Raw genomic sequence first — 141,635 nt, 5'->3', positions numbered from 1 at the left:
TTACGTTCTTCTTTCAGCTGTCTTCTGGTGAGTGGCTGAGTCTCTCCCCGAGACGGGAGAGGTGGACAATGCGGGCGGAATTCATCATCAGATTCCCATCCTGGCTTGATTTAGACAGTAACAAAGCTCTGCGCGAGCAGGGCAGTTATTTCTGAAACTCGACAGGTAGCTCTCCAATTAGGGTTCTTTCTCCAAGACTACATACTGTGTTACACCCTTCTCCAACTTCACCCCCCATCAACTTTTTGAAGTAATTGGGTTGAGAAAGAAAGATGGCGCAAAGTCACCCAGTGAATTTCTTGTGGCTGCTAGTGAGATGTGAGGTAACTTTATTTTGTGGTTGACTATCATGCTCCTTCTGGACCAGCAACTCTCTTTCCCATCAGTTTTCAGTGGAATCGTCTTTCTTAGGAATTGAAGCCATCACTTCTCACTAGAGGAGAAGCCGACGTCAGCGCCTTGGAAGAGCAGTCCCAGCTCCTAGCACCTTCCCACTGGTCCAGCGAGACGAGTGGGGCATTTACATGACACAAAGCCAATTGAATTAGAGCGATCTCTAGTAAATGCCTTCCAACCTCCACTTGCGCGCCTCTAATGAAGAGAAGCCCACTGACCCTCTGAAGAGCTGTATTGAATTATTCTTACTTGCTAGTATATTTTTTCTAAGACTCAGTCACCTTTCTTCCACATCCAACAGCCCGTTTTCTAAGTGGCACCTTCTCAGATAGCCGAGGAATGCGCTTCTATCCCCCCCAACACACGCAGCACTAGACGTGTGACACAGTTCACACAAGTCAGGCAAATGTCCTCTTTTCTGCCTAGCTGCTGGGCAACATCCACGCAGAGCTGCAGGTGACCTCTCCTTTGTAAGTGGGTAACTGTGAGTTGGCTCCCTCCTGGCACGATCCCTGCTCTCCATGGAGAACGGGAGAAGCTCCGATGGTCATGTCCCTTCTCATTGCTGTAGCCCCAGGCTGAATTGGGGCCCTTGCCCTTTCTCTTTGCTATTTGAAAAAACGAGGGAAAATGTTTTTCTAAGGAGAACCACAGATGTTACAGAGCCCCATCTCAAACTAAGATAATGGGATGTGCGAGGGAGAACAAGCTGAAATGAAATGTGGACATGGAAGGGCAGCTGGTAAGGAGGAAGCTGGACTCAGGGACTGAAGTGAACCCTGGTGTGGGTGGGAGCCCGTCACAGTCTGGGAGCGCCCCTTGACCTACAGCTATCACGGGATTTGCAGAGGTGGTGACCAGGCGTTTCCACCATCACAGCTAATGCGCCAACTGCAACCTCTTCTGAGCTGTTCGGGCCCACCGATATTTTCCCATAAACTGGTTACAACCTGTCTTGGCTACCACATGGTGCCTTCCATGGAGCTACCCTTGAGGAGCGCCTGGACCCTGCAACTTGTGGAAAATGCGTGGCCGGCCGCTCGCCAGCACAAGGCACGAGGACCACGTGAGGCTTGTATGGAAGGAACAAGGCACAATCTGGGGGGCTAGGCTAAGCTCTACAGCCCTAAATGGCTGGGGGTCCACCCATTTCTCCCACTACAAAGCTGCCCAGTTACTTAGGTCAGCAGAGAGGCCCTTTAGAAGATGCCCCCCCCGAAACTCAGCAGGCTGGAATGCGGGAGGGGCTTTTCCCACATGATACCAGCAGGAGGGTGCCCTCTTGGGGGGGGCGCTTGGCCCCCACACTCCCAGGAGGCAGGAAAAGGGCAGAAACTCATCCCTTCTGCCAAGCTTTTAACTGTTCACTAGGTTAATAGTTGGCTTTCATTTTAATGGCATTAATCTTATTACATATTATCCTCCGTATTTTCACTGTTGGATGCCGCTTAGAGTTTTGGAGTAAATGAACAGGTGTGGTATACATCCAATAAATGCAGTAATAAACACACTTAACCAAATCACAGTTTCTTCCACAGCAGAATCAGAAATTGGACAAATAAATAAGGTCCTGGAGAAACCTCTAAAAACATAAACCGATCTACAGAACGGTGATGGGGTTAGCAGTGGGAAGCAGCTGATCCGCTCCTCAGAAACGGGAAGGCTGTTCTTCCAAGAGGGAAATGCAGAAGGAGTGACCAACGGAGACCGGGGCGGGGTTGCCCACAGCCTCTGGCCTGCGGCTGCCTTTCTGCGGGGGATATCTGGGGAAAGAGCATCAGGCGACACAAAATGTCGCAGGGAGGTGGGCCTTGACTGGCCCGTCTGTACAGAACAAACGTGGGCTCTAACCCGTATTTCCAAGAGCTGGGTGAAAGGGAATTTCCACAGCACCCGTTTCCTCCTTCCAGGGTGGCCGGCTGCCCCTACCTCTGCGACCCCCTCCTGCCGCCGCAGAAGCCCCCTTCTTCCCTCCCCTCCCCTCCCCTCCCGGCTTGTGAAGAGCAGCCGAGCAGGCGCTTCTTGCTTCACGGCTCTTGCAAAGCGCGGCCGCCCTCGGTCTCCGGGCTGAGCTGCCTGCCCCAGTGGGGCAGTGCCCTCTCCCAGTGGGGCTGCTGCTGAGCCGGGGATTCGCCTGCCTGCACAGTGCCAGCCGGCCGTGCCACGACTGCCAGGTGTGGCGACGCGAAGCAGGGGGCAAGGCAGCAAGGCCTCCGGTTGGCCCTCCTGCCTTCCGACCCCCGGACGAGGAGACTCGGTGGGCGGGCTGCCACCCCAGCCAGCAGGAGAGGCTGCAGAGGGTGAAACAAGCCACCCTCTGGGGGGCAGGACTGACCAAACCCGGGGCTGCCCACTTGGATGTAGGCTGGATCCTTGCCTGGGGCAGGGAGGCTCCTCACGTGAGGCAAATGACCGAGCGCGACTCCTTTGCTTCCTTTCCTCCGAGAGGGGGAGGGCATCAGAAGTCCTTTACTCAGCTTTAAATAAATTGCTTACCCTCTGTACCAGCGCGGGAGCTGCCAGGCTTTCACTGACAGGGAATCCTCTCTCCGTCACGGAGCACCGTTGAAGTCTCGCCCGCTTTGGACTGCTGCAGATTCCGGAGGTCGTCACGGGAGCCCCCTGCGTCGATGGATGGAGCCACCCGGCATGTAACAGGAGCCCGCGTGGCTGGCCGTGCCTCCAGCTCTCTCTCCAGCCCAGTGGCTCCTTTGCCAGCTTCACCCCAACTCCAGGCAGCCTTGCCTGTGGGCAGCTCTTGCCCTAAGTGGAGACCCTCCTTGAGAGAAGGTGGGTTGGAACGTCAGGGCACGCTTTTGCAGCGTGAAGGCGTCCCTGGCATTGCCAGGAGCACCCGAGTCCACTAAAGCCTGAAACCCAATCATGGGGTGGCGTATGAGCCTCAACATGCTCAGGGACGGCTCCCCCGTCTCACTTCTCCAAACACTGTATCGAGGAGATGCCATGCACCTTTGTCTTCGCACATGAATCCACGTTTATTCATCAAGGGAAGTTAAAACACAACTGGGCAATCCAAGCATGTTATGCCTCCACGCCCACTCAAACAAGGCACATTCCTTACTTTATATCAGCTCACGCCGGCCCATCCTCGTCAAACAATCTCTGAGTCCAAATTGTCCCTTTCTGGAGCTGCTGAAGAAACAAATGCTAAGGGGAAGAATCATAAACCTCCAAAAAGCAGAGGAATAGTCAATCAAAGGGCAGCTTCCAGGCATCGCCCAGTAAAGAGTTCCCTCCTGCCGGTGAGAGGGAGGATTTATGGCCAGTTCTTAAAGGAAACCTGCTGGATGGAAGGTACCCTTGTTATTCCGTACAGGTGGCATCTGTGAGACCAGAACGAGGACCTGGCAATCAGTAGTTCAGTAAGTTCAAACCCCACTTCGCTTCTGATTCCTCAGTCTTAGACCTGAGTCCTTCCCTGGCAATAGTACAAATCTGAGTCTGGAGCAGTTACGTGCACAGGGTCTGACTTCCCACGAGTCAGGCACCTAACAGGAACCACCAGGTCTTCAGTTTAGCAGGGCATCCTCAGGCAAAGGCACCAGACTCTCCTCAAGACAAACATAGGTCCTTAGGTGGTACTGAGTCTTGCCTTGGGAAGAGGAGCAAGGGCAACGAGCTTCCAGTTTCACGGGCTCCTCCTCTGGGGCCTCCAACATGGGAAGCATGATTGAGAGGGAGGTGAAGCATCATTTTGTGTAATACCCATTGGGCCAACCAGCCACCCCTAAACGGACCTAAATTAACAGCTCTTACACACTAGCTTCTCCTGGATTTCACTAGAATGCCCTTCCTCAACTGATCTATTAACTCTGTCTCTCATTTCAGTCCATAACTTGCACCAGCAACTGGAACTTGATCTTACAGTTCCGAACTGATCACCTGCCCTGGTGGTGGAGGAGGAGGCAGATCTCACAGTTAACTTCGGTCTGCTTTATGGACTGGCTACAATCAGGAAGGGTGGGTGCTTCAGTCATGAAGTTCACCAGAAGCCCCACCCTGATTCTCTCTGGGGGCCCTCGGATCAACGAGAGCCAAGAAGGTAGTAAATTTGCTTAGAGAGCCATTAAACCTATGTGGCAGTTAAACAAGCACTGGGCATCACACAGAAGCCACAGTTGTGGCAACAAGTGAATGTCCTATCCTGGGGGAACGGGGAAGATTCTGTCCCAAATGCTGAGCTGAATGAGCAGTCAAGAAATCCACCTCTGCTACCATTTGTCAATCCCATATCTAATTGGCAGCTCCTGGCAGCCCTTTGACTGAGAAGACAATGTTTTGCCTCCCCCACACCTCCCCATCATGATTAATAGAGAAGAATAGAAAATAATAGAGGAGGAGAAGGAGAAGGAGAAGGAGAAGGAGAAGGAGAAGGAGAAGGAGAAGGAGAAGGAGAAGGAGAAGGAGAAGGAGAAGGAGAAGGAGAAGGAGAAGGAGAAGGAGAAGGAGAAACCCTCCTAGTGATGACAAGGGAAGAATTGGGAGAAACTGTCAAACTGTCTGGCTCCCAAAGAGACAAAGTGAACAGGTTGAGGAATTGTTATGCTTATGTATTCCAAGAAACACATAATAGATGGTAGATGGTTTCTTAGCAAATGGGAATGGTAGTTCAGAATTTACAACTGCTCAGACCTCAGACTTTCTGTGCTATCTTGAAATTCTCGGACATTTCAACGGGACGCTTGGATTTCCTCTTATCTCCAGACCCCACGGTGCCCCTTTGATTACCAATGTGTGTTTAAATTCTCTGCATGGAGCAAAATTACTCCCCATGAGGGATAATGCCTCCTACAACTTGGCTGAAACTTTTACTCGGATGCGAAAATAGGGCAATCAGATGCAGAAGTGTATAAGGCTGTGGTAATTCCCTCTTCTATGAAAATGCAAGAACTCGGTTTTCCTTTACGTTCAGCCACTACAGGCAGATGTGTGCTAAGGTTTTCATCAACATCCGGCAGGATAATACAGCTGACTCAGTTCAACATGCATTCAGCTGGCAGATGGCCATTTTTATTCAACAAATGAATCAAATCACGGCTTGGGAATGAGTTGACACAGACTGAATACCAGAGATAAATTTTTTATTTCACTTCAAATGGCACACATTTGTATGTATGAAATGAAAAATATTGTTTTAAACTTTTAAAAAAATATATTATGTTTAGGCTTAATCCAAGGTCCCACATTGTTCTTTTTCAGATAATAAAGCTTCCCGGGAAATTCCTTAAATTTTAATCTACAATTCTGCACATTTTTCCCTCTTTTGGACCTGTAAGTGAGCGGGTCATGCTAGAAAACCTTAAAATAGTCTTGAGCTGAAGCAGTTGCATGGAGGAATTTATCAACACCCTTGCATAATAATTTGAGAAGCTGATACCGTTACAGAAATAAGACTTACAGAACTTACAGAAATAAGTCCTGGTTGGACTTATTACAGTGAAAAGGGGTACACCCAATTACTTGATCTAAAGGGGCATTTTTTATTCGGGTGGAATAACATTTTGGAGTTACTCATTTACTCAGATTCCACAAGTAGGACTCGCAGGAGGCTCTGATGACGTTCAGTGCCAAAGGTACGGAAAAAGTCGGAAAATCTAAAAGGGACAAGAACTTTTACCCAGAACTCTACAAAGGTGGCATTTATACCGAGAAGAAAGTCTCCTGCTGCTTTACGAGGTTTTTAGCCACTGACAATTAGTGTTGGTAATATTTCTAACTAACTCAAATCTTACTTTTAAAACTTGGACATTTTTCTTAATTTCTAAACTTTTTTTCATTTAAAAGTTCTCCTGCCGTTTAATACATTCCTTTCAGAATGAATATTGAAGAGTTTTCTTTTTCCCCTGCTTTTTATTTTCCTTACAAAGTAACCCAACGTTGGGGGTGGGGGGATGAAATAGCCCTTCTGTTCAGGTTCAGGGAGGGTTGTTCTATAGTCGTGTTGCTCAAATCTGGCAACTTTAAGAAGTGTGGACTTCAATTCCCAGAATTCCAAGCTGGCTGGGGAATTCTGGGAGTTGAAGTCCACCCATCTTACAGTGGTCAAGTTTGAGCAACACTGTTCTATAGTCTCCAGGTGTGTGGGTTTTTTTAAAGAAAAAAAATCAGCATAAGGGCTTGAAGGTGACTGCATCGTATTTAAGGCTGGAGAGCTGGGTGTGTGTGTGTATGGAATTAAGCAAGACTTCCTCGGTTTCCTCCTGCGTGGGCCTATGACCGACTGATGTGAAGCTACTGAGAAATTAGCATTTGAATGCTACAGATGAAGACCGAAGAATCGCTTGGTGCTCCCAAGGGGGGCAGGCTGCCAGTCAGTGCAAGAGGCAAGTCGGAGCTGAGAGTCAGGGAAAGTTTGCACAGAGTGATCAGATCCAGATCCGGTCTTTCCCTCCACAGTGAAGGGAAGGCATGGCAATCCTTGACCTCCCTGTGACCGATCTCAGGTTCAGCCTCACGACACGCAGCACAAGATACCTCGCAAACTGCTTTCAGCTGACAGGCCCCACAGGATGGCCTTGGCCTCACCCGCCGCAGAGGCGGCTGAAACGCACCTGCTCGTTTCACAGAGCCCAGCCCCCCCTTTCCTGACCCAAGTCTTGCCGTGCAAGTGACCTGGGGCACCTCCCTGATAGTGTGGGTGTGATGCAGTCTGGGCTCTGCCCGCTCCCGCTGGGTATGCCAGGCTGCTGCTGCTCCTTTCCAGCTGCTGGACATGTGGCTCTGTGGCCGTTTTGGCGTGGGCTGCAGGAGAGGCGGGACACTCGCCTTCCACGGGAGCATCTGCCCCACTGATGCTTTCCCACGTGCTTGCGAAGTCTTAGGTGCGCCCTTTCTGAACACTGGTTTATCACTTTTGCGAAACACCGCTAGACTTGTTTGTTAAACGCAGATTCAGAAGCCTCTTGGAAGGTTGCTAGACCTGCATTTTAAAAGCACGTCGTGGAGACAGCACCAGCCCAGAGGGTCAGCTCAGACTGGGAAGGAAAGCTGGGCTCTGCTATCTCTGGACCGCTGGTTCCGTCCGACTGAGGGCCCCGCAGGTTCTCCGCCATCCTCGCAAGAACGGCTTTGTGCAGCCGTATTTCTACTGCTTTTAGGGGCAGCCCCGTATTGCCTCCTTCACAGACTCCTTCCAGGGCTGCTGGTCCTGCCCCTTCCTGCCAGTGCTGCCATTTCCTAGAGTGCTTATCAGTTTGGGATATATTAGAGCTGGAGCAAAACTGGCAAGTCTTCTGCTGGTTTCCTATTTTAGCCCAGGTGACAGGTCACTCACGCAGCAGAGAAACATGGGATGAAGCAGGAGGGACTGCCCAATGCTATTTGGATCTGCTCCCCCGCATCACTGACCTCTCCCTGAGGCTATGTCTGAACTCAGGTCTAGGGCTCTTGTGGAAGAGCATTAAACCCATAACCAAAAGTAGCCCATCTGACAGGTCCCTCAGTGGAGGAGAGGCAAGGGTGGGAGGTCACCTGGCACCAGATTAAAGCTAAAAATAACTTTAATTTGGGGCAAGGCTGAAAAAAAGAAATCTATAAGAATCTCCTCAAATGGGATGTCAGCTGAGATTCAACGTTTTTACTGAGGAGTTCGTGAAATGTTCTTATTTTAAGGAAAACAGATTCATACCCATATGCAGAGTTCCTCTCCAACCTTACTGATGCTCCTTGGAGGAACTCCTGTACTATCTTACAGTTCCAGACAGGCCTTGAGCAGATTCTGCAGTCCCAGGGGACCAGTATCTCTGCCCTTGCAGCCAGAAACAACTGGAAGACATAAACATCGCCTTCTAATGCCACTTCTGTGAGACCCTAAGGGAGAAAATGCTGGATCAGATAACTGTTAGATTTACAGGCCCAGAATTTCAAATTGTTTGCTGGCAAAAGAAACTGCCAACTAGCTTGGTCATCACAATGCCAGTGTGTACTTGACAAACGCTTTGATGAAGGCATCTGCAACATTTCTGCAGTTTAACAGTGAAGTTATCCAGTCAAAAATGAAGTAAGAGTAGCACATGTTAACACAATTAGCACACTGTGTTCAAGGTGCTCACAGACCCATCTCCTTCGGATCTGCCTAGAATCTTCTCAGATCTTGAGGCCAGCTGAGACTTTTCTTTCCCCCTTTTTGAAAATAGCAATGAGATTTGTCTCTTTCAGTCATCTGGCCCTCCACACCAGTTCCTCAGGATTTTTCCAAGATAACAAAGGAAGTTCAGCCAGATTGTCAGCTAGTTCTTTCAATAACCCAGGTTGCAAATCATCTGGTCCTGGAGTTCTGAATTCATCCAAAAAAATAAGCATTCCCTAACCTGTGTCTACCCATCTCAAGGGGTGGGAAAACCCAGGTCCAAGTCCATCCTTAGCCATGGACGTTCCCTGGGTGACTTTGGACCAACCTCTCTCTCTCTCTCTCTCTTGTCCAACCTACCACCCAGAACTGCTGTGATGGGAAAAAACAGAAGGAGACAATGTTATATGGACCAACTTAAGTTCCTGATTGAAAGGCAAGATGATGATGATGATGATGATGATGATCTAGTATTTTTAAAAATTGCTGAATGAACCACAGGCAAAACTTCTCCAATTTCTTAAGTTAATTGTCCTAACTGATCTGAGTCTTCTCTTGTCTTTGCCTGGCAGGAATATGCTTTTAAGTGTTGAAAGGAGAAGGAGGAAGATCCTCCTGGGGAAATACAGTCCAAAATGGTACCCTGAATAATTCTAGAATAATCATAAACAGATCCAATTGCAAGCACTTTGAAAATGATGCAGTAATTGCCAGAAATCAGCAGTTTTGTCAAGAGCAAACCTTGCCAGTTTCTTACCTCAGTTTTTTGTTTGGATAATTGCCCTAATATGCAGTATCATGAGGATGCTAACTGACCATGGGAATACCTTGACTTCAGCAAAGCATTTGATAAAATACCCTGTGACATACTGATTGCCAAGATTTATTTATTTATATATCCATTTTGTCACCGCCCATCTCATTAAAAAGCGAGTCTGGGCAGCTGATGGAATGACAATCAAGCAGAAATAGAAATTGACAATCGCAGTGAAAGCATTGCTCCTCCTCCTCAAACGGAAGGGGATATTCAGTGGAGTGACACAAGAATCCGTCCTGAGTTGTCCATTTTTAATCAAGGTTTTTATTCATGGCTTTGATGAAGAGAAGAAGAGAATGCTTATCAAACTGAGTGGGATATCTAATGCTCTGGAAAACAGAAATAAAATTCAAAATGATATTGATAAGTGAGGGGAATGGGTTGAAAATAGCAGCCTGGAATTTAACAAAAACAAATGCAGAATTCTTCATCTAGGAAACAAAAACAAAATCCACCGTGGGGGACAATGGCTTGGTGATGCTACCTGAGAGAGGGATTGGGCCATAAACAGAATATAAGTCAGCAGTGTAAGGGTGGCTGCAAAAAAAGTTAATGTGATTTTAAGATGTGCTAGGATGTCAGCAGAAGTACTGTTTCCAAATCACAAGAAGAAGAAATTCACTTTATTGCATTCACCTCCAACCCCACTTTGAGTCCTGCATTCAGTTCTGGGCACAGCCCTTGGAATTATTCAGAGAAATTGGAACAGGGAAAGGCAAAGAGGACGTTTGGGGAACTAGAAAGCCAAAAAGTGGGAAAGTATCTCAAGTGCCCGGAAAGATTTGATTGCCCTGAACTTCCTGAAATGGGTTGGGCTTCTCCAGAAGGAAACCCTCCCGACAGGCACTTGAGACCCTCTCCCCCTCCTCTCGATGTCAGCGCCTGCCCACTTCTTTCTTTTGCCTAGAAATCCTCTGGAAGGATGTTTAGCCTTGAGAAAAGAGGACCAAGGGTGGGTAGGACAGGAGGCCCCACAGAAGGACAAGTCCCGTTCTTTCAGAGTGCAGCGCGCAGGACGCAGAACGGTGAGAAGCTGGATCCAGACGGAATGCTAGCAAAGTCGTTCAAATGGCTTCATTCCCAGCAACAACCCCAGGAGGGGTGGGTCACCCCTTTCAAGCAGGGGCTAGACGGTCATCTGTCCGAGAGGCTTTAATTTGGATTTCAGACTGGACTCCATGTTCTTAAATGTGCCTTTCCAACCCAAGGGTTCACTAATTCTTGGGCAGCTGAGCAATTCTTGTCAGCTCTGATGAACTAGACTTGGTCCCCTGAGATATGCTAGAATTACCTTCTTGCGGGCAGACAGAAATGTTGCTGAAATGCTCAGCCACAGCCACTTGCACATATATGTTTGGAAGCTAGTAATCTGTGCGGATTTAAAGTACACACCTTCACAAGTGAGGCTTTCACCTGGAGCAAAGAGGGCTCTGCTGAAAATTCTCCCATCATACTTTTTCTCTGCTGAGACTCCATTCTCCACAGCTGATCGTAGGAAAATAATGAAGATAATTCCCTCTGCGTGGGCTTAAAAACCAATATACTTGATCCTCAACACAGATCCTCAGCTGCAGCATTTGTAATTCAAAAACATTTACAAAAAAGAACTGAAAACCCATTTCAAACCTGTAGTTTAATTTTTCAGACTTGGGTTGGTCAATTTATTTCCTCCCTGCCTGAAGCAAGGAATAAAGAAACAAGTGTTTCTCAGCCTTGGCAACTAGAAGGTGGGTGGACTTCAAGTCCCAGAATTCCCCAGCCAGCAAGGCTGGCTGGGGAATTCTGGGAGTTGAAGTCCACACCGCTTCAAGCTGCCAAGGTTGAGAAACACTGCCCTAGAAGTACCTGAAGAGAAACGTAATTAGAAATTCAGCAGAAATGGGTGAGGGCTACCCCCTCTCAACTGCCTTTTGGACAGGCACAGGAAAGTTCATTTCCCGCTACTCAACTTACAGCGGTACATTGCAGGAAAGGTCTTGTCATGGTTGTGGTGGCTGCATTCCCGACTACACTTTATCCCATCCATTCAGCAGAAGACAAAGTAAGGAAATAAGACTGATTGGCAGGGCAAGAGTGATTTAAGCCGCCTTGACTTGACTTACCTTGACTTGCCTTCTTAGCTAAAATGTAAACGAATGGAGTTAGGAATAAATGTGGAGTTAGGCAGAAATTAGCCATCCCCTTCCCAGCTCTGTAGGGCGTCCGAGGACAGAAGAGAGAAGCCAGGCCAGGAATTCCCATGTCCGGCTGCAGCGCCAGAGGCGGCGGAAGCCCCACTGGTGGCCGGGCTCCGCTTCTTTCTCTGCGGGCTTCGTGATCCGAGCTGAACCGCGAGAAGGAACCAGGTTCTGCCAGCCACCCTTCAGATAACCTACCGAGCAGCAATCCATCTTATTTCAAAATGAAATAGGTCTGAGGGTCACCTGATCCCCACTTAGTGCAAAGTGGAAGCCATAAAAGCTTTATTTAATGACCTCTGCCTTTTCCATTAGTTTTTTTCCCCCCTGAGAGTCCATTACTGAACATTGTCATTTAAAAACAGTGACCAGCTTCTCTAAGATGTAAATCACATCTACGGAAAACTTGAGTGTGAACCCAAAAAGCCCCACAGCCACTAAAATGTCTTGATTGGTTGTGCACTTGGATGAAACTTGGATGAACCCAAGAAACATTCTATTTGAAAGAGCAAAATCCTTCCAAATTGCAGTTGCTGACATCTGACTCATTGATTATCAGAAACAGGACCCAACTGTGCATGGCTACTGTTTACAGAAGAAAAATTTCCATTTTAAATCATTTAATCCTCACCAAAAGAACAATGCAATAATTTGCTGCTAGAATGCTGAAAATATGACTTCTCACACATACAAGAAAAGTTTTTACTTTAAAATAAGAAATGTAGCTAAAAGTCTATATAGAGGTCATGTGTTCATACATGACATAAACATTGCTATTTTCACTATACGTACTGAAAATAGAAATACCTGGTTTAATACACAGGTGACACTGCTGAGCCATCAGTTAATTAATAGTAAAACAAGAATCAGCTAACAGGGGTGTTTTTAGAACAGCTACCAGACTTTAAAAAAAAAAAAAAATACTAAGCCACAGCACTATTTATCCTCCCCACCAAATTACAGCAGGAATTTGTTTTCTTACAAATCAGTTTCCCTGCTGAAATCCAGACAAAGTGCTTAGAGGGATTCTCTAAGATCTACACTACTTTTGGCTTTGATCTTGGCCTTCCCCACAGACCTGGTCCCGCTGGGGATCCCATCAACACGTTCCAAGCACACCACTGACTGGCTGGAGTTTTTACTGGGCTGCCTCTTCACGCCTCCAGCCGAGCTGCCCTGAATGCTACCAGAGTCATGCTGGAGAAGGGCTGGTTCTCATGGTCAGTCTCGCTGTGGCAGAGAAGGAGTTGAACTTGGGCACAATGACGGGGACAGTCAGGGCAACGGTGAGCACTCCAGCAATGGCCCACAAGCAGCCCGCAATTGTTCCACCTACTGTGATAGGCCTCATAACACCATGCCCCACTGTCGTCATGGTGACTCCAGCCCACCAGAAGGCATCAGGGGTGCTGGAGAAATAGGATTCAGGATCATCAGCCTCTGCAAAATACACCATGCTAGAGAAGAGAATCACACCAATGAAAAGGAAGAAGTTGAGGAGACCCAGCTCCCTCATGCTAGCTTTCAATGTCTGCCCCAAGATTTGCAGCCCTTGGAGTGCCTGGACAGCTTGAAGGTCCTGAAGACCCTGACCAGGCAGATGACCCACAGGATGGCCAAGGAGATGGCTTGCTGCTGGCCTCCACTGCTTCCAGGTTGCTCGCCCTTCTGCTGCTCCTGACCAGCTGGGTGCCCAGAGGGAGGAAGTCAGGGGTACTGGTGACCACCTTGATGAAGTTCATGAAGTCCTTGGAGAACTTGGGTTGCTGGGGCAGGCGAAGAAGCGCACCAGGAGCTCAGAGGTGAACCAGATGACACAAGTGGTCTCAGTGACAACGAAGGGGTCCGCCAGAGTCCCGAGGGGGCTGTGCCTGAGCGGCGGGGCCCCGGAGCTCGGCCGGCCGGTCCCGGAACTCCGGCACAGTCTCCAGGCAGAAGGTGACATGGAGATGAGGGTGAGCAGCACCGAGACGACGGCGACGCCGCGGGCCGAGCCGGAGCTCTCGGGAACTCGAAGATGAGCCACGCCTGGCGCCGGAACTGGCGGGCGGGCAGCGCTTCTCCTCCTCCCGAAGCCGCGCCGGGGCGCCTCGCCCAGCTGGTAGAAGGGCACCTCGCCGGTGGAGACCGCCGGGAGACGTGGCGGGCCGGCGGAGCTCGCCGCCCGACCTGGAGAAGGAAAGGATGCGTCGAAGCCGGGCCGGGGCCGCTCGAAGAAGGCGCCGTGGCGCAGGGCTCCAAGTAGCGCAGCCCGTGGCCGGGTCGCCCGGCGGCGCCGCCGGGAGCTGGTCCAAGGTGCCCGCCGCGTCTCGAAGCGGAGGCCGGGGCGTTCAGGAGGAACCGAGCGCGTCCGCCCTGGCTCAGCTGCGGGGCCGGTCGCCGCGCCCTTTTGCCGCGGCGGCGGCGGCGACACAGCCCGGCGGCCAGCCCGTGGCGCCCTCTCCGCCGGAGCCCGAGCGCAGCCACCGCCCAGGGACCCCGCGCCGAAAATGCCGCGCGCCGCCGGCGCCTGACGACAAGGAGGCTGCGCTTTCGTGCCCCGGCGGGCCGGCGGGCGGGCCAGGCAGGGAGGAACGCGGGGGCTGCTTCGACCCTTCAGGGCATCTCTCGGAGGGAGGCGGCGGGAGGGAAGTCCCCGTCCCTGAGGAAGCGCGGAGACCGAGCGGCGGAGCCTCGGCTGGGGCTGAACGCGCCGCTCGGGTTGGCAAAGCCCCGCTGACCCGGAGCGCCTCGGCGCCCGCTGCGCGCAAGGATGGCCGCGCAGAGGCGCCTGCTTATTGCCGAGCGCGTCCCAGCGGAGACGTTGGGGCAGGGGCTCCGGAAGCGCCGCCGCCCGGGAGCCTCGTTAGGCCAGCGAGGAAGAGCCCCCGGAGCAGCCCCGGACGGAGCAGCCCCGCGGGCCGCGGCCTCTTCTTCCTTGGAGCACAGGCGCGGCTCTTCTCGGGGGACGGAGCGGGAGCGCCGCGGGCAGCGAGGGCCGAGCCCAGCCGGCGCGCTCTCGAGCCGGGGTGACTGAGGCGCTGGGCTGAGGAGGGGAGCCTGGGCGGCCAGCCGGGGGGAGACTTCCGACCTCCGCGGAGGGTCGCTGGGCGGCCGGGAGGGAGGCTCGGCTCGGCTCGGCTCGGCTCACCTCCCGCGTTCCGAGAAACTGCGCCGGGACGAAGTTCAGCCGTCCATACGTCGCGTTTCTTCCTCTTTCCTTTATTTATATCATTCAAACGGTAGTTGCTCCGTTCTTTGAGGACTTTTTCTATTTTTCACTAGAGCTTGCTTCCTTCAAAACTGTAGCCGTTTCTTACTTTGTCCTTCCCTCCCCCCGCCCCAAAAATAGCACCTGGGAGCCTGCGAAGTCAGATTATGATCTTGCGACCATCCGTTGTTCATAACGGGAAAACTTCTCTCTCCTGGAAGGCAGGTTCCAGGCAAATCAATTTTAAATTCATTAAGATGCCTGATATTAACAATTGAAATACTGTTTTCAATCAAGCAGCTGAACCCATTTTTCTTTACCTTTGATCTCCCCCCCCCCCCCCGCCGCCCCCATCATTTCCTTCTAGTGTCCAGTCAGACACAAAATTGGCTTCATCCAAAAGCCAGTCAGCCTCTGTCCGAGTCATTCATTGATGTTGGCTGCTGTTTTCCCACTTTAGGCCAAATTCCCCATTTACCCAATGTACAGGACTCAGCTTCTTCAAAATCAGTTTCTGAAAAAGGTATGTAAGATCAACATCTTCTATTAAAAAAATCTTTAATTTCTTCCATCAAGGTTTTGGAATTCACCTCTTTGTGGGGTGAAACTGTCCTCTTTTCATTCTTGCACATTTATCTTTAGATGATGATGGTGATATGACTGGCTCACAAACTACATCTGCAGGTGTGGCCTTAGTTTTCTCCAGCTTCAGAATTGTTTTATCAGACAAATGGAGTTATCCACAAATACACCTCATTGTTTTCTTCAGAAAAGACATCCTTGATGGTGTCCTGGCAAGCTAAAGTAGCCCTTTAATGCTTCAAACACATGGAGAGTGTTTTCCCGAGCAGGAAGAAGTGAGAAAAATCTCATACTGCCATGCTGCAAGGGTCTACAGCCACAAATCCCAAAACTCTTGCAGCTGGGTAACCCTAGCAATATTTATGGAAACACGTGTACACTTTCCCAAGAGCTTCATATCATATAGTAAACTCTTAATTGCATTGAAAGGCAACAGTCTAGTTGTCTTCTGCAGCGATCACAACTTTGATCACAGTCCTTCCAATTTTTTGTTCAAATTCTTCAAAAAGCTCCCTCTTTCACTTCACCCTTCCAGAAGGATCCTCACAAAATGCTAAATTTTTCTTTAGAAAAGATCGATCTGCACGGCCAGGTGGCCGCCACAGGACTGTGGGCACTGGTTCTGAAGCTCGGGAACCGATGGCCTCATCCTCTGCCCACCCCTCCTCCCCTCCGATCACTGATCACTGCCCCCCACAGTCTTAACCATGGGGTGCTGGGCTCCCCACCATCTTAGCCGTGCCTCAGCCAGCAAACCGGTGTGCCCGCCTCCTTTGTTTCACCTGCAGATAAGTGAAATGCTGCACTTAAATAAGTTTATTGGAATAGTGAAACATTGGACTTCCTTCTTTTTACAAGTTTAGTGATGGAGTGGTGAAATGGTGGATCTTTCTTTCTTTCTTTCTTTCTTTCTTTCTTTCTTTCTTTCTTTCTTTCTTTCTCTCTCTCTCTCTCTCTCTCTCTCTCTCTCTCTTTCTTTCTTTCTTTCTTTCTTTCTTTCTTTCTTTCTTTCTTTCTTTCTTTTTTAACCAGGTAAAACTGACATGAGCTACCAGTGACAGTAAGAATGGTAAAGGTGAGTTCTTCCTTCTTTAAGAAAAATGAAATTGACAAGAGTGCTGCCAGTTTCCCTGCTAGCCCTGGTGTCAGGAGGAATGGTAAAACTGGTGTTTTTTTTCTTTTTACTGGTCAACTAGTGGATGCCCCAGAGGGAAAGATGCCCAGTGTGAGGGGGAGTCAATGGAGGGGGCCTGTCAATGGATGCGTCATTTCCTCCAAGCCCCCACCGCCCCCCCCCCAGAAAGGGAAGTGACAAGCCCTTGCTCTCCCCGCACTGATTACAGGGTAAGCAAGCGGGGGGGGGGGCACCAACTGGGGACAGTGTTAAGCATGCTTCGGACGGGGCACCAGACCGTCGATGTGGCCAAAGTGCAGGAAGGAGACGGATTCCAGAAAGGGACATCTTCAGCCAATTTGATCTCCAGCGCGTTTACACCCAGGAGTCACGTAGCTTAAGGCTGCCACGCAGAAAAGCCACACCTCTGTCGTGCCTCCGGGGAACAGAGGCTATTCCCATAGTCAGTATTCCGGATGCTTTCCCAAGAAAAGTCTGGAAATCAACATTCCTCCCTGGGACAGAAAATATCACACAATCACAGGAACAATCGAGAAGGATGCGCTGCACATCCCAGATTTCGATCACTGCCACATTTCACGCCAAGATGCAGTGAAATGAAAAATCAAAAGAACATCGCCCACGGAGGCATGTCTTTTTCAGATCTTTGTTTGCCTAAAGAAGCCAGTGGGGATGTAAAAGATCCTAGAAACAGTCTACATAAGGGAGCTTATCTCCCTCTACTGAGACCGGCTCCATGGCAGGTGGTGCTTTGCGATCTGCCGTGGGGAAGGGCGGCCCATGGCAGGGGGGCCGCCTGAAGCCTCTCTGCTTTGCATCTTCCAGCCTCTTCTCTCCCCATTTGCCGTGGGTGGCGTGGATGACCCACTGAGCGCACAGAGCTCATTCCTCCCTCAAAGGAACTTGCAGCAGCTTCAGAAGGTCCGTGTGAGACTCTGAGGGTGCTGCCTCCTCTGCACGAAAGACCAAGTCAGGCTCTGCCTGAGAGTTACCTATAGACGCGTGGGAAGCCCTGATTTCTCCATGCCCCGGCCTCACCCACAGCTCACCTTCTTTTGAAAGGGGCAAGGGCTGCGGCGAGTTCTCCATGCTCGTCAACAGATCCCTCTCAGGATCCGTCAACTGTTCACCACGCAGTTAAGGATGCTGGCTCATTTCCATGGGTATCCGCTATTTTCAGAAATGTTCAAACTCTCCCCCGCAATGTTACAGTGCTTAGAAGGGCAACGCGCGGAAGGGCTGTTGGCGCTCTTTGGTACCACATTTCATGGGCACAAAAGAAGGAGAAAAGGTGCCCGTTCTTTGAGCGGGATCTGAACAGGGCTCTAGCGAGTCTGAAGCAAGAGGGCAGGGGATTAGCTTGCGGGTGTGGGCAGCTCTGAAAAGAGCAACGGGCAAAATGCCAAGCAAGGGAGGAGAGCAGTATGTTTGGATCGCAGAGGGAGTGTCAAGGGGGTAAGAGATGGCTTTGGATGCGGGTGAATCTCTGAGTGGAGTCTGGGAGGAAAAAGGAGAGGAAACCACGTCAGACAGGATTGAGAAGGCGAGGGCTTTTATGGGGCAACAGCTACGTGCTTGGAATTGGCTACAAGCTGTTGAGGGCTCTGCCAACTTAACTTGCCCCGTGTCTCTTTCTCAAGCCCCCCTGATCAACTTTTCCTTGTAATCTGAGCAGGAGAAGCTCAGCAGAGAGTTTGACAAGAGGAGAGAAGGGCAGGCGGAGGACACTCGCAGAGGCAATGGAAAATGCACCGTCTGAGGACAAAGCGGCCGCCGCCTGCTGCAGAAGGGGCTCATCTGCCAGGAAAGGTGTTGAGAGGTGTCCCGGCCAGCCTATTCAGCCAAGAGCCTTTGTCTAAGAGCAGGAGCACTGGCCTCTGGAGGCCAAGCAGGGAGATGTCATCAGTGGTCTTTTGTTTCGTGTCAAAGGCTGCCTGGGCCCGCCAGCCCGTCCCCTGTCCTCCTGCTCCCAACTCATTACAGCCCTGCTCAGGTTCTGCTCCAAGAATGGCTCTCCTGGGCAACTTTCCTACTTCTTTTGTGCCAGTGAAACTCCACTAAATCCTGCTTTGGCTACCTCACACCCGCAACACTAACTGCCTGCTTCAGTGATTGCAGCACACAAAAACATGGTAAATACAAAACGGTGCATAAACACAAAACGGTGCCCGGGGGCTTCTAAGAGAAGGCACCCAGTGAAACCCACCTCTAATCTTGAGAAGTATCTCCTCTGGGCCAAGGTCCTTGAAATCCCCAGGTTTCCAGACAAGCCAAAACAGGGAACCAAACCAGGGGAACTTCATGTTCCTCACCAGTCATGAAGGAAACGTTGGACAACCTCTTCCTCTTCCTTTTTCGTCTTGAAATGAGCTGAGGGAGCTCACCAGGCCAGGTCACAGCACAAACTCTCTTCTCTGCTTTCTTTGGGGATTAAAATACTGTAAGGACCCGCTTGTACATTTTCTGTATGATCAATTTTCTCTTAAACATATAGCAGGGGAAGCTCCTGTGCAGATACGCTGGCATGCATATTCCTTATCTGTGAGTATTTTGAACATGGACATGGACAAGCTGGATGATTTATCTAAGTATTCCATCAGGCCCGAAAGAGTCATACAGGAATCTTTGCATCTGTTAATTTAAGCGGTTAAGGACTGAAACTGGGTCCCTCGTATTTTGCCACAAACTCCTGGCTCCCACTTCCTGCACACTAACACCATGCTATGCTATGACGAAAGAGGCTCCCATGCCTTCTGACAATAGCTGTGCCAGACCTCGTAGCACAGTGCCACTCCTTGATGGCATGGGTGGGCCAGTGGGGAAGACTTCAAGGGCCAGGAAAGACCTGGAAGCTGGAAGCCCCGTTCCTCACGGCTTTGCAGGGTGGAAAAGACTCCTGATTGAAAACTGTCCCGTAGACCAATTCTTTGACTCTACAGAAGCGGTCCTTAGGTCATGCCAGCTTCTGATTAAACCCAATTTCCAGTTCTTTGTATTTGCTGAAATAGATTAGGCATAAAATGTTTCTGGAATAGCAGATGCCTCTTACAGATCTACAAAACATTTCTCTTTCTTATTCCCATATTTCTATCCTTCCATAGATTGTCCTGGCTCATTCGACTTCTCGTCTGTACAGTGGTTCACTTCCAATAAAGAAACAACTAAATCTGTAGGTCATATCATATGTCTATTATTATTACTACAGTACTTGGGTTATTTTTTTAAAACTGAGGGTTCCCAATGGTGTTAATGGAGTGATTTGCTCGAGGGAAAGCTGTCTTCCTCAAAATGAGGCTCCTCTATCTCAGGCAGTGGCCTTTCATAACTCGATCCTCCTGTTCAGTCACCACCAAGTTTTGAATGTATGATGATAGGGAGCCAGGATAGAATGGGGATTTCGAGGGTCTACCACCCACGCTGTTGAACGATCATCTCCCGACAGAGCAAGCAAGGGGGCTCTTACATGCAGTGCTGGAATCCCTGAAACTGGGGGATTCCAACCTCGGGGAAGTTATGGGAGACCAGAACCCTTGTATAGAAATTAAGAGCAGCCCAGATATAGGATATAAGAGGCTGCCCCAGATATAGGATGACTCACTTCTAACTTGGTATTTTTGCTCAGTAGAGGAAGATGCTGAACTGAGTGAGGAAGAGCAGAATGTGGTCCTTTCTTCAAAAAGGGGAAGGAGGAGGATCCAGAGAACTGCAGATCAGTTATGATCTCTAGTTAGAAGACTCTATTTATTTAGATGCAACTGAGTCATCTGGAGGCTACACGGACAAATGGTTGACATCTCAACTTATCCTTCCTAGTGCAAGGTAATGGTTACAAGAGTAGCCCAGTCATTTCTTGGATCCCACCCATCTACCTTATCTGCTTCTTCACGATCTGCCATGTCCACCACAATCATTTTTTCTAGACCACTGTTTGCGTGCATCCCATGCCCCCAATATTTGTGTTTCTATTTGCTGACCATCACCTGCAGGGAGAAGTCAGCCTGTATTTGAATCAGAGCAGGTGGATTCTTTCGTCTGAGCCTATGGTGCTCCAGCCCTACCATAGTGTGCTGTTCCTCGGTGTTCACTTTCAAAGCCATGTACTTCCTTGGACAGACAACTGCTTTAACTATTCTGAGGCTTGTTCTTTGGTTCCTCAAAGCACAGAGTTCATGGCTGGTGTGGGTCTTCCGGGCGGTGTGGCCGTGTTCTGGAAGTTTTGTTTCCTAACGTTTCGCCAGCACCTGTGACCGGCATCTTCAGAGTGCAGGAGCACAGACAGGAGCAGTTCTCTCTGTGCCCAGGGGGATGTGACCCTTCTGTGGGTATTTATAGAGATCTGAGGGGGGGGGATTGGGTGTGTGTGGGGGGTGGGGTTGAGTTACTGAGTGGCTGCTTGTTTTGGTGTCAGCATCTGTGTGTATCTTCCTGGGGATTAGGCAGGGTTTTTTCTTCTATTGAATTGTTAACGAGGGGCTGCTGGGGGTGATTAGCAAGTTCATTGTGTGAACTGTTCACATGTCCTGGTGGTGCTGGCGAACGTTAGGAAACAAAACTTCCAGAACACGGCCACACAGCCTGGAAGACCCACACCAGCCATCGTATGCCGGCCGTGAAAGCCTTCGACAATACACAGAGTTCATCTTTATCTATTATCAAGCCCCTCCCCTTCTGAAAAGCAACACTGGCTGCCACCTTCACCACTTCACGGCATCTTTACCATCCATGCAAGTTGACACCACATTTGTTTTGCTAATATTTAACCTTAACCCTGACATTTCACTTTCCAATTGTATTTCCATAATGAGCTCCTCTAAGTCTTCACTGTTATTAACAAAGTAATGTCAACCGCATATTCTCACATCATTCACGTTTCAGTTTCCATCTTTTCCAGTCTTGTCTTTCTCATAACGTAATAATTTTCCCTTAAGCTTTCAGAGGTACAGATTTTTTATTATTATTATTATTATTATATTATTATTATTATTATTATTATTATTATTATTATTTTACTATTATATACACAATAACGTGAAATCACAGCTGCCAGTTCTTCAGCTGGTGTTGGTCTTCATTCGCATCGAGTTCTTCCCAAGAACTAGGACGCCATAATGGATCGACGTAGCGTGTGTGCAGATCCAACCAGTGTGGCCTTTTGCAACTGACAGATGGAAATGTCAATGCGCAGATTTTCTAAGTGCTATCCAAGGTTTTTTGGTATGGCACCCAGCATGTTGGTAACCATGGCTTATGCCATAATCTTTCGAGGCTGGTTTTCAGATCTTGATATTTCGTGATCCCCTCCAATTCTTTGTCTTCCAGTCTACTATCCCCTGGTATTGCCACATCAATTACCCACACTCTCTTCTTTTCAACCACAGTTAAATCTGGTGTGTTATGCGCCAAGACTATATCAGTTTATCATCAGTGCAATGGTCCATGAGATCAATTCCCAGTAGAGGGTTTGAACCCTACAGAAATAGAGCTGGCTATGTATCTCTGACAAGTCCCAAAAAAATGAAACCGGTCACGTACTGTCTCCTAGTGGCCAATCTAACTTATAATGTAGTCATTGCACAGATTAAACAGATATGGGGACAATGGGCATCCTTGTCTCATTCCCTTTCTCATTCTAAATCACTTTTCTCTCCCAACTCAGTTCCAAAGAGACTTCCTGAGAGCCGCATCACCCAGTGGACTCAAGTTCAGCTTCTTGTTTTTCACTGAAAAGCAGCCATGGCTGGAAAGGGTGGGTGGAACATGAGGCTGTGATGGTGAAAGGGGGCCCAAATTTCCTACTCTCCAGTTCCCCTAATTTAAAAGTTCCCCCCAACTTGACTCAGAGTCGAGATAGGGCTTCCCCGTGATCATCACCCCTCCCTCAGATAACTCCATAGCACTGGAAGTGAGAGAAAGAGCTGCACGCTGGAGATGCCGGGAGATTTGGGAGCGGTCCCTGTTCAGCTCCTTCAGGCTTCAAGATGGCTGGCCCTGAAATGCTTTGTTCTTCCAGCAGAAAGCCTGAATGTTTTCTGAGGTGGAGCCCCGGAAAATAAACATGGCTCTGAGAAGGGATGTTAGATGAGTTTTTACTGGTTCTGTGAGGTCTCTTCAGTTTCTGCACCTGGTAATATCCCATGACATTTCTGCAGCTGCCTCCACATCGCTTCCAGCATTCTGCAACCTTCCTCGCCCCTCCCCGTCTCTAGCAGCCCTTCCATGGCATTCGCTCCATTTTTCCCCTGCAGTAAATCCCTCAGCTTGATAGTGCCACCTCTCTCCCGGAGTCTGCCTCTCCCTGCCATCTCAAGGCAGTCGCACGGGCGTCGTTTGCGGTCCTCGCTGATGCTTCCCCCGGTATCCTTCTGCTTTCCTGGCTCATAAATTCCAAGCATAGCCCACCTGACTCATTCAAAAACAGGCAGAGGGAGAGATGAAAGCCTGCGAGCAGGAAGGGGGAAGGTGAGCCGAGCTCAGGACCTGCTTCAACCTGACGCTCCCGGGTGTATGGAACCAAGTCACGGATCTTCTGCCAGTCTGGGTGGGCGAGTGAACCTCTTGCCATTAACAGCAGAAACAGTGAACTTTCCCAAGGAAGGAAAGCCTTTCTTGCCCCTCAGCTTGCTAGCAGCAAATACCTGTCCATCTCAGATGAGAAAACAACACAAATTAGACCAACAGCCATCACCGTTGCAGATTCCTCTTCCTGTCCACTTCTCAGATGAGTTTAGATGTACCCTGAGTAGTTGTCACCACTGAGCAGGGGGCCAAAGAGAAGCCATAAAAGATCCGTGGCTGAATGAGCTGAGCCTGGACCTCACCCACTCCTTGGGCGCGGGGAACGCCTGCCCGGTGGCCTCCCAGAGACCGAGCACTTTCAGCTGTTGTTCTGAGCAGCTCCAAACCAGACGGGCCAAGGAGCTGCCAGCCTCCACGGAGCTGGGTGCTTTCGGTGGTCCCACCCACCATGCACAGCAAATACTCCATGGTGGTCAGCAGAGCTCCCAGCACGGAGTTTGTCTTCCACCAGGTCAAACTGCAAACCCTTCCGCTGATTTCCTTCCTGCCTTTTCATCGGCTGCCCTGTCATTTGTTTAGTGTGTGTGAGTGTGTATGCTTCTGTATGCACATTGCAAATATTTTTAATGTAAAGTGTTTTTATATGCTGTTGAAGGGAGGGAGGGAGGGAGGGGGCAAAGTTTAAAAAATAAAATAAAATAAAATATGGCAAGCTGGCCAAGCTGGCTCAGGCCAAACTTTGCCATACTGAGCATTTTCTATTTTTGGAAATCTTCTGTGCCTGTGCGTGTGTGCGTGCGCGCATGCGTGCACGTGCATGTGTATCAGCAGAATTCTTTTAATACTACACACACACACACACAACCTTTTACGTCTTTTAAATAAATCATCAGTGCCCAAGGCATTATAGGCGGATTCCAATCTAAGGTGAGCTGGACTCTGAGGAAGGGAGCGGAGGGCCCAGAGGAACGGACGCAGGGGGCTCTTCGGAAGGGCTCTACCCTCATCACCTGGCGGGGGGAGCAGAGGGCTGGACTCTACCCAGAAGGGCCAGACACTCACATGCAAGGCACATTCTCAAAAAGAAGTGCAAACAGCTGTGTGAAACAGTGGCGCCCATGCTGCTCTGGCGTTATGGGGTGGGAGTGCACAGAGAATGAAACCACTAGGGATTCACTCTGGCTGAGAAACAGAAGCACCGGCGGTGCCCCACGTCAGGCCCGTTCAAGGCAGGGGAAGCCGTGGGAAGGGGCTGTGATGGAGACCGCCCACTAAAGAAGCCAGAGCCCGAACGGTTTGTTTTTGCACCAATTGCGCCCCTTCCTGGACCGGGAGGCCTTGCTCACGGTCACTCAGGCCTTGGACACTTCCCTTCCGGATTACTGCCGCGCGCTTTACACGGGGCTGCCCTTGAAGACCACGCGGAAGTTACAACCGGTCCAGAATACGGCAGCACGCGCAGTGACGTGTGCCTTTAGGCTCACTGACGTTGCACTCCTGTTGCGTGAGCTGCGTTGGCTCCCAGGTTCCTTCCAGGTGCAATTCAAGGCGCTGGTTACCACCTTTAGGGCACGGGACCGGGTTATTTGCAGGGCCGCCTCTCTCTGAAAATACCTGCCTGTCCCAAAAAACCTTCAAGAATGGGCAGCATACAAGCAAAAGAAATAAATACATCTGGAATCAAACAGAAAAAATAAATTACTTTCCTGGTTTTAACATAACGATTTCAAAAACTGTTTTCCAATTTCCCCCCCAATTTTTGAGCAGTATTAATCATTTAATCTGCCCTGCAAATATAGTAGGTCATACGTACCAAACTGATTATTGCCCATTCAATGTAATCTAGTAATATTTAAAATAATAATGTAATTTTAAAGAAATGTAGTTTTCTGTATGAATTATTTTAACTCTCTGTTCTTTTTTTAAGGAAGTATCAAGTGTTGTTCGCATAACAGGAAAACAAAAATAAAAGAAATGCAGCCTTCCAGAGATCTCCATTAGACCAGAACACACACAACTGGTCTGTAAACTAATCCCTGCCTTTAGTCCAGCCTAAAAGGGCCGATTGACTAAATTTCAGAGCAAACAAAATTTCATTTTCCTCTTGAAGTTAAGTAGCAAGGGAGGAGCTTGCTGGAGAGTTTGGGATTTTTTGACTCTCCCAGGAGCTGTGGATGTGGGGAAGGAAAGAAAGGGCTCTAACTCATCCCCTGAGATTGTGGGATGAATTTTCCAGGATCCAGGCAGGCCCATAACTCAGCTCAGACTTTTGATGCGCCGAGTAATCAGAAACAGTCATTATTAGGGTTGGTTTTATTTTGTCTGCCTGCCAGAGAAGACAATGAGCATTTGGACTGATGGACCACAACTAGATTTGAAAAGGTATTTTAAATGAAAGGCTTGCCATTTTGTACACTTTGGCACTTGATAGATAATTGTAATTTTTAAAAATTGAAAAAAAAAGTCATAATCAGATCCTATTACTTGGTCTAAATTTATGTTCCCTGCCCTACTCAGACACCCGAGCAAAAGACTGTCTTGCTGCCTTCATCTTTGGGTTCACCCAATAAAGTTAATTTAACATGAACATTGGGATCAAAGCAGAGAAGGCATGTTTTTGCCACATCCATGCCTCCCTAGCAACCAATATAAGAGGAGGCGGAATTCCAAATTATAAAACTAATAGGAAAACACTGTTAACACCAAATATGATAATTCTAAGATCAGAGCAAATTTCTGGTTAGCAAAACTTGCTGTTTGTTGAGACAAGGATGAAGGTCCGCCATGGTATTAATTTGAATTTGTGGAATTAAAACTCTCCGACTAGAAACTGAAACTTCTTAAGTGAAAAATGGGCAGAATTTTCCCAAATAAATGTCAAAAAGGCATTCTGTTTCTGAGGCTTCCAAGGGAAGGTGGCGGACTGAAGACAGCTCCGCCGACGTTTGCAGCATTATAAAGGATTAACACAAGAGACGTGCATTTCCCGTGGCAAAACATCTATTTCTGAAGTATTGATTTTTCCACAAATACTTAATTTAAGCAGGATCCCTTCATCCCAATTTATTTCTTTTCCTAATCGTATTAATTTTAATAATTTGAGATATATCTCTACGTTAAGTAATTGCTGCTGGACACCATCAAAACTTTCGAGAAAAAAACCTGATTTCAACAAAATAGTAGCTCTGATCTGTAGGGTTCCAGAAAGGGCTGCAAAACAACTAATTGTATTAATTGTGGTAGGGAGGAGTTGAGTTTATCAATAAATACCAATGTATCATCTGCACACAAGACAACTTTATACTCCATTCTTATGTCAAATCACGAAAATCCGTATTTCTGATATGAGTCCTTGAATATAAAAGGATATGAAGATATAAAAGGAAAATTGTGCTATAAAAAATCCTATCTAATTCACTGCATTCGGATACCAAATTTTCTTTCCTTAATTTTAAAAATGAAAGATGGCTACAAACAGCACATGGTAATTCATTTTAAAGTATGTATCCAGTACCACCTAATGAGATTTTACAAACTAAGGAAGAAATGACTGAAGTTGTCTCAAAACCAGTCTGGAAATAGTGATTTTTTTTAAGTAAAACATTCAGCAAAGCAAAGTTTCTAGTCTTGTAAACTCATCTTGTATCTGGGTTTAAAATTTGAATGATGAAGGAAAGGGAGGACAGAAGGGTGGGCGGGCTCAGGAATAGTTCCACCTTTTCCAAACTTTTCAGTTAAGATTTCCATTTGGATTTGTTACAGCAGATATTAATTTCTTAATTCTGAAGATTAATCGTATCGCTCTAAAAGATTGGAAGCCCAGTGTTAATTCAATTGGTACGGACTGGACGTTACAGCTTAATAATATGAACGTCTTTACTGAAAAGCGTCAAGGAGACGTTTCGAATGTTTCACGCTTAAACCCCCACCACACTTTTGCTTGTCTACTTGTTTGTTTGATTTATATAGCCGCCCACCTCACACACTGCATGGTTTGCCTGATTCCAGTCACGTGTGTTCGGAGAGAAAGTTTCACTTCTTTAATTTGTGCCTGTTAAGATAATTATAATAATAAGGTTCCTTTAAGGAGTGTGTCACTGGAGTAGCACACAGCTCAGGTGAGAAAGGGTGGAACGGAAGGTAGCCAGGGCGGCGGCGATCGGCTAGCCTGCATATAATAGTAGGCTGCTCCATGGGCAATGTTGCTGGGGGAGGACTGGAGAAGAACTACTGTTTAACTGCTGCTACATCGGACTGATTCGTAAGTGCATTGTTTGACCCTGGAATGTTAGATGACCTATTGCCTATGGCCTATACCTGCTCATTGCAATACACGTCTATTGAACTAAAGCTGTATTGACTTGTTATTTACTGTTGCGCATATCTGCTGGTTTCTAAGTAGATATTATCTCCAGGCCTATCCCTTGATAGTGCCGGTCTCTTTTGCTTCCTAACGTTCTGTCTCAAACCAAACACCTGTGGGCCCCTCAGAATGCAAAGAGGCACAGTCTGAAACCCCAAACGTACATGAAATGAGCACGCCTCATCTCTCAGCGGTAATCTAGTTTTCCTGTTAGTGCCTTTCCATTCTCAGCATCTTCAGTCCTGAAAGGCCTTAAAGGGCTCCAGACAGAACCTGCCCACCCTATACGGCCCAGCCAGGGGAGAACGCATCGGGGGCCTAAGAGCAGCAGGGCTGGGACTTGGAGGACGACCCTGTCTGCACCAGCCCCTGCTCTCTGGAACAACAAGTCAGGGGTCTCCCCAACCTATGGCCTTCCAGAAATGGTGAAGAGGGTGGTCTTTTGGAGGGCGTTTGGGCAGGAAGATCTCACCTCCTGGGAGCGTTTCTTAAAACATTAACAGTACTTAATAGTTCTTTGCAAGTGCCAGTTCGGTGAGGCGGTCAAGGCACCAGAATGGAAACTGGGAGACCGCAAGTCTAGTCCTGCCTTGGGCACAAAGCCGGTGGGCTGACTTGGGGCCAATCACTCCCCCTCAGCCCCAGGAAGAAGGCCAGGGGGGCCCATTTCTGAAGGTCTTGCCAAGAAAACTGCAGGGACCACTCCAGGCAGTCCCCAAGAGTCAACACACTTGAAGGAATTCCCCCACCCACCCTCCTTTGTACTGTGAACTCTTATAACTGTGGTTTTACAGTTTGTTTGCTTTTAGTGTAGTATTGCAAGCCAGCTAGAGTCAAATTAGTAGGTGGCATACAAGTGTGTGCATGTGTGTGTGCGTACGGGTAAATAAATGTGTGAGTTCTGCTATCCTTATGCTTACTTTGGCTCCAGTAACCTCCTGAGCTGCAGAAACTTTGCCACGGTCCTGCAGAGAAAGAGGTCTGTCTCACTGGCAACTCGGGCAAAGGAATCTATGGCCAATCTCCCCATGTGCTTCAGCCCCTCCAAATTCCCATAGTACTCTCTCCTTTGACACAGGAAAAGAATGAAGTCTCCCACATGTTAAGCACAGATGACATTTACGTCATCCAGCAATTCTCTGTCCCAAATATAAAGAGTGTTCAGGAGCATCAAAAGCAAATTGCTTGGGTGATTAAATGTTTCATTTTCAATTTGGCTGCAATCAGTTATAGAAATAAGGAAAGTGCCCTGCTCCCACGAATAACAGATTGGGGCTAAAAAGATCTCCTGAAGTCCATGAGAAGCAAAACAAAATATTCAAAGGTGACACCTTGAAGGCACAGGTGCCAAACCAAGTGAACTCTGTGTTTTCCTGAAGCACAGGTCAGGAAAGCTTTTAGTATCCATTTTAAATAGTAATATTAAAAAGATGATGCTGTCAAGAAAGATTGGGATTCATAGGCGGTGACTTACACCACCAGTCAGTGACTTTTAGGCAGGGATTTATGTCTCACAAGGATGGGGAAACAGTTTTGACAAGAACCCTGCAAAGCAAACTCCCGGGGAAGAAATGGTGGACTGAAAACAGCTCCATGAAAAGTGAAGCCCATGACTGCAGTGCAACGAAGAGCCTGAGAGTGGACCGGCTCTTCGTAATTCCTTTCCAGACAAGGAGAGGACCTGAGATTGCCCACAAGTGCTCCAGACAGCTGCTCCTCAAGGCAGCGGTCTCCGGTGGGTTTCGAGCTCTGGGAGACGAGGGAATAGCCATGTTGCACAAACCATGGTCACCACCTTTAAAAAGACACTAAGTTTGCATACTTCCTTTTCTAGTCATATTTGGAAATTACTTATTAACTACTTTGACAGAACCGGGTGAGTCTCCTTCAATCCTTAGCAAAAGCAGTTTTCAATACAAGTTTAAGGACTTAATTTTTCCCCCCGAAATAAACAGCAAAAGGGTAATAACACTTTGGTTTTAGAAAATTACAAATGGACTAAGGATCCAGATAAATCTGAAATAAGATTTTGGAATTAATTATAAAGAATCCTTCCCATGGGAAAAATGCTTTTGCTTTGATTTTTTTTTAAAAAGTAATAAGAAAAATTAAAAATTGGACACTACAGGGAAATAGAAGGAACTGAAGATTACATTTAAAGGAGAACACTCAAACTTGACCTACTAATACAGAACGAAGCAAAATATTTTAACACTGGACATATTGAAGGATATTTTTGAACAATGGACCCAGGAGTTAATTTTAATAGTGTCTGCCTCTATAGACAGACCATGTCTAAATGATGTTATGGAAGAGGAACAGGTTTTACCTGACAAGATTGAGACTGAGTTGAAAGTGGGCTTCAAAATGACAGGCTACAAGAATGACATGAAAAAAGGTGTCTTGTTGGACATACAAAAGAAACTGGCTGATGTCTTAATAATTAAAAGGGATACACAAATAACAAACCAAGAGATGACCTGGATAATTTTCCTATATTGGATTTACAAAAGAGGCTTATTAAAGCTTTGAAGAATTTTGTGAGAAGGGACAAAGAAAAAATGAAAAGAAATCAAGTTCTATGACATTTGATGGGACTAAAGATCAAGATTGTTAGAAGTAAAAGGAAGGAATATAAGGTTGGTTTATTTGATCAAGGTTAAAATAGATATATTGTTATCTCTTGTAACCTTTAATAGACTTTTCTGACATCGGGACTGAAATGATAAGGTTTTATGGATTTGTTTATAGATAAGAGATGGGAATATGGGAAGAGATCATTTGTTGTATTTTAAGAGGAGGTGCTAAATTACTAAAATTGTTTATACTTGTGATGAAGAGGGAAGTCACTTCTTTAAATATTTTTCTTTTTCTTCACTATATTCTTATTTTTTCTTTCTTTTCTCTTTCTCTTTTTTCTTTTCTGCACCTTCCATTTTTTCTTTTTATTCTTTTAGTTTGTATTAGTTTTTATTGTTGTAAATTGTAATGTTTAATAAAATTATTATTTTAAAAAAGAACCCTACAAAGCAAATGATGAGGCTTTATTTATTTATTTGTCCATCCAATTTACATGGTCACCCACCCACCTAAAAAATTCTGGGCAGCAAACCAGGCAAAAACACAATATTCCATTAACACAGAACCAACCCCTCCCCCTCCAAAAAACTGAGGCCTGAAAAAAAAATCTCAATTTCCGCTGACCACATACACCCATGCCAGACCTGGTCCTAATGCCGGGGGGAAAAGCCAGCCTCCCGAGAGGCCATCAGAGTTGTGGCTTTGAATTAAACAAGAAGGGTGAGGGAAGCTGAGGCACAAGCTCAGCTGGAGAGCTCAGGGGCATTAGGAACATGGCTGCACATAGGAAACAGAGAAGGCACAAGGCAGGAATGGGCGCCTGGAAATCCTGGGCACCAGGAACACCAGCAAGCCCTGATACTCCTGGTCTCCGGCATCTGCAGGCACCAACAGGAGGAACCAGAGATGCTAACCTGGGAAAGCAAAGAGGATCTGGCAGGCACCGCAGACACAAGGCAGGATGGGGGCAAAACCGGAAGGGGTAACTTGCTGAAAAACAACAGACCCCACAAAAAGGGAGGTGGAGCCACTTTGTATGTACAGACACCAACTGCCAGCGAAAAATTAACCTCTCTGAATACGGAAGTCCTGCTTAAAGCATCTGGTCTGACGAAAGGGGTGGTGAAGCATTAAAGACTACAGGGTGATACGGGCTGCAAACTCTGGTTATAATATAAAATACGGACGTATGGGAGAAAATGAGGAGAACTGGCATTAAATTTACATTGTGCTATAATTTAAGAGAGATCTTCTACGAAATGATGTCCTGATGGTATATGACACCAGCAAAACTGTCTAAAATGTATAAAGGAACTTCAAACCACTGTTGGAAGTGTGGAAAGGAAGAGGGGACTTTTGATCATTCATGGTGGACTTGTGAAAAAGCAAAAAAAAAAAAAAATTGGGCGCAAACTGATACAGCAGTGCAAACAATATTGCAGACAAACATCATGATGAAATCAGAATTATTTCTACTGGGTTTTATGGACAGGATTTAGAAAAGAAATATGGGAAATTAATATTGTATATGGTAACTGTGGCAAGGTTATTGTATGCAAAAAGTTAGAAAAGCAATGAAATACCTACAGTGAAAGATTGGATTACAAAATTAACTGAACTTGCAGAAATGGCGAAGCTGACCGGTTTGGTCAGAGAAAAAATGACAAAAGCCTTTTCTGAAAGATTAGAAACTTTATATGGACTTTTTGTTGAAAGAAGAAAAGATTGAATTGATGATTTCAGGATCTGGGGATTAAAAAGGGATGAAGAGGATGGGGAAAAGATTAAGATGATAGTTACTCAACAGAGAGAAGGGTGGAAGGCATAATTGTATATTTTCTTTTTTTTCATTTCCTTCCTTTTTCTCCTTTTCTTACTTTCTATCTTTTTTGTTGGTTTGTATACTTTTACTGTATTGAAAAATTCTAATAAAAATATTATTTTTAAAAAAAGGAAAGGGATGGTGAAGCCATTATTAGATTATTATTGTAGTATATATTGACGATATATGCTGGCCAATTCCTGACAACTCTGGGCAGTTACAGATAAAAAAAAATGTTAAAAACAAGGGGGAAAAGGTAGACAAAAATTAAGACAAAAAGTGGACAGGAATGAAAAGAAGTCGACCCGCAGAGTCCAAAAGGGGACTCACACGCCTGCACCGAAGGCCCAGGTCTAGATGCCGTCGTCTCTCTCAGTCAACCCACCAAGTTCTCAAAACAAGCCACTCTAGTGGCAACGGGAGAATTCTGCCCTCCCGAAACGGTCACCATCCAGTTCAGCTCCTCCAATACTTATCTGCTGGAAGCCCAACTCACTAGGAGAGAGGAGTCTAAATGCCCCCTCTGGCGCCCCACGCTGGGAACCTCATTGCTTAGGGGGAGGAGAGGAGGAGCCCAGGGCCGGTCATCCTGGAGCTAATTCTGACCAACAGAGAGGAATCGAGTTGATGGACTGAAGTTGTCAGGCGCCTTAGGAGACAGCAACCTTATCATAACAGAGCTCAAGGTAACCAGGGAGGAAGAACAGGGAGAAGTCAGCACCTAACTTGGGCTTCAGGAAAAAAGATTTTAATACACTCAGGCAAAAAGTGGGCAACGTACTATGGTCAAATTCCTAAAGGTTAAACAAGTCCAAGAGGGATATGAATTTCTACAACATGAGATACTGGACATAGGTATGTCCGTGAGAAATTAACCCCATGAGAAGGAAAAACAGAAAAGCTTTAAGAAGCCTCTACGTTGAATAGCAAGTTCAGTGATAACTTGAGGAGTGAAATGAAATGAAATGAAATGAAATGAAATGAAATGAAATGAAATGAAAGAGAGGCTGACAACTAAGGAGTATCAGCCGGTCGCTTGAGACCGTTGGGGTGGAAGCAGGAAGGCCGACTGACGCTCAGAATGAGGTGAGACTATGGAAGGAAGAGAAAGTTAGTAAGATGGGGTTTGGAGGTATGCCTTAAATAAAAGAAGCAGCAAGGAGGCTGCTAATGTGGATGATGGGGAAATAATAGTGGGAAATTGGGAGAAGAAGTGGGAAATTTAACACCTTCTTGTGGTTTAGTCTTCTTGGAGAAGTGAGAAAGAGAGCTCTTCCTACAGCAACTAAGAGAAACAACTTCAACAACTTTGAGAAGTGAGAGCGAACTTTTCCTACAACTAAGAAAAGCGGGTGTGAAACGCAGCTCTGATGGAGGCCTGAAAGATGAATACTAGGAACTCAGTTTGCTAATGAATGCAAGTCTCCAAGGTGCTGAAGGGGCCAACGGAGGTTATCTCAGAACTACTGCTTGTAAAGCCTTTGAGGACTGCCAGAGAATAACGAGGTGCGGAAGACTGGAGAAGAGCAACATCCTAAAATGGAAAATGAGCAAGAGGGAGGACCCAGGAAACTGTGGCCAATCAGTTTAACGTTTAGCGGCCAGCAAGCCGACGGGAGCAGCCCAACAGCACGCCTGCGACCACGGGGAAGAAACTGCCACTATGCTGCCATGACCAGTTTTCGTAATGGGTCTGCCCTCTCTTGATGGCAGAGCGACTGGTTTGACTGGCCAAGGGAATGCTGTGAATGAAGTATGCCTTGACCTCAGCAAAGTATCCAACACAATGTGGCTTTGTGGACATGGATAAATGTGCGTCTGGTGGATCTGCATCTGTTGAACGATTGCAGCCAAAGGATGACAGTAAATTGATCTGTATTATTCTGGCGGGAAGAACCGGCCTTCCAGATTTCAGACCAATCTGGAGGATGTTTCCAAGACCCTTGCCTTCAGCTCTGTACTTTTCAACATCTTTGTAAATGTCCAAGAGTTGGGATGGGAGGGAGACGTATTAAAGTTGCAGATGACACCAAGGTAAGGGGATTGGCTATAACCTCAAGGACAAAATCACCTTTTAAGATGACCTTGACAAGTTTGAAGAGTGAGCCAAACCCAATGGATTGTCAGACTTCTCGCCAGCTGATACTGGAACGAGAAGTACTACAGGCCATGATTCAAGGACATAGTTCTTGGTAAGCCAGTTTTATTGCAAGTACCAGAAAAGCCACTAAGGAAGACAGTCAGCAACTGCAGAGTATAAAATTCAAGCCACAAATATAGCAGATCAAGGTTCAAAACTTACATCTCCTTCTCTTGCCGGTACAACGTAAAGGGCAGAGTGCGTCTTGGTTTTGGGTAAGACTCATTGGGACCCGTGGATTGTTAGGCAATGGACCAGAGGAGCGTGAAGTTCTTTGCTTCTGAATGCCCTGATCTAGTCCATTATAGACTGATGACCAGTGGTGATGATCAGTGGTATAAGCCCTGCACCTGGGCAGGAAAAATCCAGTGTGTAGGAACCGGGTTGAGGGGAACTGCCTTGGCAGTACGTCTTGCAAAAGAGATCTAGAAGCACTCTTGGAAGACAGACAAGCAGAGTGATGCAGGAGATGAAAAGGCCAATACAGCTTCAGCTGCATTCACAGAAACACTGGGCCCAGATCAGGAAAGGTCACCGCTGGCTAGACCCACTTGGAGGACTATACAGTACCCAGTTCGAGTTGCACATTTTAAAAGGGACATAGAGAATCTGGAGCAGGTTCAGAGGAGAGGACAGGTTAAAAGAGCATTGTGTGCTTAGCGTGCCAAGGAGAAGACTGGGTGGAGATACGGCTGCAGCCAAGTATCAGGGTGTCATATGCGGCTGGAGATGGGTCTGCTTTCGGTAGAAACCAAAAGGACGACAAGGACTGATGGTTTCAGACTGAAAGAAAGCCAGTTAAGGCTGATTTAAGAGTGATGAAGCAGTGGGACAGCCTGCCTAGGTTGGTGGCCTCCTCTTTTCAAACATGGACCAGATGTCAGGGATGCCTGACTGAGCCGAAGCCTGGACTAGAAGAAGCAGCCAGTCCCTCCCATTCCATGGCACTCCAGGGCAGAGGAGCCTGCTCTTGCTCAAATGCCACGCCGATGTCCTACTGAACGGAAAGGCGCCTGCTAAAGGTCAGCGGGGAGAGTGTTGGGGTGACAAGGAAGAAGAGTGACTCTCCTTCAGCAAACGCCTCTGAGGCAGAGAAGCAAGGTAGACGATCAGGTTGAAGTCTCTCTCTGCGAAAACCAGCCTACACCCTTCTGCGGATTCCAGGGGTCAAGGAAAGGTGGGGTGCCAGGCCACTTGCCCATGTAGCTGTAAGCATCCTTCCCAGTTCCCCCAGAGGCAGCAATATACTTCAGAGAATGGGCTCTGCACTGGGGCTATGTAATAAAAACTTCAAAAAATAATACGCATCTGTGGTTTTATTATTCTAGTAGGAGAGAAATTATCAAAAATCTAGAAATTCTCAATGGGAAAGCTTTTGAAATTATGAATATGTGATGCAATTCTGAGAACAAGGAACAGGAAAGAACCGCAGTTGTTAAAAATGATTTGCGTCTGAATGTAGCTTACGTATTACCATAGTGCAATAAGGCAAAACAAAACCTCAGAGCTTGAACTCTGCGAAATATTTGCCACATCTCTGAGCATCTGGGAAAACCTCAAGGTCACGTAGCATCTTTTAGAGATCACGAAAATAGGCCTGATCTTCATGAGGTCTCCTGGCATGCTTGCATTAAGCTTCTAAAATTATTATGATGGACCTCGTTTCTCTAACCATGTAAAAATAGCTGTAAGATACTTTAGAAATAAAATGTTGAACGGTTACACCACTGAACGAATCAAAAGATATGGTGGCACTCCTTTTCCCTAAGTTCAACGTGAATAGCTACATGGACTTCTTACAATCCCCTTGTGCCCAGTCACCTTCTGACGGCCTGTTAGAAATTATTTAAATAATGGATCTATTGAAGAAAACGTTTCCTCCTTTTCTCCAGTTTTCCTTTTTAAGGAAACAATTTCCTGAGTTATTCAGCCCTGAAGTATTATTAACTGAGTGTTATTAAGCAAGTACAACTCAGTACATTTTCCATTCTGGTATTGTTCCTGCTGATCTACCCTTCTGCCATATGTGGAAGAATCTGGTCTGGTATCCATGAAAGTCACACGATATTCTGCAATACGCTGCCACACGGCCCCAGCAGTCTGTCGTTTCTAGTGGGGCCAAATGAGGGGAGGGGGCAAGAAGGAGGCTGGCAGAGAAGAGCGGGCATGATCCTGCTGAACACGCAGAGATGCGTGCTTTGGTGCTGAGTGGAAAGAGATGGCTTCACCTCGAGCACTGCCCAGATCTTACTGAAAGGGGGGCTCCTGGGTGTGTGTAGAACGTGCTTCTGTACACAAGGGTTCTTGCGGCACACAAGGCTTCTCTCGAGGTAGCCCACCCCTCATAACGGTGTACCCAAGTATCTGGGCAATACTGTGGGAAGAAGACCCTTAAAGGTCCAAGGGAGAGAGGGATGGACCCAGAGTGTCCCCCCGTATCAGCACTGCCCAAGCTGTTGACAGCTTTTCTGATATTAGACAGTAATTGCAGCAACGTGGGTCTGAAAGACTTCATGGGGACAATTCAGTGGAAAGTAGAGAGCAGGCATGTAGACTGGGATATCAACAACTTTCACACTATTGGTCCCCGGAAATAATTTAAAACGATTGAACCGTAAGATAACCAAGAAATCTCACAAGATTTCAGCAATGTAATCCAAGAGCAGGTTCTCTGTTTCCTTTCTCTGCATATCACTTTTAAAGATGGTATTTTATATTTGTATTATTTATGTTTTTACTGATTTTAAATTGTTTTGTTGTGAACCGCCCAGAGTCCCTCCTTGTGGGGGAGTTGGGCGGTGATATAAATTTGATATGTAAATAAAAATAAATAAAAAATAAAGATGCACCCCCCAAGAAAGTGCTACAGATTTCCGAGATTATAGATTTTCTTTACCCAGCTGATAAATCATTTCAACCCAAACCCAAAACAGTTACAGACTTCTACACACCTGACTACTCCATTGTTGTTTTGTTTTCTATGCTCCTATCTCTACTAAACACTTTTTCCAAGCAAAACTTTTAAATATACATTTTTCCTCAACAACGTTTTTTAACATGTACTATACTTTGTTCAATTATTCCTTTGCCCCGGCCTAAGGTTTTTTAAGTGAGACTTGATCAAATATATGACAATATTTCCAGCGGAGAATGGCAGAGGGCCGCAGCGTTGGTCCAGTATAATCCAAACCGTGGCCCGATCTATTCTGGTAAATCAGGGTATTTCAGGGTAAGAGGAACCTGCGGAAGATCTGCAGCCTGCTGACGAGCCCACCAGTGGCCAGGGGGCTTAAGAGGGGCTCCTAGATCCAGCTGAAAATCCAGAGCTCTCAGCACACAAAAGACAGGGAAGGAAAGAACGGCTTAACTTTTGGCCCTGTGACAAAATTGAAAAATTATGGATAGTCGCATTCTTTGTAATACTGCCAAGTGTAAAGTTTCTAAAGCGAAAAGCAAACCGTTCACTCTTGATTAAGAGGAGGTACTAATAGTCACACGATACAAAAAGGGGGATCATGATTAAGATTTTGTCAATGTCCAGTCTACTTAAGCTTTGAAAAGAAATGTGCTGTTAACCAACTAGTTGACAGATGCTAGCATACTTTATAAGTCACCAGTCCATTTTAATATAGTTCATATTTAAACCATGTTTTCCCTCTCTTTAACCAAATATGAAATTGCCTCCTTATGTTACAGGTAGGCTGAGTCAGGCGAGGACCCCTCTCTTGTTCTGAGGCTATCTGGACTCCTCCTGATGTTTCTGATGGCACAAATCTCACACCAAGACTGAGTGACTTTGGGTTCTAGGTCTCCCATCTTTGGTTTGGGAGGGGCTGGCACTGCCCCATTCAGACTCGATGCACAATCTGGGGATCCGCCTGGACTCACAGCTCCTGCTTGAAGAGTTAAGTGGCAGCTGTGGCCGGGCGGGCCTTTGCACAACTGTGTCTTGTGCACCACTTACATCCATTCCTTTGCCACCAATGGAGAGGAATGGATGGACTATTGCTAGTGCTTAGCAGTAGGGTAGGTCCTACAGATGAGAGGGAAAAAAATTAGACAATGTCTTGAATGAATGTTCTGTATCGGCAGGCAAAACTCTTCTAAATTTCAGTTAAGGAATGAAATACTTTAAAAGGTGATAAACTAAATGATCATTTGGCTCAAAGTAAGGTGTTATACAAACATGTTTTGTCTATCATCTTTGTGGGACATCCAAAACCTATATTTATCTAATAAACTGTGAGAAGCAAGAGTCCAGGTCTCCAAGAAACACCGACTACATCCGCAATAACCCTGAAGGTTGTTTATGTCTTGTGGTCATTACAGCTTAACTTTAAAGCAGCCGAAGAGAAACATGTCCAAACTCACATGGATGGGCAACAACTTCTAAACAATGCTGAAATGTTGGAAGATTAATTTTCAAATTAAAAAAACTGAAAATTAGCATTCCAACTTTTCAGGGTCTTTTGTGGGTCTGGTCTACCCGTTGTGATCCAGCGCTGCTCTCTGCATTGTTTGCCATTAAGGAGGAAATGGGTTCTTGGGGAAGCAGAACTAAATATGCAGGAGGGAGCACTCCAACTACTGTTTGCGCGAGCCAAAGAACAGCCAGGGTTATCCAGCACTCAGGCCAAAACGGACCTCAACTCTCAGGGTGACTTCAGGCCAAACCCACTAGTTTAAAGCACGGCAGGAAAACAAGCAGAGAGGACAGCACAGAGACTTGTTTGGATGGCAAGAAGAGGATGGGTGGAGGGTGACGCCCTCCGTCCTCCCTCCAGAAATGGTGGCCAGCCAGTTCCAAGGATGGGCAAAGGTAAGTGCAGATGTAGCCACCAGATAGCCTACGCCAGATCTTACAAACTATTTTTCCATGGCAATCATACGGATAAGGATGTCACAACCATAACGGTAGGAAGCAAAGAATGCGTGTTTTACTTCATCTTAACTCAATGCATTCAACCACCAATCATCTTGTGCAAATAATAGGGGACTGTCCAGCGCAGCTATATCCATAAAGCTCAATCATATCGTATCCACAAGGTTCTGCTGCGAAAAGAAGACTACTCAAACCAACATGGCTGGCTCTGCCCGTGGCTCGTTTCCACCTCTTCGCCCTTTTCCTCCCAGACCCCTTCCAGCCCCTGCCAGGTTTTCTGAGGTCCAAGGTCTCCAGAATTATTCCTGTTATTTTAGCCCTCTTTCTTGATAGCCATAAACCCCCAAATCCTCCCAATCGCATTCATTGGAAAAGACAAGGGAAAAACTAGACTCCACACAATAGACAAACCACAATTTTCCTGAGTAAGAATAAGCTTAAAAATTATCTTTAATAGATGCCAAGTATGAACAGATGTTAAAAGTAACAGAAGCAAGTAAACTTGCATAGTTGAAAACTATGCTTTATATATATAAACTCATAACATTCGCTGGCCCAAACATTGACAAACCAAACCATTTCAGCCATGGTTAAGTCAAATCATGAGGTACATTCTTGACCCAAAGTAGAAACAATTTGCACATCGTGGAAATCAAAACACCCATGTCAGGTTCAGCGCTTTGTCGTCCCAATGGTACATTTTTCTGACAATCAATCACTGTCTTGAGAAACCTTTCAAATTAATACTGATTCATTCAAATGAGAGCTCTGTTAAATAACCATATACATTCCTACACACAGCTGTTATGTACACAATTTCGAGCTAATGCGCTGGGGAGAAATATGTTATCACGACTCAGAAAGGAAAAGCAAGTTCAAATATCTTCTTTTTTGTGTGAAATCAGTCATAAAAATATCCTCTTTTTAACTTGTTTATAAAAGCAAAATATACATTTGATATTATAGAAATGCCACTGAAATAACGTTAATCAAAGCTAAGTATTCCCCCAAATAATAGCAGAAAAAGCTCAAAAGTAGTAAATCATATAGATCATGGCTGGAGAAACAGGAAAGCCACTCTAAATAGGCATCAACAGTTCTTTTTTTCCCCCAACAAATTGGAATAAAAATCCCAAATTGATTACGTACGAGGCATGACTCTCTTCTGATCACGTGTGTTTTCAGATGTACTGATGTATCACTCAACATTCCAAAGAAAGGGAAACAGTTTCTTTTAACAAATATATCCATTTCATAAAGGTGGTGATTAATTCTGATTAATGCCTTAACTACTCCAGGACATCAATCACCCACTCTGAAAATGGAAATCATCCTCATCACCATCATCTCCATCTTCATCAAATAACCACCACCACCACTGTCTGTTTCAATGGGCCACAGACCTAAAACTAAAGCTTAAAACTGAAGATACTATTTCATTTCAAACGAGCTTCCGATGGCTATGAATGAGTTCAGAAATACTGTGGAAGATGCAGAATCAAAGTTACATTTCCTGAAAGTCAGTTTGTGCCATTTCAAAATAAAAAAGTTTCTTGAAATTATGTTTGAGTAGAGGAGCAACTGTCTTAAATACAATGTGCATTTGGGAAAGGTCCCAGTTTGGTATGTCAAATAATATGGTTTAGCAAGAAGTACACCAGGTTTCTTTATTTTAGTTGTGAACCGTACGCTATATTTAAATGCACTGTTTTATTTAAGAAGTAAACATCTTTCCCCATTAATGAGGGAGCATGTGCCTGTCTTGAAGGAGAGGAAGAAAGACTGCAGAGTCTCTCCCTCTTTCGGTCTCTGGGTGGCCCAGATCAGGAGCAGAACGTCCATGCTGGGACAGGAGGAGTCCTCCCCTCTCCAGATGAGGCCCAGGTGGGCTGAGGGGTCGGCCGTGAGCTCAACTGACCAGACGGGTCCCCCGCTACCAAAGAACATTCTTAGAAGCTAGCTTTATTCTAAGTTGGCTGAACTATTCCAGGTCTTTGGGCCCAACCTCTCATACAGAGCAGCTTCAGCAACTACAGCAGCCAAACATTGGTCTACTCCAATCCAATGGCAGACTGGATTTCCCATATAGGAGGAGGCAGAGGAATTCTACAACTGGATGATCTCTCATCATTGCAAATCCTCCCTCTGTGGTAATAGGTCCAGGCAAGGCTGCAACCCTTTGGATTTGCTCCATCGAGAGAAAACCCTTCTCCCTCATGTACTAGTTTTCCAGGTGCAGGGAAGTTGGCGATGCCTCACCCATATTTGCCCTCACTTGCAGCCTGAAGCAGCTGAGCTCAGGCCAAGCTCCCTCCCCTCAGTGAGAACTAAACTTAGCTCTTGAGGGACTTTCTGCCTAACCTTCTCTCAGGGGTGTGTAGTGGGATTTTCTGAGGTGGGAGGTCAGTTGCCAAGTATCTGCCTCCCAGCTGAATTAATCAAGCCCAGGAGCAACTTCAGAACTTCACCTTCCAGCAACGTTCTCTTCCAGGAGTTCCACTCTCCAGGTTCTATCCGTTGAAGCACTCCGAAACTATCTGAAACTCCCATTTTCCAAGTCCTTGAAAATACTGCCCTTCTTGAAACAAGCAAAGCACTGAACTGACTGCCTCTTTGTCCTCTGACATCAAGGAAGGGTCATTTTTCCCTGGCCAATACCTCGGTGGACTTAGTTTTAGAGCAGCCTTGGAAAAGTAGGGAGTGGGGCCAGGACAAGAATGACATTGACATTTAAATCTAATTAAAATTGAAGATGTTTAATATTTTATTCCTTTATTTATTAGTCAAATTTGTATGGCTGCCCATCTCACAAAAATGACTCTGGGTGGCGTGTACCAATATTGTCATACCGAAGGCAATTAGAGGTGTGTACACATATGATCATGAACGTCCAGTTGCTTAACTTCTGAATCACTAGATGAATCATTTCATCACGGTTTCATGTTTCTGCACAACAGCAACATGAGGGACTTTAGATCACCAGGTGATTCCTCCAGCACCTGGACCTCACTGGACCATGAACTGTCGCTCTACTCTGACTGGTCCTCCTCACAGGGATAATCTATCTTTACTTTTTAGGCCACCAGTTCCTAAATGTATGGCAGAAAAGAAAATTAAGAACCTGAAAAGAATATTGGTAAGACTCCGTTAACAGTTTAATGTACCTTCAGGCCCACAAAGACATCTCAGTGCATGTCGTGCAAAGCCAAGAGTTTAACAGAAGGAAGAAGTTTGCTGGAAGTCATACATGCCTAATGCCTATGCGATACAAGGTTATGGCCTTATTCCGTATCTACCTAATTCCTTTGCCGTGAATTATACATGAGTAAGCAATGCTTGCACCCCCAAGCTACCACAAGCCCTAAAGGTTGTCTCATCCCTGCCAAAAGCAAACAAGGGAAGCCGTAAACCAAACAACTGCGTGCAGGGCGCTCTCTCCACATGCAGAGTAAGAATTGACACAGTAGATGAACGCAGGGGTAGACCACCAAACCGAGGAGCACAGGAGTTCACTAAGCTGCCGAGGCCTCTGCTCCCTGAGCAATGGCCTCCTACGGCACCAAGCTATTTATTGCAGAGATGACCCAACTGTCGAGTCAGTTTAACTCAAGGATCCCTTTCTGGAATTTGGGCCATAAAAGCTGATCCTCCAGCTGTGCAGAGGAAGAAGAGGTTGACCAAAGGGGCTTCCAACCTGAAATGTGGAACGGCCTTGTTTTCTAAACCTTTTCCCAGTGGCTACTGGAGGGGCAGTCCTCCACCCGGACAAACATTCCCCGTGGTTCTGAATCGCAGAAGCCACATCTGGGCAGCTTTCTGCACATCTGTCATATTCAATCTGGGCAAAAGTATTTGCCTTTTTCCTTTCAGTTTAACGTGCCATACATCTGTGTAGCTTCTGGGAAAAGAGACCGAGAGACAGACGGAAGGCTGTCATCTCCGCAACGGAAAACGGGGGGCCTGGTGGCAACGGCCCATGTGCTCCGTATGAACAGAAAATCCCCAACTTTGACTTTTAAAAAGGAGTAAGTGAAAGACAGTTGATGTCAATATTGGTTAAAATGTATATTCCCTTCTATAGCCTGCAGCTTCAGGTCTTGCACATTTTCAGAAACGTATCTTGCCTCAGAAAAGTTTTCATCAACCAAGAAACCTTAATATTGGAAGAATGATTACACCGAATCTTAAAAAAAAAAAAAAAAGGCAATTACAGTATAGCTGTGTTGGTCCATGACATCATTATCATTATTCCATGCCTAAGCAATCCACTAATTTGAACCAAGTATAACAACACAGAAGGGTCTGTGAGCTTTTGAGTTTTCCAGGGCTCTTCATTTACATATAAAATCCCAAGGAATTTGGGAACTTTGAAACAGAGTGGAAATAACAGGCCAATTGGCTGGTAACGTGTTCCCCAGTTTTGGAGTACAGCCATCTCCCCTGCCTCCCTGCAGAGATGCTAGAAAGGTTCGTCCTTCATTTGGAGACAGCCTGCCAAAGAGCTCCTGCCAAGGATGGATGGCAATCCTCAATACGCGCACGCACACACGCGTACCACGGAAGGAAGGAAGGAAGGAAGGAAGGAAGGAAGGAAGGAAGGAAGGAAGGAAGGAAGGAAGGAAGGAAGGAAGGAAGGAGGGGGAAACAGCAAAATCTCTAGAAGTAGACTGGAGAAAAGCTGAGCTGTACATAAAAATGATTACAACTTACTTGGCAAAGACAAAGCTAAGTTGCAGAGTCATCCCGCCTCTGAGGGGAGAACCCCGAAGGGTGGTGGAGATGCCTGAGTGGGGGGGGGGTCCTGCTCTCCCACTTCCTCTTTCTCCTTAGCTCTTTCTGGGGCACCTGCGCTGGGCACGGTGGAGTTGCCAGCCAGCATCCAGGTGGCTCGGCCTTGCCTCCTGAGGGCCCGAGCTCTTCCAAGAGGCACTTTCAGCAGTTCAATGGGGTTGAGGATAAAGGCACTAAGCAACTATCTGAAATCAATTGGTTGAGTCCTCGGGGAGTGTCCAAGCCTCTCCCCTTCCAACAACAGCTGTGAAAGAACTGGGCTGCAAGTTGAATGCATATAATAAATATGTTTTATTTTACATTCTAAGAATGCACCGAAAGGCATGCTTCTGCACCTTTTTTCCTGATTTACAGACTATTTAGGCATTGCTATATATAAACTGACCTTTAAATTCCCATAGAGCTTCTCCCTTTAAGGGTTGGAGTTGGTTCCTTTCCAACAAGGCCAAGGCAGAAGCCAACTCATTTCCCTGAGTAACACAGGAAAATAATTGAAACTATGTAATGAGAGCGTCCTGGCCCTTCGGTCCCAATAAGCAATCAAAGGGAAAAAATTACTGAACTCATGCATTAATTAATTTGAGCTACACCTTAGTCAAATAGGCCACAATGCTGAATATTTTAACATGCTTTGATCTCCAAAAGTTGTTGTACCCATTTGACTAACATATGCACTTAAATACAGTACTTTCAGTTACTAATTAGATACTTAATAAATAAAAAGGAGTGCACTTTTGGTGAATGCAAATTGAAACCAAAACAGGCCTATTTTAAAGGAGGTTGGTTTAAACAAAAGCTTATTCCCTATTTTCTGAGGTAATGTTCCAGGCATGCAGTTATAAAACGGAGAGTATCAAAGTCCACATGCTTCTATTAAACTCTATTGTGCTGTCTTGCAAGAAAGGAGCTAAAAATGTTTGCATCCGGTTCTGGAGAAGGGAATAGGTATCTTGGGGCCATCTGCCCTGTGGCCCCTAGCAGCGTGGCAGACGCCTGGTCTCCCTCCCCCAGGAAGAGGATCCCTCCGAAGGGAGTACAGCAAACGCAGAATGACCGGGCACATTTTCATCAGGGGCTGTGGGTGGGTCTGTCAACCAGAGCCACAGACCCCTCTGCCCAGGGAACAGATAGGCTGGTCATCCCGAGGAGTGGCAAACACTTACTGCACGTTAGTACTGCTGAATATGGTTCGGATGCATTTTCTTGGATGCACCGTGCAGTTGTTTATGGAAACTTTTCCTGTAATCCATGCATATTTGTAAAAGTCCTCTCAAGTTGCTTTTTAAAATTAAGTTAAAGAACTGAAAGGAATCAAAAGGGTTCTAGGGCTAGAAGCATACGATACTTATTTATAACTAGACTAGTCCAATGATTAATAATTAATTATTCCTACCCGCTGGAAAATAACTTTTGAAAATAACCCCCCTCCCAAAAGAAAAAAACTGTGAATCTCTTTCACGGATCCTGAAAGCTTCTTGAGGCGCTGAGCAAAATTTGCAATGCCACCACGCATTTCAAGGTAAAGCATTCAAAGTCGCATTCATAAAGCATCTACACCGAGTGGCCACTGATCCCTTAACATCTCCAAGCCGCCTGGCCTTTTCTTTTCTTTTCTTTTCTTTTCTTTTCTTTTCTTTTCTTTTCTTTTCTTTCCTTTCCTTTCCTTTCCTACGGGGTCTAAACATCTGTCAGCAGCTTGCTTTTATTGACACAGTTCTGGTTGGCTAGGGTGTAGTTGCCAGTTCTGAGCGTGGCCTCCCTAAAATTGTCTATGCTATTATTCACATCCTCTTCAATTTCCATGTACTCAGATTTGCTGATGGTGGAGGAGCTACGGCGACTCAGGTCAGTGTCAGAGGCTGAGTTAGGAGAGCTAACCTTAAGGAGCTGAGCCTGTTCCTCCCCTTCTGTTTCTCGGTGGTAGAAGTAGTTGAAGTTGGACACGATGACAGGTACAGGCAGGGCAATTGTCAGCACACCAGCAATGGCACACAAGGAGCCCACGATTTTGCCTCCAATTGTCACAGGGTACATGTCACCATATCCCACAGTGGTCATGGATACCACTGCCCACCAGAAAGCATCGGGGATGCTGTCGAAAAAAGTCCCAGATTCCTCAGCTTCGGCAAAGTACACCGCACTGGAGAACAAAATCACCCCAATGAAGAGGAAAAAGATTAGCAAACCTAACTCCCTCATGCTCGCCTTGAGGGTCTGTCCCAGAATCTGGAGGCCCTTAGAGTGCCTGGAGAGTTTGAAGATGCGAAAGACTCTTACCAGTCGGATGACCCTCAGGATGGCCAGAGAGGTGGCCTGCTCCCCCTTGGGAGGCCCCTCCCGCTCGGCCATCTCCGTGCCCAGGGTGATGAAGTAAGGGATAATGGCCACCACGTCGATGAAGTTCATGATGTTCTTGAAGAACTCAGCCTTGCTGGGGCAGGCGATGAAGCGCACCACCAGCTCAAAAGAGAACCAGATGATGCACAGGGTTTCCACCACAAAGAAGGGGTCGGTGAAGATGCTGGGCTTGTGCAAGAGGGTAGAATTGTCGCTGCGGTTCTGGAGCCCCCCGTAGTCCCTCTCCTGATCCTTCAAGGACGGCAGCGTTTCCAGGCAGAAGATCACGATGGAGATTAAGATCACCATGACGGAGACGATGGCGATCACCCGAGCTGGCCCGGAGCTCTCAGGGTATTCAAAGAGCAGCCAGACCTGTCGCTGGTATTCCCGCTCGGGCAGGGGCCGCTCTTCCTCCTTAATAAACCCCTCGTCTTCCCGGAACTTCTCCATGGCCTCCTCCCCCAGCTCGTAGAACTTGATCTCCTCGGAGAACATGTCCAGGGGGACGTTCACCGGCCTGCGAAGCCGCCCTCCGGACTGGTAATAGTAGAGGATGGCGTCAAAGCTGGGGCGGTTCCGGTCAAAGAAATACTCGTTCCTCAGCGGGTCAAAGTACCGCATGCGCTTCTTGGGGTTCCCCAGCAAAGTGTTGGGGAACTGGGACAGGGTCTTCAGCTGGGTCTCAAACCTCAGGCCGGCAATGTTGATCACAACCCGCTCGCAGCACTCGTGGTCCTCGTGAGCACCGGGCCGGTAGCTGTCCGGAGGGTGGCCCGGCAAAGCCAGGGTTTCGTCCAGGTTATCCCCGGCCATGACAGTCATGGTGGGAGAGGAGGGGGGCCGAGGCAGAAGGAGAAGCCCCCAGAGCGGGCCAGCGACGGACCGGACCGGACCGATGGACGGAGGACCTCAGAGAAAGCCGCTGGCCGGGTGCAGAGTTAGCGCATCAGTGCGGAGCACCGGAGCGATCCGCGACGGATCGGACAGCTCCGAGGGGGGCGGGCGGGCGGGCAGCCGAGAAGAGGAGAACGGGCTGGGCCGGAGGGAGTCCAGGCTGCAGAACGGAAGGGACGTGGGGAGGGGGCCAGTCATTGGGCGGGGGGCGAGGCGGGGGCGAGGCGGTCCGGCTCTGCGGAGGCAGGAGGCGAGCCCGGGCCGCTTCACGCCGCGCGCGCGGGGAGGCTGCGCGGTGGAGCTCGGCCAGTCTTTGCACACTTGGACTTTCTTGCAGGATGGGCCACGCGGCGGCTGCGGCGGCGGCTGCTGTTGCACTGCGGCTCCTGCCACACTTTGCCTCTCGCGCAGAGAAATAAATAAAGAAACCAACTGCTGCTGCGGCTGAGGCGAGGTGGCTGAGATGCCGACTCAGCAAGATCCGGCGACTTCCCCCTGGCTCTGGGCTGGCCCTTCCTTACCAAAGAGGGCTCCCCGCGGGGGGGGCGGGCTACGGGCACATACTGCAAAGGACAAGAAGGTACTCGTAAAAAGGGCCCCCCCCGCGCACAGACGCCGCCCCGCCAGGCAAAGGCAGACCCGCCGCATGCTTCCGGGGCACCGGCCGGCCAGCCGGCCGGAGGGCAGCGGCCCGCCTCGGCAGCGGCTTCGTGCTTGCCCACCTGAGATGCGGCTCTCCCTCGCAGCTCTACGCCCGCCAAGTTTACGGATCGCCCCCCGGTCCAACGCCCCCCAGGCAGCCTCCGGTCGGGTCATGCACTGCAGCGGAAAGGCGGTCGCAGGAGTGGGAGGTGATGAAGGAAAAATCGCGGAGGCAGAAAGCTCTTAAAAGTTTGGGGGGGGGAGGGAGCGCCGTCATTAGTCTGCAGCTCCAGAGCAAGGGGGCACGGGGAACGGGCCGCGTGCTCCGGGGCCGGGGGGAGCCCTCGGAGCGCCTCGGGCTCACTCGCCCCCTCCCCCGCGCGCAGCATCCCAGCTTCCCCGCAAACCAACGCAAAGTTGCTCTGGCTCTCCTTACCTTGCTGCGGGGGGGGGGGGGCGGTCCTGCTGCAGCGCCCGCGCTGCAGCGCCCGCGCTCCAAGCCCGCTCAGTATGCGTCAAGGCGCGTCGCCCGCAGCACTAGCAGCCTCGCGACACCGCCGCCGGCCGGACTGCACCGCGGCCGCCCCCGCGCCCCCCGCGCCCAGGAAGCGCCGGGGCCGCTGGACGCGCGTCGGGCTGCGGGAAGGCTGACAGGCGCGGGGCCGGCCGAGCAGGTTGGGGCGCACCCCGGCGACCGGAACGCAGGCGAGGCGAGGGAGGGGTGGGCGAGCGGGCCGGCGGCCGGGCGGGCGGCTGGCTTTGCGGCTGCGGATCTGCCTTAAGGGCGGATCGAGCGGCGCGGTCCTCCTCCTCCTCCTCCTCCTCCTCCTCCTCGCCTCGCCGCAGCCGGATCCTCGCGGAGCCGCCTCGGCTCAGGGGGCGGCGGGAGCAGGGGGCGCCGGGGAGCGGATGCCAGCGGGCGCTTGCGGCAGACGCGGCGCGCAGGCGGGCCGGGCCGGCCATCCCCGACTGCGCTGCAGCCTCAGCAGAAACCTGAGAGCGCGCGGCGCGGCGGCACCCGGGCGCTGCGCGGGGGGTGGGGGCGGGGGAGGAGGGGGCCCGTCCTGCGCTGCGCTGCGCTGCGCTGCGCTGCGCTGCGCTGCGCTGCGCTGCGCTGGCCGCCTGGCCCGCCCGGGCGCGCCCCCGCGACATCGGCGAGTGCGGCGAGGCCCTTCGCCAGTCGGCGGGAGAGCGCCCGCCATCGCTCCGCCGCCCGCGCCCTTCCCGAGGAGGACGGAAGTCACGTTGCGGAGCGGCCGGAGCTCGACCCGGCGCAATGCAGCCCTGCCTGCGGCTGGCGAGGTGGGTGGCGGCGGAGCGGCCCGGGAGCTCGGCCCAGCCGGTCTCCTGCGCTCGCCTCGCCGGGGGAACGAGCGGCGCCCCTGCAGCGGCTGGGCCGCCTCGGCTGGGCTCCGCCGGCCTTCCTGGTCCGCTTCGCGCTCCCTCCTGGGGGCCCGGCCAGCCCCGGGCCCTGCGCCCCTCCCGGCTCGCTCTCCCCCGGCCTCGGTCTCCGCCGCGCCTTCGCAGGGGCGAGCCCGCTGCAGAGCGGGATGCAGCAAAATCTTGGCAGCGTCAGGCTGGCGAGCGCGGAGGCACCCGCAGAGCAGCTGCACTGGGGCAGCCCCCGATCCCTCGCCCGCAGCGGGAGCGCCCCCCGTTTAGCCGAGCCTGTCCCCGATTCCGACCTCAGGCGGGCGTTTGGAACGGGGCTCGGGCCGCTGGGAGGCTTCGGGGGCGCGGGGTCGGGGGAGGAAGCCTGAAAGCTCCGCAGGGCCGGGGGCCGCCGAGAAGTCCACAGCCCAGGCCGCCCACGCCCCTGCGGGAAGAAGGCAGGGGCAAAACGCCCGAGGGTGACCTGGGCTCTTGGGCAGGAGCGGAGCTCGGCTCCAGAGGAGGCGGGGGTTTAAAGCCCCCCCCCGCCCCCAGCATCCTGGGGTGATGGAAAGCTGCGTCTAGATCAGCCAGAAGCTTAGTCAGGGCAGCCTCTGATGGGGGGATGGGTGACAGATAAGAAACCTGGGACATGTTCCTTGGGGTAGTTTATATTCATTTCAATTAGCACTACTTATCTGGGAGATTTTAGGAAGGTTTCACCACCCTGGGGAGAAAGTGCCTAAACTTCAGACGGTGGCGGGATCATGGTTTATCCCTCAGCTCTTGGTTTACAGGTCCTCTTGAGGGCCATGCCACAAATACCATTCTGCCACTATTTAAACTTTGCAGTGACTGCACTTTTGGGGGAGGTTCTGCTCTCTTTAATGGTAACCAAAAGGTCATCAAAACCCGGACTAGCATCTGAGATCAGTGATGGGTTCCTGTGGTTGAACGGACGTTCTTGGACGTATGCTGAGATGCCTAGTGAATGTTCGGGTTCTCGTTTGAGAGGATCTTGGGGCCCATCCCGGGATGCCCCTGTCATCCTTGGGGCTTTGATGTTGGCAAGTGTCCCACCAGCGCTTACCCCTGGAGGAAGAGGATGCGGCTGCGGGCATGCCCATTGGAGTTACAGCACAGGGGGATGGCAGGGAAGAAGAGCTGTTATCAGAAGCATCTGTCGTTATTGCCACAATATAGGGTGGTTGGAGCCCTGACCAGGGTGGGTTTGGATCCTGGGACTCCACTGTTGTGTCAGCTTCTGTCCCACCATGTCGGTTGGGGAGCCCAGGTCAAAAGTACCATTGAGGGTCAACCTCCTGGAATCGCAACTGTTTGGCTGTTGGGTGCATAGGGGGGCCTGCTCTGTAACACCTCTCAGGCCTTGGACTTTCTTGCCTGGAAGATGCTGTTGCCCCCTTCCTGACTGAGTGATTGACTGACTGAGTGATTGATTTAGTAGAGTTACATGATGGGGCATGGCTGTTTTACTCAAGGAGATTTATTGGCAAACTTCACTCCAGACCCTGCCTCTGGTGCCAAAACATGCTATATTCTTTGTTTTGTCTTAATGTTATGGCTGTTTTGTGGCTTGCAAGCCGCCTTGGCTACTCCCTCTGTTAGGGACAGACATGATATGGGAATGTTATATCAATTGCTGAAATCAGCCGTATTCCTCAGACCTTCTATAGCTGGGATAATCCAAGTACAGAGAGGGGAATCATAAGTGGATTGAGTTTTATAGACCTTGTTATTCAGAGTAAAAAACTGACCTGGTCTGTAAACCTGGGTATGCATTCCAGAAAGCTTTGGAATTTTTTTTATTTTTTATTTTATTTTATTTTATTTTTTGTGTGCAATGCCTGACATCTGGGGAGATTTATTTATATTTAAGATAGTTTCTCCCCAGCTTTTAGTGGCTAAAGAGATAGGTAAGTGATAGGCCTAAAAAGTAAGTTGGGTCAGATGGTCCTACTCTGTCATTTCGTAGTTGAATTTAATGAAATGTTGCCCCAAGGTTTCATAACAGCTTGTGGAAAGGTCTTCCTGCTTCCAGCTCCTTGAAAGGGAATAGGGCCTTTCAGAACAGGGCCTCAGAAATCATCCATGGATGCAGTAAGGGTGGAGAAGTAGGAATACTTTGCCACCCTTATCACTATGATGTCAGATTGAACATGAACTTTTAGAAATGTCCCATCGAATTTAGTTCTGGTTTTCTTCCATCCATGCTCCAGGCATGTCTTGTTCTGCTTCTCCCAGAGCTCCTCAGTAAACCAAGGAAATCCATGGGGTGGATATGCAGAATTAGGCCCCTTGGGGGTGATCTTGTTGAGTTGTACTCTAGTTCCTTCCAACTGCCAGAGATCAAGCCACTGCACGACTTACCAGATTCCTGGCCATGTCCCCAAGGGCCCTGTGGACCATCCTGATCAGTCCTCCCATCCTGTGGAGGTTCTTGGCAGTCATGAGTCTCAACCTGAACAGGATGCAATCTGACCATGGCAAAGGACCCACTCTGATGTCTTCCCATTTCAGATTGCACATCAGCTGCTCAGAGGAGAACATCAGATTTCCTGTATGGCTTCCTATGTCCATCAGGGCCAAGATAACTTGGGACAAGAGTGCCATGAACTCTTCTACTCTCCGAGAAACTCCCCCTAGGCATGGGGTTTGAAGTCTGCCAGGACCAGCAGTTTACGGTCCTTCACCTCTATTCCTAGATCAGCTGAAAAAGGTAGAGATCCTGCCACGCAATAAAGTGGGTGAGGCAGAAGCAGGATCCCCAGCTTGGCCCTAAGACCCAGTGCCACGGGCATTCACAATGTATCATATTTATAGTAGGATCCCTGGTCACTCTTAGCTTGTCTCAGGCAATAATTTTCATCTCCCCAACCCTGGGATCATGGCTGATGCAGAACCTGAAGCCCAGCGGGGCAGATTTTCAAGAGGGCTGCATTGCCACCTACCACCAACTAGGTCTCGGTAACACATGCCATGCACCTTGGTCCATGACTTGATTGTAGTCAAATATGGCCTTATGGCACAGAGTCCTGGTGTTTACCAACAGCAACTCAATGCCTAGGCCACCATATGTTGTGTCTGAATCACAATCCCATACAAGAAGAAATGATATTCAAATTATACGCAACAATTATTTCATAAAGTAGAACAATTTTGTGCTAATGTAATCCCTCTTTTGAGGGAAGGATTAGCATATTTGTTGAACTCAAAAGTGAGTGAGTTTCACGTCTCTTCTTCTTCAGCATAGCCATGCAAACATTACTGGATGCTTTGAATTTTTGAAGGAGTAGGATATATTTAGAAATGATTTTACATGCAAATAGTTTGGTATTATTAAAAATGCTAATTGTTGATATGTATGTAAATAAATTCATTCATATTGATTGAAATGGCAAGTCCCAAAGTCTATAGATGAAGACATTTGCATGCTACGTTCAGACTATCTTCAGACTAAACAAAGGAATCTCCAGGATGAGCTGAAATAATTTAAACTTAAGAGATCAAGATGGTGTTGTGGGGGCTACCCATGATTCTTAAAAACAGTAAAGAGTGGTTTTACTGATGAGGAAAAGGCCTCTACTTTCAGTTCCACAAAAAGGGAAATTTCCAAAGGATAATCTAATAAATCAACATGTTCAGAGTTCTTCATAAGTTTAATTGCAAGTATCCTTGTAGCTTCATGCTTAAAAACCTTACTGTTAAGCATACAATTTGAAAGTTACTACCCACAGTACAGTAGACAATATTTACTGTCTTGGCAGCTTCTTCATAAGTTGCATTTTCTGACTTTGAGCACAAATAGTTTGCTGTTCAAACTCAACGGCAGGAGAGAGAGAGAAAGAGAGAGAAAGAGAGAGAGAGAGAGAGAAAGAAAGAAAGAAAGAAAGAAAGAAAGAAAGAAAGAAAGAAAGAGAAAGAAAGAAAGAAAGAAAGAAAGAAAGAAGATGCGTGATAGTTGTTGACTCTGCAAGGAAGAACATTGTATCTAAAACACCCTTTCTCTACAGTTCCACCTTTGATTGCATTTCTAAATGTTTGTGCAGGACTATCAATTATGTCTTGGGCAGGAAACTTCGGATCACCTTTAAGCACACAAACAGAGCATTGCTTGCTCTGTGCTTGCTTCCCAGCTAAATATTTTAGATAAACAACCATTTGTCAGCACTTGGGTTGAATGAAGAATCTTTGTTGATATCAGCATCTACTATGAGCAGCCAAACGTTTTCGTCCCTTGTAGGAAATTCCCTCTCAGGCGATTTATCCTCGTTCCCCCTCTTAGTGAGCAAATGACTAATCATGAGAAAATGTTCCAGGACGATAAATCATCCTTTCGAGCTCAGTTCAGTCCCTCTGAGACTTCTCAGTACAGGAGCTCTTTCAGGAAGACTCTTCTGACAGATGGTCTTCTCCAGGGGAAGTCGCCATCAGTGGCTCTGGCTCTTCACTTGGCAGCCTGCTGACTGCGAGGAGGAGTAGGAGTGGGGTGTTGACAGGTTTAGACAGCCCCTCTGTGCCCCTCTTTATCTCCCCAGTGCTCTGGTCCCTTGGGGCACTTCCTCCCAGCACACCCTCTCTCCGTTGGAGAGGGAGCCGCAGAGGGAAGTAGGCTTTTCTGTCAAGAAACCTCCGCTCTGAAGAAGTTGCAAAGAGCTGCTTCGACTGGTCCTTGCTCAGGTTAGACTCCAGGAATGCCCTCACATCGCTTCTCCGGCTATCCTTGTTGTGCCTCAGGGGTGCCGGTGGTTGAAGGGACATCAGTGCTTCACAGAATTTGAAAGTGTCAAGACGCTCGCCCTGGCTTCAATAGTTTATCTTTTTATAAAATTGCATTATTATTCCAGTGTTGGTCATTCTTATTCCCAAGTTCTATTTATGTGTTTTGCATCATGCTTTTGTTCCCTGCCTGTAGTCGGTTGCTGTCTTTTAATGCCCAGTGCCTACCTCCGATGAAGCTTACCCCCCAGACCATGCCAAGCAGTGCAGGGATCCTATTAAAAGCTCCAATGATGCTGTTTCCCTGATCAATACCGTTGCTAAGATTTTAACAGCTAAGTTGGCTTGAAGATGACAGCTTGCTCTTCCAGCTATTGTGCCTTCAGCTCAGGCTGGATTTATGCAGGGCTGTCATGGTTCTGATAATAATAGATTTTTAACTGATGTAATTTAATGCAAAATAGGCAGAATTCAGCCTCCAGTGTTTCTTTGGCTGCTGGTGCAATGTCTTAAAGCAAGTTTTAAGCTAGCATGGTTTTCTCCAGTTTTAAACTTTGGAGAGACGTGTTCTGTTCAATTTCTAAAACACACATTACCAGTGGAACAATTTCTCCTTTCTTAAAACATATATTGTAGAACATGTCAAGAACACTCTTTTTCCCTTTTTCTTTTTAATTTGGCTTTCAAAACCCATCTGTGCCCTGGAAAATTCTGAAAATAATTAAGGCATTGCCCTCAATGAGGCAGAGTATGCAGATTCTACTGAATTTGAATATGTTTTAAAGAATTGATGATAAATGTTAAAAAAGAATTTACATTTCTAATCTTGTTTCATTAGTGTGTTAGTCTGTTCCAGTGTTTCTCAACCTCAACAAATTAAAGATGGGTGGACTTCAACTCCCAGAATTCCCCAGCCAGCATGTGGGGAATTCTGGGAGTTGAAGTCCACCCATCTTAAAGTTGTCGAGGTTGAGAAACACTGGTCTGTTCGCTTAGTCTGTAAAATGTAATACCTGAGACTGACTGCTTTTGGATCTCCATAATACATTTGACATTTGAAAGGACCGAGTCTGTAGGCTGTGTTTGGAGTGATTTTAAGTTTCAATATATGGCATTCCATTTCCAGAGATGCTGAGTAGCTTATAGGATTAGTATAAGGAGATTAAAAACAAAAATCAATCAAAACAATTATAATCAATCATCTGATGTACCACCATTCTGGGATTGCACAATCTTACTCATCTCTAAATGCCTTTTAGTGTAAGGATTTCTTAGAAGCTGTCTCAACTGGTAAATTGGAATAAACATAAACAAAATCTAGGAAGATAGTCTAGAATTCCTTTGAATATTGGAGTTAAGATTCATTTAGTTCATTATCGTATTTCATGAGATATTGCTGTCTTTAATTTTTGTATATTATATAAACAAATTTATACACAGTTAAACAACTTCTTTGGGTCAAGCACCCCTTCAAATTTTTATTGCCTAAATTAAAATTATCTAAAATTATCTAGAAGTTACTAATTCACCCCACTGCAGTTCTGGGACCAGTTTCAGTTACTGAACTTAAAGCTGCAAGCTCTGTATGAAACATAACGAGTAGTTAGTTAGGCATGGTTTTATCGTTTTGCCTGTGAAAAGTTTACATAACAGGATGATCCCAATTCTAAAACAGTAAATGGGGGGGGGGCATTCACAATATGATTACATTGACTCAGGTTGAAACCATTTTTAGAACTTAAAACCCAGTTTACTTCCAAGTGCTTCTTGGCTGTTTTTTTCGTGTGAAACATTTGGTAGTTGGATCTCTCGACCCTGATCCCCCTGGTCTTCTGAAATTCCATACTTGTTCAGAGGGTCGATTCTGGTTCTGTAGTCAGTTACTGGGAGAGGAGGCAGTCGGATCAGATCTGATACCAACCGCCTGTCGAGACAGTCAGGTCAAATCATTGATTCTGTCCAAATCTCCAAATCAGTTTGATTCAGATTTATGGATCGGCAGTCAGATCAAGTTGATCCACTTTGGATAGTTGATTCAATTAAGGGGGAAAAAACCCGCTTTTTGTGCACATGTAAAAGGCTGCTGAATCATTGGATCTCTTAGGAGCACCCATTAATTCAGCCTGAATTAATAACCTAATTCAGAATATGTTCTCCTCTAATCCAATTTAAATATTCTTTTAGATCACCTTTAAATTGAGTTGTTCTATCGTACTATCAATAACCCATTTTATTAGATGCTAAAGGAATCATAAATGGATACTAAACGTCGATGTGAGCTTGCAGGTGAAGAGTGTGAATGCCCGTTCGTGTAAATCAGTGGAAGGTTGTTTTAAAAAATGTGAAATTACTAGTATCTTTTGATCTTTAGGCAAAAGAAGGCTTATGCTACACTGGATTGTTATATCACATTAGAAGGATAAGCAATTATACCACTTTGGCAGGATAGATCCACCCCTGATTTCAGCAGAAGGTTGCTAAGCATGTTTGCTTTTTTTGATATAATTTTCCAGGCCTTTTTTCTTTTCTATTTGTTTATCTTCTAATTTTAATGTTATGGCACAGTGTTGTTCACAGGTACCTGTATGTATATATTTGCTGGGGGGGGGCAGTTACATAAAATTTGAAATAAAAATTGTTGAATTTTGTTCAGTCAAGCTTTCCACTGGGTGACTTCGTGGACGTGTCTGTTCAGTTTCCTGGGCCAAAATATGGAAGTGTTTCTTTATTGCTTTCTTCCAGGAATTACTTTGAGTTCCCATGCAGCCTCCAGCCTTGAAGTTTCTAACTAGGGCTGACCCTGTGTAGCTCCTTGAAATCAGCCATGCTTCAGGGTGTTTTTCTTTTGACCTCAAATAAATATATAGCATCAATATTTCCTTAAATACAGAAATACAGTAATTAGTACAGCAGAGCAATCAACACTCTCAGCAGATCAAAAGCCCCCTTAGAGGAGAACATATTCAGTGTGTGTTGGATGAACTTCTCCGGATGGGCAGCTCGAAAGAGCAATGAAAACTCCTCAGACTGGTCATGGGCTGGGCCCTGTTGCCAACAAAGAGGGCACAAAAATATCTCGCTGCAATCAAGCCACTTATCCATGAGTCCCCTGGTAGGGGCAGTTTTAACCTGTTCTTACCAAGGCTCAAACCAACCACGTGACGCGCCAACCCCACCCTCAGGCCTCCAGCTGCAGTCAGAGAGAACCTCCTTCTGCATCTATGGAGTCAGGGTCCCCTGGGACAGATTGTGGTTGCTATGACACCCTAAGTCACTCCTGACTGAGCAACCACAGCACAGAAACTGAATGCTCCCGGGTGAGAAGTCTAAATGAATCCAACCCTTCCTCAGGATCACCCCAGCTGCTTCTGGAAAGGAGATTGCTAAGCAATTGTCCTGGTCACCAAACTGGAGGATCTGTTAAGCAAGACTGGATTCCTATGGGCTGCCAGGACCATCTCTCCTGCTCAGCCCTCCACTCCTAGTCTATTAATACCATGGATCATTTCATAGACACCCAAGGGGATCCTCTGGAAGAAATAAGAAATAAGATCTGGCACGTAGACAGGTTAAAAAAGGCATCAACAAAGGTCATAGGAACCCTGGATCAGATCTTTGCTGAAAGAAGAAGGACCTCATAAGATCAGGTTGAGCCAGCCACCAGCTCAGTTCAGGAAGCCAAATCGAGGTTGCTGAGCCTCTGTGTGAACACATCCAGCGGCAAAGAGAGCCCCAATTGCTCTATAGTTTCTAGCATGACATGCACCTGGATCTGGATCTTCTGGCCCTATTCGGTCTCACTGCATAAAGCTTACATCACAAGACCCTTTTCAGCTTCTGCAGTGCTGTCTACACACTTTTGGTTTGGGCTCATCTACACCACCATTTTGCTGTGGAGCCAGAAGAAGTCACATCAAGATAACTTGCGCTGCCCCACATTGTGTCCTCAGCACACATCTGCAAGGGTGATGGCAGCCACAATGATAAGTCTGACCCTCCACCCATTTTTACATACGTGGCCACCATCTTTACATTTTTTACATTTTCTGCAGACACTCCTACACATCTGGAATGGGCATGTATGCTTGCACACAGCTCCTCCATGTGCTGCTGTAAAGGCAGAGATTGGCAGTTCCTGGAGATGGAGTTCAAGAAAGTGTGCACGAGAAAGGTGTTCACTGTGGCGTGCTTTTGGCCACATCCATGTAATTTCTCCAAAGCGATTATTGACCGTTCAACTATGGTGGTTGACCTATCCACCTACAGACAGCCGGGTGGCAGCAGAATGTCCCTCTCTCCTGGCTGCCATCTAGTGGTTGTCTAGATTGTGCAGCCATGATGCAGCAATTAGAAAAGTGTTGCTGGAGTCTGAGAAATCACTTAACCCAGGGTTCCTCAACCTCAGCAATTTTAAGATGGGTGGACTTCAACTCATGGCTGGCTGGGGAATTCTGGGAGTTGAAGTCCATCCATCTTAAAGTTGCTGAGGTTGAGGAACCCTGACTTAACCAATTCTTGTGCCAAATCTCAACAACTTACCGCTCTGATCACATACAACTCTGATCGCCCAGGGTGGTAAGAGAGGAAACAAGGAGAGGAAATATGGGAGCTGAATGTTGAAGCCATCTTTTTTTCCAGATTGCTTCTATGATGCTGTGAATGTGCCTGGGAACAGGAACTGAGGATCCAGGGCTTTCTTCAGAGCAGTGGCTGCTGGGAAGGGAATTCCTGCCATGAACACTGGAGAAGCACCAAAGAGTCCTCTTCAAGAACACTTTCCGTTTCAGGTGCATTAAGACAGAGATGGTCCTGTCAATTTCAGGGCTTCGCCCTCTTCAGATTCACCAGTCAAACAGAGTTCCAGCTCAAACCCCTGGCAGTGCCCGTGCTGAGCCCAGGGGCCAGAAGGAGGGAAACGGCTCTGCAGCAGACCTGGTGGGTCAGTTGTGGCTACTCAGACCATCACTCCCAACCTGGTTGCTTCAGGCCCTCCCCTCGTCCATTTCTGTTCACTTTCATGCCAAAACAGCATGGGCTGGCTTCTGCTCTCTCAGCAGCAGGCTGGTGACAAGACGGAGTCTTGCTGGGCGGGCAGTGGGGCACGTTTGTTCTGTGGCAAGCAAGTTGGGCAAATGAGCCCTTTGTCTTCTTTCTGATAAAGCTGGTCCTCCAGGAGGCTGCAGAATTATCTGTTGACTTACAGTATCTGTGGAAAAGAGCAACTCAACCTTAAATACGCACAGTGAGTAATTTGGTTGGCCCCAATCCTGTTGGCCTTCAGGAAGGCTTGAAAGGCTTGGCCATTGCCCCAGAGGCTGGGGCCAGAACGAATAGTTTTTATTGGGAGAGATGTGTGAATGTGAGCCAGGCTGATCGCTTGCTTTTATCTTGGACTGTTGTTGTTGCAAGCCACGCAGAGTTGCACTCCTCACGCTGGGCAGCCTCATCAGTTCATTCATTGCAGGCATGTATGTTGCCCCAGTTGAGATGCCATTTCCTTGTCCTTTGGGTGGCAGGCTTGCTATGGTGCAGGGCCTGAGTTAAGTCTAGTGACTTTCCTGCAACAGAAGCCGCATGCAAGGAGGTTTCCACAGAAACTAGGTGGAACCCCTGGTGGTTGACTGGCCCAGGTCTTAGCCCAACAATAGGCATGTGTGAAGCAGAAGCCACGCAGAGACGCCTCTTAGCAAGAGAAAGCCCGGGAGCCAGCAAACTCAGCAAGGCGTCTAGGTGATGCTGAAACATCCCAGCATTCTCTGTCGTGGTTGCTAAAGAAGATGACCCTGGAGGAGGCTCAGGTGCATTGTGTACCACGCGGTTCTTCCAAGGCAGCTTAGTCCCAAACTCGCAGGCTTGGTGTGACTCCCGGACACTGTTGTCCCTAAAGTCAGACTAAAATAATATTAATATCAGTAATCGATTCCACGGTGAATCACATTGGGCTACATTCTGAACAGCAGTGCCAAAACTGCTCACTAAAAGATGCTGTAATGTTTGCAAAAAAAGAAAAAAGAAAAGTTGAGTAATAGCTGGACAGTAATTGCTTGATGCCATTATGTAAAGCGGTGATTTTTGCCCACCCGTCACCATGTGACATTGGAAATCAGTCATTTAAAATGCATTTTTGTAATACAGTTCATAAACCTATTCCCTGTGGTCTGTCCAGCTTGCAAAAGCTTTTCTCTTCAAGAATGAATTCCATTCATAATTGATCGTCCTCTCTGCAGCATGACTGTACAAGCCTACAAACGCTACAACTCCCTGCAGTATTTCTAGCCAGGAATATAATCCAACTCATGTTCCAGCTGAAGTACAGTGATCTCTGGAAAAAAAAAAAAAAGGTTTCTTTCGGCTTTGATCAGTCACACTGCCCTAACAGGCCTTTCTTTACCTCCACAATGCTGTGTAATAAGACCATCTCCTGAAGGGTTGCTGTGAGGAAAACCTGATGATAGGAGAAGCTCCTGGAAGGGAGGTGGGATGGAGACATAACCAGTGAGGACCAGCCCAGCGTTAAGTGGGTGCACGCGGGCTTCCCTGCGCTCGTAACTCATGAACAAGCACTGCCTTTTCTTCAAAGTCCCACAGCTCTGGAAAACCCGATGGGTGAGATCGCAAAAACCGGACTGGGCATTTAGAGGAGCCAGATCTGGCCACAGCTTACCATAGACCTTTTCATGGTCAAGTTGTTTGCCTCATAGCCAATGATGAAGGCTGGTATTCCAAGCAGGGAGGCTGAAATGAACATTTAATGCCTGTCCGCCAGTCCTCACTTACTCTGACCACTACATATTAAAATAAACATGATTAATCAGGAATATACAATTGCTGGTAGAACTCAAAAGCCTGAATTTCAAGTTCAAAATGGGTTGGTCTGGATGAGGGAAGCGTGTGTGCCTGTTGCTCCCTGGAGAAATCCGCCCAGGAGAAAGATTCTTCTGGTTTCCTCTCCCTCGGACTCATCCCCGCCCTCCGCCGTCTATCAGGGAGGAATGGCCAGTTTGCCTGCAGGGTCAGCAACAGCCGATCCTGAACAGAGATCAGAAAAAGGCACAGGAGGCTGTGCCCAGCAACAGAGAACGAGGCGGGGCTGGACGGTGGCCGGCGTCAAAGAAATGAAGCCGTGGGCGCCCAGGCCTGTGACTTCGCTCGCAGCTGGAGCGAAGGCTGTTAGACTGGTGTTAGGCACTTTGAGGCGCCGGGATACCTTCAGAGAGATGAGGAACGAGCCCTAAATTGGAGTATTAGGAAAGCGGATCCACGAGAGATTCTGTGAAGGCTTATTTTCTTCCGACGGCTTAGGTTTGCACTGCAGAGGTCTCAGTTGCCAACACAAGGCGGAAAGAAGAATGTAAGGTGAAAGATTTGAAGAGGATTTTAGCTCATTTCGGAGCAAGATTGCTTTGTGAACCAGTTCTGTGGTCAGTCAGAGAGTGTGTGGTGTGCTGGTGTGGTGGAGCGTGAAGTTGTTGGTCTGGGGCCAGGGAGACCCACGTCCAAGTCCATCTTCAGCCACTTAACCTCAGGGAGCACCTTTGGGCCAGTCTCTCTCTCTCAGTCCAGCCAACCCCTCGAGGGTGTAAAATGAAGGCCAACTCCTGCGGCATCTCCCTTAAGCTTTTGGAAAAAAGTCAAATGAATCTGAGGCACCTGGCATCAGGAAAGGGGCACCTTTTCCCATAGGCCTCCTTGGGCCTCCGTGGAGTAACCCATCCTGCCCCCAGAGAGATCTCCCATGGGAGAGAGCAAAATGGTGGAGAACCCAGGGATCTGTGCTGGGACCAGAGCTCTTCAGCTGGTTGAAGGCGATGAGTCGGACGGGTAGCAAAGGAGCTTCAGGCCATCTTTCCTGAAGTCGGCGTCCCTGTTCCTGTTCTGGGACACTTTTTCTAGGAACGCTTTTCCTGACAAACCACGTGGCACAGAAGAGATGTCGTTTGTTCTTGATGCTGCTACTGTGTTTTTGTGACATAAGGTGACAATAAATAACCAGGTGCCTTCCAAGAAAAGGGGACCAAATGTGGTAGCCATGCGTGCTACATGTGCAAATCACGCTTATGTTTTCGGTTCCATTTTTTGCCTGGCCCTTGGCTGCCAGTGACTTTGCCTGGTCCTGCCTTGCCCGAAGGCCTTGCCAGCCCTGAGAGACGGAGCGGGCTGTGGCCCAAACCCGCCAGCCCCGTCCTCAGGCCGTTCGCTTCCTTCCCGGCTAGCCGAGTGGCATCCGGCTGGGCTTCCTTCAGCCCTCCGTTCCTTCTGCGGCCACACGAGGGAGAGGAATCCAGATGGCTGGGAAGGCGCCTGGCGTTCTCGTTCAGCTGGAGTCAGCCACCTGAGCCCTGGGCTTTTAGACCACTTAATACAGTGCCAAGAGAAATTCTGGAGGTTGGAACAAGCAGCTTTTAGCCTCTGGACCAGCCCCTCCCAGAAAAAAGAAGCCTTTCCTGGCAACGAAATCGTTGCTGTTGCAAAAAAGAAAGAAAAAACCCAGGCAGTCCTGGTCTTTGCAGAAAGCTCCTCTTGTCCCTCGGGCCAGTTAGTGCACCGTCTGCCCCCTGAAAGGGAGGGGTTCCATCTCCCCGCCCCGCCCCGCCCCGCCCCACGCACAGGCACACAAGGAGACGGAAAGAGGGACCGTTTTGTTAATTTGAAAAAATACCTCAGTGGGTCATTTTCAAGATGCTGCAAAATTCAGGGGTGTTTTTGGTGCCACCCACTTCACACGGGCATCCATCTGGGCATGGTTTTATTCCTGCAGCTGGAAAGAGTTCCCTTATTTCCTCTCCCTGCCAAGGTCTTAGAAGCCAAATGAGTTCCCACTTGCTCGTTGAAGTACGTTGTCAAAACATTTTGTTGAAATAAAGTTGTATTACATTTATAGCTTTCTCACACTCTACCTTCCCTGTTAGATGGAAAGTAGGTGTTTTGTGTTGTATTCTGATTAGGGTCTAAGCAAACCGGTCAAAGTCCAACGCTCAAGTCCAACATCAGTGTGGGAGACAAGCTAGAACCCCGTGAGACCCTTTAGGCTAATAAACAGTAACTCCCCAGCCCTACTTCCTCGACATAGCCTAAAAGGAAGAACCTCTAGAAAATAGTGCCCCTGGTGCCCTCTCTCTTTGGATTGTTCAAAAAGTTATTGCTTTTGATGGTACTTAAAAAGGCCAAAAGGCCTAGCGGAACTAGCAGACTTTTACACTCTCCCATCCAGTCCCAAGTATAGTTTCCCTGCAGAGTATGCTGAACCTCAGTTCCTATTGACCAATAGTCTCTCTGTCTTATCTGGGTTTTACACAGCTCACTACTGAATTTGAACTCTAATCCCCTTCAGGTTGGATGTAGGGAGCGAGCTTTTCTGTTCCTACATCCAGCTTGAAGGAGATTAGAGTTTCTCTCATCAATATATTGAAGGCACTCCGCTTCAGAGCTCCAGATTACTTTCCTAGCAATTCTAAAGATACTTGGAATAGCATCAGGGACACCTCGGTCGCTGGCAAACTGTAGTCTTCCAGCATCGCTTTTTGGATACAGTCTGGCAGAAAATGCAGAACAGTGTCCCCAAAGTCCAGTCTATGTGATGACCAGATTTAAAACAGCTGAGAGGTCCGAGAGAACTGGCCCGGCTACATTCACTCCCTCCGGTCTGTTTCCAGAGTAGCCGGTTCACTCAGATAACTAAGGGAATCTCAATTCCATATCCAGCAGAAACCTTGCTTGAAACAAATGCAGATGAACACTCTAATTAATTTATTAAAAACATGTTTAGCAGCAAAACATATGCAAAACTTTGCGACCTGGCCTCCTCAGTGTCCTTCAGACCTCAGTGTTTTAAGACTGAAACAAAATAGGCTTTAAAATGCAAATGTTTCTGGGCTAGCCAGTACAGCAGAAGGGACTGGTTGTGTTTCTGCTGCTATTGGGTTCGCTGGATAGGGGATGAAGGTGTCGGGTGTGAGGGAGAAGCACCCGGTGCTCGAGCACATTTCTCAAAGGCTGAAGAACGTCCTTGACGTTGCTCACTACTGAAAAAAGGGCTACAACTGACCACCCACAGCTACTGGAGCTCTGAAATTTGAGGAGTCCCCTTAGATCAGTGCTTCTCAACCTTGGCAATGTTAAGACGTGTGGACTTCAACTCCCAGAATTCCCCAGCCAGCCATGCTGGCTGGGGAATTCTGGGAGTTGAAGTCCACACGTCTTAACGTTGCCAAGGTTGAGAAGCACTGCCTTAGATCATATCCAAGATACAATCCAACACATTTAGGTTACATCCAGCACTGAAGCTTGGGAGAAAAGTTCAGAAAAGCACATAGCTTATGCCAGTGATGGCTTGTGATTTCTAATCAACATCTGTTTGCTCGTTGATATGGAGCTCTTAACAAAGGGTCTCATTTTAGCATGGTAAGAATGCTGCTTCCTTAACATTCCCACAGCCCTTTGACCTATTGCTGATCGTGGCTGAGGACCCTCAAGGTACGATCACCCAGTTCCCTTTACAGAGATCCCAGGATCCTCTTGCGAGAAGGAAGGACTATAAAACCAATGTACGCGCCTAGAATGCTCCTTGAATATGGACAGTATTGGGGGCTGCTGATGGCTATTCTGGGCTGTGTGGCCAAACATTTGGACTTCCCAACAGCTCAGAGCTGCTCCAAAGGGCAGCGTTCAGGCTGCTCTGTTTATTGTGTGGACAGGAGGGCCCGGGCGAATCTGGCACCCAAAAAGGGCCAGTTCCTGGTATTTTTCCACTACCTCCTGGTAAATTGGGCTGCTGTTCTTCAGAGCAAACTTAACGGCTGCATCTTCGTAGTGGGGTTGGGCGCTTGGACAGGGATCGTTCCAGCATTCTGGAGAAGGAGGTCTGACCGGCTGCAGTTGAACGCAGAGGGAAGCCAGGTTCTTCCCTGAAAGCAGATGTTTGTACCTGTCCAAAAGATAAGCACAATAACAACGGTTACCATTTTATACTGGTTGCCTAAAGGAAGCCAGCTTCGTGCAGCATCTTCTGAGGACTACTTAGAGGTATTGCAGAATAAGCTGAGACAAGCAAGAGCCAGTTTTGCCAGATCTATTCTAAACCACGGGGAAGCCATGATTCTTCGCTGGACTGCCTAAGAATGAATCGACTGTCCAAGACTGTGGTCTCCTTGGGATGAGGAATAAGCCTAAAGTGGAAACCATCTGCCCAAGGGAGAGACGAGGACTGGCCCCATTGCAAATACACACTAAGAGGAACTATTTTCAGAGAGTTCCACTAGCAGGTTGAGAAACTCTCGTGGGAGCCACTCCCCAACTCCCCACACAGTCTCGGACCACAATAGCACAAGGCACCAGAACTCTTTTTTAGTGGGCAGTAGGGCAGAGACGGAGGTAGAACAGTCGAAACAAGAGAAAACGGGGAGGAACAAAACAAGAAGGAAATGAAGCCCAGTGCCCCTCCAGAGCCCACCTACCCAGGAGTCTCCTCAGATACTGCAAAGTCCTCAGCACTGAAGGGAACCCGTGAAGCTGCTGCTTCCCTTTGGAGCATCCCTGCTCAGGGTGCTGGAGCCAGTGGCAGGGAGCCCTTTTGCGGTCCCCACCGAGACGTTTTGGAAGCCCGAGCAACGACCCTCCGCGCTCCCACAGACGTGGAAGTGAAAAGCGTTAGAGGAGCTCATCCTTCCTCCGGTCCCTACTTCCTACCTTTAACCGCAGTTCCTTTCTTTTCCGGGGAGACTTAGGTCAGCCACTCAGAGCAGCCCGGTCAGGAGGGAGACTCCGCAGCCCGCCCCGGAATCCCCCCGTGCTGAGGCAGGCTCTCGTAGCAGAGACCCCGGAGCCTGGCTTTGAAGAGTGGTGGGACCAGGTTGAGGGGTGGGGGGTTTTTTATGCTTCCTTCATTTCCCAGGCGTAAAGCGTGTTTTGTAACTGTTGCTGCACAGTTTCTCCAGGTGCTCTACGTGATTTTGGAAATATAACTATTTTCCCTGCCTTTATTTCTTTAACTAAAGAGAAAGAGGAACTAATGGAAAGAAAGGGAAGTCGGAGGCACAACGCAGGACAGAAAAAGATTGAAAAAGAAGAAGAGGGATTTTCATAACAGACCGCTGTGGCTGCTGTTGTTACAACACAATCAACAGGATAATTGCTGATCTTAAACTGGGCGACCTGACCCAATGGCCGTCCCCTGGTTCTACGGACGAGGCCTTGATGGCTGCGCCCTCCGCTCTGTGGGACCTTCGTATGGAAGAAATAGCTGTGGGTGGGTCGGGCCAGGTCTGAGGAGGATCGGCGGAAGAAGACGTTTAGGAAAGTCGCATAGCTTACCACCTGAAGTCTTTGGGAGGTACAATATTTCCCCAAATGTCTAAAGGCGGCGCTCGACACTCGCTCCTCAGCTTCAGCTGCTCACACTGCCTCAGTTCTCTCTGTGACTGGCTCAGAACCCTCTTCTTGTGCCTGTAGTCCACAAACAAGCCTTCCCCCTCGATGAACTTGACGTAGCTGTTCCCATCCATGAGCGAAGGAGGTGGCACCGGTGGCTCGGCCATGGAAGGCTTCCTGGGAGCAGTGATCCATCGCCACGTGTTGCTATCGAAAGGCTTGTCGGGTCTTGGGCGGTAGATGGGGGGCAGCCGCCCTATATCCAGCCATGTGTGGTAGCCCCAAACATGCCAAAGAACAGCCTCCTCGAGGGGGCAACGGATTTTCTGGCAAACCTTGATTTTGATATCTGTGTGTGGAGGTTTTTGAATAGCGAGTTTATGGTAGGGTCTGGGAGAAAACCCCGAGCATGGTATACATTTGTCTGCATAGAGGAAGTGCCTCTCTTTCCACGTAGACATCTTGGAAAGGCCACAAGGTAAGTCCTGGGTGGGAAAAAGAGAGGGGCTCATAGACCTCACAAGCGCCAACAGGGTTACAATGTGCTATCAAGCGCCCTGCCTTGGGTGTCCCAGTCACACTCCCTTCATAAATCTGCCATCTCCTTGACTCCTCATCAATCTCGTAACCCACTTTTTTTTTTCAGTTTAAAGGGAATGGCCAGATTTAGTAGCCTTAACCATAAACGTGTGTGGAGAGGCAAGATAGCAGCTGGAGTACAAGAAGGTGGTCTTTGCTTGAAGCAAAGTGCACACAGTTTCAGTCCAGAACTTCCATGCTCAGAATAAAATGAATTATGCTGGTCCACACCGTTCTAGGAGACGTGACTGGAGTGTTGCCTTTTTAAAAAAAATAAATAAATTATGCTCTTATTAATTGAATTAAAAATAAACAGAAGGAGAAACAAATAGCACGGAAAGTTGCAAAGAAAGAAGAAAAACAAATGAAACAAAACCATGCAGATATATTCAGAGATACGTATATACAAGTTCTACATAAAAACTTCAATGAATGGTAGCCATATTTCATTATAATCGTCCATAGCTAATCTACGTTGATAAGTGATTCATTCATAAGTTGCTAGCCAGGTTTGCAGATATCGAGTTGTTGGGGCCCTATGCTTAACTTTCCAATGCTGAAGAATTAAATCTTTTAGATATAAACAAGGCAAGGAGAATCAATTTTCTTTGTCCACATGTCAATTTCCATCCAATAGGAACATAGCTCAAAAAAAAAAAAAAAATGAACACCTGGGAATATTAAATGTTGCCTCAGTGTTGAATTAATACGTGTCATAACTTCCTCCCCGAATAAAACACTTATAGGACACTGGACAAGCTGCTTCAAATGACCGTTGCATAGCCAATAGCAATGATTTAGTGTTATCGATATAAAGATAATGGAGTCCAATAAGTCTGTAACATTTTGCAGAAGAAAATACAATCTAAGATCTTTTGAAAATTTGGTATTGATGTTAACACCTCTTCCCATTGCCTAAGTATAGTAGGAATCTCTAATTCTTTATGCCATTCAACCACTAAGGTTTGCAGAGCAAACTGATTCACCAGTTTTGATTTGGTTTTTTGAGCCTTCTTGGCAATGAGTCCCTGCAGTTTTCTTGGCAAGATTTTGGGAGTGGTTTGCCCTGGCCGCCTTCTTCCTGGGGCTGAGGGAGAGGGACCGGCCCGAGGGCACCCAGCCGGTTCCGTGCCCAGGGCGGGACTAGAACGGACCACCTGCCGGTTTCTAGCCCGGGGCCTTCACCACCACACCAAACTGGCTCTCCAGCCTCAACTTAACCCGAGAAGAAGGCTCGAAATGCCGTTTTCTAAAAATGACATGCCACAATCTTTGAGCCAGTATAATAGCAGAGGAGCTAATTGAAATCTATTATATTTTGATCTTAGGGTATACTCCAACTATTCCTGAGGGGCCCAAGAAGGAGAATTTATAGTAAGGAGAGTTTTCCAAAATTTGGCACTAGCAATAGGTATGCAAATAATTTAAGATTTTGAAAAATAAAAGCTTTAATGGACAACTGCATCTTTTTCTTTTTCTTTCAATTAATTTTTATTAAGAAATTTTACAGAATAAAAACATTTAAAAGAAAAAGAAAATAAAGGAGAGTAAAAGAAAAGTGGTGAGAAAAGAATGAAGAAATGAGAGAGGAGAGAAATAGGAAAAAAGAGGAAAAGAAAGACAAAATATAAAGAAATGACTTCCGATCTTCTTCACGGCCGTTTGAAATACATTTGAATTTTATCCTTTCGCTCAAAGGTTACATCATAACTCCCTTCTTTCCATAATCTACCCTTTCTGATCGCCAAACCCATAAATCACAAGTACACGTTTTTCCGTTTTCAGCAAGAAGTCCGTAAAGTGTTTCCAGTCGCTTGCAAATGTGGTTATTGTCTTTTCTTAATTAAACAGGTCAATTTTGCCATCTCAACAACTGCATCTCTTTCAGTGATGCCCTCAGTATTGAAGATCCCCACAAGAAATTATGAAACAAATTTTTGAAAATACTTTGTGCACAAACACACACACGTACACACATATCCATTTCCTTCTAAACACTTCCTTCCTTGTTTGATGCAGGGTATTTAAACATTCCTAAGTACAATAACATTTTCCCTGAAAAAAAATAGCAATGAATAAAGCATATTGTGATTGGCCTGTGGGGCCTGACTTTTGGTACACCCCAAATACATACTATTCCCTAGGCAAAATATCTAATATTCTAGAAGATACGTCCATTAACCTTGCCCCAAAGGGTAGGATTTAAAGACTGCCACCTGTCAAGATCCAAAGAGATCCCATGGTATAGTTTAATCATATTTAAAGTGATTATCTGCAAAATATAACATGGGATAAGAATCCCAAGATATTTAATTATTAATTACAAATACAAAACTGGTAATTGGTTAATGAATTAATTAAGGGATTTTTACCTATTGGCATCAGTTGGACCAGCTAATTGAACATCCTGTTCTTTTCCCAAACATATTTCACAAATGCATCAAAGCTGGAATCGAAGCATGAAGTGCAGGCATAAATAATAAAATGTCTTCAGAATATAATATTAATCTATATTCTAATTCATTATTATATAATCCATGAATGTATTAATCTTGTCTGATGGTGGCACCAGGTAGGGGTTCCAAACAAGTATTCAAAGTCAGAGGGTTGCCTGGTCCTTCTGTAAAATGGAAACAGTGGATGAAAAAAATTCCCTAAACCTTTCCTTTGGGTGAAGGACCTGCATACAGAACCCAGATACAATTTATAAATTCTTCAAGAAACCCAAACTTAGCCTGACTGCTAAACATATATTGCCAATAAATTTTTATCAAAGTTCTTTTCATGATCCAGTTTTGTATCTGCAGTTTGATCCTCCCTATCTTCATCCAAATCAATCAGATTGAACATTATCTGATCCACATCTGCTTTTAACAAAGCCATCTTGATCATTCTTGGCCACTGAGGAGATCAGATTTGCAACCCGTTCGTTAAAAAAGAACGGCTGGATGTTGGTATCTACATTTATCAGAGAGATAGGCTGATAATCTGAGTATGATGTATACTATTTGCTTAGTTTGGGTATCAGTATAATATAATCATTAAATGATAACAATCAAATGGTTTTCTCTAAAATATTATTATATAAGTCATAAAGCTTAAGAACTAGTGACTCGTAAAATATAGCACCTGGACCATCTTTGGCCCTCCTGGCATTATTGGGACCGGGACAGAGAGTCCGACCTGCTGCAGCCTGACGCCAACCCCACTTCGCCCCAGGGACGTGGGACACGGAGGTGGGTGTGCGCTGCTGGGGGTAGGGCTCGACAGAGCAGGTCCCTGTTGCTGTTCACCTCAGCACCTCCCAGGCCAGGCAGGTGCTGAAGGTGGCTCTTACAGCAGGGCAACCTTTCGGAGTTGAATGTCAGGGCAGCCTACGTTCTTCACAGTCATGGACAATGGAGGCTGCAGATGAGCAACCAACCACTGGACCCAGTTGGTCAGTTTCAGTTGTATCATTCAAAAACTGCAACTAGTCACCTGTGGTGAGATGGGCAGCTACATAAATTGATTTAACAAACAAACAAACAAATAAATAAAAAAAATAATTGCGGGTGACGGCCTTGGACCGGAAAGATCAGGATTACACAGGCTGGTATGGACAAGCGCCATAAGGTTGTTTTTTATTTGCATCAGATGGTCAAGTCGAGGTAGATGTGAGACCATCTTCAGGTTAAGAACAACCTTGCACTAATCCTTGATGGGAAAGATCTAGTTTCATGAACCATGGTCTGAATTTTCAAGATGGACTGTGGCATTGCATGAGAATGGGGAGCATGATCGCAGGGTCTTTAAACTGAATCCTGTGGGCTTTGCTATCATAAATGCCAAAAAAACCTCCAGCAAAGATGTGTGCACTGCAGTGTTGCTGCATAGACAATGAAGGTCGTGACTGTTATGAGCCAATGTTTTTCCTGATTATTTTAAGCTGAGTTGTTTAAGCTACTCCATTGCAGCAACATTCCAACTTCTTCCTACAATGTCCAAGTCTTTGTATCAGGCCTTTCTTCACAATCTTCATGCCCCCCACCTGCAATCCATCCTGAGCAGAAACCCCATGCTGTGGTGAAGACATTTTTACTAACCCTTGTGAGATAAAATTTATCTTTTGCCAGTGCATCATCTGGATGTTTCAGACCATGGTCCCAGAAGCCAAATCTCTCCTTTCAACTCCATTTGCCTAGCTGGGCATTTAGTGGTAAAAGTCTTTCTGTTTCCTGCGCTCTCCCATAGACTGGGAGATGGATTAAAAGGTCACCTGAGATTCAAGGTGGTTGTGTTTCCTTCCTAAATCCTAAAAAGTCCTTGGTGATTCGCCATAGCTGTTCTTTGATGATGACTGCAGCAAAGCAGATACTGTCCCTATCTTCAAAGAGGGGGAAAAGGAACATCCAGTAAATTACAGACCAGTCAGTCTGTTATCAACATCTGGGAGAATTCTAGAGCAAACCAGAGATTCCTCTGTAAGGATCGGGAAAACAATGCAGCAAGTCAGCATGGACTTTTCAAAAGTTGCCAGACTAAAGCTATCTTGTAAAAAACAATTAAAAAGAAATCAGGTAACTTCCTGAATAGATTGTGGGTGTGATGTGGCATAATATATCTTGCTTCAGCAAAAACCACCACCACTACCACCCTATTATATGTGGGTTACCAAGCTAGTTAAGTGTGGGCTGGATGGTGTAGCAAGTAGGTAGATACATAGCTGGCTGGAAAAAAAATCCTATTTAAAGAGTGCTCGTCAGTGCTTCCTCATTACTGGAGAGCGCTATCAACTGTGGTGCTAGGAGGATGGGTCTTGGGATCTCTACTCTTCAATAGTTCTATTAATGACATGAGTGAAGAGAGGCTTATAAAATTTGGAGGAAACGAAAGAGGCAGGATAGGCAATATTCTAGAAGACAGAAGTAAAATTTTAAATGGTCTTGACAGGTTAGAGAATGGGAATCTGGCATGGGATTCTCTTGGCAGCCCAAACACATCGACCTCATCTCGAGACAACGCCCTTCTTTGCTACTGGAACCACAGCTGAATGGCTATTTCATCCCTCTTGCACATCTTAGATTGCAAAGCAGTCACAAATGTTTTACAGCGTTCACCTTGGGGGCAACGTCAAGTGGTAAGTATTGTTCTTTTGTTCCAAAATTACAGTAAGTACATCTGTTATTCAATCTTTTTATTAAGCCAAACAAAAATTTGCTCCGTGTTGAACCAAGGTAAAGATAAGACTATAAGAGAGCCTTTCCACTGGATAAGATTTTTGATAACTGAATTCTGGACTGTTGTAACTACCTCCTTAAATTTAAATGTTTAAAATTTTTTAAATTAATTTTAAAAAATTTAGTTTTAATGATTGCTTTATATGTATTTATGGCTTTTTAACTGTTGTATGCCACCCAGAGTCACTTTTTTCTGAGATGGGCGACTATGTAAAAGTGATCAATCAATCAATCAATCAATCAATCAATCAATCAATGAGGGAAGGTGAAAAGAATTCTCATTGAAAGCTTCTGTGGACCTGACTATCAGCCAGCCTAACAAGGTTCCCTTCCTGCAGAGATTATTACAGCTTGAAGGCTGCTAATCGCGGCTGACCATTTACTCCCATGGGCATCTGCAGGGGGTCAGGTGGTATCCTGCCCAGCAGGACATCAGTGTGCAGATGGCACGTATCGTTTGCACGTATCTGAACAACGATGCCACGTCATGCAAGACATAATGGCTTCTACCAGACTCTTGCGTGGTACAAAGGATTTTCGTTTTTTGCAACAAATAGAAAAATATTTTACCCCCGACAGCCCCCCCCGTGCCCTAACTGTGAAGATCATTCTTGGGGGCTGTTTGGTTGCCCCAACCCTGCAAGGTTTAATGCACGGGTCATCAGCTGAGCCACACCGTAGATAGCTATGGTCTGTAGGCCTGTATACCCCAAAGGTCCTTGGGAAGAAATAGGTTTCAAACAGCAAGTGGGGCTTTGTGAATATTTTTATGAAACTGAATAATGCAACTGAAAAAAGAAAACTGTATTTCTGCACGTATAAAGCAGAGGGGATCACTTGCCTTTATTCTGTGGGTTTCGCGTCTTCTTTCCTTCTCTCTGCCTTCTACAAAGCTGGCTTTCTCACTTTCATCACTGATAAATTACCACAGCAACTAGTTGTGATGTCACATCCTAGGAACTGTGACTTCAGCCAAGGTTGAAGGAAGAAAATGGTGACCAGGTCATCTTCCTGCACAGGGACAGGGGCTAAAAACGTTCCTTGGCTTCCCTTTTGCTTCCCAGTTGTAACCAGCTCTTCCTTCCCAGAACCGGTAGCTGATTGCCTGTTCCCGTCTTATGGTGCTGTTCGGTGAAAGGCAAGATCAGCGTGTGTAACCTAGAAGTTCAGTATGGAAACTAACCTTAGCCAGCATTAACTTTCTGCAGACTCATAACCCTAATCCTGACCGAGAGCAATCCTGTGAAACTCAGCCAGCCATCGGCAAGTATTTGCAAACAGGGCCCAGAGGACCAGCTCAAACCCAGCCTTTGCCACGGGTCGCTCTTAGCCCACCCTCCTTGGGCTGCTCTGTGGCCGTCACAGAGATGTGACCAATAGTCCCGCCTTGGGTGCGAGGCCAGCGGGGTGACCCTGCGCCAGTCCCTCTCCCGGCCCTGGGAAGGAGGCGGCTGGCCGGGCCAGCAGCTCTGAAGGAGACCTTGCCGGGGAAGCTGCAGGGACTGGTCTGGGCAGGAGTCTCGCGCACACAGAAGCAGCAGCCCTGCACAGCAGAAGCCCCTGAAGGTGGCACATGGGGCAACTAATGCGCTAACCCTGGGCCGGCCCTCGACTGCCCGGCCTCAGCCTGAGTCTCCGGAGGTGCCCCGGACCCGGGATCAGGGACTGCGGTCCCGAGGTGAAGCGCAGGGAGCAGCTGGGTCAGCCGGGCTGAGATCTCCCCAAACAAAGCTTCTTCGGCACACGATATTCCCTGAAAGTCACCGGCTAAGAAAAAAGCTTACTTAAAAGGGGGCATCCGATCCTCCTGAGACTATTCTTTTTTATATATATGTATGTGTGTGTGTGTGTGTGTGTGTGTATATATATATATATACACACACACACACACACACACACACACACACACAGTGGTACCTCTAGTTACGAACGCCCCTACTTACAAATTTTTCAAGATACGACCAGCTCCGGCCCCAAAAACTTGCGAACTCGCCTCAACTTACAAACCAGATCCGTCGCCATTTTCCGCCCGTTCCACATGGTCCGCGGCCGTTTTTCCACCCTGCCACATGGCCCGCAGCCGTTTTTCCGCCCCTGAGGCGTGGTCCGCGGACGCCGGAATGGATTAACGGTAATTACATTGAACCTTATGGGAAAATTTGCCTCATGTTGCGACCAATTCGAGTTGCAACCAGAGTCACGGAACGGATTAAATTCGTAACTCGAGGTTCCACTGTATATAATTTTTACTAAAAGAAGATTTTACAAAGATTTTAAAAAAAACTACAGAAACAAAGAAGAAATAGAAAAGTATAAAAGGGTAAGAAGAAAAAAAATGAACACGACATTTTAGTCCTGAGGCTGTTCTGACCCCTGATAAGCCGGTGAGGAGGGCGTCCCCCAGGCCCTCTTGGCTTCACGGGTCCCGCTCACCACAAGCTTTAAACACCCCTGAAAGCAGCCAAGATTTACTTTAGAGCCCCTTCAACAGTTTGCAGACAAACTGGGTTTAACGTGAACATAAGGCTCACTCTTTTATTGCCTGACTCTGCCCCTTAGGGCCGGTTAGATTGAAGTGGCATAAGTCTCCCTGGATAAGTCAGTCAATGGGGTCTGGTTCCACATTTGCCACTTTCGGGGGGGCTCCTCGGGGCACGCTGCTCAAACAGCATTGAGGTCCTCGGCCTGGAGAAGCTTCTGGGCCTGCAGTTTGCCTGGGTCTCAGCAGGGGGCAGTGCCTGGTGGATCGCCTCTCGGCTGGGAAGCTCAGCAAGGTCAGGAGTGATTGGATGGGAGACCACCAGGACTGGATGCTGTGTTGGGAAGTCAGAAAAATGTCCTGGAGGAAACAGTGGCCCACCACCTTCACGTTGTTGCCATGAAAACTACACAGAAGTCACATGGGGTCAGGGTGATTCGAAGGGGACTTTATTGCTGCTAGCTTTACATTTGGGCAGACACTGGGTGAGCTAACTGCAAGCCAGGGTGATGCAGAAATTGGAATAGAAACATCAGAGTGAAGGATATTGTGCTATTATCTGAGTTCATGTTTCAAGATCCTCCACAGAGTTAAGAATTCATGAGAAAATGGTATCATCATGTGTACGGATGGGAGTTTCAAGACATTTAGAAGAACAGCTGCCTGGCGTAGATTTGGGAAAGGATGCTGTGCTACTGCAGCTGAACTAACTGGTCGAAAACAGAAAAATGCGACCATGAAAGCGTTTTTGCCAACGGTGGTCCTCCCATCTACCTTCCCACCAGTCTGGCCAGCCAGGCCTGAGGGAACCGGTCTACAGGGCCATCCCCGAGCGGAGGGAAACTTTCGTCAAGGGTTTCTGTTCCGGATCCAGCGCAGCCTTGGAAGGGGGCAGAGAAAGGTAAAGGGACAGGCTGAAATAGGATGTGCTCAGAACGGAAGGGCCACACGGAGAACAGGGCTGGGCCCTCAGGCGAAGCCACGTGCTCCTCGAGACCAGGAGGCAGCGTCCTGCCCAACCAGCAACCACAACAGCCTCAGCCCGGCTCTGCGGCTCTTCCGGCCAGCAACGTTTCAGAGACCGCCCGTCCCCATTTTCCAACGCATCTGGTTTGCAGCATTGGAACCGCCAGCAGCTTGAGTCAAGGCTGCGTGAAACACCCCCCTTCTGTCCTGAGACAAGGACCGACCCAGCACACCTTGTTCTGGAGCACCAGCGGCTGGTTTCAAACCAGAAGCAGCTGGTTGGAGCCCAGAGACTGGAAGGCTCGCTTAAGCTGGCCCTCCTCTGCGCTCCTTCCTTGAAGGAGGCCAAAGGAGGATTTTGAGAAAACGTACCACGTGGAAGGACAGACATTTATTGCATAGGCTGCTACAAGGATCGTGAACGTGACCGGCATTGAAGTGGCTGAACATGGCTCTGGTTCTGCTCTAGGAGGACCAGAGGCCCCTGCAAGAGAGCCGGCGGGACAGTTTCACTGGAGAGCCACCCTCTTTCGAAGCTGACGTGGGTGGATCCCCCTTTCCTGTCTTTGGAGCCCTGCTCCACTGCTTTAATTGCTGGAGACTATCGCGGCAACTGGAAGGGCTCAAATCAAGGAGCGCGATGCCTCCGTGCTTCCCCACGAAGACAACTTGCTTCACCTGGCCGAACTGGCAGGCCCAGCTTCTCAGCAGTCCTTGAAAGCAGAAGAGCAGCGGCCCCTGGCTCTCCTTTCAAGCCTTCTGCACCTGCCAGCGCAGTGGGGCAGAGCTACTGCGGGGACCTTGAGAGCTGCTTCGTGGCTTCGACCGCTGGCGATCTGTGCAGACGCAGCCCAGACCTTCTGGCTAGACCTAAAATGCAACCGCTTCTAGATAAGCGAATCCCAGCTCAGCGTTAGCGAAGCATGCCCCCTTGAAATGTCTTTTATTTAGCCCCTTTAGGCTATGCGGTAGGAACCCCACAAAGAGGCGCCATCTTTACTGATTTCTGGCTCTGCCTGGCAGCCTTTAGCAGGAGCCTGACTTGATGAGGCTTTTCAGGCATCGATGAGGCTTGTCCAGATCAGGCTCCTATTATTGGAACAAAAATGGACCAGGGTCGGGGGGGAGAAATAATCACCCCCAGAGCATCAAGGGACTGACAACTAGGGTTCGTGGCCATATAAGATGTCATTTGCGTAGCCGAGACATCTTTTAGTAGATGAAACTTTCCTCCAGCTGAACCTCCAGTTCTCTCCAAAACTACTGACAGTCCTGGAGCTCTGCCTCTGGCCACCCGCAGAGTGCCCTAAATTTGCCAAGGCCATCATCTACAAAGATGCTGTAGAAAACAGGATGGGGAGTTTTCTTTCAGCCTTCATGGCCGAGGCTTCCTTGATCATTCGTACGAGTGACCTCTGCAGATAATCAACAGCAACGTTTGCTGAAGTGCCTCTGGGATACGGGACGGGGTCTTCTGAATGTGTGGCACAGGCGAGGTCATTTGCAATGAGACAGATTTGGTCATTTCAGCTGAGGAAGGAACTGTGACCAGCTCAGATCAGTCTCCAGGTCGTCATTCTCAGTGTCCGGAAAACTGACGTCTAGTGAGATTTTGCTCCAATTATCAGGCATGGTATCCAAGATGAGACCTTCCAGAAGGGAATTGTCCCCTGGAAGCTCAGAAGCCACCTTGCTGGATGTGGGAGAACTGGTCAAGAGCCCAGGGACTATTTCACCAGCTTCTGTGTTTAAAAGTGGACGCTGGGGAGAATCACACAGGGTTTGTCTCAGTGGAGTCTCATTAAACCCCAGAAGATCTAAATTATCCTGGAAGGGCAGGAATGGCAGTGGAGAAGGTCTCAGAGGGCTGAAATCAAGATCGCTCCTTTCCTTGACCGAAGGGGCCAGTCTCCACTGGTCGGTAGCTGGCAGGAGAGATGGGGTGGTTATGGGTGTTTTATTAGGGGTGGAAGCAGCTGGCAGTCTGCAGTACATCTCCTTCACTGGAGTCTTAAAACAGCCCCCTTCCCCCAGACCACAGGCAAGATGGGGCACATTTCCTAGAGGTTCCTCCAGAGTGGAAGGAGGACTGTGCCCCATCGGGAATGAACTTGCGCCACTACTGAGGGGGAGGAGGAGGACCGGTTCTTCTGAGGAAGAGAGAGCTAAGTGCTGTTTCCTTCTGGATCTGCCCAATTCTTGCCTCTTTATGACCAGCGTGCTCTGGGGGGTTGATCTGAGATCTGCAGCCTGTCTCTTTTGTTTCATGGGGGATGCCTGGACACAGAAGCTCTTCTGCTCTTCACTACCTTGGGCTGGTTCCTCCTTTACAGGCCATGCAGGGAGGAAGGAGGAGGTTAACTCCTGGCAATGGAAACTGTCACTCAGGACTCCAGCGGATGGTTCTCCGCTGTCTGTACAGGTGCCTCCCTCGAGAGACTGGTGGGGGGTCAATGAAGGGGGCGCTTCCCCACAGTCCCTCTCCTCCTTTATGGAATCTGCAGGAGGCAACAGGACCGGCTCTTCACTGGAGCGCAGGATCTGCAAAACAGACATGGAAAGGAAGAAGTTTATTCTGTCCTCTCAAGCTGTCAGTCGTTCCTAGCCTCCCTTTTAACTGGTATTAGAGCTGCAGTTTGAGCGAAGAGGGATCTCCAACAACTTCTGTGGAATCTATGTATTGGCCAGGGATCCTGCACTGCGCAATGCTGTGGGCCTGGGAAGAGCATCAGCCCGTTTTCTGAGAATGCGAAATGCACTGCACTCCAGACTACCAGAAGGGAGTGTCACAAACTAGCCAACTAAAGTTAAGAATAACCAAATTTTCACGATGCATGAATGCATCTGAGATTTTAGTTGCATACGAATCGTGTTTATTGCGGTTGGTCTTTTTTCCTACCAATCTTTTTTTAATTGTTATTCAGACTGGCTCTGTAGCCATCCTCTGAACTTTTTATTCAGATAAATTTGAAAACAAATACTCACAGCAGGAACCATCCAAACGCTGCACACAGTTCTGGCTTATCGCAACTATACCCCACGAGCGCAAGAAGCTTTGCCAAGCCGTCATACCAAATCCAGGCTAACCATCGCCAGTGGCGCCTGTGCGTTTGGGGGCAGTGGGGGATCTGCAGTCTTGATGTGGAATCCGTCTCATGAGACTGGATGAGACCAAACTGCCTTAAGGGGGGGGACCAAGTGCCGAGGAGGTGGGGAGAGAGCTCTGTGTCCTAAAACGGGCAGGGAAAACAAACCGACTTCCTGCCAAGGTCCTGCTCAGTTTCCAGGGACATTCTAAGCCCTTCCTTGCGAGGCAAAGCCCTCCCCGCCTCAAGTCTGGAGAACTGCGTACGGATGGGGGAACTGCCTTGGAGACAGCCGGGCCCGATTCCACGGGGGCCGAGTTGCCAGCCCAGCCCCGGACAGCTGGAGCACCCAGAGAAAGGCGAGGCGGGGTGGGAGACTGACCTTTGGAGCGGGGCGCTCCCCTCTGTTGATCTGCACGGCCCCCAAGGCCGCTTGGGCTGCGGGCAGCGGTGGCCTCGAAGGCGTCTGAAGACGAAGAGGCTCGCTCGTGGGGAACTGGGCGGGAACCAAGTAGGAGCTGACCCGTGGCATCAAGGGCTTAATCCGCGGCCCTGAGAAAGACAAGCTTCAGGTCAGCCGAGAGCTGCCTAGCGGAGGTTAGCCATCCCGGAGGCTGCTGCGCTGAAGTCTCCCTTTCCGGTTCTGCGCTACTGAAGCACGAACGAAGATGCAAACCCTCCTCCAAGGAGCCGAGCAATTTAACAACGTTGCCTGCGACTGAGCTCCCCGCCTGCTCGGGGCTCCCCACGTTCCTCTGAGCCGCAGCAGCCCTTCCCTGGCTTTACAACGGCCCCGACAATTCAGACGCAATCATTTCTCGCTGCTTTTCTAGGAATGGTAGCTCTAGATCGACCACCAGGGTATCTGTTTCTGACCAGGGATATCTTCTATGGACATATTTTTATTTCCTAAAGAGCTTGATGCACAACTGCAATTAAAACCCCCAAACAAGAGTAAAAAGGAAATAAGTGGCCCGGCAGGTAGAAAGCAGGGCTCTCCTGGCCCCACGGCAGGGAACTGGGGGGCCTGGAAAAGCCTCACCAGACGGACCCGGCCAGCCGTTCCAGCCACGCGGGCTCAGCTGTGCAGGAATCACAGCCGCTTTGCCGCTTGTCCATACCCAAGAGACGCACAGGGAGCACCCCATGGTGCCATTCCCCACCCTTCCCATGCCTGGCTGGGGTAACAGGAGGGGAAAGGGAACCAGCCCAACAGAAGAGGAACAGATATGCCATCTTCTTGCAAACTGGCCACCCAAAGGCTGTGAAAGGATCTGCCTTTTCTTCTCCTGGGCTAGGATGAAACAGGACTCTGAACGCCCCAAAGAAATCTCGATGGAAGGGCGGCAAGAGGACCTCTTTGCTCCCACCCCCTCGAAATGACCCCCGGCCAGGCAGGGCCAGATTGCCCAGTTGCTCCTCTTCAGAGACCAGCAGACCTCGGCAGCAACTGGCCCAGCCCACCCAGGGGCCTTCCCTGGGCGCTTCCCCGTCAGCAGGACCTTTCTTTGCAAGGCAGCTTCCGCGTCCCACCCAGAAAATAAAAACGGCAGTGGCTTGCTCTGGAAATGTGCCCCCGCTCCAAAAGAAAAGGGTAATTGGGAAGATAAAAACCCTCCAGAGGGTCATGAGATTGTCCGGGCCGGGCGCAGTTCTCCTCAGTCGGAAGCTCGCTGAGAGCAGCGTTTTGTGCCAGGCCAGGCCTCCCTCCTGGGGCTGCCACCTGGGGACCGGGGGAGCCTCCCCAATGCTGTGAGATTGATGGCAGATCATTCACGGCATCTCATTTGACCGAACAGTCCCAAGCACGGCACCCAATTTGGGCCACGTCCCTCCCCAGTCACGGAACGAAGGAGGGCAAAGGACAGCCGCCATCCTGCCCTTGAATAAGATGCGGCGTCCCCAAGCGCTCGAGCAGGGCAGGTTCTCGTCAAGCATTTGCTGCCAAGGTGGGCCAGGCGTCCCAAGGCTGCTCGGAACCGCTGGCCTTGAAGGACAGGCAGCACCTGTGCACGGCCTCCTTTGAGAAGGCGATGGAGGAGCCTGGTCCCCCAAAATAGGACCCAGATAACGAAGAGGGAGATGCATTTCCAAGAAGGAAGCTGTCGGATAACAGAAGCTGTGGATGCCCCTGAGTCTTGCACAGCTCCTGGGGTCAGCCTCAACTGCACAGGAAAGGGCAGACGATGCCCGGGAGTAACTGTGGCAGGCGGACTGGCAGCAGAGATCAGAGGGGATGCCGAGTCTCATCTGCAGGACCGGCTGGATTGCAGGGAGGACAGAAAGCCAGGGGAGAGGTGCGGTGGAGAGCAGCCTCTCAGATAATCCTGGGTAGTGATGGGAACGAAAGGAGGAGGCGGCAAAATCCATTCTTCTGTGAGACCAGCCAGGGAGAAGAATCCTCCCCAAGGTGAGGCGTGGAAGCGTCATTCCTACAAGGGCAACGGGCACCGCTGAGAACAGCACAATTCTGAAAAGCCTCTGGGCTCTAGAAAAGTACCATTAAATGATGACCCCATGGGGGCCAATAGCAAGGGGTCAGGTGACACTCTAGATCCTCTTGTCCTGTGGAGAACAATGGAATGGAACCTAATCCACAGATTCTCCGCGATGTCACACTCCTGAATTCCCTTTCTGGCACAGAGGCACGAAAAGGGGTCACGGGTGTCCGACTGTGGGTTGCCCCCTGAAGCAGAGAAAGCTGGATCTGTAGATGTCCTTCCTCAAAGGGTTTGCTTTGTTATCTCTCTACATGTTTAATGTCTTCCACAAAGACAAGGGGGGGAAAAGAAAAGAAAACCTAGAATAGTTTTACTGTGAATTCTGGGCTTTATGGAAGGCTTGTCCTATTTTAATCCAGGATTAGTGCTGACTTTGTCATCTGACACACAATACATGATGGGGTGGTGAGGAAATTCACAGAAATGTCTTTCTTCTCTGCATGCTATTATTAAGCTATTCTACAGCTAGTAGCTTTCTTTCAAATTTCAGTTTTCTGCAGCGGACACTCATTACGTTAGTTATTTATTCACGTCCAGATACTAGAGAATGAGTGAAGGTTAAGGGGCCATCTTGTTTTTACAGTCCGGCAGAAGCAAATATTTGCATCAGGAACCTGATTCCTCCCTCTAAGAAAAGGCAACATCCCTAGATGTTGTCCACACGAGAAAATTCTCCATTTCCCCCCTCTCTGCTTCTTTCCTTTTTTTCTTTTCCCCTAGAGGAGGAGCAAATTAACCTATTGCAGCAAAAGTTGCTATAAGTCTCATAATAAAGACCACTACGTCTACAGAAGCTTTTCTGAACTGTACTCCACATCTGAGGTGGCATTAAGAAAATATGCCGTTGTCTTTTCTCAACTTCCGAGGATGGTATGGCGAACTGAAGATGTCTCCATGAAAGCGGAGCTGATGACCGAGGCAAAGACCAAGGAACCAGAGAGTAGACGAGTTCCTTGGAACCCCTCCGGATAAGGAGAGGACGGGAGGTTGCCAACATGTGTCCTGGATGGCTGGTTCTCATGAGGAGACTGCAGGACAGTGGCTTTCTGTGGGTTTGAATGCCAGAAACGGGATCAGCCATCTTGCTCACAACTATGACAGAGCCTTTTAAAGGACATTAAGTTTGCAAACCTCACTTTCTAATCACTTTTGGAAATTGCCTATTAACCACCTTAAAGCTATTGCAGACCTTCAGAACAACAAGTCTGAAAAGTCTTCATTGGGTGAGTTTATCTTCAACTCTGAACAAAAGAAAAATTAATTATAAGCTTAAGAACTTAAAGAATTTGAAATAAACAGCCAAGAGCTAAGTAAGATTTTGATCTAAGAAAGTTATAAACGGATTAAGGATCCAGATAAATTTGGAATATTGACTTTTACTATAAGACTTTGGAATTAATTATAAAAAATAAATAGCTTCTCATTGGAAACAGACTTATTTTGGCTATCCTGGCTATTGTAAGCCATGACAAAGATAAATTACTTTATAATTTTATAAACTGGACATTAGAGAGGACTAAAGATTCTAAGCAGAAGGGGGAAAAAATACAACCCTGTTTTTTATGTCAGTTGACACTGGGACTTACAAAATGATACAAAATGTTATAACATCAGAAACATTAAAGGAGATTTTTGAAGAATGAAGCCAGAAATTAATAACTACAATATCAACGGTGTCAGTAACGATGTAATAATATCAGTAATCAGTAATATCTTCTATGGATAGACTATGTCCAAAAGATGTTAATGAAGGGATGATAGATGTGGAACAAATTTTATCTGACAAGATAGAGAAACTACCAAAAGTGGAACTACAAATGACAGGCCAAGAGAATGATTTGGAAAATGATGCTTTCTGGATATACAAAAGAAATTGGCTGAAGTTTTAAAAATTAAAAGGGAAATACAAATGATAAACCAAGAGAATGACCTGGAAAATGTTTTATTATTGAATCTACAAAACAGGCTTTTCAAAGTCTTGAAGAAATCTGCAATGGGATAAAGAAGAATCGAAAAGAAATCAAATCCTACGACAATATTTGATTGAATTAAAGATTAAGATTGTTAAAAGTAAAAGGAAAGAATATAAAGTTGGTTTATTTGATCAAGATTGAAATAAGACATTTTTTTGCAAAGTTCTGGTAACCTTTATGGACTTTTTGCTGACACCAGGATTAAAAAGTTGACATTTTATGGATTTGCTTATAGATAAGGGATGGGATATGGGATGAAGAGGTGTCTGTTTGTAGTCTTACGGGGGCAAAGAGTTATTAAACCTGTTTATACTTGTTATGATGAAGATTGGAAGTCACTTCTTTATGTATTTCATTTCTTTTTCCTTATTATGTTCTTTTCTTTTTCTTCTTTCTTGCTTTTCTCCTGTACTCTTTATTCTTTTTTTCTACTCTATTTCCTTTCTCTAAGTTTAGTTTGTGTTAATTTTTACTATTGTAATCAAAATGCTTAATAAAAACTATATTTTTTTAAAAAAGGAAATGTGCTGTTGGCCACCAAAGACGATCATCTCTTGGCTACGGAGCCACCTTCAGGCTCTGTACTCTGCGAAGAGACCAAGGCAACCTGCACTGGCTGGCAGCAGCTCTGCAGGCTTCTGGGAGGTCTGCCTCGCTTCCTGGCCGCGGCCCGGGAGCCTCCTGGATAGGGAAGAGCGACCGGGCTGAGGGCCTGAAGCTCTCCTGTGGGAAAGCCGCCTTTACAGAGCCTAAGGCCTTTCTCTCTCTCTTCATGACACGTTCAGCCCAGCGGATGGGCTGCGGCCGCTCGAATGCGACCCTTCGCCGAGGTCTTGGGTTCAGTGTCTTTTGCACCCCAAAGGGCAGCCGGGGTAAAACTCCAGTGAGTTGTGGCACTGCTAAAGGCCGCCCCACTCTCTGCCCTTCCCACCAGCCGAAGGGCTTCCGGTTGCTTCCTCCACCAACCGGCCTGCCGAAGGGCTCTGTCGGGACGCAAGCGCACACTATGCTACTCACGGGGCGTCTGGGGCTCCGCTTTGCTGCCTTTCACGTTCTTCCGCAGATCCAGAGCAGGCCGTTTCTGCTGCTGCGTGAAGTTAGATGGAGAGACAAGAAAAGGAAAGTTAGGGTCCAGCTGCCCCACGTCGATGGAAGTAAAGCAGGGAGTGGAGCTAATGCAGGGCTAGGGGACCCCAGGGGGTTGGTCTACCTTTAGGGGCTGTCCCCAAAGCCCCCCAGAGCCTGAGGTGACACAAGAAAAACTCCTCCAGGGTCTTCTCCACTGCGCAAAGGAGGAGGATGGCTGGGGCTTAGTCTAAGGAGAGAAACCCGGAGCAGCCCTTCGCGCTGAACGGCTCCTTCAAGCAGCCAAGTATCACCCCCTTGAGAAAGAGAGACCTTTAAAGGCGGACGGAGCCTGTCCGTCTGTCGACTTGCAGGCGCTGAGAAAAACATTTAGGGTCATTCGTCCCCCAGACTCCTTCCCAAAGCGTTCCGTTTCCTTTCCCTCTTGGCTGTCATTTCGGGGTGCTGCCAGTCCAGGTCTGCTCACTCTTCAGATCACTCTTATGGATAAGCGTAGACCGTGGCCCAAACCTTGAGCAAAGCTCCTTGAGGATACGAATAGCACCCGGCCTGGATTCCCTCTTCTTCTGTCCTTACAACACTCATCCCTTGGCTGATCAGACCGATCCCCCGGGCAGAGGAGGATTTGGGGAGCACACAGCAAGTCGTAGCTCTGCCTGGGGGAGCCGTAACTGCAGATTTTGGCAGGAGCAGCAATATTTTACACCTACTACAACGTTCAAGAATATTTCTAAAGACATGTTCTGCCACTTCAGCTTCCAAAGTGAGAAAAATGGGTGTGTCCTATCTTGCCTGTCTCTTCTGGGAGCATCACAGGCAGTTGTTGTTACCACAGGGAGGGGTCTCCTCCAGGAACAAGTGTCCAGGGTCCCTCTTCTCATTTTAATTCGGGGGGGGGGAGAGGAGCCTTCTGAATCCCCAGACTGCAGGAGAAGAGCAAGCAACGTGCTCCCTCCAAGTCTTTTTGGAACTGGGAGCTGAGTTTTGATAACTGTATTTCAGAAGCAAAGAGTTAAAACAGGCAATGCAGAAGAAAAGCAAGGAAGGAGAGAAGGGCCTGGAAATTTCACTGAAATACACTAAAAGTTGCTATTTCGGTTTAAGAGGTTTTTCTTTTGGATTTGCCAAATTCAGAAGACTCCCCCAACTCCATAAAGACTCTTGATGGCCCACATTAAAGACAGCAAGAACCAAGTCAACCAAGGACAGAACGTCCATCCAGAACTATTCAAGCAAGCCCTAGCCCTAACCACCAACAGAGGACTGCCACCCACCCTCACCCGAGGAAAAAGCCAAGTCCAGGTGGGGGCCATACGGATCTCTGGAGGACGCTGCTCCAGAGCATTGCAACAGAAAAGGCCCAGTTCTGGGGTCCTGTCAGGTGGCACGGTTTGATGGGTGGGGCCTGGAGAATGCCAGCTCTCCCTGTTCATACAGGAGGGGCAGAAGCTGTCTGAGATGGGCGGTCCCTTAGATGACCAGGCCCTGTCATGAAGGGCTTTATAGGTGATAACCACCCTTCTGAATCGTGCTTAGACGCCAAATGGCAGCCAGCATAGCTCCCAGAGCAGTGGTGTCACGTGAGCATGGCGCGGCTTGCCCATCTCTGCCCACGTTGCTGCATTCTGGAGCAGCTGCAGCTTCCCGGTGTTCTTCAAGGGAGCCCCATGCAGAGCACACGGTGAGTTTGGTGGTTTCAGAAACGTCTGCTGTGACCGAAGGAACAGAAACTCAGTTAGGACATTTCTATCTTCTGAGCTTCATAAAAGGAATTCATTGACTTGGCAGATAATGGGAGTAATATTAGAAGAAATGTGTTCAGGAATTTAAATGTTCACAGCCGGTGTGCATGTTCCCAAGAGCAATCTTCTCCTGTGAGTAGGTAGAATGAAGGCAACACCCACTCTGTGATGTAGAGGGGAATTAAAGGGGAGGGGGCTGGATGGGGGGGATGCTAGTTCTGCACCTGGAAACAAAACATCTCTGGCTGAAGATACAACTATCTCAAAAAGAGACAAAGGAAACCCAGTTCTGATTTTTACTGAGCCAAGCAGATGGCCCTCGATTGTATGTTCAAAGGACAGGGATTCAGAGGCCCAAAAAATTTTGGACAGATTTTTGTTCCATGCACAAAAAAACCTTTGGACAGATTTGGAGCATCCACTCTGCTCAATAAAGCTTAATGTATGGATGAGATTTGCCTCCTCCCCTCCAAAGCAGCTACTTAATGCTGAAACTGGCCAGAGCAGTTCCGGATGCCTGGCCCGCAGAGATGCAGAATGTAGCCTCCTCACCCATGTTCAAGTACTTCCCTTGAGGAACCCGGTAAAGTCAGCTTTCCATGAAAAGCCTGGTAGGGAGTCATCCATTCTCCAAATGGAGATGCTTTTCCGGGAGTTTCTGGACCGAGGAAAATACTGTGTCATCCTGAGGGCAGCTCCTTCTTCAGAGTTGTCAGACCAAGGAGCGCTTTTGCCCACAGAATTTCTACTGCATTCGATCTATGAATTTCCACACAAGAGGAGGAGGAAGGTGGAGACGATTGATTCTCCTTCAATGCCAAGGAGGCAGGAATGGCTGGCCACACTCCGAATGGCCAACTGAAGAACTGGAGGTTCTGAACTTGTCTCCTCTCAGTCTCCTGAATAGGAATTTGTCTGAGTCAGTCTGTTATCCAATACAATTTCTCTAATAACCATTTCACCTTGTCATGGAGATTAAATTTGGAGGGTTCTAATAATGCTGAAGCCTCATTTTGGAAAGGCAGATACTTCATGCCACATTGACTATTGCTATAGGACATAGCATTTTTTTAAAGGAGAAGTGACTACACTATAAATAGATTTTTTCCAAAGTGACTGAAATTCTGGCCAGGCGATATTCCCTATCTTTTTAAGAGCGTTCTTAGAAGGAAACTGGAACCTCAATAAAATAAAAAGACCGCCATGGAAAATCCTACCCAGTTTGATGGCTTTAGAATTCACCTTTCTGGAGTCACCAGTGGCAGCTGACCTGTGTGGTTCAGAGAACTAGTCCAGACCTGTCTATAGGCTGCACTGTTTATTTTTTAATCTAATTTTTATCCTGCCTTTATTTTGGGTCACCTCAAGGCAATGAACATATCTAATGCTCCTACCCCCTATTTTCCCCACAACCACCACCCTGTGAGGAGGGCTGGGCTGAGAGAGAACAACTGACCCAAAGTCCTCCAGCCAGCTTTCATGCCTAAGGGAGGCCTGGCATTCTCCATCTCCTGGTTTCTAGCCCAGCACCTTCACCACTGCACCTACCTAGCTATGACCATTCTTCCATTTTTTAAATTGACCCTCTTGTAGGACTGGGCAAGAGCGATTGAGATAGCTTGTGAAGATTTCAGAAGGAAGCAAGCAGCGTTCTGGGACAGCCATCAAGATTGGATAGCTGATCTCTCCTTTCCTATCTTTCTACCTATGGGTTGAATGGAAGACCTACTAGAGGAGAAAAGGCAAGTATGTGTAGATTATTTATATACATTCACTCTTTTTCTCTCCACCAAAAAGCATTCCAGAGAGAGAGAGAGAGAGAGTTGTGTGTGTGTGTGTGTGTGTGTGTGATGGGGAACAACTCTCTTGTTGGCAAGAGGTCCATTAGCCAGGGATACCATACCACAGAGCAATTCAAAGACAACTTGTGCCAGTTCTTATGTGAAGGTCAGAGTCAAGACCAGATTGAAGGGCAAAGCCCTTCCATAGAGGAATGTGCCATCTTCTTCTTTCTTCAATCTCCTTCTGTGGTCAGAAAGGGTGGCTGGGAGGACCAGTCAGTTGGCCCATCAGTTTGTGATGACCTCTGCTGTGGGGGAACTGCTGCACTGCTCCAACATGCTGCAGAGGTGTGAAGCACCCAAGATCACCACACCATGTCTCGGCCACTTCACAATGGCTCTAGCTAAGTTAGAAGGACAAAACAGAGTGAGAGAACAAGAAAGTCCTTGCAAGACCTCCTTAGAAAGGAAATATGGGATTGCAACTCAGGAGGGAAAGTAAAGAGGACAATTCATTTGGAGATCCTCTCCAGGTGAATTGAAATGAGATGTTGGACCCTGAGTACTTGCTCCAGGAGAAGATGCTACTTCAAGGAAACAAACACTCACTATGAAGCTGTCAGCCTTGTGAGGTAGTCCAGACAGGAAGCACAACCAGATGGACTAATTCTATTTTATTGTAATGTTACATTAACAGAATCTTGCAAGTCTGAAAGTACATTTCTCCCCATTGCCTTTACAGCCCAAGAAAGTAGGGGAGGGTCCCTTCTGAGACGTTTGCTGTGCCCCCATTCCTTTGGCAGGCTCAGCTGCCTCTTGTCTGACCGTTCCCCTGGCTGTGGCTCTTCCCCCGTCTCCCAAGGTCATTCCCACAGACCATGGCAGAAGCTCAGGAGAAACACCACATGTGATTCACGTCTGTCCAAAAAGGCATGTCAGGGAAACCTCTAATCAATCAAAACCTGCTTCACAAATCTTTCAGAATCCACATAAAAAGCTTTTTCACCGTCCTGCTGAGCCCTGCCTATTGAGCTAAAGCTGCTACATGAGTGCAAAATCTAATATCAGAATCTCGACAGCTCCATAAAAAACAGCCTGAACTGGACCAAGGTGACTGTTAAAATCATAGCATCTACTTCTTCAAGGAAATAGGTCTATAATCAAAACACTTAGTAGAGTGCCACCCAGCCTGGGCAAGATAATGATATAAATCTCAATAAAAGTAGGAGGCAGAATCTGTTGAAAAAGTCTGCATCAGATCCCCAGTGCCTCGTCTTTCTGAAACACAATAAATCCACAAGTAGAACCAACGATTTCTTAGAGCAACACCGTGGCTTCTCTGCTTGGATGAGCCTTCAATTCCTGACTCCCATAATATCTATAACCTTATTTGGGCACTTCTCCAGGGACTGCACTGCTACTTCAGAATAGTTGAGGGGTGAATGTCATCATCCTGATGAAACAATACTCCAAGCGGTTCAATTATTGATCGCCCTCTCCCAGGGAGCGGAGACAGACGAGCCGGAGAGGCAAAGCAGAACCAGATCACACCCCCAGGACCCGCAATATGCCTGTGGAATCAACTCACACAGCCCTCTGGAAGATTTGGTTAAACCTGTCCTACATTTTTATAAGTTCAGGAAAATAAGCAGGGGTGGGTTAGGCTCTTACACTTCTCTAGACCTCCAAAGAAATCTAACAAAGCACATTTTTTTCTGCTCATGAGTAAAGCAAGCCCTTTTTACACGTTCACCTTATCCTTTCATCCACACTGACCTTGCCCTTCGTCTCCAGTAGCTGCTGGCTGTCAATATGCCTCCTCCTCACTTAGAGAGAATGTGACTTATAATTAAATGGCATGGGAAACAAGCGCTGGGAAAGTTCCTTTCCTACCTGGTACTCACCTTGAACACCTGGTCTAGCGTTAGGTAGCGGTTTGCTTCAGGATGAATGGTCCAGAATGCAATTTTCCCATTGGCAGATGTCTCCCGAACAAACATGTCATGAAGAGAAAGATTGTGACGTACAGAGTTCTGGATTGCAGAGGAAAAATGTTCATTGTGTTCAGTTACAAAACAGGTAGCTGAGTTTGGTGGGAAAAAAGGTACGTGGCACCTTAAAGTTGAAGCGATTTTATTACCACATTGCTTTCATGGATCATAGCCCATAGTACCAGACAGATGGAGTACGGTCCTGAGAGAGAACATGTAGCTCGGCCAGAGGGAGCGGGGCAAGAAAGGAGAAAGGAAGGGTGAGGAGAGAGGTCAGAGGTAAGGTGATTTTAGAAGTGGGACATAAAGAGACAGAATTACTTCCAATAGCGTCCATAAATAATCAGTAAATTCAACCACAAAGAAAAACTTACAATTACTTCAGCCTTTCACAGTAAAACAAAAGAGGCCTGTGGATCTAAGAGGGCAACCATCTATTATTGGCCTTGGAAAGAAGGGTGGGCAGAACTGCTTTAGTGATCAACCATTAAGCAGCAATGAGGACATTCTTTCCACTGAATTAATCATTGGATTTTATGCCTAAAGAATGAGGTTGAACCTTCTAATTAATTTCTGCTCAGCAGTTTTGCAAAACAATTGGCCTTCTTCTTCTCCTGAACAGCCATCTTGAGATCAGAGACGGCTGAGGACTTGAAGGGTCTCCCTGCCCGCTTGGGGGGATTATCAGGTTTGTATCCATTCTCCTGTGGAACAGAGATTGGCCGGTCTGTCTATTGCAAAGGATATAGCGAGGCTCAGGGAGGAGAGATGATGGCAAATATTACATCGGTCAGCCCGAAATGGAGATTCTTTTACAGGTTCTTGGAGGTAGCGAGAATCTGCTGAGGTGCCATCTGGATCTTTCGTAGGTCTGTATCACTCCAGAATAGCCTCTGGCTAGTGAATTATTCAGGAAGATGCTAGAAAGACTTTAATGTTTTATTTATTCATTTATGTTCTGATTCAGGGATGAGCAACCCGCCACACTTGTGGCCCACAAGCACTGTGTTTATTTCCCCCATCCCCAAGGCTGGTCTGCCAAAATTTGGCAGCAAAATCCTAGAGAAGCTAAGGATTGGAAAGACCACAGAAGCTCAAGCCCCACTCCCTGCTCCGTGCAGGGATCCAAGGAAAAGCACCCCTCCTCTCGATCACATCCAGGGAAGGAAGGGGAGGGTCACACGGGCGGGCGGGCGGGCGGGCGACCCTGCACGTTGCCCTCCCAGCGAGACGTCAGTGGTTCTGACAGAGATGCTGTGTGGCTGCGCCAGGTGCCACCTCCCCTAATGGGAATCTCGTGACTACTCACCGTCCTGTTAGAGCAGGCATAATTGGAGTATTAGGGAACACTCACTTTAGGTCTATATTTCTGAAAGAATATTTGGAAGAGTAATGACAACTGGCTCTCATTGACAAGTTCTTCACATACTCAGAGATCCCTCACGAATTTCTGATTTACAGGAAAAGTCAAGATCCTGGTTGTCAGCAGGTGGCTTGTCTTATGCCTGGTGCGGATATTCAGCGTTCAAAGGTATCATTGGAGGACTCACCAGCTTAGACACTGTCTACCAACAGAAGACGCCGGCCTTTGGCCCAAAATCAGTGCTGGTACCAGAAAAAAAAAAAAAAAAAAGACCAATGTGTGCTGGAGGCCTAGTTCTTGTTCTGCCTCTTATGGTTTTCTGAATATGCCGAGAAGCTCTTTAGTTTTCACTTTTTCAAGGCAGAGCTGCTGCAGCGATACTCGGTCTGAGTATCAAGAGTAAAAGATTCTCACAGGATGCTGAGCTAACTTTGATGGAAGCTGCTGACAGAACTGGAGGCACGCCTGTCTGCCGAAGAGACGTAGCGGGAGGCCGAAGTTATACAAAGGCTAGAAGAGCACAGCCCGCGTCAGCCACCTCAAAACCCACTTCTGGAGAAAAGCACGCGATGGAAAAGAGGCTATGCTGAGTCCGCCAAAGGAAGTTCTGGCATGGTAGACGGAAGACCGTGCGTGTCCTCCTCCAGGCAAAGGAGACTCTGAAAGTATCTGCCAGAGGTCGCGGACTAACTCCTGCGCTTGAAGCCCTTTTCAAAGAAAAGCCTTGGAGCCACGAAGCAAGAAGCAAAATGGTGGCAAAGTACTATAGTGAAAATAGAAGTGGAGAGGAAGGAAGAGCGAAAATAAAACGAAGAATGAAATTTGGACCATTATTTGACCCAAAGCAGAGAGCACGTATCAAGATCTCCTCCTGTCTCCAGCTCCGTTTCTCCTTGAGACCCTCCAGCAGGGGACGGCCAAGCGATGTGCGGCTGGAGTTGCTCTGGCAAATCCTCCAGGGTAGGGACACAGCAGTTACGCGGGTCTAAAAAGTGTCCTTGGGCCAGCAGAGTACAGACCTGACGGGAAAGGGTATAGAGAGAGCATTCTGCCCTTCCGTGAGACAGCAGACCCCAAGCAAATGTCCTTCTGCTCCCCTCCGACTCAGCATTTGTTTCAGGTGCAGGATACGACAATTACAACAATTTTAACCCCTAGGATAAGGACTGATGAGATCATTCACGGAAAGAACAAGAACAGCGTCCTGAAGGCCCTAGCTAAAGCGCTCTTCGGAGCACTCTGCTTAATCCTTCTCTCGCAATGTGGGATTGAGGATGAGGAAGAGGAAGAGGAGGACCCCCTGAGCCAAGATAGGGTTTGCAGCCTCCAGGGCCCTCCAAGGGGAGCTGGACTTTGTATAAGAGAGAAGTTAATTCTTCTAGTCTGTTGTATTCCTAAGCTGATTGAGACTCGAAGTAACGCCTGCTAAAATTTCAAAAGGGACATGAATAGAGGTCAAGAGTTAATTGCACTTTCTCATGCTAACAAACTCAGAGGAATTAGCAAAAGGCATCAGTAAGAATTGGAGGGGGCAGTCAGAGATGTTACTTAGCTGTACACAATATGCATAGTTTAGGTTAACAATTTCCATTTTTCTTGGCAAGACATTTAAATTTTTAAACACAGAATATTCAGAGTCAGCAAAATTTCTCTTAGAAGAGAAAAATAGCTGCTGCTGCTGCTATTATTATTATTATTATTATTACTACTACTACTACTATTACTATTACTATTATTATTATTATTTTCTTTCCTGAAAGGTTTTTACGGGTCAAAAGATGTATTACCTTCCAGCCTGGCTTGGCAACATGCTTGAAATAGGGGAAATGATCCTCAATCCAGGAATAGATGTCTTTCAACATCATGCGCTTCTTCTCAGTGCTGTTGATGGCAAACTGGATCATGGCCATGTATGAGTAGGGGGGCCGTTCAGAGAAAGATTCGTGCCACAAAGCAGAAGAGACGGTGGCAGCTGTGGGGCTTCCCTCTGACTGGAATGTGGAAAAAAGGCAGGATTAAGAAAGAAGGGCGCTTAGAACATAACACAAAAATCCTCTGTAGCAGACAGGAACACCGGAATAGGATAGCTACTTTTCTGACTGTATTTCAACATTTACCCAAAAGGGAAAGTCTTCATTTGGGGCAATCACCTCCCACCATAGAAAATTAGACGCTAAAAATTCTTCACTGTATTCTCAGCAAATCCAAGAATACTCTCATTTTTTAAAAAATTAATCATTTAAACAGATTAAGTTTTAGGTTTTTTTCGGAATATTAGATTAAAAACTTTTTATTACATAAATTTTTAGATATTAGAGTAAGAGGCAAATATATTCTCTATCTATACCTGGATCAAGGAAACTCGGAAGCTATTCTTTCTTTCTTATCCCCACTCTTCTTCCATCCCCCCTTTTTTTTCTTTTCCCTTTTTTCTTGATTTTTCTGTATTTTAACGTTTTTGGAAAACATAATAAAATTTATATTAAAAAAAAGATTAATCATTTAAGAAAAATAACCTTCCCTTCAGGTAAATACAGGAATTTAGCAGAAACGCAGTAGGGAGGATTAAATATTCAGCTAAAACAACACAATTTTTTTAAAGCGAGGTTGTGAAACCACAGAGCCAATAAGATACAATGAGATATTGCAAGCTGAGGCAAAAATGATCCCCACAAGAAGGAGAAAGAGAAAAAAAGAAAATGAATGAAAGAATGAAGAGCATGCCCACTGACAAGCTAAAAAGGAGGTGAATATGAAACAGACGCAGGAGCTGGTCGCCAAGGAGGAGCACACGTGGGTAGCTTGAGCCTGCAGGGAAGAGCCTAGAAAGCTACGAGATGAGATTGGTCCCCCCCACACACACACACGACCCTCACATGCAAGCGTGGAGGAATGTCCAGTCAGAGGGTACCATGTGCTATATTCCCGCCCTACTTTTGGGCTTCTTATTGGCATCTGGGTGGCCACTCCTGTAACATAAAACTGAACGAAGAGGGTCTTAGGTCTAACCGAGAGTGGATTAGTGTTTACATACATACCCATCTTGTTCTTCCTCTGCAGGACAAGCAATACTAAGCAAAGTGTAGAAGACAACTAAAAAGTAGCAAGCAAGCAATAAATAAGTTAAATACTATATTAACTGGAGGCAGGAGATAAAAGGAATAAAAGGAAATCTTACTAAATCTAGTGTACAGGACTCCCATTCAAGTCACTTACTTTACCTTGGACTTTTAAAAAAACAGATTATAACGAACTTAGAGAAACTATAAATAGGATCACACGGCAGAAGATGTTAACAGGAAACAGAGCTCAACTGGATGGGAGTTCCCAAAGGAGCTATTAAGAGCACAACTGCAAACAGTTCCAGTGAGAAAAAGCAGTAGAGGACAGCAGAAGAAATCAGTGCGGCTAAGGAAAAAGCTTAATTAAGACCTGAAAAAAGCAAAGAGAAAGAGAGAGTATGCAGAAATGGAAGAGGACCAGGTCACAAGGTGAGCTTGGAACAAGTAGGTGGAAGAGAAGAGCTGGTGCCTAGAAACTGAAAGCCCAGAACAAGCTAAAGTTAGCGAAAGAGGCTGTGAATAAAAGGGGTTCTTCAGATAATTTCAAAATAAAGGAAATGAAGAGAGGAAGTATACCTGCCGCTCAATGAAGACAACAAAAGGCTAGCTTGAAACACCAGAGCTACTCCATTCTTTCAGTTTTCACCAACAGAAATCCTTGTTTTCCACCAGAATTTTGTGAATGGCAGGAATGAGATTCATAGGAACGTATCCAGGGAATACCTCTTTACGCTGGATGTCAGGCCCTGGAGGAACTGCACTCTAGAGAACTCAAAGGAACTAGCTGGACCCTTATGCATTACTTCTGGGAAATCCCAGAGATTTGGTGAAGTATCAGATGACTGCAAGAAAGTAAATGTTGGTCCTTTCTTCAAACTGGGGAAAAGGGAATGTCCAGCATAGTACAGACCTGTCAGTCTAATATCAATATATGGGAACACTGTAAAGCATATCATAAAGAGGGTCTGTAAAGATCTTGAAATCAATGCATCAATTGACAGAAGTGGATTTGTCAAGGATGAGTCTTGCCAGATTAATGTTATCTGACTTTTTGACCAAGTAAATGCCTTAATAGATCGTGGGAATGCAGTGGACATAATCTATCTTGACTTCAGCAAAATATCTGAATGGAAGATGCGTCTTTGGTTTGTTTCAGGGATGGTCACAGATGTTTATGGTTGAAAACCACTTTTATTAAAGAAAACAAGTTTTTTTTCAGGAAAAAATCTTGTGATTTCATGTCTTTGAGCAATAAGTGAAATAATATTTACAGTATTTTTATGTTACAAACCTCTTTCTTAGAATTCTATTTCTAGTTGTTCTGGTACATAAGCAGGTGTACTTCAGCTCTTTTTTATTTGTTTTCAGCTTTTTTCACAGATGATCTCTGTGATTCAGTTATAAGTTTTCTCTGGGGTGATTTTCCTTCTGGCATGGGAAATTCCCAGGATCTTCTGATCCTGTGGTTGCTTGGCAACCATGGACAATCTGTTCCCCCTGCCCTCCCTCTCCCCTTATCAATAAAGGCAGCTTTATATTTTCAGCCTAGCTTTTTACAGTGCGGGGGTGGAGGTGAAGACAGGAGTCAGCAGGTAGTAGCGTGCCAGTTCGCGGACCATTTCTGACTGGTATCATGGTGAACTCCAGCAAAACCTATTTCTGGGCCACAAGCGTGTACTCAGTGCCCAAAAGCTATATGCTTCTCTCCGGAAGCTGTAAATCTTCCCTTCTGCCCTTTTCCCATTAGGCAGATGTACAACAAATCTTTCCCTTTCTGATGAAGAAGAGCTCCGCTCCCTCCTATCTAGAGAAATTCTCCCACGCATCCTTCACAGTCCTATCTCTCTCTTGTACCTTCTAAAAAGATATTGGCCTACATGGCTGATATGCTCTCTGTGAGAGGGACACACTCAGGTGATTGGCAATCTTAAGTCATCCTGTCACATCATGACAATATATTTGAAAGCCTGACTCACAGGTGCTCATTAATGGTTGCTCATGAAATTGCAGAGAAGTAGCAAAAGAATCATTCTGGGGTTCTCTACTCTTCAAAATTTCATCAATCGGTTGAAAGGAACACTTACCAAATTTGCAGATGATACAGAATTCGTTGGGACAGCTACTATCTGACAGAAATAAAATTTAAAAGGAAGTTGATGAGTTGAAGAAATGGGCTGCGACAGAGTGAAATTTAACAGAGACAAGTGTAAAATTCTTTTTGCAGGAAGCAAAAATCAAGTGTACCAGTGTAGGACACGAGAATACCTGGACTGCTAATTGTGCTTGCGAGAAAGAACTTGTAACAGTAATATTTCACAAACTGAGGATGAGTCAGCAGCTGATGTGGGTTGTAAAAGGTAAAAACAACCAGCAGTCAGAGCGGCTCAACAGGGGAACTGAGAACGATGCTAGGCCTGACCTTCACTAGAAGCATTCAAGCAGAATCTGGCACCTGTCTGGATTCCTGCCCGAGCAAAGGCCTGGAAGTGACGGCCTCAAGGGCCCCCTTCAACTGGATGGCTCTGTGGGGACGGGGGGGGGGGGCAAACTAAGGCCGGCATAGCAATTATAGTTCCGACACCTGCAAGTCTTCAGCCCTGCTTGCAGGAAACATCATCGTGCATAGAGAACTGCTGCCCGCAGCTTTTCTGGGTGTCTCCTAGGAAGCGGCCGCTGCTGTTCTTCTCGTGCCATTGGCCCGCCACCCCAGAGATCTGGAGTCACGTGCACGTGTGCCCCGCGAGGCCTCCGTCTTGCAGAAGCCCCACATTTAAACACGTAAGGCCACCACCTGGCCTCTTGGGCCCCTCGCTTACCTTACTCGCTTTCTGCTTGGGGGTCTGGTTCTCCTTCTCTGTGTCTTTTTTCATGCCACACGAGCTCAGTCCATTTGAGGTCATCTTCCCCAGCCACTGGATGTTGGTCAGGCTGTTGTCCAGGCCACAGCTGGCTGCCTCCTCACTGCCTACATGGATACAGACTCGGAGTTTTTATATTGCAAGTCTAGATCCTCCAAGAGGGAGCTTGAAATCTGGCCTTTCAGCAGAAGGAAGCTGGGGACTGTGATGGTACCAATTCACAACGGAGTCGGCACCAGACTGCTCGAAGCTCCTCAGAATACAGGTTTATGCCTTATTTCAGCTAGAATTGCCAACAACAGAAAGGAAGCTTTTTCTACCTCTCATCTGCATGCCAAGAAAACATCCCATTTAACTTAATCATGTCAGAAAAACAGTTTATTCAAACTGTGGCAAACCTAAAACCATCCAAGGAATGCAGGTATTTTTCCAAATTGTATTTCGGAGTTTTGGAACACAAACCAACCCTTAACAAAGGACTCTCGTGCATAAAATGCCCTACGAAAATAGAATCAGCCAAACCACTTGTCAAAAGCCAGCCCGGGTTAAAACCTGGACGGTGTGGTCAGGCAAGAACAAAGCTCCAGCTGGCCAGGTCGCCACTCTTCGGGACCTCAGCTGCGGCCCCCAGAAGGCTGTGGGAAACTCGACGGGCTGTGCGCAGATGGGCAAAGCGACGCCTCCACCCTTTGCCGGAGTAATCCTGACCGAGAGGCTGAGACATCCCTTCCCTCCGCTCGACGGCGCGCGAGGCTCCGACCACCTGCGGCCAGAGTGGTCTCGCCACAACGACACCCGCAGCGAGCACCCGCTGTGGCTCCTCGCTCTTCGACAAGCAGGCCCGTCGTCCCCCGCAGCCCCCTTTGCCGTCCCCTGGCTGGGGGCGAGGACCCACGCGGCCCCTCCGCCCACGTCCGCGGGGCTCCTGCTGAGCAAGGGCGTCGCGGGGGATGATGATGATGAGGGCAGTTGCGGAGGGCGCGGGGCGGGACCCTCGCGAGCCGCGGGGACGCCCAAGGACGCGCACGGGCGCCGCAGCCGCTGGGCAGGGCAGGGCAGGGCAGGGCAGGGCAGGGCAGGGCAGGGCAGGGCAGGGCAGGGCACTCGGCCTCGGCCCACAGCGAAGCCGGGCTCGACGCCGGCTTCACTACAGTCAAGCGCAGCCCTTCTACGATGCCCGCAGCGGGGCGCCAGCCGCCGAGGGACCCTTTCGGAGGGGCGTTGGGGCGTCCAGCCGGCGGAGGGCCAAGCGCCGCCGCGACCGCGCAAGAGCTTCGCCCTCGAGCCCCGTCCCGGGACGCCGCCGCCGCCGCCCCCCCGCGCGCGCCCCGTGGCGCGGAGCTCTACCTACCGGCTGCCTCCTCCTCCTCCTCCTCCTCCTCCTCCTCGCGGCTTCCAGAGGACGGCGAGGCCCAGGGGACCGGCTCCTCCAGGGCCCACGCCCGGGCCGCGGCGCCGCGCTCCCCCGCCTGCTCCCGCTGCTCCTCCGCGCCTCCGGGGGGGCTCCGGAAGGCTCCGCAGCCGCGCGCCTCCTCGGGGCGGCTGGCCCCGCCCGGGCCCTTCGCGGAGGGCGGCTCAGCGGGCGGCGGCGCCCGCAGGCTGCGGACCCCCGCCCTGGCGGGCCGGGCGGAGGGGCTGCCGGCGCCCGCGCCCCCCGCGCGGGGCGGCCTCTTCTTCAGGATCAGCGGCTGGCGGGCGCGGCTCTTCATCCCGGGCGCCGGCTCGGCGGTCCGCGCGGGGCGGAGCCGCTCCTGCAACGAACGCAGCCCGCGGCGGGGCGGCGCTTGGCACCCGCGCCCCTCCGCCGCGCATCCCTCCCCGGGCCCCGGGCCCCTCGGCGCGCCCCGGCAGGGCCGCGAGGGCGGGGGGCGCGGGGGGCGGGCCGGGCTCCCGGCGCGGGCGGCCCTGCGTCCGGGCGAGCCCCTCGAACCCCCTGGCGCAGCCGCGCGGGGGTCTTACCGGGCGCCGCTGCCTCCAACGGGCTGCGCGGCGGGGCCGGGCGGGCGACGCGGCTCCGCGGGTCGGTTTGAATTTCGCGCCGGCGAGCGCGCTGCGGTCACGTGGGCGGGGCGGCCAATGGCGGGGCGGCGGGGGGCCCGGGCGGGCCAATCGGCGGCGGGGGGCGGGGCGGGGCGGGGCGTGCCTGCGCCTCCCCGCCCGCCCGCCCGCTGGGCGCCCGCGCGCGAGCCAGCCGGGGCGGCTCTGGGCGCCCCCCAGCCGCGGCCACGTCGCCCGTCGGGTCCGGGGCTGCTGTGTCGGAGCGCGGCGGGGGCTTCCCCGCGCTCGGCGCCCTCCGCGGCAGCCGGTGCAGGCGGGTGGGGCGGGCGGGGCGCTCCTCCTCCCCCTCCTCTCTTTTTGGGGAGGGCGTGCAAAGGCGGTGTTTTTGTTTTTAAAAAAGCGTGTTGATCTTGCTTTAGGGGGTGCATTTCAACGTTTATTTCTGCCTCGCGGCAGTGAAAGCGAGCGGCGCGGCTGCGGCGGATCCACGCGCGGCGCGGCCGGCCGGGATGGCCCGCGGAGAGCGCGCCGCCTTCCGAAGACAGGTTGGGGGTGTCGTATTCCAGGACCGTATAAAAGAGCATGCAAAGCTTGCAGGAAACAGTACAAGTACATTGATATCAGTGGTACGCGTGTTTCTTTTAAAAAAAATAATGGACCTTAGGACGAACCAGATGGTACCGGCTTCCCCAACCTGGTGCCCCCAAACGCGCCAGGGTACGAGTCAACATAACACCGGCCTACGGAAGTGGGACTGCGCGGTCCTCTACGGGTTCGGCTTGGGCCGCTCCCGCGGTCTCGGCAGGGCGAGGCGGCCGCGGCCTCCGGGTCGGGGGGCTTCTGGGGCGTCGGTTCTGCTGCGGAAGCTCGCCCTCTGGTCGCGTCGGGCGCAGAGCGGCCGCCTTTCCTGCTCCGGGGCGGCTGCCTGCTAGCGCATCTTGTAGTCGTTAGACACGGAGGCCTCGCAGAGCTGCCCTTTAAAGTCCAAGTCCACCGTGAAGTCCAGGTCGCGCTGCAAAGAACACAGACGTCAGACCTGCGCTGGGGACCGGGGAAGGCCGGGTGGTCGAGGGCACGCGCTGGGCAGAGGATGCTCAGAGGGGATGCGCCACCCGTCCTTGGGGGAGGAGCGCGTGTGCTACGTGTCGACCGCTTAGCGGTATCTAACGCCCCATGGAGGTCCACGCTGGGCCTCCTTTGGGTCCTGGGGCGCGCTTCGTGCTCTGCGGCTCGTTGGAGCGGCGGGTCCTGCCCAGGGGCTCCAGAATTCCAGGGCACCGTTTTCCAGTGACGTCATTTTGGCTCCAGAGTGTGCTGTTCCTTCACACTGGGGTTTGTGTACTGTGTGAAGAGGAGAGTTGCAAAGCGGCCCCTGGATCCCATTTCCGGGGCACTTCTCTCACTGACGAAGGGCCAAGGAACTCAGTCAAGCCCAGGAGTCGGCCTCGGCTGGGTGAGATCGGGGGCCAAGGCTGACAGGCTGGAGCCTTCTCCCTTTAGCAGAAGTCCCAGCTCCTGAGACCCCCACTTTCCTGAGGGTGGAGGCACCCTCTTCCCCCCTCTCTCCTGCATGGAGGAAGAGCCATGTGCTGGAGCAGAAGCGTGGTCAGCCCAGCCCAGCCCAGCGCGGTTCCATTCAGGCGGGGGAAGTCAGCTGCCGCCTCCCCCACGGGCAAAGTCCCGAAGAGAGCCAACCCAAGAGAGCGGCTGTGCTTCCCCACCTTCAAGGCAAAGCGGGATTGCGGCACTGCCCTTGGCTGCCCCCCACCCCCACCCAGCAGGCTCCTGTTGGGAAAGGTGCCCAGAAGCGAGGGCTTTATGGAGCAGGAGAACATTGTGCAAATCGCACTCCCCAGAAGGAGGGCTGTGTTCATCTACGATGGCCCAAAGTCTGAAGCAGCGCACAGAACGCTCTGCCTTGGAGCCGCCCCCCCCCCCCGCTTTGCAGCTGCACCGAGCTCCATGTCCTGCTTAGCTGAGAGAAACGTCCTCACTACAGCCCCCCCATCGGGGGGCACTTTGCAGGGGGTTGTAGCAAAATGGTACCTTAGATCAAATTCCTGGCCTGCTGGCTCTAAGCTGACACCGCTGTGATAAAAGAACTTAATCCGGGCGTTTTCCAGGCCAGTCGGGCTTATCCGTGAGCCAGCCGGAGCTCTCGGAGAGCAAAGCGGGCGGCGCAGTTGCTGACATCAAAGCAACTGTTTTGTTAGCAAAATGGAACGCCTTGGCCGAGAGAGAGAATTCTTTCATGCTCCAGGAAAGTCAGAAATGCGCACTTTAGCTAAAACAGATGGTATCCCGCTATCTGGGGGTTTCAAGACCGATTTAGGGTTTATTTCCAGTGGCAGCTTTCTAACGTTCACTCAGTGCCTCCAATGCCTTTGCTTGCCTGGTCCTGCTGCCACTGATGTTCAGCAGCTTGGCATCATTTCAGTCGGAGCAGGCCAACGCCTCATCTTGTGCCTCTGCGCAAGAGAAAGCCAGGGAAGGCGGCCATCTCCCGCGACCGGGGCTGCTTCCCAAAACAGCAAAGCAAATGGCTACGGAGAGAAGACCTCGCTCACCCAAGCAAACTAAGCACCAGGAGAGGAGGCCAGGAGCCGCTTCTCACGAAAAGGTGTCTGGGAAAGAGGAACTCAGAAAGGGTCTCATTGACCAAATGCAAGCTTACTTTGGTGAGGAGCAGCCAGTTTCCCAAATGATCAGATGAGACTAGCCTTCAGCCGTTTCTTGGAATACCTTGTCACATGAATACAGGTAGTCCTCGACTTAGGACCAGAATTTCTGTCGCTAAGCGATGCGGTCATAAAGTGTGACCACATCGCTTAGCGACAGCAATCCCTGCAGTCCTGGTTGCCATCGTTAACTGAATCCCACGGTGGTTAGGCGAGGCAACTTCCTGCTGGCTTCCCACAACCAAAGTCAGTGGGGAAGGCAGCAGGAAGTTGCAAATCCGAGGCCCACAGGCAGGTGAGTGGCTGCTGCCAGGTGGGGAAGGGAGTGAGGGGGCATGGGGGCGTTGGGGAGGGTGCACGAGGGCTTGGCACAGTGCAGGGTGGGGGTGCACGAGGATGCACATGAGCCAGGGAGGGTGCATGGGAGTGCACAAGCGGCCAGTGGTGCGAGCGCAGATGGGCTAGGGGAGGGTGTGTGGGTGGGGAAGACTTGCCCGAGCAACGTGCAACCTTCCCACTGACTTTCTGGGGAAGGTTGCAAATTGCAATCACATGGCTGCAGGGCGCTGCAACCAGTCGTAAGTGCAAGTGGGTTGCCAAGTGCCCAAGCACGATCACGTGACTGCAGGGGTGCTGGGATGGCCAGAACTCTGAGGACCAGTTGTAACCACCATTCGGCGCCATCGCAGCTTCAAATAGTCTCTGAACGAATGGTCATAGGTCGAGGACTACCTGTAAATGTGAGAAACTTGCCACTGGGGGCTTTGGAGATTTCCCCCAATGTTTCACTGCAGTTTATTTGATCAGTGGCAACATTCTTCTGTAGAGTTCTCCCCTGGACTGAGGAATTGCTAAGCTCATAGCTATAAAAAGCGATTCTATAAGATCGAGGTGTGATTTCATCTACTAACTTGTTTGCAAAATGCCTCTAAAACCCTGCCCGGGCTGGACACCGACATTCAGATATACCAACCTAACTTACCTCGTTTTTTTCATTGGGTTTCATGGATATGGTTCCATAGATTTCCTCCCCTCTTCTGACAGTTAGATAGTCCTCCAGGTAGAAGACAGTTTGCTTCCAGTGAGTGTAAGGTGCGTCTGGAGCTACGAAAAAGATATATTTGGTTCCTTTTAGAAACTCTCCTTGTTTACCTGCAGATTATCTGACAAGAGCGGTGCTCAGAGATAAGCTAAGCTAAGCTCAGTTCAGTGTAGGCGTGCAAAACTTTGCAACCACAATGTTTGTATAGCCAGTTGAACTGATCACCTAGCAGGTTTTACCCAAGCTCTGTTAATAATCTGCTATTTCCACATAAATCATGAGCTCTATGAAATCAAAGTTTTCAGAATACTTGCTTTATTCATATTTACCTGTTTCTGCAAAATAAAGAATGAAGAATAAGGTCAGTGTGTATTTAAGAATAAAGTCACAGAATTAAAGCACAGATTTCACTAATACTGCTGTCCCCTTGTCCTTAAAATGAATTGTGTATTTCTGTCAGCCTTCAAAGTTTAGAAAGGAGAAAAAGGCCTATTTTAGCATTGGGGATCACACTAAAGATTTGCAGAAATCCAGTGGAACTCATGCTGGATAACATGGATCAATTTTGTTGGGCAAAAATATGTTATTTGTTAGTTTAGGAAGTCAAACAGATCTCTTTCTTGATGAAGAAATGTCCGAGACGTGGATAAAAGTGTCTACCAAAATAAGAGCTCTAGAAGCTACTCTGGGTGGAGGACCCATAAAGGGCTGAAATGCAGATTTCCATGTCTTCGATGGCTGAAGCAGAAAAAAGATGTGCTCATTAACTGTGGGAGTTACTGAGGTGGTGATATTGATGGTGAATCAACCTTTCTGCACCATTTAAACGTTTAAAATACAATGAAAACAGTCAGACTCACCTCCCGCTTGTGAGAGAAGCAGCAGAATGCGGTTCCCAGGCCAGCGCGCTTCCGAGCGTGGGAGCAATGGAGGAGCAGGCCCCGTCCGTCTGCCCAGCAGGCGGAAAGCGTGGACGCCTCTCCTGCTGATCCCAGCGTCCTGACAGGTGCACTGGGAGATGGGGTGTTCTCGGGTAGTCGGGGCCTAAGCCGCCTATGGCATGGCTTCGAAGCTCAGAACTAGAGCAGGGTTTTTAATGTGGGCGCAAAATGCCCCAAGAATCAGGAATCAGCAGCCAGCGACTGCACTGTCCCTTCTTACACTTACATTGCTCAAGAGCAGGACCACGGAGAGAGCCTTGTGAGTAGTTAAATCTCAGGGAAACCAAAGCAGAGGAATGTTGCCCCGAGACAGCTAGAAGAGCCCTGTAGGACCCTATGGGCATGGACAGGATTGCTCCCAGATCAGTTTTATATTGACAGTAGCTACTGCGCAAACCTCTGCAGGGATGGAGGACCAATTAAAAGAGTCCCACCCATGTGCCTGGAGGTCCTAGGTATTCCTGAATGTGATTTGGAGAATTCTCCACCTCGTTTGTCAGCCAAACTGTCGCTGCTCCATCTGCTGTGTGGAATATGAAGAAGGCCTGGATGGCTGATACCCACCCACCTACCCCTGTCAAACTCATCAGCCCCATTTGCTAGAAAGCTGAAAGGGACAGAGCATGTGGGGCTTCAGCTGAAGCCAAGTGATGGAACTCCTGGCACAGATCATGAACAACATGAGGATCATCTGAAGGCCATTTGAACTTCATTGCAGTGGAGGCAACCAAAAATGCTTGTTTCTTTGCTTCTGTTGAACCTGCACACCATTGTTCCTCCATAAAATATAGCATCTCCTCTAAGATGCTGGAGGGATGAAACCAGGTGATTCTGTGAACATTTTCAACGAGTCTGTTGGATTAATTTCCATTTGGACTGCAGAATTAGGGCAAGTATAAGCTTGGCAACCAGTTGTCCAGTTATTCTGGATTTTTTCAGCATGTAGATTTTGAAGATATCAGCAGGCTGTGTGGAGAGACAAGGGCCACTACTTCTTATTTACCCCATACCCCTAGTTGATTAAGTTGCCCAGGATGGGCCTGTTCCCATGGTTAGGGAAGTAATGAATGCCTCCTTGCTGGAGGGGTGAACCTCCATGCCCAAAGGAGTGACTTATAAAGCTTTTACCTGAAACCTTCCCTTAACGTGGGAGATTTTTCCCATGATAGGCCAGTCTCAAGTGTTCTATTTCTGGAAAAGGAAGATGGTAGCCTCAATATATCAGATATATCAGAATGATACTGGTTTTCTGTTGGGCTTTTGGCTGGGACTTCCTGGGTCACTTTGGTGGATTACCTGCTACAGAAGCTGGAAAGGAGAGTGTGGCCCTCCCCTGGACCTCCAAAGACCTTTCCTTCGGCCACTGTATCCTTCTGCGCTGTCTGGAATAAGTGGGTCTTCGGGTACCGTTTTTCAGAGGGTGGTCCTTCATGTTGAGCTGAAGGTGGCAGTAAGGGGCTGCTGTTTGACAGCTAAGCCACACACACCTCACAGACCTCCATTTTTTCCCACAACGTTCAGCTCTGAGAGCTTTGGTGCAGGTGTGATGATGGTGCCCAGCTCTCCTGCTCCTTATCAGCCAACTCCAAGGAAGCATTCAAGCAATCCTTGAACATTATCTAAGTTTGATAATGACTGGATGGAGAAAATAAAATCCAGACAAGAGAGAGATATTGTTGGTAAATAGGAAACTAGGATTGAGTTCAGCTTCCGCTTCACTGAAAGAGCAAGCCTGCCTACCATCTGGGAGTTCTCCCTGACCTTCTGCTGTCGCTGGATTTGCATTGGCCAGGAGTATCTTTGCACCAATATGGCTCTTGGGCCACTCTGTGCCTTTTTTGAGCTAGTTGGTTGTCCATGCTTTGCTTGCATCTTATCTTCACTACATTGATTTATCTATCGAATTTATCGAATTTGTCACCGCCCATCTTGTTGAACGACACTACATCAACATGCTGTCCATAGATCCACCCTTGAAGGAATCCAGAAACTGCAGCTGGGGCAAAATGTAGCAGCCGGGCTGCTGACAGACACAGGACAGGGACCCTGCGGTGGCAGGCCCCAAAGATCTGCCTTGATTGCCAGCTGCTTACTGTGCACAATTCGGCCGGCAGTTATTGACCTTTCAGGGCCTCGGGAGCTTAGAGCTTACCTACCTAAGGGACGGCCCTTCCTGGTTCCACCCTGCCCACAACTGATTTGCAGGAGAGGCCCTTTGGAAGATGCTGGGCTGTCAGAGGACATCTAGGAGACGCCTTTCCTGCATTGCTCTCAGGCTGGAACGTGTTGTCGCAGGAATTATATTTGGCTTCTGCTTGCTCAGGGTGCAAGAGGCCTGTAAAGATGCATCTCTTGCGTTAGACTTTGAACTCTTAGATGGTTTAGGATTTAGTTTATTGTTAATTTCAATAGGTACTGTTACCTTTTTATATTCTGCTTTTTTCTCCCCCCCTTTTCGGCATTTTGTTAACTGCCACGGGTGCTTGTTGGAGTAGAAATGTGAGGCGTATACATATATGTCAGATAGATCAACCCCACTCCCACGCTGCCACCTGGGACCGCAACATGAGAGGCTGCTCTGGGTTCATCCAGACGGTGCTCTGGGGTGGGAGGGGTTGTGTAATGACAAGGCCTGCTGGGCATCGTGGCACAGAGCCACCCGGGCTGTGAGGTCCCTATCCTGTTTCCGAGGAAGGAAGAACACCTTCACACATGTAGTTCTGACCAACCCTGGAGTCTGAGAACTCGAAAGAGAGTTAATGGCTGAGATCGATTAAAAGATACTCACTAAACCAGGGATTATTTTACTGAAGATAGATAACTGTTTGAATGTATGTTTTCATTAGCAACTATTACTCATATAATCAAAATTCACTTTGCAAGTTCTGATATTTCTAGTTACTAAATTACTGGCATTAAAACAAGAGTGGCCCTGATGGAGCGGGGGGGGGGGGCGGGGATAGGAAAAGACCCCCCCCCAGCAAAGAGCAGGAAGGGAAAGATGGAGGAGAGAGTGGCCCAGTGGGTTGGTTGGCTGAGCAAGGGAGGGGCAGGTGGGCCTTTGGGAAAGCTGCACAGCACGGCCACCAGACACCGGCAGGACGGGGCAGCCGTGATAGTGTTGCCGTGGTGAGATCATGCCCAGGTGCCCCCTTCTCCAGGACATCCTCTCCTGCTTCCAACAGGTGAACGGGACTTGCCCAGAGAGCTGCAGGGTGTCATCAGCCCATCTTCTGGGGATGTCTGTGGCACCCATGTGGGGCCCAAGAGCTTTGTGGGAAAGGGGGATGGGCGCTGAGGCTGTTCCTCGGATCTGAGGCACACTGCCTTCCCACTTTTGTCTACACTAAGCGAATCTTAAGAAAAGCCGAGGGTGGCTTGGGCACACACCCACCGGAGACCAGGCGGGGGCCGTTGGCAGGCCCAGGGAAGGAGCAGGCAGCAGGACGCCTCTTCTGGCACTAGAGGAGGAGACGGCTCCTCCGGGGTAAGGCTCCCTCGGAAAGAGAAAGGTGTCCTTACGGCACCGCCTGCTTGCCTTTGGGGCCGAAGTGTTAGAATTCCTTCGATGGGACCACCGGCCCCGACAGTACACGCAGCAGTAAAAATGAAAAACATGCTAAGAACTGGTTAAAATACTAACCCTGTAACTACACGTGCAACACTTTTTTCACACGAATAAGGCATTGCTTTTAGGTTTCAGTTGGAAAGTATCATCTTTCCAGTGTTGTGAGCTGCCAGATTAGAGCCAGCGGTCCTTATTTGTTCCCAAAGCGGCCGACCCTGCCAGTTCCTCGCTCCCCGTGAAATGGGCAATAACTGAGTGCCAACCAGAGGGCACTAAGACATCAGAGAAATTCACTGCCTTTGGCTTCCAGAGAACTGAACATTCACTGGGCAAGAAACGAATTAAAGTAAGAAAAGAAACGCCATGCGAGTAAAGACGGAAATCATTTACCTGTAGAAAACCCAATTTTCTTATGGCACTTTGTAAATTCAATATTAAAATACGTGACCAGGGCATGAATGTAGTCATTGCGCTGAATCTGGAGGCAAAATGCAGAGGTGAAGGCCAGGTCTTCTGGCTTCACAGTGTAAAGATCAACATCCTGCATTGATGGAGAGAGGAAGGAGAGTTTACCTAACCTACCCTTCATTTCTCATTTAGAACGTGCCTCATAAGAACAGCCCAACCCAGCCAAAAGACGTTGTTTAAGAGCCAAAGGGAGTTACTAGATACATTAGTTCAGATTTCACAGCACAATACATGCTCAATATTGTATTCTGGAGATACATTTTAAATATAAGTACCTTTGTTCCATTCCTTCCGATGTTTTATGGCTGAAAATTACTATAATCCACTGCACTTTTAAGTTCATCGTGTTAATTTGCCTGTTCGATGGCAAATTAATTGAACTGAAATGATTCACAGTAATATTACTTGGGCAGCGGGTGTGCAATTTAATGCTCATAGTGTGTTGCTCAATTGCCAATTTTTTTTTTTTAAAAAAATAATTTTAATATCACAGTGTGTCACCAAGCTACTCTGACTATATATGTTTGGTGGAAATAATACCTTTTAGCCTCAGCCCCCTGCTTGCTTGGAGAGGTTTCTGAAGCCCTCAAAGACCACCCCGCTGAAACGCCGTCGTTGAAGCAAAATAACAGACGAGTGGCAAGTGGTAAGCTCGCAACGGCTCAGCTCTGCTACCTGGCCTTCCTCCAGGGTGGGTCTGTGTGTGTGCAGCCACACGTGTGTGCATGTCAAACAGAACTAAGAAAACACTAGCTGCATTCCTACAGTGACATGACCGAAAGAAAGAACGGACCTCCCGCTTGGAAAATTAAGAAGCTGGACACTTTAGGCTTTCACAGCCTTTAGTTCAACTCTCAACAGATATTGCTGTGGTCGTGCCTCAGCAGGCTATGGATATAAAATAGTACAGTCTACAGCTGATCGAAATTCTAGTTGACCTCTGCTCTGGGAAGTAACCTAAACAAACTGACACAAGACCATCATTCCTTCAAAACTAATCCAACCTTTCTTTCTTTCTTTCTTTCTTTCTTTCTTTCTTTCTTTCTTTCTTTCTTTCTTTCTTTCTTTCTTTCTTTCTTTCTTTCTTTCTTTCTTTCTTTTTTTCCTTCATGGCAGAGAGTTTTCCAACGCAGGGTACAGTGTTTCCTTAGTGCTGCCAGCACTCAGCTGCAGTTCTGACCTCCCCCTTTTCCTTTCATTGCCTGCAAATTTTGTTTCTTAAACAATTCGTTAACTTGGCCTGCCAGTGTTACATTCCTTGGAAGCGGGAATAAATGGAAACAGCAGGCTTTGAACTGCAGAGGCTCCAGAGCCAGATTTTGTAATCGACAGTACCTATTGTCTCAAACAATGAAGGAAAAATAGTTGGGTTTTTTTCTTTCACGTTCAAACAGAAGTCCTTGCACACGTGAACGGCAGTGCACTTTTTGGCACAAGGACACAGCAGCCTTCAGGAAGCTGCACAGACTGCCGCCCCAGAGGCAGAGTGACGGCACGGCTTCAAGGCATAGCACAGCTCTGCTCTGTCTCGCCTGGCAGCCTTTAGCTCCCTGGAGTCTTCTGGCACCAGGCTTCCTCCTCAGCTGATTCTCAGCAGCAGCCAGGCCCAGCAGGCGTTTGCAAGCATCCAGTTTGGGAAGAATGGCTGAAAATGTTTCTGATGTTCAGGTGGGGTGAGGAGGGCTGGGAGAAGCCAGCAACACTGAGTGGACAGTGACCGCCTGTCAAAACCGTCAGAGCCACAGATAAGGATGCAGAAACCGAAGCTGTGTTACAAAGACCTTAACCATGTAAGACCACGTTAATTAATAAACCACATATCAGTAGAGTAATGCCCGTGTATTGCCATTAGCATATCATCCCAATCATTATATTAAGATGTAGTCCAGGGATAAATGTGGCTTCAGTGCATGTACAGAAACAGACATATATGGAAAACGGAGTGAGACCCACTCAGAACAAGGCTCTAAAGTAGAACGTTTGCTCAGGAAGATTTCAGTTTATGGAGCATGTCGGAAAGCACTGCACTCGGAAGAATGCTCTGCGTCAAGATACGGTCATGGCTGTTCGGACGAATGCACTTGAAGGGACAAGAGCGGTTCCAGGAGGAGGGGCAGGTCAGAGAGAGGAATGCCTCTGAGGGCTGGTATGGGGCCGTTGTGGTGGTCTTGGATTGGACTTTGGGGCAATCTTGGTCTGTTATGGACAGTTCAGACCCCATTAGTGTGTAGACTCAACCATAGTGGACAATTTTCATCCAGTGCCCAACCTTCCCTTTTTAGGGAAGGTTACACCTCCGTTGTGCGAGCTGCATGGGTTGCAAGTGTGCTTCTGGGTTCAATTAAGGGTGCTGGTTATGACCTAGGGAGCCCTACGTGGCACGGGACTGGGTTATTTGAGGGACTGCCTCTTCCCAGTTCCATCTACCTGTCCCAGTACGAGAGGCATGTTACAGGTCCTGTCTGTGAAAGAGCGTCAGCTGGCAGGACCCAGGAAGAGAGCCTTTTCTGCTGTGGCACCCACCCTTTGGAGCATCGTCCCCCCCCCCCCCCCCCCAGATCTTAGATTGCCCTCGACTGTCCCAGTCGTCAGGGTAGACATACATTTGTAGACCATGGGCTACATTGCTCAAATAAGGAGAGCTTAGGCTGCACTCAAGGGCAAAGAAGTATGGATTTGGCAAGAATCTAGCTAACCTCTCGGGAGGATTTCAAACTGAAGAAGCAGGAAGGTGACAGAGCACAGACTCAAGAATGAGATGCATTTCATCCTTGAGTCTGTGCTCGGTCACCTTCCTGCTTCTTCAGGGCCTTTGGGACTGCATCTGATAATGACATCCCCAATTCCTGCATCCTAGTGCACAGTGTACGGGCAGCAAACAGGAGCAACCCGATGGCTTAACATGGGAAAGCAAATTGTATCTGATATTATCCCCCAGACTGGTGGAATAGGAGTTATGGACTGGATCATCGAACTGGAAGGACACAATTGTTGAAAAGAACACAAAGGAAGAAAGGGCGTCTTTGTATGGAAAGAAAAGTCATTTGCCTGTGAACAAACCCTTGTCTCTGAATATGAAAGTCCTGTGGAAAACGGAGTGAGAAACAAACGGGACGCTACCGTGGGAGTTACCACAGGCCACCTACCACAGCAAAGGACCTGGATGATGCCCATCCAAATCAACTTGCCGAGTTTTCAGACAACCCGTCTCGATGGCCACGGGAGCCTTCAATGCCCCACAACTTCCTGCAAAGGAACTCAGCTCAGGGTAGGGACTCCAACAGATTTCTGACCATTCTTGCTGACAATTTCACTTTCAGAAGGTAAGAAGATGGGGACAATTTGTCTGGCGCCTTGTGGAAAAGTGACCACGTCACGCTTGAGTTCAAGTAAACAAGGGGAGGAAAAGTTAGAGAAGTCATTACCTACTGTGGATTTCAGGAAGGTGGGGTTAATGAACTCAGGTGAAAGGTGTGCACACACCATACCATAGCTTGAAATCCTAAAGGATACAGAAATCAAAAAGACCTTCGGGGACAGGAGATCCCAAAAAATGAGGTATTCAAAGCACGGGCACAATTGATCCCCATGAACAGGAAAAACAGGAAAATCTTTAAGAGGGTTAGGGTTAGGGTTGCACGGATGAACAATAAAGTCCTTGACAAGCTGAGAAGCAAAGGAGGTGACTTCGAAATGGAAGCTGGGCTGATAATTGAGGAGAACACGTTGGCAGCTTGAGCCTGCAAGGACAGACCAACGCTCAGGATGAGATGAGACTGGGGAGGAACGCAAAATATAACAGGGAGAGGTTTTGGGGGTGGGGCAATGTCCCGAGTAAAAGAAGGGTCAAGGAAGTTGTGGGTTTACTGTATTAGAAAGTGAGGAATTCATTGCAGGAAACAGAGCGAAGGTGGAACTGTTCTTCTCTTAGAGAAGGCAGAGAGCCCTTCTTAACGTGATTGAGAAAGAGGAAGATGCAGATCAAGAATGATAACGGTATAATAAGTAAGGTGTAAGTAAGATAAAGGTATATAAAAAAAACTTATTACTTTAAACAGATATAAGCCTCCAGGCCAGACAAATTACATCTCAGGTGTTGAACGATGGGGCAGAAGTCATCTCAAAACTTCTGACTGTAATCTTTGAAAACTTCCTGAGAATTGGGGAGGTGCTGGAAGACTGAGAAGAGCAAACACAGTCCCAGTATTCAAAACAGGACGGTGGAGGACCAGGAAAAGACATTTAGATTAAGGTTTGTGCCGGGTGAGGTGCAAAAAGATGTTGCCAAGCAGCCCGTCTTTAAGCATTTAGAAAGAGGAGCCAAAACTGGTTCATGTGAGCCATTGTGTTGTTCCAGTCTAAACTCTCCTTATTACAGAGAGATCAGCTTGGTGGACTAGAAGAATGTCGCGACTGTAGCATATCTTGATATCAGTAAAACGTTTGACAAGGTCTCATGACAGCCACGTACATAAGATGGATAGATGAGGGCTAGAGGGTCTGTGGATGGGAGGACGCCAGTCAAGGATTAAGGACGGGGCCACATCTAACAGCATGGTGTTCCACAAAGACCAGTCTGAGCTCCTGCACCTGGGCCGGACGAAACAAATGCCTAGGCGTGGTGTTGGAGAGGCCCGGCTGGAGGGGGCGCGTGGGAAAAGGAGCCGGGATTCTAGTCGACCACCAGCCAATCATGAGCAAGCCGAGTGATGCAGCAGCACAAAAAGCCAATGCAATGCTTGGCTGCGTTAGCCAAAGCATCACGCTGATCACGGGAGGGAACGGTTCCACTGTAGCCTTCCCTGGGTAGGGAGGATATGGAGGGACGTGGAGAGCCTGGAGCGGGTTTAGGAGAGCCGGGGGTGTGGAAGCGAAGCCCTCGGGGGAGTGGGTAAGGTTACCCCTGTTTAGCTTGCACGAGAGGAGGCTGGAGGAGATGTGAGAATGGCCTGCAAGCATCTAAAAGGCTGCCTGGTGCAACAGGTGCAGACTCGTGCCTGGCTGACACGGGGAGAGGCAAGGGAGGAAAGGGTAAGCGGAGGAGGAAGGGGATTCAGGCTGGACGTGAGGGGGGATTTCCTGATCTGGAAAGGCGTTAGGTAGGGCCAACACCTGGTGAGGACGGTGGTGGGCTGCCCTCACTGGGGGTTTACCCACCAGGGCTGGATGGGCACCTCTTGGGAAAAGTCCGGTGGATTCCAGCCCTGAGCAGAGGGTGGGAGTGGGTGGTCTTCCGAATCATGCCTTCGATGAGTCTATCATATACACATACAGTTGCTGAGGAATATGTTGAAGGGTATTATATATTTCTGCCAGCTAAAGCTTATTACAGTCATAGACCAGCATCACAATAGGAATACGCATATCCAGAAGAAGTGTAAATCAACAATATGGATCATAAGAGGAGCAAAAGACATAAACGTTTGAAAATGAATGCCACACAAATAAAATTGTCCCAGGGTGCAACAAGCCTGCCTCCTATAACTCCATCAACCAGCAACAAGAGAGCAAAAGGACAGACTCTATCAGCTGCAACTGTGCCGGTGAGGAAGGCTCATCCGAGCCCTTCTCATGCCGTTAATCGGGGGGCCCGGAGAGGCCTTGGAGCGCATCAGCATTACGCTCTGCTGACGCGGGGTCTGCGGTTCGGAGGCCCCTGTAGAAAATCTGGTCAGCCACCGCTTAGCTATTTGCAGTGGCACCTCTTGAGACACCACCCCACCGTATCTCCCACAGTTCCTACTCCTTCTTCCCAGGCTTAGCTGAAATCTGCCCTCCTGCCATTTCCACCCTCTGCTCCGGGCTAAACAGCCTTCTGAGCTGACTCAACTCTTCGGCACACAGTCGCCCAAGAAGTCCAGGTTTCTCAAAACTGGCCTCCGCCACACCATCGTGGCCTCCGTTTTGACTCTTGGACCGTGCTCTGCTATCAACGTTCCCAGCACAAACCCTTTACTTGGCTACTCTGCCTCTACCGTATCCACCCTCGGCTATCATTGCACGATGAAGGTTCTTAGCTCTTTAAGAGAAAGAAAAATCGACAGTACAACTCAGCAGCAGCCTGAAAAGACGAAAGAATGAGTAAAAAATATTACAGCCTTGCGGAAAGACATTATTTTAAAGTTTATATTTTTAAAAGCACCACACCTTTATTAAACAAGCATTGGTCACCACCTGCTTTGGGTCAACGATGTCCACCAAAGGCTCCTTCATGGCAACGTTCCTGATGCAGGTCATGTCGAAGCCGTAGACGTTCTCCCACCCTGCCGAGGCAAGCGGGGAAGTCAAGAGGAATGTTTTCATTCATGTAAGTCAGCTTCTGCAGTATATTAAAGTTAAGAGTGAGCTGACTACAATTACACCAAAGGAAATGCAACAATAAGGACGATCATTTTAAAAATACTGCAGACAGGTTTGTGTCTGCTTAACATTTCACTGCCCCACCTGCTATAAAAGTTCCTAATGCTGCCATTCACCAAAGCACTGAGATTTTTTGTTGAGGTATGTAACTACAGACAAAAAGACCGGCTAAAAATTATGGAGAAACAAGCCAAATGCATATTGTGCATGGCATATTGCACAATTTGCACAATAATTCTTCTGCAAGAAAAGGCTGCTCCCCTTTGATGTGACTAATGGCTGCCTGAGGAAAGTGCCGTGACTTCAAGTCACTGGCAGGGCCGAAGAAGGTCTCGTTTCCAAATGGGACATCTTTGTGCCAAAACTAAAATTGCGAGCTTTAATTCTCGGTCTGAAAACTGAAGCAAAGTAATATCTGGCGTAACGCAAACAAAATCCGTCACCCAATAACAAGCTGGCTAGAAAACAAGAGGCACGTTGGCGAAATGCATAGAAACGCTAAATTGTCTGTGTACTCACAATGGATTTTGAAATCCTTGTACTGCCGGTCTTCAATTGCTACCATGTACAAAGCCGCCCGGTCTGGAAACATTAGCCCTCCAGGTTTCTGTTGACGAATGGTGTGGAAATGGATGTCTTAATCTAGTCACCTAACAAAAACATCACATTTCTGAAGGCATATAAAAAACAGCCACCGCCACCAGACAAGCACCCTTCCTCTCTCGTGCCCCTTCTCAGCTCAAAAGGCTTGGGGGAGGGCGCCCAGTGCCCTCCTGGCCCTGGGCTTGGTAGCCCCCTCTTTGGTCTGGGGCACTGAAGTGGGAGAGCGGACAAAGAGGAAGAATCAGGGGGAACGAGACCGAGACCAAGACCAAGGCGGAGCCTGGCTGGAGACCCATTCCAGAGGAACGAAGGCCATGAAGACCACCCCCCTCTCCGTCACATCACGTCTCCCCAGAACCGGACGGCCAAGGTCTTCCCGGTCAGGGAGCAGGGCTGGGCTTTGAAGAAAAGCCCAGTGCCCGCCTCCCAGGGATACCTGGGAGCTTTACTCCGGGGAAATCCAGGATGGGAGAAATAGTTACCAGAAGTGAAGTCCAACCAGCATTTGTCCTGCCCTTCAAAAACAACAACAACAATCTGTGGAGGGTCACATTTTAATGGAGAAGCTAGTCCAGGGGTTTCTGGCTTTGCTTCACCTCTAAAAGCCTGGCCAGCGAACGAAGCAGGCTCCGGGAAGCGTGGCCATCCCTCATGGGGACTAACGTGCTCCATTTCTGGCGGATAAAGGCGCTCAGGTCTGCCTGAGTTTAGATCCCAACATCCGGAGAGATTGGCAATCAAGATTTCGGCAGCTGCATCTCCTGTTCGTTTGCGTGTTTGTTTTCTCCCAGGTTTGGAGGGTTTGCGAAGGTTTGCGGAGGATACGTTTCAGTTTTCAGTTTTCATTGGAGTGGGATTTAACTGGGTTTTTATAAACAATGTACTGGGTCTATGATAGGCTGTACAGCAATGATTAGTTATGGAAAGGCAACGTGAATACTAATCAACAGCACTAAGTACTGAACATCCTTTGCCTCAACACGCTTGTCTTCCCTGAAAAGCTGCCACTCTCGAGCTATACAAGAGCTTCCAGAAACCAGGAGAAGATGCCAGGCGCCTACCAGCCACTTGTCCCGAGCAAAGATGACCGTGTTAAGCATGGACTCATAGAAAAGCGAGTAGCCCATCCATTCGCTGATTATGATGTCTACTTTGTCCACAGGCAGTTCAATTTCTTCCACTTTGCCCTTAAATATTGTGATTACTAGAAAGAGAATCAAAACACATAAAGTTACTGGAGTGAGTCCGCGAGCGCGACCCTAACCCTTGAAAATCAAAGATGGCCAGGGAGCGTCTGAATTTGAATCCACGTCTTCTTAATGGAAAGAGGCTCCTGTAGCCTGCGTGCGTTTTTATAAAACTTTTTAGAATAAGTAATTAGAAGAGACATTTATGTCTGATTTTTTTCCTGTTTCTTACTACTCCTAAGACTGGAGAGCTGAAATCCCCAGTCCTGCATCTCTGGACTCCTTAGCCAAAGGGTTACCTTACACAAATTGCTTCCTTTTTTCCCATTTTCAGTTCGAATTTCCTTTTAATCACCAGCAAGGTAGCACAGGTTGTGGGGACCCAAACTGGGTCGCAGACCAAGGTTAGGGGTCAGGGCCAGGGAGGTGCGTGCTCCTCGGGGGCTAGAGGGTGGCTGCAGGAACCACCAGGGCGCCATGCCAAGGGGCGGGGGGGGGGGCAGAGGGTTTCCAGGAGAGGTCCGAAACCGCCACCCTTGATCCTACGGGCACAACTGTGTCAGTACGGCCACATGGACACACTGTTATTATTTTAAACCTTTTCTAACTTTTTTTTAGGTTTTTTTTATCCCGCCTTCCGTATTTATATAAGTAACTCAAGGCAGCAGACGTACCTAATCCTCCTTCCTCCTCCTATTCTCCCCCAGCACCCACCCTGTGAGGTGGGTTGGGCTGAGAGAGGGACCGGCCCAAAGTCACCAGCCGGCTTTCCTGGCCAAGGCGGGACGAGAGCTCGCCGTCTCCTGCTTCCTAGCCTGGGACCTTCACCACTGGGCCAGACTGGCTCCCTCTAACTCCCTATCCACTAAACCCTGCTGGAAATCAGAAGCGCCACGAACGGCACTTCGTAGATTCATGTTGTGGGAGCAGGTCCAGGACGGCCCTTTCCCAGCTGGTTTCGTTCTCCACCTTTAGTAAGACGAAACTCCCTTGCGGCAGACTCGTATATTTGGAGGCTGACCCGCTACAGGAGAGGTGCCCCTGCGGTGGGCAGGGAAAGATAGATGGGCCCGTTTCACTGTCTCCGTGGGACCCATCCTTTGGATGTGATGGAGAATGTTTAAGCAATAGCTTAATGGGAACGGTTACCAGCACCCAGGGTGATACTAGCCTGTCAAGGTGATACAGAAGGTGTCACTGGATCTAAATCACACGGTTGGTGATTTATACTTTGATGGTGATCTTCTGACCGTGATCGCCATACAAAATTTTAAATTGCTGGGGAGATAATAGACTATCGAAAGCGACACAGCCTTTCCAAAAGACAATAACGGACGGAAACACCATGTAAGTGGGTTTTAATCAGCTCAGACACCTGAGGGGGAAGATCCAAAGACAGAAGAAGCCAATAGAAAAATGAGTTCAAGATGGGGGGATTCCTAAAAAAGGACCTTTGAAAAGCACATCTGGAAATACTTCCAGTGAGGAAGAAGATACGAAGGACAGCAAAAGGGCGACTACACAAAAAGCTGAGTGAAAAGCTGAACATAAAAAGGACACATATATGAAATGGAAACAGGACCAGGTCAGAAAGGGAAATGTACAGAGATGTAGCCCAGAATTGTGGAAATGGGGTCAGGAAAGAGAAACTTACGATGTGCTGAAGTTAGCTGAGAATTTAAAAAAGGACTTATTTAGATATGTTCAAAATAAAGGGAAAAGCAAAGAACCAGTGCACCAGCTGCTCAGTGAAGAAGGCAAAGTGCTACAGTTAACAAAGAAAGAGCAGAGCTGCTCAACGCTTACTCGGGTTCACTCTTCAACAAAATCTAGGTGTTCCGCTAGGAAATTGTGAAGAGCAGGATGGAGGGGCGGGATTGAACCTTGAGACTGATAGAAACACAGCGAGGGAATACCTCTTTACTCGGATTATGTTTAAATCTCCAGAATCAGATGGATTTCATCCTAGGGACTGAAGGAAGCAGCTGGTAGTCTGGCCAAATTCTTACGTATTATCTTGGAGAAATCCTGCCGAACTGGTGAAATGCCAGATCACTGGAGGAGAGCAAATAAAGCCCCTATTTTCAAAAAGAGGAAGAAGGAAGATCCAACAAACTATAGACCAGCCAGTCTAACATCGATTCCTGGGAAGATTCGACAGCAGATCATGAAGATATAGATCTGAAGCACCTTGAAAACAATGTGATAATTACTAGAAGTTGCAGGTATCTGTCAAGAATCAATTTGCCAGATAATTTATTTATTATGCATTTATATCCCACTATATTGAAATGACTCTAGGCAGTTAACGTATTTTTGGAATGGGTAACTTCTTTAATAAATTGTGGGAATCCTGTGACATACTATATCTTGACTTTAGCAAAGCATTTCTTGAAATACCCCATTATATGCATACATACATACATACATACATACATACATACATACATACATGAAACTACCCTCAAAGAATTCTCATCAGTGGTTCTTCATGATATGGGATAGAGGTATTAAGTGGGGTACCGCAAGAATCAGTCTTTTGGGTCGTCCTATTCTGTGGTATGTTCATTAATGCCTTGGATGAAGAGGTGGAGGGAACACATATCAAATGTGCAGATGATGCAAAATTGATGACTAATATGCTAGAAGTCAAATAAAATTCAGAATGGTCTTGACTGGTTAGAGAATGGGCTGAAAGCAATAGAATGAAATTTAACAAATAAATGTGAAGGCCTTTGCTTAGGAAACTAAATTCAAATGCGCAGGTATGTGACAGAAGATACCTGGCTTGGTAATTGTACTTGTGAAAAGGATCTTGGAGTAGGAGTATGATTATAAACTGCCTATAAGCCAACAGTGTAATATGGTTTTTCATCTGCCTAAAAAAAAAAAAAGGCAGATGCAATTTTATGCTGCCTCAACAGTCTTATAGTTTCCAAATTACAGGAAGTAATCATTCGACTCTATTCATTCATTCAAGCAATCAATTTTGGTCTCTGACAAACTTAAGGTGCAGCATGAAAGCTACAGATTTAGTCACTAAATTATCAGCTATATTTTAAAATGGTCTTCACTTATAAATAACTATAACTATAAATAATAACTATAAATTTATACACACGTGCAAACACACAGAGACACACACGCTTAGTGACTTTAAATCCATGATACTAAACTGTGTAAGACATTATAAAACTGTTTATAATAAACAGTTTTATAATGCCTTATAAGTTAAAAAAAAAAAAGTTCAGAATACAGAGGTAGACTGTTTCTGGCCTGATGACTATGGGTCAGAAGTAGCTGGACTCCACTTTGGCCAGACCCACCTTGACTACTGGGCCAATTCTGGGCGCCAAAGCTTAAGAAGGATTCCAAGAAAATGGAAGGGGAACAAGGACAATCAGGGGATTCAAAACTAATCCTATGAAGACAGACTGAAAGAGCTTGGTGTGAAGGTTGGAGCTGGCAAGGCAAGAAATGAGACGCTTGAGATGGAATATGACTACTTTATAAACACAAACCAAGCCCAATCAACTAGCCTGGGTAAGAAAAGGAATGCAAACCATGGAAGATGTTCTGAATTTAAACCTCGGGGGTCGCATAGAGAGAGAGGCAGATCTGAGCCTTTGCAGAAGCTGATCTTCATTGTTCCCAAGGTGACTTGTATCTGCAATGAAATATTTTGTCTGTGCAAGCTGGGTTCCTCCCTGTTACAGCAGAGAACACACGGTTGCAGAGAGCTTGGGCACAGCCCTCGACACTCAAAAAAGATGGCTGAGAGGGAGGGGCTGTGACTGCCCAAATGCCCCAAAGGATGTCTCCTGGAAGTAGGTCAGGACCTGTTTTCTCTGTTCCAGAGTGCAGGAAGACAGATTCCGACTGAATGGGAGAAGAAACTTCTTGACGATAAGAGCGGTTTGCTAGTGGGACCAGTTCCTCCCTTCCTTCGGATGTGTTCAGATGGAGGCTAGACCGTCATTTGTCAGGTTTGGATGCTTCAGTTTGGATTCCTGTCCTAAGCAGGGAACCAGTCACAGGAGCTGGAACTCAGGCATCCTATGATCTAGTGAAAGCAGTGTAGGAGTCATCCAGATTTTTAGAGGGGGGTTGATGACCCCAATTCTACTGCTTCTTATCATTCACGTCCAGAAATAACTGGTATCTTAGAACTTCGATAGCAGGTTGAATGAGGAAAAGCAAGCTGAAATTAAAACCAGACAAGACAAAGATGATACTGGCCAACAGAAGCTGGACTTGAAAACAGAGGTCCAGCCTGTTTGGCATGGAGTTCACTCCTCTTGAGGAGCAGATTCACTGGATGGGTGTGCTCTACAATCCTCACCTGCTATTGGGTTTTCAAGTGATGGTTGTCGCAAGGAGTACTTTTGCACTTTGCCTCAGGTGTACCAGCTGCAACCCTAACCCTGAGCTGGATGGAGCTGGGGTCAGTTATCCATGACTTACTTACACCCCTCCCTGGCTGCTGCAATATGCTCCACACAGGGCTACTCTTGAAAGTGTCTGGAAGATATAGTCTCTGCAAATGTGGCTGCCTGGCTGCTGAACAGCGCAAGGTTGTGATGGAATGTATCTATGAAGGGCGGGGGGGGGGGTGATGCGGTGGATCGCAGTAGTGAGCAAGGCTATCAGGAAGGAGGGGGTGCATTCCAGGAAGGGCAGAGAGGCAACAGGCAACACAGTCCGGAGCAGGAGCCTGGGAAGCATAAGAGGTTCAGGATAGCCACTCCCTAGAACCTCCCAGGGTAGATCCACTAGTTGCAACAGTACAGATTGAGTCTGGCAAGATTGCTGCAGGGCCAGCCCAAGAACAACAGGGAAACAGTTCTGCCAAATTCAGATCTTTTATTGCACACACCATATAGACAGAATCTTGCCAGACTCAATCTGTACTATTGCAACTAGTGGATCTACCCTGGGAGGTTCTAGGGAGTGGCTATCTTGAACCTCTTATGCCTCCCATGCTCCTGCTCTGGACTGTGTTGTCTTTTGTCTCTTTGCCCTTCCTGGAATGCATCCCTTCCTTCCTTCCTCTCCACTGCAATCCACCCCAAAGATACAGGGATTGTACCATGCCAAATCCGCATTGATTGACGGTTGCTGGGCACCATTTAAAGTGTAAGCATTGATCTCTAAAGCTTTAAACGCCTCAGGGTCTGATCATGAAATGAACCTCTCTTTCCATTAAGATATTCCAAAGGATTGCATTGTCCCACACTTCTTGGTGGTTAGAAAAATCTGCAAACACACTTCTCTCACACAAAGCTTTTAGTTCTTAATGTCAACACTAGTCTTAACTTTGTAGGGCTTTTTTTAAAAGCTCCATATTCCATTATTGTTTTTAAATGTTTTGTTAACTGCTTCAAATATTCATCAAAGGAGAAAGGTGGAGTACAAATAAATCAATACATAACCTTAAATCATTTTTTAAATCAGTTAACTGTCTTAGCAGACTGGAGATGGGCTGTGGACATCATATCTCTCAGCAAAACATATGAACCCCCACCCCCACCCCCCCGGTGGCATTCTGGATGACTATATTATTTAGGGGTAGCATGGAAGATATATCCATCAGTGGAACCAGAAGTGTCTGGAAAACTGGACTCAACACAGAGTCATCAATATTTCCTCATCACACTTACAGGAGGTGTTGAGGGGAGTGCCAGAAGCTTTAGTTCTAAGCCAAATACTCTTTAATGTATTATGGAATCATGAGGTGGAAAAATGGTGATCAAGCTAAATTAAACTGAAGGAAGTTTTTCAAATAATTAGTCCAGACAAACTGGTACTGGTTCAGAGAGGGCAAATTCTCCCTCAACTAATGCTTCACGATCAGTTAGGATATGGTCATACAGGCACCTAATAGGTGATTAAGGACTGGAAATGCTACAGATAAAATATATATTGACTTCAGCAAAGCATTTGACAAAGTACCCCATTACATGCTGATTAACAAGGTAGTTAAGTCTGATCTGGATGGGTACATAGCTGGCTTGAAAATTGTCCTCAAAGAGTGCTCATCAATGGTTCCTCATCAACCTGAAGGAAGATACCAAGTGGGGTGCAACAAGGGTTAGTTCTGGGCCCTCAGTTCTTCAGTACTTTCATAAATGATTTGGATGGTGAGATGAAGGGAATGCTTATCAGATTTGCAGATGACACAATAGGGTGGGACAGCTAATATTCTAGAAGAAAGTAACACAATTCAAATGATGTTGGTAGGCTACAGAAATGGGCTGAAAAGAACATAATGAAGCTTAACAGAGACAAACACAAAGTTCTTCATAAAAAACATAAGTCAAATGCACAAATATAGAGACTTCATAATATTTAGGATAAGAACAAAGCAAAAATTTTGAAAATGGGGTAAAAATATTAAGAGCAAACTTAATATGAATGGAAACTTTCTGATCAGTCTTCCTGTTTTTGTCTCAGTTGTACTGGTAAAATAATGAAATAGAATAACTATGTAAAAGCAACAGCAAAAGCAACTACTTATTTGCAAAATTAATCTAGACAATTCATTGATACAGGTTGTAAGGAAGATGACTAACTGAAATGGTTTATTGAATGTTCATTTTCAGAGACCTTAATCATGAAAGTAATAATTGAGGAAAAAGTTATTGGCTTCATTCCAAGTTCATTAGATTGCTGCTGTTGAAAACAAGATGACAGACAAGGTCAGGGTGATTAAAGCCACAAATCCTTCAAGGTTCTTTAAATACCGGAAGCCACAAAAACTCTGCAGTCATCACCCATAGGAAAAGTTAAATAATTTAATTATTAAAGTTACCTACCTTTAGATGACTTTAATCTAACGAAAGGCAGATAACTTGAATAATTAAATTACTTTTATTTAAGTAACTTCAATAATTAACATTAAAACAGAATCTACAAAGTTTAATGTTCAGAAAGACATAAAGATATAAGTCTTTACGTCATACATAGTGTAAAAGCCATCTACAAAACATAACTGATATGAATTAAGAAACTGAAAAGAAGGAAAATGGAAACGGCAGTTGTAACCAATCTCCGTAGACATGTCTTACTGTGATCCAAGTGGTTTGACTTGATAATCTTTTCAGAGTAGTCAGATATACTGGAGCATTCAATCTGCAGGACAGAGAAGAGAAGTAAAGGAGGGCCGGCACCGAGCATCTCGGATGACTCAGGCTGCACAAGCAGGCTCACGGGCTGCTCCCACCAGCAGAAAGGCCCTAGGAGGCTTCTGCACACAGCGTGTTGCCTGCCTGTTGCGTCCTTGGCCTGTGACCCTGGCACCAGAAAAACGGCGTTGGCACGGTATGGTTACCTGCCGTGCTGTTTTCCCAAAAAAGGCATAGGTTCAGAAGACGCTCAGGGTTCACGTTCCCAAGCTACAACGTCAGTCCTGACAAAACAGGCAGACCTGTCGATGTAGAGAGCCCGATCACCAGGCCAGAGGGCGCTGCCCACCCCACCCCCCGCAAAAAAACAGAAGAGTCTCAAGTCTCAAAAAAGTCTTTAAACCCTCTAGGTAAATAAACGTGCGTGTTTTCTTTTCTGTGATTACGGACCCCAGTAGTGTGTAACTTGTTTCAGGGGCACGCATTCATTTATTCCTCACTCGCAGTAACCCCCAAATCTTCCCTGTACTGAGGCATCACTGGTGCTACTTGAGTGTAAGTCACTACTTCATTGTCGCATGAAGAATTGCGTGCACACTGTGCTGATTTGCCATATATTGTCAGTAGTTTGGAAACAATTCTTGGCCAATATCTGTTGTACTGGGAAAGTGTTGTGTTACACATGAAAACATGAAGGTTCTTCTTTTCATTCAACTTCTCTTTTAATAACGCCTGTTATGCCTATCACACCCCTACTAAAGGATCCAGTCAAACAGGTGATGTAAGGTTGGTTTGACAAGACTTGCTCTCAGCAATCAGTGAATCCAGTCAGCACTGCACCTCTTTTGAATTGCTTAAAGACTTATGTATGGCCTGTCCTAGCCACTTCTTAAGATACCAGTGACAGACCATGGTTCCCTGGGTCCTCCATTCCCCCCTTTTTGAAGACATGGGAAAGATTTCCCATTCTTGAATCTGGAACATACAGTAGGTGGAAGACTAACCAAGTTTCACACTCCCAGCTTCTTTTCGACCTCAGAGTCTTTTGCCAACCTCGTTCTGAGCTCTCCAAGCCCCGTCTCCACAGACCCAGGCCTTGTTCTCCCCCTTGGAGAGCAGCCGGGCTGAATGAAATCACAGAGGTTGTGCCAGCTGAGCACATGTTCTCGTGCTTCCTTCCTAGGTTTCTGAGGTCCGTGTTGGTTGATGTGGCTCTCCCAGCTTCGCGTCCCTATGGATGACCCGGCTGGAGGAACGGGTCAGGCTCACCTCCCGGCCCTGCCCGGATCCCTTGTTCCTCAGGGCAGCTGAGCCTCCTGGGCCTCTCGCTCTCCTGCTCCTCTTCCCTCGGCCAGCGGCGTTCGCAAGGGCTGGGAGGGCCAGCCTTCTGGGATAGAGGCAGGGATGGGAGCAGAAGAACCAGGGCTGGACCTACTACTTCTAGCCTTTGCTTTTTGGCGGGGGGAGGGGGAGGTATTTTTTGCTAATCTCTATGAAGCCACCCACCCTGCAGTTGTTTTAATGTAGACAATGGCTATGTTCACACAACATGCCTAAGCAGGTAAATTAAAGACCTATCAGGTGCATTGCACAGGTGAACCTTGGTTAGTGTTCAGCTCGGTTAAGTTTGTGTAGCTGGGCTTAATGGGTTAATTAATTGATTAGTTCATTGTTCAGTGTGAACTAGAAAACGAGTTAATTCAGGAACCATTAGTTAAGTGCGCTGTGTGAATGCAGCCAACCCGCCACAATGAAGGGGAAACAGGACCGCCTCGAGGGCATGCTGAAGGAGCTGGTGAGCCCAGCCCCGCTGGCGCTGGCCGAGAAAACTCTGTGGCTGGAATCCTGCGTATGGATCGTGGGAAGAAACCCCCCCAAGAGCCAACGGGCCCCTGACTATCCACAGCCTGGCTGCAACGCAAGAAAAATCACGCCCCGCAGGGAAAGAAATCCATTTGGGTCCCTTCCGAGCAGGACTGCCCACTCGGTCTGAAAAATATCCAAGCCTGGCTAGTTTTTGGCCTCCTGTTTGGTTACTTCCAGAAAGTTAAATGTAAAAGCCGAACTTTGGTCTTCTGATTTCTACGTTTGAGTTAAATGGGCTTTTTAAAAGTGAAGCGCGGGCCCCCCTTTTGGACTCAGTACCTCTGATCGAATGTCATGAAGCCCCTGCCACCGGGGCCCAGTCCTCCAGCTTCTGCAGAGAGGTCCCAGGACTTCCTCTGAGCGCCCTCTTGCCCCCTCCGGCCGAGGGGAAGAGGCAGGAGTGTCTGCGGGGCAGGTCACAACAGCCATAGGGCAGCCCCGGCGGTGTGACTGAAGCTCTGCCCGTCTTAGCGTGTGGAGGTTGCACCAGAGAAGGAAGCTGAGCCCACGTGGAGGAAGACCAGAGGACCTACCCACCAGGTTTAGGCGCTGCCCACTCAACCTTCCCAGTGCCAGGTGTTTGAGACTGTGGCTGGCAAGTAGAAAAAATGCCGCTGCCAAAGCGAAAAATGGCCAGGACGCGCTCTCCTTACCCCATATACTTTCTTGGCTCCGGCCTTGGCGGCAAACATCGAAAGGATGCCCGTGCCACTTCCCACATCCAGCACAATCTTCTCCTTAAAGACGTGCTTATTGTGATACATGGAATTTCGGTAGGTCAATGTGCGCACCTCGTCCTTCAGCATTTCCTGTGTTGAGAAGAAAAAGACATTGTCTGTTCATGTGAAAATTAGAATTAACATTGTTTTGCCTGTTATTTACGGTAAATCTCTCTGTCTGAGCCAGCAAAAGCACTGTGGCAAATTTCAGGAGAAACCACCCAGGACTTCTGTGCCAAGGCAACGTGAGCACATTCATCCGTGAGATCGCCCTTCACAGCGTATTTTCTTTTATCCAACAGGCAACTGTTGCATCTGTGTCACTAATGGCATAGAGAACATGGTAACAGAGAACAGAATCTCAAAAGTATACGTAAACATCTAGAGCATCGATTTAAATCAGTTTAATTTTCCAATTTTAGTGTTCTCTTGGTAAATTCTGAGCCTGGGAATGGAGCTGATATGTTTTAATAAATAAAAAGCTGCTTTCAGCCACTCAACCCAGTTATCTGCGTGCAGCCCCACATCCAGGGGAGTCTGGTGGTGCCTTTTCAAATTAACTCATGACCAGACTCCTCCTTATTTGGGGCTGCTGTAGACTAACCCGGCTCTCCTCCTGCAATGTCTGTGCACAGCTTCCTAGTCCTTATTTCATTCCTCCAAACAGCAAAGCCTCCTTGAAGTTGCCTCTTCTCCTGGTGACCAACGGGCACACCCACCTTCCTTCTTGCCCGAGGCGTCCCGCTGTTTTAAACGTGCAGGTTTTAGGATGGAAGTGTGTTGCCCCCGTGATCTTCCAGGAGATTATTCTGACTTCCCAGCCCAGCTCACTGCCCTGGGAATTCCTGAAAGTCTCCATTCAGGCGCACACCGGACCTAAGCCTGCTTAGCTTTCTCAAAATCCGTTGAGGTCATCTAGCCATCAATCATTAGCAACCACTTCTTGTTTTTTCTTTTCCTCAGGCTGGGGAAAATCAATCTATAGTCTTAAGTTGGAGGTCAGAGACTCTGCCCCCCCCCCCCCGGCCTGGCTCCCATTAACTCACTCTGGCTACCCTGACATGGCCAGGTCACCCCCCTCTGGGAACCATTTAGAAAGGGCTGGAGGCTGACCTGTGTTTTCCTATGGCTCTGCATCTACACTTAGAAGGTGTAAGAAAATTAGACTTCTTCATCCAGGATTTCCTTCTGGGTGAACAGGCATGGCATGTACATGGAGACCTGGGTGGGAGAGGGGGCTCCGCACCTCTCACAATAGGCCCTGTGGGCGGCAGGGCAGGCTTTCCAATCAACTGGAATGCATGTTGCTATCCCACTAGCTGTAAGCCTCAGGACTGGTAGCGTGCTCTTCTTTAGACTCTGTGCAACAACTCATCAGTTGTAGGCATCGTCATGACAGAAGAAGAAGCCTTATGCTTAGTCCAGTTCTTATACTGATTCCACCTTTTTCGGGCCAGCATTGTCCTTCCAAGGTCTCAGACAGACCTTTCCTGCCAACTTCTAACCGAGGTAGCAGAAGTGGAAGCCAGGACTTTGGCAGAGCCAGGAAAGGCCCCCTTGACCCAGGGATGAAAGAGGCGCAGTTCTGAAAGCTAGGGCCACCTAATGTGGTGAAGATTGTATCTAGCCAGCCTGATCCTGGTTCATTAACGATGAGCCCACACTTCTTGACTTTCATTTTAACTTTTCTTGCTACTTAAAATGTCTCCCGCACCCTTCAGGGTTGCATGTTCAAACTGTAATTGAAATGTCATCTACTTTTTTGTCCACGTTCTGACCATTAATGAGCAATTAGAGAGAACTGTGTCAATGTCCCCAAAGTATTTTAAATTAATTTCTTCATTCACTGCATTTGCAGACTACGTTTCCTCTGCAGAGTTCAAGGAAGGCACACTGAATTCTTAGCACCAGCCCAGATGGAGTTACACCTTCTGGAAAATCCTGCAACTTCCTCCAGGCGTGCGTCTACTTGGACATTTACCCTGGTAAGCTTCTATGACCCACAATCTGTGCCTCGTTCATAAGTAGCAAATAACACCTGCCTTTCAATCCCACAAACTTTTACTCCGATTTCACTCCAGTCAAGCAGCTCATCAGGTCAGCTTGCTCTGCCTGCAGAAACTGGAAGCAACAGAAACACAGCTCTGAGGGTGTTTCTTGCAGAATCCCAGGACTCTGCACGGGACTGTTGTTGTTAAGAGGTGGGACAACCTGAACCCACCTGATGGAAATGAGAGATTTAAAGCACGTCAGTGATATATTTTTGTTAGAGTGAAGTAGCCCAGAACCACTAACAAGCTGTGGCTGTCCTGGGAAGAACAGGCATTGTTTCTGGACAAAACTGTGTGGCAGCACAACTTGGAGGCGGACAACGGCCGTTCTATTTGTTCAAAGAACATTAATTGCATCTGCTTCAAGCTGGCTCTTCAGGACAGTGATAAGATGGAATATTCTAGAAGTCTGGACATCCCGGGGTAGCGATGCACCGTATAGACTCGGCCATCACCCACAAGGTGCAAGGAAGTTCAGAGAGTTCCCTTGAAGACCACACAGAATGAACAGCTTGACTGCCATAGGCAAAGGACCACATCAAGCATCAAGTAAAGTCACACCTTTTGTATCCATAAAGGGGGATGACACTTCCAGTCTCTCCACAAACCACCAAAAGATTCTAATTCAAAGCAGAATTCCACAATAATTCAACAGAGAAAGCTCTATCACGCTCCCTGGCTAGGAGACATTGGGCTGAAATGACTGCTGCAGTCTCGTGTTCAACATGACAAGGAGAGTGTTATCTCTCAGAGCACAGGAAATAAACATGATTTATGGCAAGCACTTGGATGCGTGGAAGGTATTCCACGACATCTTTGCAGCATCCAGAACATTTACTGTGATGCGCATCAACTGAACTACCCCTAATCCACGAATAATGTTCCGAGCCCGGCGGGCCCCTCGCCTTCTTTTCCAACAGAAAAGGAATGTCGTTCCCAAACCGCCACAAACATCTTGGAATTCTAGGTCTGAACAGTGAGCATTGTGTTCAGAAAGAAACCAGAGCCCAACAATGCTGGCACAAAGCCGCAGCCCAACAGTTTGACAGCGTCTCACTCGAGGCAGCTATTGTGAATTTCCGAACCTGCTCGCGTTGTTCCACATCTCAGGCTGCACACGGGCGGTGACCTACATTGGCCCTGCAAAGCGGGGCTACTGATCCTGCGGCTGTGAGGCAGCGGGTTGGTCTTGTCAGAGCTGTCGGTTCAATACGAGTCTCCAGATCTTGTTTCCAGGGCTCCCTGGGGAATCTCATCGACACAAAGGCAAGACTGAGGGCAGCGCTGGCCAAGAGGTTTCTGAGATTATTCTCACAGGAGCCCGAGAAAGAGTCTCACTTTATCTCTCCTGCACGATACTGCCTGCTGCAAAAACAGAAGCTCTTCTGAAGTACGAACTACGGTCAAGGGTGGGAATAGCAGATCCAGGATCAGCTGCTGAGACCAGGGTTTTTGACCAGTACCGGATTGCTAAAAACAAGGGCTCCAGAGTTTCTTTTGGAACACAGGGAGTGACAATTATATCGCTAAGACTTGTTACAACGCTCTTGACTAACTTAGAACACATTGACTCAATAACGTCTCAACAGCTTCGACAGCGATACGAGGATTACCAAACCTGCAGACTTCGACCGGATTCTGCAACTGAAATACAGCTGAATTGTTTGCCAGAAAGAAGCACCACTGGGGCCAAATTGTACACACGTAGAAAAAAGCCCTTTTGGAAGGCCGATCTCCCACCACAGAGCCCAAGCACACAACCTTCACAGCAGTTCCGAGGGGGAATCACCGATACGGTAACGCAGCTCTTCCCGGAGAAGCTGATGAGTGGCAAGTCCCGTTAGTGGCCAGCAGTTCTCAGGGAGACTCTCAGAGCAGGGGTGCAGAGACCACGAACATGCAACCACCTTCAGATCGTGGCTCAGCTAAGGCTTTGACAGAGGATGGGAAAGGGAGGAAACATACCTCTCTGCGAGGATTGGAAGAAAGAGAACACAAAGGATCTGAAATATGAGTGGCTATATATTTTGGACCATCAAATGGTTTCCATTTCTAGATTACAATCAGGATTCAGTTCGTAGCTGGGTTCATCCAAGTCCCCGAGGAGTTACTGCTTAGTTCATGCCTCCTTTTGGAAATCTGACGATCTATCTACCTCCTGGGGAAGGGTCAGGATTTCCTGGGACTGGATTTTGTTGATACAGGGGTCTACATGTTGGAAAGCCTGACAGCTTTCAGTAGCATTTGGCATTTGTCTTAAACTGGGCTTACCTATATCCTCAGGAGGTTTCTGAGGAGAAAAGTCTATGGGGTGTGAGAACGAGGCCACCAAGGTGGGTCCGTAATGGAAAGATAACGCTTTCCTCAACGTGCGGCCCGGCTCGCTCTGTCCCACTTCTCCCTGCCAGCTGCCAGCTGAGTGATGCCCACCAGCTGTACCCGGCCCTCAGCTGCTGCAGGAGAGGCACAGCCTGTTCCGACACCCCGGGCAGAGCTTCAGTTGGGCTGGAGGGACTTGGCTGAAAAGTTCTTCCAGCCGAAGTCCACACTCAGAGCTAACTAACACACCGCTCTGTATGACGTTACAGAAAGACTGAGTCTCGGGGACAGATTACCTCGTGAATTCCGAAGTGAGCGTACGAATCAAAGTAGTAATCCCTCGATGTCATTTCTTCTGGATTCAGGAGTTTTGCCATCTTTCCTCTGCCGGGGCAACTTGGCGCCAACGGAGTTTGAATGGCAGATGGCACAGGATTTGGAATGGCTACAGGCTGAAGAGGCTTGGGGGCACCACTGTACACCTAAAAGGTACCATGACAGAAGTAAATAGTCATAGCATTTCACACACACGCACGCTTGGCTCTTCTTCTGCTCCTTCAATATTTGCTTTCCTTTTTATTAATATTTTTCTGTATTAGGGATCTTACTTTTTTCCAGCTCAAATTTTTCTTCCTGGCTTTGGTCTCTCTGAAATTATCCTAATCCCCCAGTTCAGAGGGCTGTTTAGTTCAGATCATGAACAACAGCTCCATGCTGATGGTGGACAAGCTGAGGGCAGAGTCATGCATCTCAGTTCAGGGGGCCAGGTGGTCCTGCGGGCACCCTTCTTTGGATGGGGAGGCAAATCTGGGAGGGAGAGCTCCTGCGGTCAGTCAAGGCTGGGCAAGGTGGCTCTCTTGGTGTGCCCAGAGCTCCCTGACAAACAAAGAAATGGGTGCGTGTCATTTGCTGCTCTTCCGATGGCAGCCCGCCTGCCCCTGCCATCACCAGACTCTGTGCCCACTTGCCCCTTCTTAACACACTCTCCCAGGTCAGATAACCTGGCACATTCACCCTCAGACTGCCTGTCTTGCTCAAGCCTGCCAGAAACTCTGGTCCTCTCTGCAGTAGGACGACCGTGAGCTCGCTCAGATGGAGAATCCTTTAGATCACCAAGAATATTGTCCATTATGGTTGTTAACAGTACCTTTAATAGCTTTTACACCTCTCTGGCATTTCCAGGACCACAGGTATGACATCTTTCTCAGGAGCTGCTCAAATGGTCACCTTTCCAGAGCAAAGTTTCCTTGGGCACCATCCAAGCAAACAATAAAGAGGTCTTCCTCAATATTTAAAACAGAAAACAATTATCTGGTTTGGGTTCCAATAGTGGCAGCTAAAATAGCCATGAAAATATGAAGTGCAAGTGAGATGTAAGTTCAGTGAATAAGTAAATAAGTGGAAGACTCCCTCAAATCAATCCAGAATCGCAGTGATGACCTGGAGAGGTCCATGTGCTTTTCTTAGCAAAAGGATGGGCATCGTTGACCCTTGCCTTCTTCTAAGATGGCTTCTGAATTTTGAGCCTAGTCTATAGTTATGAATTTCCAGGTGGTCTCCTAACCCAATTCCAGGTGGTCTCCTAACCAGGTTCCAAATCTCCTCAACGTTTTTGAGATCAGCCAAGGCGGCCGGGGAGGGGGAGGGGGGCAACAGCTGAGGTTAATGAAAAGGTTACCACCATAGAAATACTTGGTGCACAGAAAAGGTGTCGTCTATCAGTCTACAGCACTAACATGGGATCCTTTGACCTAACAAATCCTGCAAAGCAAACTGATCAAACCCTTAGGAAAGACGGCATTGCCTAAAATACCCCATACCTTCTTAAGACTGCTGTACTGTACTGTATTTTGTCACAGAATACAATCCCAAGCAACAAAGCCCAGTCACATGAGAATGGAGAGGCAAGTGGGAGCAGTAGGGCTGACAGGCACAAATCACAGTCACATCTTACACTGCAAATTTGCGCCTCCCCCCTCCTGCAGATGCCATTCCTAGGACTTAGTTTCTACTCCTCTGCTTCTCCTCGTGGTCCTTCTCTAAATCTCTGCCCCATATTGCATGGTCATCGGATCAGGTGGACTTCAGCCCGCCCTCCTGCTGGAGCCTCCCCCAACTGTCCTGCCCTCCAGCTGGGCCCCCCTCCCTCAGGTATGAGGATGCCCAAGAGGTGTTTGGTATGAAGGCGCCAAACCACACCAGCCCTGTAAATCTCCTGAATCGGGAGAGGGATGAGTACGAGACAGGATTCCTTACTGCCATGAGATGCACAAGCCTCGTGGAAGGAGGGCCAAAAGTTTGGGCCTTCTGAAAAAATGTATTAGTCAGAAAAGGTGCCACCAAGCTCTTTTTGATTTTATGAATACGCAGAGGTGCCCTTCCTTGTGTGCAGCCTCCCTGCCTGTGATTGAGGGAAAAGCTGTGATTTGGGTGGAAAAGGGATAAGGCTGACTAAATCAAAAGGCCAAGGCTTTAGTACAACCAGCTGTATTTGTAGCTATAACAGCCAGAAAACAGGATAAGTTGTGATCCCCAAAGTAACCCTTGGGTTGGTTATAGAAAAAATGTATCAGAGAAAAACACATAACAAGCACACAGTCTTGATTAAACAGTCCTTGCCCTCGGTTAGCACTTGCTTCCTAATTGGGAAATGAGGGATAAACATCTCTCCATAAACTTGGGCTGATCTCATGCCACTCCCTACCTTTCTTGGGGGAACCTCATCCTCACCCCCTTCCTGCCGAAGGGAAAGCTAACAGCTCCTGAGTGGTTGTCATCCATTACACGTTGCTCCTAGCTTCTCCCCAGCCTGTCTGTACCGACTGGCTAGAGAAATCTGTTTTAATCCCCTTATTTGGCCACCACAATTACATTTGATTTCAAATCAGAGTCCAAGTCATTCTGCTTTTTCACTAAACTCACACTGCCAAATTACAACAGGGAAACACCCTTCCCCGGGATGATAACCTGCTAGCACAATGTTTTATATCGCTTTTGGAAGAGATCAGCCATGAATGTTGAAACTGAAGCTTCTGTTGGGCTTTCCCTAGAAAAAGGAGGTTAAAAGGGTATCCTTATTGCCATATCACCCACCAATCTGTTTCAAAAGAGCAGAAAGGTAACAAATGGGTTTAAACCAAACTGCCTTTTCTGGTTGCTAGGTAATATTCTTCCTTCCCCTCACAAGTCACAACATAGTAATTAGACCTTTTTATGCAGAATACAACATAGACATTATCCGCTGTTGGCATTTTTCCAAGAATAAGAACCTATGAAGAATCTTCTTGGAAGAGATTGAAGATCCTCCTAATCTAGTCTTTGGTTGCCAGGAGGCTTAGGAAAAAACTAAGGGGTTTGTCCTGAGCGCCTGATCCCTAGCTTGAATGATTGTGCCTATTCTGAGATGGTAGGAGTATCTTCCACTTTTTTATATGATTCCAATTTAATCCGCCTAAACTGGTAAATATTATGATTCCTTGTGGCAGGGCATTCCATAACACTGTTTTATGTAGTGAGAAAAAGTTATTTTCTCTGTCTCCAATAATAATTCTGCCATGTGAAAAAGTCCTGTGATATGAGAGCTGGAGAAATGTTATTTGAATTTGTTATCTTCCCACTGTTCATGATTCAATGAACCTCTAGTGTGGTTGACCATCGGTCCTGCCCAGAGGTGCAAATTTCCCATTTTCACAAAGAGGCAAACAGTAACGAAGGTCAGAATTCTGTTTTGATGAAGATGAGACAAGCCAAAGTTGCATCATAAATGGCTGATTTTACCCCTGAATATCAGAGGAGCTGCAAGAGGAACAGAGATAGCACAGGAACAGGAACCTGGAAAGGACAATGACTGCAACCAGCAAAATGGACCCACTGAGGTCCAACTCTGCCTATCACTCTTGGAAGGTGCAATTTTTGATCCTCCTGATTTTTGTCTTTCTAGAACCCCAAAGCTCTTTCGCTTGTGTTCCCATTTCTCTAGTTTCTCTTTTGGGGATTTAAGGGCCTAGCTTCCTCAAATTGTCTTTGCCCAAGATAGGGCCACCAAATGCAGATGGCAGCAGAAAGGGTTAGATTCTGCATCCCTGGATTTCTGCAACCCAGATCTGAGAGTCCTAAAGAGGTTTAGGAGGTTACCCTTGTGTTATGACTAGAACACGAAGCTTCCTCAGCTCTCAGTTACGTTTCTGACACAACTGAGGACATGCCCCCATCTCTGGGGGTAACCAGGCCCCCAGTCCCCTTCATGGATCACTGCCTTGTCGTGGCGAAGGGGCTTGCGTAACTCAGTGAAGCCATGAGCTACACCGTGCAGGGCCACCCAAGACGGACAGGTCACGACAGAGAGTTCTGACAAAATGTGGTCCACTGGAGAAGGAAATGGCAGCCCACTCCAGGATCCTTGCCAAGAAAACCCCATGGACAATGTCAAAAGGCTAAAAGATATGACGCCGGAAGATGAGCCCCTCAGGTCGGAAGGTGTCCAATATGCTACTGGGGAAGAGCGGAGGGCATTTCCAAGTAGCTCCAGAAAGAGTGAAGCGGCTGGGCCAAAGCCGAAAGGACGTTCAGCTGTGGATGTATCTGGAAGCGAAAAGAAGGTCCGATGCTGTAAAGAACAATATTGTATAGGTACCTGGAATGTAAGATCTATGAACCAAGGCAAGCTGGATGTGGTCAAACATGAGATGACAAGATTGAACGTCGACATCTTGGGAATCAGCAAACTGAAATGGACGGGAATGGGTGAATTTAATTCGGGTGACCATTATATCTACTACTGTGGGCAAGAAAGCCTTAGAAGAAATGGAGTTGCACTCATAGTCAATAAGAGAGTGGGAAAGGCAGTAATGGGGTACAACCTCAAAAACGACAGAATGATCTCAGTGCGTATCCAAGGCAAACCATTCAACATCACAGTCATCCAAGTCTATGCCCCAACCACTGATGCCGAAGAAGCTGAAGTTGACCGCTTCTATGAAGACCTACAACACCTTCTAGAACTAGCACCAAAAAAGATGTCCTTTTCATCATAGGGGATTGGAATGCTAAAGTAGGAAGTCAAGGAGTAATCGGAATAACAGGCAAGTTTGGCCTTGGAGTACAAAATGAAGCAGGGCAAAGGCTAATAGAGTTCTGTCAAGAGAACAAGCTAGTCATAGCAAACACTCTTTTCCAACAACACAAGAGACGACTCTACACATGGACATCACCAGATGGTCAATACCGAAACCAGATTGATTATATACTTTGCAGCCAAAGATGGAGAAGCTCTATACAGACAGCAAAAACAAGACCAGGAGCTGACTGTGGCTCAGATCATGAGCTTCTTACCGCAAAATTTAGGCTTAAATTGAAGAATGTAGGGAAAACCACTAGACCACTCAGGTATGACTTAGATCGTATTCCTTGTGAGTACACAGTGAAGGTGATGAATAGATTTAGAGGATTAGATTTGGTAGACAGAGCGCCTGAAGAACTATGGACGGAGGTCCGTAACATTGTACAGGAGGCAGCAACTAAAACCATCCCAAGGAAAAAGAAATGCAAGAAAGCAAAATGGCTGTCTGAGGAGGCATTACAAATAGCTGTGGAAAGAAGGAATGTGAAAAGCAAGGGTGAAAGGGAAAGATGTCAGCAACTGAATGCAGATTTCCAGAGAATAGCAAGGAGAGATAAGAAGGCCAGTGCAAAGAAATTGAGGAAAACAATAGAATGGGGAAGACTAGAGATCTCTTCAAGAAAATTGGAGATATCAAAGGAACGTTTAGTGCAAAGATGGGCATGATAAAGGACAAAAAAGGCAGGGACCTAACAGAAGCAGAAGAGATTAAGAAGAGGTGGCAAGAATACACAGAAGAACTATACAAGAAAGATCTTAATGTCCCTGATGTCCACGCTGGTGTGATCGCTGACCTTGAGCCAGACATCCTAGAGAGTGAAGTCAAGTGGGCCTTAGGAAGCATTGCTAACAACAAAGCTAGTGGAGATGACAGTATTCCAGCTGAGTTATTTAAAATACTAAAAGACGATGCTGTTAAAGTGCTGCACTCAATATGCCAGCAAGTGTGGAAAACGCAACAGTGGCCACGGGATTGGAAAAGGTCAGTTTACGTTCCAATTCCAAAGAAGGGCAATGCCAAAGAATGCTCAAACTATCGCACAATTGCACTCATTTCACATGCTAGCAAGGTTATGCTCAAAATCCTACAAGCTAGGCTTCAGCAGTACGTGAACCGAGAACTACCGGATGTACAAGCTGGGTTTCGAAGAGGCAGAGGAACTAGAGATCAAATCGCCAACATTCGCTGGATCATGGAGAAAGCACGAGAGTTCCAGAAAAACATCTACTTCTGCTTCATTGACTATGCAAAAGCCTTTGATTGTGTGGATCACAACAAACTGTGGCAAATTCTTAAAGAGATGGGGGTACCAGACCACTTTACCTGTCTCCTGAGAAATCTGTATGCGGGCCAAGAAGCAACAGTCAGAACCGGTCACGGAACAACCGATTGGTTCAAAATAGGGAAAGGAGTATGACAAGGCTGTATACTGTCACCCTGCTTATTTAACCTATATGCAGAGTACATCATGAGAAATGCCAGGCTGGAAGAATCACAAGCCGGAATTAAGATTGCAGGGAGAATCATCAATAACCTCAGATATGCGGACGATACCACCCTAATGGCAGAAAGTGAAGAAGAACTAAAGAGCCTCTTGATGAGGGTGAAGGAGGAGAGTGCAAAAGCTGGCTTGAAACTCAACATTAAAAAAACTAAGATCATGGCATCTGGACCCATCAATTCCTGGCAAATAGAAGGGGTAGAAATGGAAGCAGTAACAGACTTCATTTATTTGGGCTCCAAGATCACCGCAGACGGAGACTGCAGCCATGAAATTAAAAGACGCTTGCTCCTTGGGAGGAAAGCTATGGCAAGCCTAGACAGCATATTAAAAAGCAGAGACGTCACCTTGCCGACAAAGATCCACATAGTCAAAGCTATGGTTTTTCCAGTAGTAATGTATGGCTGTGAGAGCTGGACCATAAAGAAGGCCGAGCGCCGAAGAATTGATGCCTTTGAACTGTGGTGCTGGAGAAGACTCTTGAGAGTCCCCTGGACTGCTAGGCGGTCAAACCAGTCAATCTTAAAGGAAATCAACCCTGATTGCTCATTGGAAGGACTGATAATGAAGCTCAAGCTCAGATACTTTGGTCACCTAATGCGAAGAGAGGACTCTTTGGAGAAGACCCTGATGCTGGGAAAGATTGAAGGCAAAAGGAGAAGAGGACGGCAGAGGATGAGATGGTTAGATAGCATCACTGAAGCAATGAGCATGAAACTGAGCAAACTCAGGGAGGCAGTGAAGGGCAGGAAGGCCTGGCGCGATGTGGTTCATGGGGTCACGAAGAGTCGGACACGACTTAACGACTGAACAACAAAGCGCCCAGTGCTTCCTATTCGGCAGTCAGTCTGTGCACCTCCACTTGCAGACAAGAAGGCCTTATTAAGAGAGACTGACCTGTCCCAAAAGAAGCTTCTGCCCGTGCTTCTGTAATGGCTCCCTTTCTGGCAGGACAGACCCTCTGAGGTCCTGGCTCTTAATTTTGGCCACAGGATGACTCTTGCCTCACCACAGTTACAGCTCACAGGAGATGGAGAAGGTTGTCTCTAGGTGACTGAAGGAAGAACCCTGGAATCTATTATGGGCCTCTCAGTGGCTTGGCTAACCCACTTCGACATTCTTGAATGTCGGCAAATGTGATTTGTTTCCTAAATGTTATGGTTATAAATGTTATACTGAAGAAAATTGGTATCATGTGTCAAAAATAGTAAGAGTGGGCATTTAAGCTTTCTCAAAAGGTTGAAAAATAGCACCATAGCAACAAAGTGAAGTGATGCAACTTGCAAATAGAAAGAAACTAGCAGGTTCACCCCTAAATGAAATGACCTCTTTGTTCCAGCTTAAGCTTTTTGCAGTTTATAAATAGCCTGAATCCTCACCTATTTTCAAAAGCTGCCGGGAGGAGCACAAAGAATTCCACCCCCCTCAAGACCACAGTCTCATTCAGAAGGACTCTGAAGGACAGAGAGGATGATCAAGGCCGGGGCCAGCCAGCAGATTGGGTCCCTCTGCTCCAAGGCCACTGATTCTGTTCACCACACCTCTGGTGGGCAGAGTGACGGAGTGGCCTTGAACAGTGGATTAGGGCTTGCAGATGATCTGAGATGGGTCCCTCCAGAAGCCTTTGCCAACCCTATCTTTCCATAGGAAACGTGTGATTTTTTTTAAGAGAAGAGAAAGGGAGAATAGAAATAAGGAAAAAGATGCATGTAAATAGTTCTTAAGTGGAGTGAGATATGTGAGTTTGGTTAATATTCTTCCCACTTCCTTATCCAAGTCATTAATACAAATGTTGAAGAGTTCAAGGCCAGGACAGAATCTTAGACTCATCGAAGGCATGATTTGGAAGACCACCCACTCCCACCCTCTGCTCAGGGCTGGAATCCACCGGACTTTTCCCAAGAGGTGCCCATCCAGCCCTGGTGGGTAAACCCCCAGTGAGGGCAGCCCACCACCGTCCTCACCAGGTGTTGGCCCTACCTAACGCCTTTCCAGATCAGGAAATCCCCCCTCACGTCCAGCCTGAATCCCCTTCCTCCTCCGCTTACCCTTTCCTCCCTTGCCTCTCCCCGTGTCAGCCAGGCACGAGTCTGCACCTGTTGCACCAGGCAGCCTTTTAGATGCTTGCAGGCCATTCTCACATCTCCTCCAGCCTCCTCTCGTGCAAGCTAAACAGGGGTAACCTTACCCACTCCCCCGAGGGCTTCGCTTCCACACCCCCGGCTCTCCTAAACCCGCTCCAGGCTCTCCACGTCCCTCCATATCCTCCCTACCCAGGGAAGGCTACAGTGGAACCGTTCCCTCCCGTGATCAGCGTGATGCTTTGGCTAACGCAGCCAAGCATTGCATTGGCTTTTTGTGCTGCTGCATCACTCGGCTTGCTCGTGATTGGCTGGTGGTCGACTAGAATCCCGGCTCCTTTTCCCATGCGCCCCCTCCAGCCGGGCCTCTCCAACACCACGCCTAGGCATTTGTTTTGTCGGGGCCAGGTGCAGGAGCTCACACTGATCACTGTTGTACATCATGCTATTGGATCTAGCCCAATATTCAAGCTACATTTTGAAATGATGCAGAAGCATTTATGAGCATCCTTTGGGTGTGGTTGTTCAATCAGTTGCAAATTTACTGTGCACTGTACCTTCTGACCCACATTTATCCATCAGTCCCACAAAAATCTCATGATAGATTTCAACAAATGCTTTGCTGCAACCAAAATACACTACACCCACAACATTACCTTGGTCTACCAGTCTGAACACACTGACATAAAAACAGGTCTGATTAGGCAGACACAAGATCCTTGTGATGGAATGGAATTATGAAGGCCGGGCTCAGGGAGATAAGCATTTTCTTAGCTCACCAAAAGAGCGTGGGAACTACAAGAGGATGAGACTGGCACCTCCCTGAGGAATTCACACTGTTGTGGCTGGAGGACTTTGGGAACTGGGGTTTGAGTCTGGGAAGATTCTTGCTAGAGGTTGTAGCTAATAAAGATAGCTGAACTGAATTGGCATTGTCTCTTGGAGTTCCTTGGGCTAGGCCTGACAGTCCTCTTGACAAACCCATCCTGGTAACACTAGTATCTATTCTAAGGACTCCTTGCTTGGCAGTCTGCTCTAGTACAGTATCTTGCTAATACTAGGCGCTTAGCTGGTCTGTAGCTTTCAGGTCCTCCTCCTCCCCTTTTGAGCATCCCACAGAGGATGCTCTTTGGAGTGCAGATGTATTACTGCTATCTCACGAAGGGATAGGTGGAAAACATAGTCTAGTTTGTGCCCATTCACTCATTTCTGAGGCAAAGATGTTTTATTCCTTGCTTTGTGTCAATGACTGTGATGCATTTGGGAAGGGAGGGTTCAGGAAGTATAACCAGAATCAAAACGAAGTTCTTCCTTCTCTCAACATACCAGAATTCAGTCAAAAGGATTAACAGCGAGTTCAGAACTGACTGCAATGGTTCCACTAAATTCATGGCTACTAGAGAGGCAATACCAGCTTCTGGTATGGAAAATGTTAGGAGAATCAGGCCCAGTCAGGGAGGCCACAGCCAGAAGAGCAAATTTGGGGAGGGAGGTGTCTTAAAAGCATATTTTGTACCTTTGGGGCCATTATTGGCCCAGGATGGTGGGACTCTTTTCCTTAACAAACATGGTTATGATCTGCAGTGGCATTTATGTCTGGACTGACATCTAATAATCAAAGTAAAGGAGATAATTTTTTTAAAGTACTTTTATACATTTAAAAAAGCCTGTAATTCTTCCCCCTAATATTGTCTTAACCCCAATTTTCCTATTAAAACAGAAAGATTGGATGGCAGTGCATTTTTGCTTTTGTTATGTCAGGGTTCACTCTTTCTGGATCTCAGTTCTGAAGTGGAAGTTGTGTTAAGAAGCCGAGGAAGAACTACAGGGATGCTAAGAACTGAGAAGGACGTTTGCCCGGGTCACCTTTTAAGGATGGCAATTTTGCTTCCTTCTGATCGAGGGAGAGCATAATGTGATTCCCACAGGGTCAGCCAGACGAGGCGACTTTTGCGAGGGCATTTGCTAGACTTTACGCCAGCTGTTGCAGGCTATTTGCATTTAGCTCTGTTGCATTTCCCTGTAACAGGGGTGCTGGTGGAGATGATTCTTCCCAGCCAAAGAGGAACAAGAACCCGGGAGAGAGACATTCAGATGAATCTAACAGGCTAGATCAGAATCACGAATACATTTCTCCTATCGGGCGGGGGGGGGGGCGGGGGGGGCGTTTCTAGTGTGCAAAACGCAGCTGCGACCCAAGGGTTATCCTGCAGCTTCTGCAGAGCTGGGAGACCTTAACGACGCGTCCTCTGCCGCTGCTCTCTCGAAAGATTACAGATGTGCTTCCACCTGCCTCGCCGGTGCTATTTTTAACTTCCTCGACTGCAGCTGCAGCCTTGCAGCCATCAGCGCCCCGCTCCTTTTGATGTATCGCTTCAATTACCTTCTCCGGGTCATTCTGCTCCTATTTCCTCAGTTGGGGGGGAGGGGGCGTTCAGAAAGCTCCCGCGTTTGGATCGGCGTGGGGAAGCCGGGCGGGCAGCCGTGCTGGGGGAAGGAAACGCAGAGCCAGCCGCTTCTCCCCCACGCTCCCTGCGGGGCGAGAGAAACTCACGGGGCCGCTGGGCTAAGTTTTCGGGAAGGCTTCGGAACTGAGAGTCTAGCAGTGCAGACACACGACACGCACACGCACAGAGCGAGCGAGCCCGACACGCGCTGCGGCGACGCGGGCCGCTGTCCGCCCCTCCATCAGGGTCGGATTCAGACGCCAGATCGCCGCCCGCCCCCGCGCAGCACCCTGGACAGCTCCGCGCCGCCGCCGCCGCCGCCGCCGCCGCCGCCGGACACCGCCCGGCCCCTGACGCCCCGCTCCGGCCTCCCGGCCGCCTAGACCGGGGGCCGCAAGGCGCGCCCGGCCCTCCGCCGCGCAGGCGACCTCCGCCCGGGGGAGCCCTTCGCCCGCCTGCCCAGGCGCGGGCGTTGGGGCTCGCGGCGCCTCCGGCCCTCCGGGGCTGGGGCGAAGGGCGGCCAGGCGCGCCGCTGCCCACCTACCTCGGCGTTCTCGGCGGCGTTCTCCGCCATTTTCCTCCGGAGGAGCAGGCAGCGGGACGAATGTTTCATGCCCATAAGAGCGGCCCTTCCCGCGCCCGAGACGGCGCCCAGCGAGCGGCTCCGCTCCGAGCCAGCCGACCCAGCGCCGCGAGCCTCCGCCTTCTCTGGCGCCCGAGCGAGCGAGCGAGCGACCGCCCGCCCGCCCGCCCGCCCGCCTCTCCCGCCGCTGCTTCCCCCGCAAGGTCGCTCCCTCGCTCGCTCGCTCGCGCGCGGGATGAGTCGTCCCAGGCCGCCCCCTGCGGAGAGGAGAGGAGAGGAGAGGAGCCGAGGCGAGGCGAGGCGAGGCGAGGCAGGGGCGGGCGCCCGAACCCGAGGCCGGCGGCGGCGGGCGGGCCTGGCGCCTGGGACCGAGGAGCCCTTGGCTGCCCGCCCGCCCGCGTCCTCCTCGGCTGCCCCAGGAACGGGCTCGCTCCCGGGCCCGCCGGGCTCCTGTCCCGAGGAA

At 48.0% G+C, this 141,635-nt stretch overlaps 5 protein-coding genes across 6 annotated transcripts; all 5 read right to left on the bottom strand.

Annotated features, from left to right (window-relative positions):
• Positions 1 to 12,457: 12,457 nt before the first annotated feature.
• On the bottom strand, positions 12,458 to 17,475 carry LOC103061927 (potassium voltage-gated channel subfamily A member 5). Its single transcript, XM_007445514.3, is given in 13 exon segments — positions 12,458 to 12,687; positions 12,690 to 12,717; positions 12,720 to 13,027; positions 13,030 to 13,156; positions 13,159 to 13,241; positions 13,244 to 13,338; positions 13,340 to 13,424; positions 13,427 to 13,489; positions 13,492 to 13,541; positions 13,543 to 13,611; positions 13,613 to 13,667; positions 13,670 to 14,320; positions 17,436 to 17,475. Coding segments are annotated over 13 exon segments (1,884 nt in total).
• Positions 17,476 to 43,410: 25,935 nt separating this feature from the next.
• LOC103061698 (potassium voltage-gated channel subfamily A member 1) lies at positions 43,411 to 46,770 on the bottom strand. Its single transcript, XM_007438966.3, has one exon. It carries the CDS (start codon positions 46,640 to 46,642, stop codon positions 45,158 to 45,160), a length of 1,485 nt encoding a protein of 494 aa, XP_007439028.1. The 5' UTR covers positions 46,643 to 46,770; the 3' UTR covers positions 43,411 to 45,157.
• A 17,359-nt stretch (positions 46,771 to 64,129) lies between these two features.
• Positions 64,130 to 66,291, bottom strand: TEX52 (testis expressed 52). Its single transcript, XM_025175911.1, has 2 exons — positions 65,774 to 66,291; positions 64,130 to 64,388 (listed from the first exon to the last, which is right to left on the bottom strand). Exons 1-2 carry the CDS (start codon positions 66,289 to 66,291, stop codon positions 64,130 to 64,132), a joined length of 777 nt encoding a protein of 258 aa, XP_025031679.1.
• A 9,151-nt stretch (positions 66,292 to 75,442) lies between these two features.
• Positions 75,443 to 98,533, bottom strand: FOXM1 (forkhead box M1). Of its 2 annotated transcripts, none has more exons than XM_088144926.1 (8): positions 97,868 to 98,533; positions 96,475 to 96,623; positions 95,743 to 95,784; positions 92,384 to 92,587; positions 89,147 to 89,275; positions 83,651 to 83,720; positions 78,542 to 78,711; positions 75,443 to 77,614 (listed from the first exon to the last, which is right to left on the bottom strand). In XM_088144926.1, the coding sequence occupies exons 1-8, from the start codon at positions 98,223 to 98,225 to the stop codon at positions 76,595 to 76,597; spliced, it is 2,142 nt and encodes a 713-aa protein (XP_088001052.1). In that variant the 5' UTR covers positions 98,226 to 98,533; the 3' UTR covers positions 75,443 to 76,594. The 2 variants fall into 2 exon arrangements, with proteins under 2 accessions (XP_088001052.1, XP_088001100.1); XM_088144974.1 differs by having other exon boundaries at positions 83,651 to 83,717.
• A 641-nt stretch (positions 98,534 to 99,174) lies between these two features.
• Positions 99,175 to 141,314, bottom strand: PRMT8 (protein arginine methyltransferase 8). The gene is made up of 10 exons (XM_088144830.1): positions 141,134 to 141,314; positions 129,737 to 129,922; positions 125,005 to 125,160; positions 122,429 to 122,492; positions 115,236 to 115,378; positions 114,091 to 114,178; positions 113,359 to 113,474; positions 107,134 to 107,284; positions 102,175 to 102,296; positions 99,175 to 99,526 (listed from the first exon to the last, which is right to left on the bottom strand). Exons 1-10 carry the CDS (start codon positions 141,206 to 141,208, stop codon positions 99,443 to 99,445), a joined length of 1,185 nt encoding a protein of 394 aa, XP_088000956.1. The 5' UTR covers positions 141,209 to 141,314; the 3' UTR covers positions 99,175 to 99,442.
• Between the last annotated feature and the right edge of the window lie 321 nt (positions 141,315 to 141,635).

This window comes from Python bivittatus, unplaced genomic scaffold (genome assembly GCF_059951505.1).
Source record: "Python bivittatus isolate LINGU-HERP-01145 unplaced genomic scaffold, Pbiv_v1 ctg000010_np1212, whole genome shotgun sequence".
Taxonomy (NCBI): Eukaryota; Metazoa; Chordata; class Lepidosauria; order Squamata; family Pythonidae; genus Python; species Python bivittatus.
Note: the sequence above shows the minus strand (reverse complement) of the source record. Positions and strands in the feature narration are given on the sequence as shown.

What these genes read in the sequence shown, in the direction of transcription:
- LOC103061698 (XM_007438966.3), bottom strand. Translation starts at nt 46,642, where the DNA reads ATGACTGTCATGGCCGGGGATAACCTGGACGAAACCCTGGCTTTGCCG.
- TEX52 (XM_025175911.1), bottom strand. Translation starts at nt 66,291, where the DNA reads ATGTCTACGTGGAAAGAGAGGCACTTCCTCTATGCAGACAAATGTATA. An exon ending in CCTCCCAAAGACTTCAGGTG is followed by an intron (nt 64,389 to 65,773) that starts GTAAGCTATGCG and finishes TCTTTTGGACAG; the next exon opens with GTACAAACATCTGCTTTCAG.
- FOXM1 (XM_088144926.1), bottom strand. Translation starts at nt 98,225, where the DNA reads ATGAAGAGCCGCGCCCGCCAGCCGCTGATCCTGAAGAAGAGGCCGCCC. An exon ending in GGAGGAGGAGGAGGCAGCCG is followed by an intron (nt 96,624 to 97,867) that starts GTAGGTAGAGCT and finishes GTATCCATGTAG; the next exon opens with GCAGTGAGGAGGCAGCCAGC. An exon ending in AGCGGAGCCCCAGACGCCCC is followed by an intron (nt 78,712 to 83,650) that starts GTGAGTAGCATA and finishes TGTCTTTCTCAG; the next exon opens with GGCCGCGGATTAAGCCCTTG.
- PRMT8 (XM_088144830.1), bottom strand. Translation starts at nt 141,208, where the DNA reads ATGGGCATGAAACATTCGTCCCGCTGCCTGCTCCTCCGGAGGAAAATG. An exon ending in TTGCTCGGGACAAGTGGCTG is followed by an intron (nt 114,179 to 115,235) that starts GTAGGCGCCTGG and finishes ATTCGTCAACAG; the next exon opens with AAACCTGGAGGGCTAATGTT. An exon ending in GAAAATTGGGTTTTCTACAG is followed by an intron (nt 102,297 to 107,133) that starts GTAAATGATTTC and finishes TCTTTTTCGTAG; the next exon opens with CTCCAGACGCACCTTACACT.